Source organism: Pan troglodytes, chromosome 5, assembly GCF_028858775.2.
Source record: "Pan troglodytes isolate AG18354 chromosome 5, NHGRI_mPanTro3-v2.0_pri, whole genome shotgun sequence".
In the NCBI taxonomy this organism is placed as follows: Eukaryota; Metazoa; Chordata; class Mammalia; order Primates; family Hominidae; genus Pan; species Pan troglodytes.
This window is the reverse complement of record NC_072403.2, coordinates 60168714-60312892: the sequence shown is the minus strand read 5'-3', so window position 1 is coordinate 60312892 and position 144179 is coordinate 60168714. Positions and strand designations below refer to the sequence as shown.

General features: G+C 35.0%; 1 protein-coding gene and 1 long non-coding RNA gene across 5 annotated transcripts; one reads left to right on the top strand and one right to left on the bottom strand.

Annotated features, from left to right (window-relative positions):
* Nucleotides 1-58128: 58128 nt before the first annotated feature.
* On the bottom strand, nucleotides 58129-140744 carry TINAG (tubulointerstitial nephritis antigen). Of its 4 annotated transcripts, XM_016955678.3 has the most exons (12): nucleotides 140558-140744; nucleotides 139619-139927; nucleotides 127813-127876; nucleotides 127067-127156; nucleotides 121510-121624; nucleotides 105070-105193; nucleotides 100903-101053; nucleotides 98521-98701; nucleotides 97017-97062; nucleotides 93792-93915; nucleotides 67779-67824; nucleotides 58129-58489 (listed from the first exon to the last, which is right to left on the bottom strand). In XM_016955678.3, the coding sequence occupies exons 2-12, from the start codon at nucleotides 139917-139919 to the stop codon at nucleotides 58355-58357; spliced, it is 1377 nt and encodes a 458-aa protein (XP_016811167.1). In that variant the 5' UTR covers nucleotides 139920-139927; nucleotides 140558-140744; the 3' UTR covers nucleotides 58129-58354. The 4 variants fall into 4 exon arrangements, with proteins under 4 accessions (XP_016811167.1, XP_518550.3, XP_016811168.1 ...); XM_518550.6 differs by lacking the exon at nucleotides 140558-140744 and having other exon boundaries at nucleotides 139619-140094; XM_016955679.1 differs by lacking the exons at nucleotides 67779-67824; nucleotides 140558-140744 and having other exon boundaries at nucleotides 139619-140096.
* LOC107975173 (uncharacterized) lies at nucleotides 105143-126223 on the top strand. The gene is made up of 5 exons (XR_001718478.3): nucleotides 105143-105210; nucleotides 106856-107006; nucleotides 109010-109172; nucleotides 113984-114335; nucleotides 125957-126223. It is a non-coding gene; the product is annotated as an uncharacterized LOC107975173 (long non-coding RNA).
* Nucleotides 140745-144179: the final 3435 nt, after the last annotated feature.

Genomic DNA, 144179 nt, shown 5'->3' with positions numbered 1-144179 from the left:
ACTAGAGCAATTTTTCAAGACATATAAATGGAAACAACAAAAAGTTATAAAGCAGGGACAATATTAAGGCATCGAGTTTTTATTAGTTTTCTTTTGCTTGTTTGTTTATTCAAACAGTATTAAGTAGTTATCAGGTTAAAATAGTGGGTTATAAGATAGCATTTGCAACCGTTGTGGTAACCTGAAACCAAAATACAATGCATATACAAAAAATAAAAAGCAAGAAACTGAATCATATCACCAGAGAAAATAACCTTCACTAAAGGAAGACAGAAAGGAAAGAAGGAAGAGAAGGCCAAAAACGATGAGAAAACAAATAACAAAATGGCAGGAGTAAGTCCATACTTATCAATAATAACGTTGAAAGTAAATGGACTAAACTCTCCAATCAAAAGACATAGGGCCAGGCACGGTGGCTTATGCCTGTAATCCCAGCACTTTGGGAGGCCAAGGTGGGTGGATCACCTGAGGTCAGGAGTTAAGACCAGCCTGACCAATATGGAGAAACCCTGTCTCTACTAAAAAAAATCCAAAATTAGCTGGGCATGGCGGCACATACCTGTAATCCCAGCTACTCTGGAGGCTGAGGCAGGAGATCGCTTCAACCCAGGAGGCGGAGGTTGCGGTGAGCCAAGATTGCGCCATTGCACTCCATCCTAGGCAACAAGGGCAAGACACTGTCTCAAAAAACAAAACAAAACAAACAAACAAACAAGACATAGAGTGGCAAAATGGATGAAAAACAAAATCCATTGTTCTATTGCTTACAAGAAACATCTTGCACCTAAAATTGCACACATAGACTAAAAATAAAGGGATGGAAAAGCATATTCCAGGCCAATAGAAACCACTAAAAGAGCAGAAGTAGCTATACTTATATCAGACAAAATATATTAAAATATACATTATATATAAGCATATTATATATCATAATAATATGAAAATATATTATATATTGTATGTTATTTCAAGACTAAAACTATAAGAAGAGACAAGGTCACTACATAATAATAAAGGGGCCAATTTAGCAAGAGGACGTAACCATTCTTAATATATATGCACCCAACATGGAGCACTCAGATATAGAAAGCAAATATTACTAGAGCTAGAGAGATAGGCTTCAATACTATAACAGCTGGAGATTTCAACACCCCACTTTCAGCATTGGACATATCTTTCAGACAGAAAAACAACAAAGAAACATCAGGCTTAATCTGCACTTCAGAACAAAAGGACCTAATAAATATTTACAGAACATTTTATCCAAGAGCTGCAGAATACACATGCTTTTCCTCAGCACATGGATTATTCTCAAGCATAGACCATATGTTAGGCCTCAAAAAGGTCTTAAAAATGCAAAAAATTGAAATAATATCAAGCATATTCTGTGGCTACAATAGAATAAAGCTAGAAGTTAATAACAAGAGGAATTTTGGAAATTGTACAAACACATGGAAATTAAAAATATGCTCCTGAATGATCAATAAATCAGTGAAAAAATTAAGAAGGACATTGAAAATTTTTTGAAACAAATAGTAATGGAAACACAACATACCAAAATCTATTGGGATACAGCAAAAGCAGTACTAAGAAGAAAGTTTATAGCAATAATGTGCTTGCATCAAAAAAAGAGAAAAACTCCAAGTAAACAATCTAACAATGCATCTTAAAGAACTAGAAAAGCAAGAGCAAACCAAATCCAAAATTAGTAGAAAAAAAGAAATAATAAAGATCAGAGCAGAAATACATGAAATTGAAGTGAAGCAAACAATACAAAAAGATCAGTGAAAGAAAAAGTTGGTTCTTTGAAATGTTAAACAAAATTGGCAAAACTTAGCCCAACTAAGAAAAAAGAGAAAATATCCAAATAAATAAAATCAGATATGAAAAAGCAGACATTACAACTGATACTGCCAAAATTCAAAGGATCCTTCGTGGCTACTGTGAGCAACTATATGCCAATAAATTGGAAAATCTAGAATAAATAAACTAATTCCTAGACACATAAACCCTACCAAGATTGAACCAGAAGAAATCCAAAACCTGAACTGACCAATATCAAGTAATGAGATAAAAGCTGTAATAAACATTATCCCAGGAAAGAAAAGCCCAGGACCTGATGGCTTCACTGCTGAATTCTATCAAACATTAAAAAAAGAACTAATACCAATCCTATTCAAACTATCCTGAAAAATAGAGGAGGAAGGAAGATTTCCAAACTCATTCTACGAGGCCTGTGTTACCCTGGTACCAAAACCAAAGACACATCAAAGAAAGAAAACTACAGGCCAACATCTCTGATGAATATTGATGCAAAAATCCTCAAACAATACCAGCGAAATGAATTCCACAATACATTAAAAAGATCATTCATAAAGGCCAAGTGGAATTTATCCCAGGGATGCAAGCATGGTTCAACATACAGAAATCAATCAATATGATACATCACATCAAGAGAATGAAGGATAAAAACTATAAGATCATTTCAATTGATGCTGAAAACCATTTGATAAAATTCAACATTGCTTCAAGACAAAGAAAAACCCTCAAAAAACTAGTTATACAAGGAATATACCTCAACATAATGAAAGCTATATATGACAAACCCACAGCTACTATCATCCTGAATGGGGAAAAGATGAAATCCTTTTCTCTAAAATCTGGAACACAACAAGGATGCCCACTTTCACCACTGTTCAGTATAGAACTGGAAGTCCTAGCTAGAGCAATCAAACAAGAGAGAAAAAAATAAAAGACATCCATATTGGAATGGAAGAAGTCAAATTATCCTCGTTTGAAGATAATATGATCTTATTTTGGAAAAACCTATACTCCACCAAAAAACTATTAGAACTGTTAAGCAAATTCATAAAGTTGCAGGATACAAAATTAACACAGAAAATCAATAGCATTTCTATATGCCAACAGTGAATAATGTGAAAAATAAATTTAAAAAGTAATCTCATTTACAATAGCCACACATGAAACTAAATACCTAGGAATTAATCAAAGAAGTGAAAAATTTCTATAATAAAAACCATAAAATACCAGTGAAAGAAATTTAAGAAGATACCAAGAAATGGAAACATATTTCATGTTCATGGACTGGAAGAATCATTATTATTAAAATGTCCATACAACCCAAAGTGATCTACTCAAAGCAAGATTCAATGCAATCTTTATTGAAACACCAATGACATTCTTCATAGAAATAGAAAAAAGAATCATAAAATTTATATGAAAGCACAAAAGACCCAGAAAAGCCAAAGCTATCCTAAGCAAAAAGAACAAAACAGAAAAAAATCACATTACTTGACATCAAATTACACTATAGAACAATAGAACCGAAACAGCATAGTACTGACATGAAAACAGACATATAAACCAATGAAACAGAATGGAGAACCCGGAAACAAATCCACACGGCTATAGTGAACTTATTTTCGACAACAGTACCAAGAGCATGCACTGGGGAAAAGATAGTCTCTTCAATAAATGGTACAGGGAAAACCGGATATCCATATGCAGAAGAATGAAACTAGACCCTTATCTCTCACCATATACAAAAATCAAGTTGAAATGGATTAATGACTTAAGACCTCATACTCTGAAGCTACTGTAAGAAAACATTGGGAAAATTCTCCAGGACATTTGTCTGGGCAAAAAATATATTGAGCAAGACCCCACAAGCACAGGCAGCCAGAGCAAAAACGTAGACATAGGATCTCATCAAGTTAAAAAGCTTCTTCACAGCACAGGATACAATCAACGAAGTGAAGAGACAACCCACAGAATGGGAGAAAATATTTGCAAACTACACATCTGGCAAGGGATTAATAACCAGAATATATAAGGAACTCAACTCTGTAGGAAAGAATATAATAATCTGATCAAAAATGGGCAAAAGATTTGAATAACCATTTCTCAAAGGAAGACATACAAATGGCAAACAGGCATATGGAAAGGTGCTCAACAGAGGAATCTCACCCCGGTTAAAATGCTTATATCCAAAAGACAAGCAATAACAAATGCTGGCAAGGATGCGGAGAAAATAAACACTTGTATACTGTTGGTGAGAATGTAAATTAGTACAAACACTATGGAGAACAGTTTGGAGGTTCCTTAAAAACCTATGAAAGAGCTACCATATGATCCAACAATCCCACTGCTGGGTATATACCCCAAAGCAAGGAAATCAGTATATTGAAGAGATATCTGCACTCACATGTTGAAGCACTGTTCACAATAGCTAAAATTCGGAAGAGACTTAAGTGTCCATCAACAGATAAATGGATAAAGAAAATGTAGTACATACAGACAATGGAGTACTATTAAGCCATTAAAAGAAATGCGATTCAGTCATTTTCAACAACGTAGAAGGAACTGGAGATCATTATGTTACGTAAAATAAGCCAGGCACAGAAAGACAAACATCACATGTTCTCACTTATTTGGGGGACCTGAAAATCAAAACAATTTAACTCATGGATGTAGAGAGAAGAATGGTAACCAGAGTTGGGGAGGGTAGTTGTGGTCGGCTGGGAGGCAGGAACTGTTAATCGGTATGAAAACACAGAATAATAACACCTACTATTTGATAGCACAACAGGGTGACTTTAGTCAATAATAGCTTAATCATATATAAAATAGCTAAAGTAATGTAATTGGATTGTTTGTAACACAAAGGATAAATGCTTGAGGGGATGGATAATCCATTCTCCATGTTGTGCTTATGTCACATTGCATGCCTGTATCAAAACATCTCATGTACCCCATAATTATATATACCTACTATGTACCCACAGAAATTAAAAATTAAAAAAATTAAAAACAGACAGTGAGGAAATTTTTAAAAATACCAATAATTACTACACTGGGAAAGTAAGAAAAGATTTTTTATCTATGAAACAAAAACAGGATGTTAATTTTTCAAAGGAGGGTATCCAAATCATAAGAACTAGGTTCTGGAAAATAAAAATATGAGAGAACAAGTTCAATAGGAGAAGTAGAGCAAATAAATAACAACAGAAATACAGGGATGAAAATAACAGAAAAAAGTAATATTATTACAAGATTAGAACACTCAATATGCATTAGTATTGCCAAAAATTATCAAATAAATAATTTAAACAGTTTTTCAGAACTGATGGATATGTTTCCAAAATGAATAGGGCCCACTGAGTGACCAGCACAGTGAAAAAAGACCCACTTTAATAGACATCATCACTAAAATTAACAAGACTAAACATAAATAGAACTGGAACACTTCCAGAGAGAGAGAAAAAAAAGTGAGTTCACATTTAAAATACTTTACAACAGAAGAACAAAATTTCTCAGCAACATCAGAAGCTTAAAGAAAATTGAACAAGGTATTCTTTATTTTCTGCATGAATTGCAAATTCTGAGAGTCATGTTAAAGATTTCCACTAGGATTTTCATGTTGCTAGTTTCTCTTTGTGTAGCTACCAGTTTTGCCTTGACTGTTTTGATCCTATTTTCTTTGTTATATAAAGTTTTATCTATCATTTCTTCATGGTTTGTTTTACCTTGGATTTTTCATTATATTATATATTCTTCTTAACCTTTTTAAATCATCGTACATTGAATTCAACTTTAATATTAGTCAGGTCACCTCTTTTCTGCAATTTAGTACATTTTTTAGAAGTTTTGCCACTTCATAATTTCCAACAGCCAGATTCTTTTATTTTAGAAATGTATTATGAATACTAAAAATATTTAAATATATTTGACCATATATTTCTCTGGCAATATCAAAAACTGAAAAGTGTCCATGATAGTTCACATACTCCCCACCTCCCACCAAAAATTAATGAGAGCTTTAATTTTAAGTTTCATAATAAAGTGTTCCTATTGACTTATTAAAAAAAGAACCAAGAAAATATTTCAGAAAGTGGGAAAAATATCTTATTATTGTTTTAGAATAATGATTCTGGAACTAATGAGTATACATTGTACATTTGAGAACTGTTTTCGGAGGGTGTGGCAATTCTTGCTAAGTAGTGATTGTAATAGTTAGAGGTGAGATGATAATTACTTGACCTAAGGCAGTTCGAGTGGGAATTGAGAGATGATTAATTGGATAATAGGCCAAAGAAGGTGGAGGTGGGAGGCTGCCTAAGATGATGTTGGGATTTCTATCTTGGTTAACTGCGGGATGATAATGGCATTAATTATCATAGAAAATGATAGCAAAAGATAATGTTGTTCATATGTTGATTTGAAGTGTCTCAGGAACCAGCACTTTGCCTTACAGATTCAAATAGAGGCTACTAAAGTAATGAATCGGTCTTAATGTAAAACTTTCCTCTAGTCCTCCCTTGACCTAGTACCTGGATTCAGTAACTAGACTTTTACCCAACTGATCCTGTTACTAAATACCCATTAGACTTTCCTCCAATTCTGAAGATTAAGATGCTTCCTCTATGCTTCCTTCTTCAGAGTTCATAGAAAATATGTTACCTATTAATCTCTGCTATGGTCTGAGTGTTTTTGTGTCCCCCAAATTCATGTTGAATTCCTAACCTCTTAGGTGATCGGGTTAAACAACAAAAATATAGTGATAGTATTAATGTGAGAGTATTAAGAGGTGGGCCTTTTGGAGGTGATCAGGGGGATCTGCCCTCAGGAATGGGATTATTGCCCTTATAAAGAAGTCTGAGAGAGCTTGTTTGCCACTTTCACAACATGAGGACACAGTGAGAAAGTATCATCTGTGAACCAGGAAATGGGCTTCACTTAACAACAAATCTGCCAGTGACTTGGTCTTGGGCTTCTCAGCCTCTAGAACTGTGAAAAATAAATTTTTGTTGTTCAGAAGCTACCCAGTCTAGGATGTTTTCTTATAGCAGCTGAAATGGACTAAAAAATCTCCTAATCCTAACTCCTCATTTTTATGGATCTCTTGTTATCTCCTGACCAGTATCAGTTAAGATTCTTGGATGTAAGCAACAGAAGCCAACTTGAGCTAACATATGGTATTCAGTAACATGATAATAATAGGTACCATGAAGACTAAGTAGGAAAGCCAGAAAATCAGATTTAGGAAAGGGTCAGACCCCAACGGAGGCTGTGCAGTGAGAACCACATCCCAGAACCAATAAAGGGTTGATTAGAAACCAGTTTCTGTTCTGCTGCCATGATGCTGCAGAATACTGCAGCCACTGACACGGAGACTTGGAACCCCTGCTCCAGGGGGCTGATGCCAATATTGCTCTGTGAATATTATCTAAACTGACTTGCATCTTTCCCTCCAGGTCCAAATGCCCCGAAAGGTGTGTGTTGTGGCTATGCCTAGGCCATATATTCGTGTCTTTGATGTCAGGTATGGAAATAGAGATGACTACCCCTCTTTCACTTCCTTAGTGAAAGGAGCACACTGTGTCCCACTAAATTATTCAACAAGTACTTATTGAGTATATGCTGTGCACCAGTTCTAAGCACTGGGATACAGTAGTGATCAAAATAAACCCAAATCCCTGTCCTCATAGACTTGTAGGATGACAATGAAAGGAAGTTTTTGGCATATTATTGCCCAAAGCTTGTTTTCCAATCTGCTATGAATTAGTGTTGGCAAAGATTCAAACTCCAAACAAATGACTGATTTCCTGAAATCTATGTTTCCTAAAAACTGGGGTCAGCTGCAGGGTTTGAGACACTATCTAATAATGGATAAGTCCTAAAAGTTTGGAAAACCTAAAAAGCAGCCATTTCGTTCCTCACCTTGTCACTTAAAACAAGTTTAGCCCCCTTGACTCCCAACTCAATGTTTCATGTCAATCCTATGCTTCTGTTTAACTTGTATGATATGGTTACAGTTTGAACGGGCCAGAAGTATTTCTTTTGAATCTTTGACAATTTTTTAGTTCTTATTTTATATCTACAGGCAAATTCTCAAATATTCTACAAACGGATCCTTACCTATGTAGGCTCAAGTCTAGAGCTTCCTGTGGGAGAAACTCTCAGCCATCTCTCACTCAATCCTCCAAGTGGAAAGAAAAGTGCAGTTGGTGTGTTAATCACTTCAGAACATTCAGGGTCCTTTACACAGTTATAAGAGATGTGAACACTTAAATATTATGTGCAAGGGTTTCTAATCCCAGTCCCCTGCAACACAAAAAGAGGGAAGCTGAGGGGCTTGATGCTGAAATCCATAATTAGCAATGAAATATCCCACAAAAAATGATATAATGAAGGAGATTCAAGTATAGACTTAGTCATAGTAATAATACTTCAAATGTTTAAGGGGTGAGCAGCCGCTGGAGACTGGACTATGAGCCTAACCAGCATGGATACTATGATGGTTAATACTGAGTGTCAACTTGGTTGGATTGAAGGATGCAAAGTATTGATCCTGGGTGTGTCTGTGAGGGTGTTGCCAAAGGAGATTAACATTTGAGTCAGTGGACTGGGGAAAGCAGACCCACCATTAATCTGGAGGGCACCAACTAATCAGCTGCCAGTGAATATAATGCAGGCAGAAAAACGTCAAAACGCAAGACTGCCCTAGCCTCCCAGCCTACATTTTTCTCCCATGCTGGATGCTTCCTTCCCTCAAACATCAGACTCCAATTTCTTCAGTTTTGAGACTCGAACTGGCTCTCCTTGCTCTTCAAGCTTGCAGACAGCCTGTTGTGGGACCTTGTGATCATGCCAGTTAATACTTAATAAACTTGCCTTTATGTGTGTGTGTGTGTGTGTGTGTATATATGTATATGTGTATATATATGTATATGTGTGTATATATATATATATATATAATACACACACACACATATATATATATACCCTATTAGTTCTGTCCCTCTAGGGAACCCTGACTAGTACAGATACTTTGTCTATATGGGGAAAAGCATTCCAATTTTGAAGCAATTCAATTTACAAATGAATTTCTGGAAGGCAGTCTTTCACCATTCTTCTTTTCAAGACTGGTCTTACAAAAGTTCTTGCCCTTACAAAACAACCAAACCCTTCAAAAGGAGAAAATAAGTGTTTGCCAGGTCCAGATGTCAAAATAACAGCAAAGTCTCAAACTGTGACTAAACCTCGTTGCAGAAGAAAATATCAGTCTCCTAGGAAACCTACGTGAGCCAGAATTGTCATCACTCTTTAACTGCTGAAGATATTTTTATACAGCTCACAAATTTTCACCTACAGTAAAATATTACTTTGAAAACCTTTATAAGCTACTAAAAACAAGGTAAAATTTAAATACTGAGTGTATTTATGCATTAATTTATTAAACAATTAATTATGGAGAGCCAACTACAGGCTAGGAACTGTTCTGGCTGAGTGTACAGCACTAACGATACTGACCAAGCCTTTGCTTTCTAGAGCTAACAGTAAATGGAGAAAAAATAAAGCAGACTTCAAGAATGAGGAGGCATAAGTTAGGGGTGCCACATTAGATAAGGGGAAAGGAGAAGGCGTCTCAGAGATGACACTGGAGCAGAGACTTGTGAAATGAAGGAGGAAGCCAGGGGGCCAAACAGATGTCATAAAGGGATGGAGAGACTAGGCCACATGAAAGCTCTGTAGCACTCACACCTTTGGTGCATGTGACGCTGATAGTTATTGAGAGCCAACTGGTGTAGCTCTAGCACAATGATTGAGCAGGAGGAGGCAGACATCTCACCTAGGGACATAACAGGGCCAGAGCATTCAGGGCTGTATAGATACAGTAAGGACTTGGGATTCATTCTAAGTGAAATGGGAAGTATGTCAGTGGAGTTTCAACATGTAAGCAACAGAATCTGACTTTCTTTTAAAAGGCACCACTCTGATACCTCTGTGCAGAGATGTGAAAGATCTCCTAAGATGTGAGAATATTTCTATAAAACAATGCTATTATTTGCTAGTTAGTTATCATGATTAATTAGTTAATTAATTTTGTTGATCTTCCCTTTTGCACATTTTTGGCATGAGGGATCGCAAAGCTTACATGATGTTCTGTTGATGCCAACAATAAGGTGAAGTGTCTTTTTTTTTCTAAACTGTCTTTGATGTAATTATTTTTTATTACCCCAAAATTCTAGTGTTTGAACTCTAGACCTGACCTGGTTTTAAATAAGTTAAGAGGAAAAAATAACCACAAAATTCTGTGGTATGAATGCATTCCTTCTAAATACTAGATGTCTCTTATAAATCCTGATGCAACAAAGAGCATTTTTCTTTGCATTCAACTCTGAAAAAGCATCAGAAATACTGCTGACTTGTGATCTGAAAGGGAAAGAATAATAGATCAACGGATAAAGAAGAGATACTTTCTAAAAGCTTCAGTAGACATGGGAGGGGCCCTCTATCTTTTGCGTGTGGATTTGCCCTTCAACAATCAGTTCACCAGATGGTCTGAATGAAACTCTTAGAGCTTAGTTCCTGGGATGGATCATAAAACACAGGTCTAAATTTATTAGCCTTAACATTCTACTGGCCACAGTGATTGGTTCAGAGGAGGTCACATGACCCCAGCCAGGACAGTCAAATCTGATCTCAGGAATTATGGGCAGCTGAGAGAAAGTGTGCCTCTGTTGCCACTGAACACGAAGATGTAAATTGACTAGAGTTGCTGCACTAAGGCAAAGCCTCTTTACAAAAAAAGAACCAACCCAGAAGTGGAACTGAAAAACTGAAAGAGAGAAATCAGACCTTGGTGTTATAATCTGAAACTTTGCTTTGAGTTACACCTAAAGGTAGTCTTCTCAGCATCTCACTTTGTGTGACCCATAAAATATATATTGTTGAAGCTACACTGGGTTAGGTTTTCTGTCACTTGTAACTGAAAATATGGTAATGGATACATATTGAGTTCAAATAATCTTGAATATGAATGATAAATTCAATAATACATAACACTAGATATTAGACTTTTTTCCCATTAACATTACAACATCTTTTAATCTAGTGAATGGAAAAAATATTCTAAGATTTATCTAAATACAGAGAGAAATAAGAACTTAGAGACTTAGATTTACAGTGGAGTCCTGGGAAGTGAACAGGAAGAAGTGAAATGGGATTGATATGGGCTTCACGGAACAAAAAAAAGAGGAAAACTGAAATTTTCAAGCTAATCAGGAAGTCCAATGAGCATCAAGTTATAGAGAACAGTAAGTCAGAATATAAACAAGAGGCAAAAGACCAAACAGACCCCTAAACCAGTGTGAGAAGTTTTAAAACTTGTATTAAAAGAGCCAGACTTGAAAAAGGTGCCCAGGGACTTGGGGATTAGCTGAAGTGCTCTTTATAGGTTACCTTTGGAGTCAGCATAGGTGGAGAGGGAGTTAGTGAATGCACTGAATAGACAAGAATATACTTGACAAAATAAAATATTCAGTTATGTATCCAGGCCAAGTAAAATATTCAGAATTCAGTAGACCTTCAAATCCCTAAGGCAACATGACTTTGAAAGGAGAAATATCTTCCTGTGGAAAAACATTCCCTGTTAATGACATGGTAATTCTCTATGACCTGCAACTGAATCACTGAAAGCCATCAAAGTACAAGATGAAAGTTGTATTTCTCTGCTTCTCTCCCACGTATCCCCTCCCACCCTAACATAAATGTGTTTGGCATTGACTGATTCACAATGAAATGAAGACATGAACTAAATTTACTGTAAATGTGCATGAGATTAAGGAAAAAGGTGAACACTCAGAAGGTATTGCTACATAGAAAGAACTTTGAAGCTGTGAAAAGAGCTACAGCTACAGGTCAAAGCTAGACTCAGACACAATTGTGAGATGAAGGTGCTTAGCAAAGTCATACTTACAGTGCATCCTTGGACCAGCAGTGTCAATATCACCTGGGAACTTATCAGGCAGAACTACCGAATTAGAAACTCCAGGGAGGGGGCTCAGCACTCTGGTTTAACAAGGCCCTCAGATGATTCTGAGTTACACTAAAGTTTGCCACCTACTGCCTTTCCCCAGGCTCCCTCAGCAGGAGTCACTGAAACCTTCCCTCTAACAACTCAACTGTAACCATTTTCTGAGCACATAATGACCCCAGTAGAGAGAATAGTAGTAGCTCCAAACCAAAAAATGATGAAGTAAGTCTTCAGTTATTTTTAACCTCATAAATCTTGTGACTTTCTGTAACACCAACCTGTCTACATGACAGTCCCTTGGATCATGGCAGGTAAAAATAGGCAAGTAAATAAATACAGTATTGATACAAATTTTATAAAATTGGACAACTGCATAGAATTTCATTGATGTATTAAAACTTGGTCTCACTAGACTATGTTCTACACACCTAGAGAATAACTAATAATATAATGTACCTATAAGAGCATCACCTCACTATGTCAGGAACACAACAAAACAATAGATAATAGGTTCAAAATACCTTCAAAAGGTAAATTTTGATTCATCCAAAATACTTAGGATAGTTCATTATGCTACATATTATTTATTGAAATGTTTATACCTGTTTCTGTCTTTCAGATTTAAAATACACCAAAATGCACTCATAGAAAAAAAATGATTCAGGCTGAAAGAGAAACTTTTGTGATTATAGCAAATGCCCTCAAGCAAAAAAAAAAAAAGAAAAAAAGTTAAAAAGGTTTATAAATGAAAAAGCAAGAAAAAGAAAAAAAAGATGAATAGAGTCCTACTAAGGGAAGAAAGATTCTTCAAGGAAGTGGTAAGAAAACTAAAATTAAGTTTCTTCTTGGGTATATTTTATTTTCTTGAAAAACAAATGTTACTGACAACCACCACAAAAATATTTGGCAGTGTGATTGATACATACGTAACTGCATTGTGTAAAGATTCAGATGGGCATGTGTTAAAAATTTTTATTTATTTTTAATTCTAAGCAGCAGTATATGTTGGAAACATGTTAGAGATTTAAACTAGAAACAATACTAACTACACTGAAAGCCGCAAGAGTCATCATAGACTTTTGTTTTGCGAAGGATATTAATGGACATGGATTCAAATCTTCACACCAACACAGAGACTCGTTTTCCAGCATCCATGGTAAGTGATCCCAAAGCCTCTGGTTGAACATAAGCAGAAGAGGCAGTTTGACCTCTTTTTAGTAATACAAATCATCAGAAAATTTTGTTTTAATTTGATAAAAATGCCTTGTCATATCATTTTGTCAACAATATACCCAATTTAGGCACCTCTTACAGTTTGATCATAAGCCGACTGTCCTATAACATGACGCATAGAATTAAAAGAAATATTCTGTTTGCATATTTTTTTTGTTTCTATGATCCATTTTATTTTCATGCAATTTGGCCATAAATGACCATAACTTTGGGGTATATATGTGACTACCCGAGGGCTAATAAATACCTTGCAACTAACATTCTCTTTCCTGAAACCATATTTTAGTTCAGTATTCATCCAGCATCATGAAATATAAAATATTATTCATATATTACATTTCCAGATAAATAAAAATGCCCCATATTGATAATAACACTAAACAATTTTAGTGGCACGCTTTATGAATGTAACAGTCATAACTATGACTTTGAAATAGCATGTCTGCTAAGTCAGCAAAGAAACAGCCTGCCCTATGAAGGTGAGATAAACTGCTAGCTGCCTCCCCATAAAAACAAGAACAAGCCATCATTTTAAAGCAGAATTTCTCTTTCTTGAGAAGAATACATTGTGTGATCTCATTAAGAAATAATGTCTATTTAATGAGAGTGAGGAGCATTTTTGTCCAATAGGAAGAATGTAATGTTAACTTTTACAGCCTAAAATACTGTAATCACTTTGGTATATAGAGTTAATCTTGGAGGAAGGGCTAGAACAATTTGCTTAAATAATTTTGGAAGAGAAAAGGTCCAAGACTTCCAGTCATGCTTCATGAGATCCAACGTCAGGGGGCTAACTGGGTGAATTCATGCATTTATGCATGCATGCATGCATGCATTCATTCATTCATTCATCTATCCATTAAGGGTCAAACAAATCTAGGTACTAGGAACACAGCAGGAAACAATGTCCCTGCCCTCATGGCTCCTGGCCAAGTCTGCTGGTACAGATGGACACCAGTGATGCACTCGAATGGCAGGAAGTCTGATGCCCAACCTAAGGACCAGAGTGTACAGGAGGAGAGATGATGTTAGCACACCAGCCTCCCTGGCATAGTGGCTGTGTTTTGTGGAGCAATAACTGGTGTATCTTAACAGTTCAGTGCTGCCTCTCATTAAATCAAGAGCTTTATACTGACGTAGTGCAGCCAAATTAAACAGAGGTTACTAAAAGAAATGGAAACCTTTTTTTTATGACTCAGGTCACCACTGTAAAAATTATTAATATTATAGCAGCATAATATTACCATCTGGAGTCTTGATACTTAAAGATATTTGAAATTGTTTATGTTGGTGGGCAACATAAACCTTCTCCCCCTAAAATAGTTTTCTGATTTCTGTGTCTTAGGAATCTACAAGAAATTGAATAGACCAGGGTGACCCATCATTTGCATAATGATCTTCTTTGGTTCCACCACATTCTACATTTCTTTTTATCCACAATGTTTACTGCTCTCTGGAGAAGGAACCTAGTTTTCCTCTAGTAATTTTGATGAATGGCTACTGGCTGTTGGGGAAGACATACATAAAATTAAAATAAAAAGTAAGGGAAGCTTGAACTATTGGGAGACATCTGTAATCCACATGATTTCCCTGTTATGCTGTAGTCCTGAAACGTCAAAAAGGAGGCAAGGCCTCCAAATGACAACATTAGAAGCTGACTTTACTGCTTTTTGTCCCAATAAATCTATTCAAATTTTAGAATGTTATGATTTATGGTAATGATAGAGAACATGGAGAAATAGTTATATAGGATGGAGATCATGGCTAAGAGTCTTAGCAAAATATTATTTCCTTGAATTAGCCTTGAAACAGTAAAATCTATTCTTTTGCTTGTTTGGGGTTTTGTGAGGAATTTTTGTTTGTTTTTCAGATTTATTGAGGTATAGTTGACAAAAATTGTATATATTCAATGTGTACAATGTGGTGTTTTGATATATGTATACATTGGGAAATAATAATTATAATCAAGTTAATTAACATATCCATTGTCTCACATAGTTACCTTTTTTGTATGGTAAGAATATTTAAGATGCATTATCTTAGCAAATTTCAAGTTTAAGTGTACAGTATATTATTATTAGCTATAGTCACGAAGCTGTTCATGGTATCTCCAGAACTTACTCATCTTGAAATTGCAAGTTTACACACTTTGATTAACATCTCCCCATTTCCTCCATCACTTGACTCCTGGAAACCATCTTTCTTCTCTCTGTTTCTATGAGTTCAACTTTTTTAGATTCCACATGTAAACATGTGAAATCATGCAGTATTTGTCTTTCTGTGTCTTGTTTATTTAACTTAGCATAATATCCTCCAGATATATCCATGTAGTTGCAAAGGCAGGATTTCTTTCTTTTATTAAGGCTAAATAGTATTCCATTGCATGCCACATTTTCTTTATCCATTCTTCTGCTCAGAGACACATAGGTTGATTTCATATCATATCCATTCTTCTGCTCAGAGACACATAGGTTGATTTCATATCTTGGCTATTGTGAATAATGCTGCAAGAAAGGGGATTGCAGATATATCTTCTATTTTCTGATTTCATTTTCTTTGGATATACACCCAGAAGTCGGATTGTTGGATAATATGATAGTTCTGTTTTTAATTTTTTGAGGAACTAGCATAGTTTTTATGATGACTGTACCAATTTACATGCCTATCAGCAACGTATAAAGTTTCCCTTTTCTCAATGTCCTTGCCAACATTTATCTTTTGACTTTTTGATAATAGTCCTGCTAATGGTTATGAGCTGATATCTCATTGTGGTTTTAATTTGCATTTTCCTGATGATTAGTGATGTTGAGCACTTTTTCATATACAATATCTGTTGGCTATTTGTGCATCTTCTTTTGAGAAAGGTCAATTCAGGTTCTTTGCTCATTTTTAAATCAGGTTTTTTGTTTTTGTTTGCTATTGAGTTGCATGAGTTCCTCACATATTGTGGATATTAACCCCTAATTAAATATATGGTTTGCAAATATTTTCTGACATTCCATGAGTTGCCTTTTTACTATGTTGATTAATTTATTTGCTGTGCAGAAACTTTTTAGTTTGATGTAGTATGATGTATTTATTTTTGCTTTTATTGCCTATGCTTTTTGTGTTATATCCAAAAAATCATTGCCAAGAGCAATGTCATGAAACTTTTCCCCTATGTTTTTGTCCAGGAGTCTTATGGTTTTAGATCTTACATTTAAGTCTTCAATAAATTTTGAGTTGATTTTGTGTATGGTGTAAAATAAACATCCTTGTGTTTTGTTTTGTTTTGTTTTTTGTGGGTTTTTTTTTTTTTTTTTTTTTTTTTGCATGCAGATATCCAGTTTCCTCAGCTCCATTTACTAATGACACTATTCCTTCTATTCCTTCCCTATTGTGTATTCTAGGTAACTCTGACCATGTGCATGTGGGTTTATTTCTGGCCTTTCTATTCTGAGCATCAGCCTATGTATCTGTTTTTATGCCAGGACCATAGTGTTTTGTGTACTAAGTTTGTAGTATATTTTAAAGTTAGGCAGTGTAATATCTACAGCTTTGTTCTTCTTGCTTTAGCTATTTGGGGTCTTTTGTAGTTCTATACAAATCTTAGAATTATTTTTTCTATTTCCATGTAAAATGACAATAGAAATTTGATAGCAATTACTTTAAATCTAGAGATCATTTTAGGTAGTATGCACATTTTAACAATGTTAATTCTTCTGATCCATGAACATAGGATACTTTTTCACTTATTTGTGTCTTTTTCAATATCATTCATCAATGTTCCATTGTTTTCAGTGTATGGAAACTTTTCCTCCTTGGTTAAGTTTATTCCTAAGTATTTTATTCTTTTAGATGCTATTGTAAATGTGATTATTTTCTTAGTTTCTTATTCAAATAGTTCCTAGTGAGTGTACAGAAAACAATTGATTTTTATATGTTAATTTTACATCCTGCAACTTTATTTATTAGTTCTAACAGTTCTTTGGTGGAATCTTTAGAATTTTCTATATATATAGTCTATGATCTAAATTTAAGATTATGTCATCTGCAAACAGAGATAAATTTACTTCTTTATTTTCTATTTGGATGCCTTGATTTATTTCTTTCTTGTGCCTAATTGCTCTGGCTAGGACTTCCAGTACAATGTTGAATAGAAGTGGTGAGAGTGGCCATCTTGTCTTTTTACTAATCTTAGAGGAAAAGCTTTGAGTTTTCAGTCATATTGGCCTGTACTATTATTATTATTATTATTATTATTATTATTATTATTATTTTAGTGTCATTGCCTGGTTTTTGGTGTCAGGGTAATCCCATACTCTTAAAATGAGTTTGGAAGTGTTTCCTCATCTAGTTTTTGAAAAAATTTGAGAGGGATTGACTTTAATTCTTCTTTAAACTTTTGATAGAATTTACTCATAAAGCCATCCAGTCTGGGCTTTTCTTTGATGGAAGATTATTTATTGCTGATCTAATTTCCTTACTGGTTATTGATCCCTTCAGATTTTATATTTCATCATGCTTCAGTCTTGGTAGGTTGTAAGTTTCTGTGAATTTATCTGTAGTAAAATGTATTCCTATGGTGTAGCTGAACGTCATCAGGATAACAAGGTCTAAGACTTTAGAATTTAGAGACACCTCTGCACTTGTTTTCTACTTTAGTATCCTATTAAACAAAAAACACCAACCTCCCCAAACACCTCCAACTTTTGTGCTGGACTTTTGGATATATAAGCTCTTAATTTTTCTTTGATATTTCTCTTTTTCTTCAAAATTATCAGACATTTCTGAATCTTTCTACGTTCCCCTCTTGCATTAGTGCCTTCTTGTCTGAATTCACCTCTCACTTCCTCCAGATAAATCAACAATTTATTTAATGTAGGATTCTAAGTCAAAATATTTTAGGCAAAATCTTCAAATAACTTCACACTTGAAGTTATTTAAACTTTAAGACCTGCATAACAGTGGTTTATTTAGTTTTTAAAATCCATTCTGAGAACCCAAAGGACAGAGGCTGAGAATGTTTCAATTTCAACCACCAGCTAGATGATGTGCTCCTATAAGGTGGACCATTAACACTTCACATCAAAGTCTATCCTGGGGAAAATCTTCTAAAGTAGGACTATTAAACTAGACCACTCAAAGAGCTATACTGACACCTGTATGAAAAAGCTATAGTTCTATAAATGCTAGGAATTTATATTTCTGTAAGTTCAGCTGATCTAATTGAGATATATTACCTTAGGGTCTTAGGAGGCTTTAGCTAAAAAATTATTAAAAAGTTGTTAAACAATAATAGCATATATATGCCATAAATAAAATTGATTTAACAATTTTATTAATTTCATAAATATTTACAGAAAATCTAGTGTATATAAGTCATTGTTTATGGTTCTGACGGTACAGAATGACCAAGATAGAAAATGTTTTTGATCTAAAAAAACTGACATTCTTGTGGGAGAAAAATTCAATAAAATAAATTAACAAAAAAATTTAGATTGTGATAAGGTCTAAGAAGGATATAAAAAATGGATAGTAATATAGACAGGAAGTAGACCTGAGAGTAAAGGGCTCTATGAAGAAAGTTATTGAGGAAGGCATCCCTTAGGAAGTAAACTTTAACTCAGACCTGATTAAATTTTAAACTTTGTACCAGCATTTGGTTTAAACCAGAAACATTTTGGTAAAGAAAAGGTTTAGAAAAGGCAAAGTACATAAGTGAGCGTAATAAAATTAAAAAAAATAAAAGTAATTTATAGGATATATTTATGCTATGTTATAATGAAAGTTGAGAATGTGTTTTTTAAAGCAGACTTTATTATATTGGTAAGTATTCACTGGATATGATTGAAAGCTCTAGTGAGTAAGTTATTACAGGAAGATACACTCTGTGCACTCTAAAATGATAGAAGGAAGATAAAAAGCAGAAGTCTTATTAAAAATCACCTATCTATATTTTTACCCAGGATGACCCACATTTTCTGTTCAAATCACCGCCACAGAGGAAAATAGGATTTGTCATGCTGGATTAGATCATTGCTCTATTACATGTGCAATGCTGATTCCAGCATGAGTCAAATATTTGTTGCATCAGACGAAAGTAAAAGCTTCCAAAACAAGTTGTCATACTTGCCGTGCTTTCAACTGCAGTCAAAATTCCATGTAGAGCTGTACTTCAATCATTGAGCTCCTGTTTTAGATATAAGACTTTTTTTAAGAAGTTTAAGACACTATATTTTATAGAGGTCTCAATAAATGCGAAATATGGTCACATCTTCCAGCTTCAATTCTCCTGCTCTAAATGTTTCTCTTTATCTCCCATCTATATTCATTTTGTGCCATGGAAGACGGGAGAAAAAGAGGCAGTAAACAGCTATATAGTTCCATAGGACATAGTTGAAGCAACAACCATGTACATCTTTTAGGCTGCTGCATAGAGATTTTCTTTCTGCTTCAAAGAAGCCTCAGGATGTTAGCTTTACTCTGTTTTACAAAGGATACATTGTATGAATTGTTATGGTCCATTAACCTGCAGGAATAACTCATTGTAATGCTGTAGAACTTTTTCTAGCTAATCTGCATAAGAGTCAGTATAGACCCTACTCATATAAAAAGATGGTTAATTATGAATAGAATATTTTCATGCTGAATGTAGGGATTGTATTTTATATATCCATCACAACCAGGCTTGCTTTATATTCCATATTCCCTTGCACATTGTAGGTGCTCAATAAATGATTAGCCTGTCAAATTTGTCTTCCTAATTAAAGAGTTTAGGCCATTTATATTTATTAGGATAACAAATATATTTTGTTTTGTTATATTGTGTTATGTTACGCTATTTTTACTATGCTTTTTTATTCTTATTTTTCTTTTTCTATATTGATATTTCTTGTTACTTTTCCTTTTACAGGTTTTCAAATTATAAAATATATTACTATATTTTAGTGTTATCTTAAAATTTTAAACGTACATTTAACTTAACAAAACGTAAAGTTAGTCAACAGTCTTACCAATAGTGCAAGCAATACGTGGACACTAGAATGCTTTAACTCTTGTCATCCATTCTCCATTATATCCTAATAACTAATATTTTAGATTTAACTTTTTTAGTCTTAACTCCAGAAATTAGGAACAATTACTAATTTATACAGTCAATAATTATTTACATTTATCCACAAAGATTCCAGCTTTTGTTAACCATTCCTTTTTCCATTTTAGGCCTTCCTTCTGGGATTATTTTTATTCTTCCTGAGGTACATCCTTTGGCATTTCCTTTAGTGTGCATATGTAGGTGACAAAGTCATTTTTATTTGTCTGAAAATATCTTTATTCTACTTCTATTTTAACTGTAGTTTCATTTGTTATAGAACTCTAGTATTTCTAGATTATAAGTATTTTTTGCTTAAGGTTTGAAGTTATTATTTCATAACTTCACTATTTTTTGGCTTCTAATACTTTAAAGAGGTATCTTTTAAAAAGATATCTCTTCCATCACTCTAATTTCTTTTCCTTTGTAGATAGCCTGCCTTTTCTCTCTGCAGCCAGATATTATTTCCTCCACATCTCTCTATTTGCTTCTTCTGGAATTTAGATTAAATAGTCACCAAAATTTGTCATTCTATTATCCATGTGATTTGCCCCTTTTGATATTTCCCATCTCTTTTCCTAACTTTTCTGGATTTCTTTTTAGAAATTTTATCCAATTTAGGCTGGGCACGGTGGCTCATGCCTGTAATCCTAGCACTTTGGGAGGTGGAGACAGGTGGATCATGAGGTCAGCAGTTCAAGACCAGCCTGACCAACATGGTGAAACCCCATCTGTACTAAAAATACAAGAATTAGCCAGGCATGGTGGCACGTGCCTGTAATCCCAGCTACTCAGGAGGCTGAGGCAAGAGAATCACTTGAACTCAGGGGGTGGAGGTTGCAGTGTGCCAAGACTGCGCCATTGCACTCCAGCCTGGGCAACAGAGCGAGAAAAAAAAAAAAAAATATATATATATATATATATATATAATCCAATTTATTAATACCTTCAATTGTGTCTAACTTGCTATTTAACTTATTCACTATTCTCTATTATATCATAATTACACACTTAATATTTTAACTATTTTTCAAACATCAGGGTAATTTTGACAACTTCATATTTGTGTCATATATTCAATATTAACCTTTATTTGGGGCTATCTTATTTCTTCTGATAATTATCTTAATATTATCTGATTATTATCAGTTATTTGTTTCTTTTTATTTTAGATTTTTAAACTTCTAATGTTAGGGTTTGATTCTTTTGTTTGATGTTTTTGATGTCTCTCGTTCATTTGGATTTGCGTGGCTTGTGTACATATACAGCATGGAATGCTGTGCAACCATGAAAAAGAATGAGGTCATGTTCTTTGCAGGGACATAGATAGAGATGGAGACCATTATCCTTAGCAAACTAACATAGGGACAGAAATCCAAATACTACATTTTCTTACTTATAAGTGGGAGCTAAATGATGAGAATACATGGACACATAGAGGGGAACAACATACACTAGGGCCTTTTGGAGGGTGGAGGTTGGGAGAAGGGAGAGGATCAAGAAAAATAATTAATGGGTAGTAGGCTTAATACCTGAGTGATGAAATAATCTGTACAACAAAGCTCCGTGATACAAGTTTACCTATGTAACAAACCTGCACTTGTACCCTTGAACTTAAAATAAAAGTTTTAAAGAAAAAAAAGAATTCTAAGGAGATCCTCATTTTTTTAAAAAAAATGTTTAGTCTCCTATTCAAAAACAAGGACAAATGGGCAGTCTCACCATTGCCCTGTGAAAGACAGCTTTTTAAGCCACTGCAATTGTCATCTTCTATGGGTCAGGTATGATACAATGTGCAGAGATGTTTCCTATTTGGCTGCCTGGAGTTTGTCACCTGTCTCTAACCCAGCAGGCACATCACTGGATCTCTATATGCTCTTGGTACTAGTTTACCTCTCTGGGTTTAAATTTTCTCTTTGTTTCAAACCTCCAAGTATTTCCCATACTATCCCACCAGTTGAGATATTTTTTTCTAAACAAGTTTTTTCTAAAAATGTGTTTTGCCTGTGTATATGTATATACATATATGTATATGTGTATATATATGTGTATATACATATATATGTATATGTGTGTATATATGTGTATATGTATGTGTGTGCACATACATATAAAAATCTGTATATTTTCCTACATGATTTGGTCAATAGGAAACAAAGAGCCAATGTTCCAATTATGAGCTTAAGCCTCATGCGGCATTGTCCATCTCTACTTTTTTTCTCGGACTCCAAAAACTACCATGTGAAGAATCCTGAGCTAGCCTGCTGAAGCATGAACCACCACATGGATCTGAGTAGTGAATTCATGCTAGCCAACCTGCAGGTATCTGAGAGAACACAGCCAAGATGAGCAAGCTAAGCCACAGATGACCTGCTGGTTGAGCACAGATACCTGAGTGAGGCATCGTGAGTCTTCAGCAATTTTATTATTATATGCTATTATGTGATTTTCTTTGTGTTTATTTTGCTTGGGGTTTGTCTGTCTTCTGAGCACCATGAATTTATATTGTTCATAAAATTTAGAAAATTTCCAGCCAGTATTTCTTCAGCATTTTTGGCTTCTACCTTCTTCTCCTCTCCTCCTGTAATTCGAATCCCGTAGACATCAACCCACTTAATATCAAGTCATTGAAGCACTGTCTTTTTCATTCTCATTTATCTGCTTAATTTTAAATAGACTCTTCTCATGTCCACTGACCTTTTATTCTGTAGTCTAATTTGCAGTTAAAGCCATCCAGTGATTTTTTTCTTTATATATTTTGACTTTCATCTCCAGAAGTTCCATTTGGTTGTTTTTATCATCATACATTTCTTTCTTCATTGTGTTTATATTTTTCTTTCAATGCTTGAACCTTATGGATGGCATTATAATAACTGTGTTAAAGGCCATGTCTATTAATTCCACCCTCTCTGTCATTTCTAGGTCTGTTTATATTAACTAAATTTTTTCTCAGTTTTGAGTCACAGTTTACTACCTCTTAATATATTTAGAAAGTATTTATTGAATATCAAACATAGCAAATATTACCTTGCTGAGTGTTTACATATATATGTGTTTCTTTAAAGGGTATAGAAGTTTGTTTTGGCAGAAAGTTATTTGTAGATAAGATTAATCCTTAAGAGTCTTGTGTTTTCAGCCCCAGTGAAACGTGGGCAAAGGACACGAACAGACACTTCTCAAAAGAAGACATACATGTGACCAAAATGCATATGAAAAAAAGCTCAATATCACTATTCATTAGAGAAATGCAAATCAAAACCACAATGAAATACCATCTCACTAGTCAGAATAGATGTTATTAAAAAGTCAAAAAGTAACGGGTACTGGCAAGGTTGTGGAGAAAAAGGAATGCTTATGCACTGTTGGTGGGAGTGCAAATTAATTCAACCATTGTGGGAAACAGTATGGAGATTCCTCAAAGACCTAAAGATAGAACTACCATTCAAACCAGCTATCCCATTACTGGTTATATATCCAAAGGAATGTAAATCATTCTATCATAGAAGCACATGCACACATATGTTAATTGCAGCAGTATTCACAATAGCCAAGACTTAGAATCAACCTAAACATCCATCAATGGTAGGCTGGATTTTAAAAATGTGACACATATATACACCATGGAATACTACACAGCCATCAGTAAGAATGAGATCATGTCCTTTGCAGGAACATGATGGAGCTGCAGGCCATTATTTGTAGCAAACTAATTCAGGAGCAGAAAACCAAATACCACATGTTCTCACTTACAGATGGGAGCTAAATGATGAGACCACATGCATACATAGAGGGGAAAAACACACACTGGGGCCTATTGGAGGGTGAATGATGGGAGGAGGGAGAGGATCAGAAAAATAACTAATGGATACTAGGCTTGATACCTAGGTGACAAAATAATCTGTACACTAAACCCTCACAACACACAATTTACCTACATAAAAAACCTGCACATGTACCCCTGAACTTAAAATAAAATTCTTTTAAAAAGACTTGTTTTTTAAGTACTGTAGTATTAGTAGTCTTTATTCCAGGGAAAAGTTGTACCTACTAAAATATGACCCTTCTATGACCTCTACTGATTGCCCAAGTTTTCAATGAGTTTTCTCTATTTTGATTGGATTAAATTTAAATATCTCCTAATTCTGTATGAACTTGAGAAACTGATCATCTTATAACTTCCTGACATTTGTTCTTGCCAAGTCTCCTGAAGTTTTACCCTAGGTATGCACAGATTAGCGTTCACCCAAAGATTCAAGAAAACTGGCATGTAGATTTCAGGAGGTCTTACTATGTATAACTCCCTCATTTCTGTTTCTCTGCCTTGTAAACTCTAGCTGGTCCAGCTTCCTTAACTTTACTCTCTGTCTCCTCACTTCAGCAAGAGCCTCATGCTCTGCTTGGACTTTCCCCAACACACACACACACACACACACACACACACACACACACACCCTCTCTCCCTCTAAGAAATTGCCTTTAGACAGAAAGTTAAAGTGATAACAGAATTAATTTTATTTGTTTTTCTTTTTGGGGGAAATACTCTTATACTATCTGTTGTCTCAATGTCTGAAAACAATTATTTTGTATATTTTCTCTAATGCTTTATTTGTTTTGGGTTAGGAGATAGGTTCATACCAGTTTCCTTCTGTGCTAGAACTAGACAGCTTCTTGATGCTGGGCTCTCCTGCTAGATAACCACTTACCTGAGATTGAGTACGCACAAGCGAATCCACATTCACCTATTTTCCAATATTTACCCACTTCAGGTAAATATCTGAAAAGTCTCAAGTCCTTGGCATGCTAAACACCAAGAGTCGAAGTGGTTCCACCATCACTTCCTCTTGCTCAGACCATCATTTCTGTTTAATGACCTGTTTACATCTTTAAGGAGTCATGAAACTCAATATGGTAAGGCATGTCAACAATCAGGCATTACATCAGGCATTACTATAGAATAACAAGACAGAAAGTTGGTTATCATGCTATGGGTTTCCAAAATACTACAATGGCCAAGGAGTTACATTTGAAACCAAGTTCCCCCAGATGTTTGCATATTTTCTCTTGGGACTCCAATATTCATTTACTGCATAAATAAACTTACATTAGTCACCTCTTTTTAGCCTCACATCCCTCTCACTATGTGTTGATTCTTAGCCCCCCAAAATGCCAGAGTTTCACGCATGCTTGGCTCCCATCTCTTTTATAGTCTTTACAGCATATTCTTGGTAGCTGTTTGCTCTGTTTGTTTCATTGGTCATTGTATTATTCTCACTTAATATTCTAGTCATTTTAATTTAATATTCTGGTAATCTCTTATTCACTGATGATTTTCAACTTATCACTTTCTCATTGCCTTTATGAGTTAATTTCCTTTGTGTATCTTTACATTGGTGTGTGAGGATAGTGAGAGCAAAAGGCAGATTTTTCACTTAAACATCTTCTGAAATGTTCTCATTGCAAACTATTTAAATTCTTTTTTTTATAGATTTATCTGCCTTACTGTCTATGTAAGTGTAGTGTATGTTATAAATCTGTTATGTTGCCAAGGATTGTTTCATATTTTGTGAATGTTTCTAATGAACATGTCTGGATTGAAAGAGTAGGAACACATTTTATCCAGATTTCTAGAAATAAAAATTATGGCCCTGATTTTTTCACTGTATAACAACACAGTTTTTTACCCCTATGGAATGTTGATTCTTTACCTGTAAAGAGAAGTTAGACCATATTCTGTTGATTAAATTTTCTCTAAAAGGTCTTTAAATTTTATAAATGTTTGAAAAGTTTGTTTTAAAAGCCTATCGATATAGGCATAGGAAATTGTAGGTAGTTTTTATTTTTTCCTTTTCTGTCTATTTTGGAAGCATTTATGGAACATTGTGGGGGTTTATACAAATATTTTTTATGTCAAGACGTCATATGCAAGGAGTTAAATCTCTGGCTAATTGTGGACTTGTCAGAGTGGAAGCCAGAGTGCAGCAAACTGAAGACTGAATAGTTTGATACAGTGGAAACCGTGAATATAGATATGTCTTTCATGAAATTTGATTACGAAGAAAATGTAAAAATAAAGAGAAGTAGATGGAAGGGGACATGGATTTTTTTTTAGAACAAAGCATACTTGAGCATGTTGATATGCTGATATTAATTCACCACAAAAATTGAGAGATCGAAGATGCAGGAGAAACTATTATAATAGCTAGAAAAAAGTCCCTGATTAGGTTAAAGAAAATGAGGTCTAGTTTACAAATGGAAAGGTAAAACTTAGAAGGAAGGAGACATATCTCATTAATTTTAATAGAAATCTAATAGCAAAAAATGATGAAAGGATTAATCATTGACTGACTGATTTTGATAACTGGAAATTGAAGGAAACCCAGGCCATAGTCTAATAGCTTTAAAAAACTTGCACTTATTCTCCTAGTCAACTTGCAGATTGACCAGGAGTTGGCTGAGATTAAGTTAAAAACCGGTAACAAAATAATACCTGGAAAGTGGCAAATATTCGGAAATCAACACACTTGTAAATAAGTCATCAAGGATTTTTAAAAAAGAAATTAGAAATTATTTCAAACCAAATCTACAGAACAAAATTTGTAGAGTATAACTAAAATACTTTTTAAAGACAAGTTATAACTGTAAGTGCTTATTTTATAAAAACAAAGTTTTAAAATTATAGATCATGCTTCTACCCCAGGAAACTAAGAAGTAGTACAAATTTAACCAAAAATAAGTATAAAGAAACAAATAAAAATGAATGAAAGTAAATTATATAGAAAATGACAATATTAAAGAAAAAATCAGTGAAACATAAATTTGTTTATAAAGATCTGTAAAATTTTTATCAAACTGTAAGTAAGATTTATTATAAAAAGAAGGCACAATGCCAAGTTATGAATGATACCAATATTAAGAATGAATGAATCAAGTGATGTCACTAAGATTGTGGAGAAGGAAGCCTTGAACTCTGTCCTTCCCTGACAAACATACTGATGCCCCACAACAATTCACAGATACAGTCTCATTATGAGAAAACAGAAACCAATTAAAAGGCCCTTGTACCCCAGGGGAATGTGAAACTAGACTCACTGTAGCTAGTAGGGAGATTTATGACATAGTCTAGAATCCCTACTCCCTGCATAGCACCATATAATCAGGAAGAGACCTCCTAGTGCCCAGCTTCACCCAGGAGAATGAACATGTTGGTATGTGTGTCTAGTTCCCCATATTTCCTAAGGGGCCTCCTTAGAGGATAGGCTTTTGTCCTGCCAGTCTTGGAGCTCTGATAGGTGTGGCATAGTCTAATCACTCAAGGGAGGGTAGAGATAGCAACTTGAGTTGATAGACACAGTTGATCCTCCCTTCTGCTCAGCACAGAGCAGGCAGATGAGAAATTCCAGCTCTCAGCTTCCCTTTGAGGAGGAAAAAGTTAACCCCTTTGTCTGGCACCTGAAGTTTCTCGAGGACTGTCCAAATAATTAGCAACTGTCTCACCAGTCCTGGAGCTCTGATGGGTCCAGCACAATGTAGCTAGCCAGGGAGAATGGACATAATGGCTTGGGATGGTAGGTAATCTTCATCCTTGCCACTGCTCAGCACAGAGAAAGCGGATAAAAAAATCTCAGCTCTCAGCCTTCTCTTGGGTAGGAAAGAGTTTATCAGTACATAGAGTATGCCAATTTCTCTGAGGCTATCCATGAACTAGCATCTATCTCACCAGTCTTGAAGTTCAGATGAGCCACTACAGTCTAGCTTCCCAGGGAAGAATGGAGATAGAGGTTTGGGTTGGTACATGCTATAGCTCCGCTTCTGGCTCAGCAGAGTGAGTGGACAAAAACCATAGCCACGTGCTTCTTCCTAGGGAGGGAAACAGATGGTAGAGTCCTCCAGAATCTCTGACCAGACATATTGATAGGGATTTCTTCTGTACAAAGCCAGTTCATAAAGACTTGGAGAGGGGCGTGTTTTGGTAATGCACAGAAACCGGTCAAGAAAAAAAGAGTCAAGAAAAATGAAAAATTAGGGAGAAATGTTCCAAAGAAAGGAACAAAATGACCTCCAAAAATAGGTCTTAATGAAATGAAGTTATATTATTTTCTTGAAAGATAATTAAAAATAAGTCATAATATGTCCACCAAGTTTAAAAGAACAATGAATAAGCAAAGCGTGTAGGATGATATATTAAAAGAGCTGAAAGAAAAAGCTGCCAATCAATAATAGTATAATAATACTATACTAGGCAAACTGTCCTTCAAAAATGAATGAGAGATGAAGACTTTCCCAATTAAACAAAAACTGAGAAGTTCATCATCTCTGGACTGGCCTTTAAAAATGTTATAAGGAGTTTTCCCACTTGAAATAAAAAAATGCTAGACAGCAACATGATAGCATAGAAAAGTATGAAACTCATTGGTAAATACAAATATATAGACAAATACTGAATATTACTGTAATGATGGAGGGTAATGCACTTTTAATTCAACTATAAATGTTAAAAGACAAAATTAGTTAAAATAACTATAAATAAATATATGGTAAAAGATATACAATATGAATAAAAGAAAATAGTGCCAACAATAATATAAAGTGTAGGGAGAAAATAAGTTAGAGTTACTGGATACAATTGAACATAAGCTGTTATCTGCTTAATATGGACTATTATAAAATATTTTACTTAAGTGCCAAGGTAGCCATAAAAAAACCTATAGAAGGTACACACACACACACACACACACACACACACACACAGAAATTAAAGCATTTCAGATACAAAAATCAACAAAATACAAAGAGAGATAGAAAGAGAGAAAAGGACAAACAAAAGAACTACAAGACTAACAGAAAACTACTCAAAAAATGGCAATAGTTACTTTTTTCCTATCAATAGTTACTTTAAAGGTAAATGGAATAAATTCCTTAAAAAAAGTCATAGAGTGGCTGAATGGATTGAAAAAAAAAAACTTAACTGTATGCTACCTACAAGAATTCACTTTAGCCTTAAGGACACAAGTATGCTTAAAGGGAATGGGTGAGAAAAGACATTTTATTAAAATTGTAACCAAAAAAGCGGTAGGGTGGCTATCCTTATATCAAATAAAATAGACATTATGCTAAAACCTGTCATAAGAGATAAGAAAGGACATTTTCCAATGATAAAAAGTTCAATCCACCAGGAAGATCTGCAAATTATAAATATGTAGGTATCCAACAGCAGAGCATCTAAATATATGAAGCAAACGTTGACAAAACTGAAGAGAGAAATAGAAAGCAACACAATAATAGTAGGAAATTTCAATATCCCACTTTTAGTAATTGACAGAACATCAAGACAAAAAATCAATAAGGAAACAGAGAGTGTGAATAAAACTATAGACCTATGAAACTAACAAACATATACAGAATTTTGAAAAATGAAAAATTCACAAACATATGGAAATTTATAAACAACACTCTTGAAGAACCAATGGGTCAAAGAAGAAATTAAAAGAAATCAGAAAATATCTTGAGATAGACAAAAATTAAAATACACCAACCAAAACTTATCGGATGCAGCAATAGTTGTGCTAAGAGGGAAATTTATAGTGATACATGCCTATATTAAAAAAATAAGAAAGATCTCAATCCTAAACCTTCTAAATTCTAATCATTCTAGAACTAGAAGAAAAAAACTAACTAAGCTCAAAGTTAGCAGATAGAAGGAAATATAAAGATTAGAGCAGAAATTAATATTTCAGTCAAGCTAGTTGAATAAGCTCTAGAGATCTGCTATACAACATTGTACCTATAGTTAACAATAATGTATTATATACTCAAAAATTTATTGAGAAAGTAGATTTCATGCTATATGTTCATATCACAGTAAAAAAATAAATGAAGCAAAGCAACTTGGATATAGAAACTAAAAATATTAAAATGATAAAAGGAAATGTCACTAGCAACTTTGTACCAATAAAATTGATATAATAATTTAGTTGAAATAAATAAATCCTTTCAAAGACACAAATTTCCAAAACCGACATAAAAAGAAATAGAACATCTGAATCACCCTATATCATTGAAGAAATTGAATTATAATCTAGCTTCTTCTCAAAAAGAAAACGAGGCCCAGATGTTCTCTCTATTAATTCTATCAAAAATCCCAGAAAGTTATAACAACTAACAAACTCTCAGAAAACAGAGGAGGAAGGAATACTTCCCAATTTATTTTGTGAGTCCAGTATTACCCTAATATCAAAACCACACAAAATCACTACAAGATATCACAGATCTTATTAATATTCCTTATTGTTATTATGCCATTTTTACTGATAAAAGAAACTATGGCTTAGAGTAATTTGCCCAAGGTCACACAGCTAGTCACTGGCAAAGTTGAGGCTAAACTCAAACAGTCCATGCTATTAATTACTAAACTCTTCAGCTGCTAAGCAGCTTCCCATATTCTACCAGGTGTGATTTCTAACTCCTATCAGATTCCAAATTTGATACCCTATAAAATTACTATTTCTAAAACTATCTAGTATCTTGATACACTTCACAGGATAATTGTTTTGATTGGGTATATAAGTGATAGGAATTCCTTAAAAAGTCAGAAATTTTACCATAAACATATATTTTATTGCAGCTGTAAATACTAGCATCTCTTATTTTGGTTATAAGTCTTTAAAGAAATTAAATGATTACAACATTTTTTAAGAGCAAAACTTTGTCTCTTTCTCCAAACTCTTAACCAATACTTGGCAAGAATAATAGAAACTAGAGTTGGAGAAAAATTTCAAGAGCAATTAGCTCATCTACTCCATTCAATAATTCCTTCAGGCAATCTGGCTATGACATGTACAGTCGGTAGTTTTGTTTTATTACTACTGATTCTGAAATTTTAATAAGAAGGCAAAATTTCAATCAGAAAGTAAAGATTATCTGAAGTGTGACACTTATCCCATGTCCTCATGAATATGTCAACATGAAACTTACCACATCACCTACACAAAAGAATAATGAGGATGTGAAAAAAACTTATCTTTGTGAAAGAAATGCAATTCATAATGTGTTTCTCTGCATATTATGTCATTTGACACCTAGCTTTGTGAGCTAGGCATTTGTTTGCTTCAAGAAAAAAAGCAGAGACTTGACCAAGATTACATTAGAAGTAGAGGTCTCTTGCACCACAGTCATCAGGGAGGTCTTGCTGAGAGAAGTGACATATAAGCTGAGTCTTGCAAGATAATCAGATTTTACTAGTAAAAATAAGTGAATTGGGGGAATAGCATTTTTAAAAGATGACCTCAAGTACTTAGGAGAACATAGGCATTTTTGAAGAATGATCAGCATAATATTGCATGGACAGGTCTTAAGGAGGTAACAAATGTACTCTAACGTATGTGACGATAAAATTGTTAGCATTCTGGGTGTGTTCACATGTAATGATTTATTAAAATGTATGATTCATCTTAAAAAATAATGACTTTGTGGTAAGTTTTACTAATTTAAACATCTTGACCCAAATTTTGCTAGCAGGGAAATTAAATGTGTTTGAAAAATGCAGTTATAATTTTAATTATAAAATTTTACTAAAATACAATATTGATGCTTTATTAACATGCAATCCAACGTGTCAGATCACTGTCTTTCTACTAGAGTCACATTCCTAACAGACGTATAAAGTATTTCAAACTGTGAAAGCTTTCAATTTCCTTATAAATGTGATCAAAGAAGTATTTCAATGAAAGCAGCAATTTTATCAGTAACAAATTAAGATGAATCACGATACACTGGGTCTTCAAACAACATAAATCAAATATTTATCTTGATTATTGAGAATCAACTGTTGCAGCCTACTTGTATAGGGAAATAAACATTTGTATACACTTTGACATTAAAGGAAATTTAAAAAAAGTATCAGGCACAATTTCTAGGCCTAATGTTGAACATGGGCTCATTTAGGTCTGAAATCTCTCCACAGTTCTCTTAGTACCTCCTGATGCTGGAGCGTGCCTCTCTCCATTCAGCGCTGGGATGCAGCACTGGTCCCATGCAGACCTGCCCTGGCTCCAGGTCCCTCCTTTTTTTTTTTTTTAATCAGGTTTATGAATCTAGGCCCCTACCTCAAGACTCGACATTCCCCCCTTCCTACCCTTTCTCTTTTTCCCTACTAAGAGAAAATGGTTAATGAGAATTGTTATACAGCCTTCACTCTCCTAATAAGTTATTCACCCCATCTCAAAAAAAAATTAGAAAATTGAATAAAATAAATGCCTTTGCCCATGAGTTCAACTTTTTGTGCAATGGATGCCTTTGATATTCTAGTGAAGACCATGGACCTCTTCTCAGGATGAGGTTCTTAAATGCACATGATATAATTCTGAGTATGATGAGGAAGCTAGTTATATTGAAATTCTATTATTGAAATAAAAGTATAATTACATATGTATTTCTTCATTAACATATTAAATGGCATATCTAGTGAGAGATCTAATAATGCCATATTTTCAAAGTAGCGATGAGCATAAATGATATTTTTAAGTACTACCATAACTTTAATGAGCTATCAGGATATCCACACTTCTTTGGGTGACAAAGTCACAAGCATTGCTTAATTTTAAACAACAAGTTTGTTGTTATATTCAAAGTTAATGAGGTGGCTAAATTTGAGGTAGATGGTAGTGAAAATGAAGACGCAAATTTTTCCCCTTCTAAGCTCCTGGACTCCATTAATTTTCTCTATGCACCCAGGTAAGAGCCCTTGTTTGCATGTTTGCTTGACATAAAAATTAGAAATTTGTACATCACAACTGCCGGAAATCAGTAAAATGTCCTTTTAAAAAAAGGAGTTTTATAAATGCTGATTTAATCCAGGATATGAAAGTTACCTTGTCCCAAACTCTTAAAAAGTTGCTTAAATATTTAGCCCACCTTTCTGTGAAGTACAAACGATCATAACTATCTTGCAAGACTATAAAGAGCTTGTCACCTTTTCACCTAGTGACAGCTTCTCCTGGTGAAGCTGACGACTGGGACTAGGAGTCCACTAGGACTTCTAGAATCTCCTTCTGCTGCCTGATGTAGACCACAACTACATTTACAGCTGTCTCAGTTATGGTCTAAAGAACATTACTTACTTTTGTGCTCCCCTGATATAGTACCTTATTTATATTTCTCCTCTGGCACTTACCATCTGTAACTTGTAAATGTCATTTGAGGTCAGCTTGTCCTTTACAATATAAAGAAAGTTGATATGTTTGTCATTCCACATTCAGTGTGTGCTCTAATAACCCCATCACAGAAACTCCTGTGTGTTTACCTAGGGCTTAACCTCTCATGGCTTCTTCTGCCCAGTCTCTGTTTTAGGTGAACTTTTAGCTTCATATGCATCCCATCCTCTTTCCTTCTTTCAGTGCTGACTTCAGTGAGGAATTTGCTCACTTTTTTGTGATCTTGTTATTTTGTCTACCCTTCTCAAAAAGGGATACCAACTGTACACAGAGCATTTTATAGGCACATTGGCTCATGCTTTAGGGCAATAAAGGAGTTCCTTAGCTATGTGTTGCATAACCCCTTCTTCTTATCAATCTTCTCCGCATATCTCTGTTTTTCCATGCCTTAACATCCTTGGGCTCTGCTAGAAAACTCAATTCCTTTCCATGTTATAGGGCTGAGGAATTTAGTTCTTCATCAACTAATGTGTGCGGGGTTCACTTTTGTAGAAACAAAGACTCATTAATGGCTTCTCTAGCAAAGGACCAACTTTTTCTTTATCAGCAAAGAATAACTGGCAGATACATTTCTGTATTCCTTTCTTCCATCAGCTTGTGGATAAGAAAAAAAAGAACAACAGGTACATGTGGTTTTTCACTGACATAAATCCTGCTACTTGTCTCAGAAGGCAGAAAGCGGTAGGGTAAGTTTTTATTTTCAATGAAGTGTTCCTCTATTGTGCTTGCATGACAGTTGCTTGGTGGACCATCTCTGTCAATACAGTCCTAGCTCCTTGAAGACAGTCAGGGACTTTGCAACACATAAGTTCCTCTCTGCATAGAAAGATACTTTGCACATAATACTTCTTGAGAGGAAAATGAAGGAATGGGTGAATGGATAAATAATGAGAGAAGATTTTGTAGTATTGCATGTTCTGTACATATATGTTTGATACATGTGATCTGTGTCAGTGCTAGTTTGTGAGATGGTCAAGGTCCAAGTGAATCACAGGCCAGTAATGTGGTCTGGATGAGCTCTTCAGTGTAAACACCTCCTAAGTTAATATACTTAAATGGTAAATACGTATAGAGAACTATTAGGAGAAATAACAAAGATGTATAATCATACCAAACCCTCATAATAGAACAGATCTAGAGTTCCCTACTTTCTGATATAGTATATCAAAGTGATTAGGCACATGGGATTTAAAATAAAGCAAACCCAGGTGCAAATCCTGGCCTGTAACATACAACCCATGTCAAATGTGTTAAATAAATTAGCCCCATGTTTCTCATTGGTAAAATAGTTATCATTAAGGGAGAGGAGTTGTGAGAGTTAATACAGAGGTAGAGTAACTATCAAGTCCCTTACCTTACTTAACATAGTGCTGGCTACATTACCAATACATATAATAATAACCTTCTTACAATACTTGCCATGGCAATTGTTATTAAAACTAAATAATAACAACTAAGGTACTCAAAGATAAGAAATGTGCTGGGCACTAATCTAAGATTTTCTTCAGCTTCAACTTGGAGAACTTGTTAAGCCTCCTGATAATCTTTGAAGTCAAATGAAATTTTGTAGCTGACTCTCATCCCTGTTCTTCTCAGCTGTGTTCAAGAGGTACAAACTAAGCCATCTGAAATATCTGTATTTCAATGACATCGAAAGAAAAAAAAGTCCATCATGTTATTAGCAAAAAAAAAAAAATGTCTTATTAATCCTAATGTAATCCAATCCATGCACATTTATACAGATTTTATTCTGAACTGTGAAAGGGAGCTGATTGTACAGTTCAGTATAACTTTTTTAGCCTACCTTGGGAAAATGTACAAATCATTTCAATAAATCACCTGTCTTAAAATTATATCAGAAAAATATTGAAACTTTTTCAAGACTGTTAAATGACAAATTATTTAATTCAGTGAGTGGACTGTGCTTTGATAAGGTACTGTCCAAAACCTATCACTGACTTTCAACAGTGCTGTGCAAATTTTAACTGGGACTCAGCCATCTTTTCTGTTTCAGAGTTAGTGAATGCCAAAGCCGTAGTGATTAGTATTTGTGGTCCTGAATGAGATTTCTTTGGTCTACAGGGAGCTAACTGTGTCCACTTTGTTCTTTTGTGCTGAAGGCCTTATCAACAACTGTGTGGAACTTTTAGCTCCATATAAATCCTGAACCTTGTGAGAAATAGAACTTCATCAAAGGGCAAACAGGAGCCCATGTCGTTCTCTCTCCTCATGTTTATGGGTAATCAATGTCCATTTAGTTGTGTTTTCTAATGCATGGTATCCACCTAGTTTCATAAAATGAAGGATATTTTGTATGTATGTTAACAAAATTTATTGAACTGTTTCTGGTTTCTGTAAGTTGGAAAGGCAATCTTTAAACACAGAAACTGAAAAAAATTGTAATTGTCAGTAAATAAAATCTTTTTCATATCAGGAACACATAAAAAGCCTATATGCCTAAATAAATACAGTTTAAGTGTATCAAGTCCCCAGGAAATCTCTGTATCATAGTTGAAGTGTAGAATATATGAAAGACAGGAAAGAAACTACATTGGATGGTAAATGAAAACCTGTGCAGGCAGCCAGCAACTGTTCCTTGTTCACAGTATGTCTGAAGGGAGAGACATCTACATTATTTCCCCTACAGAAAGAAGGGTGAAAAAAATTTTTTCTAGTCCAGTAAGCATCCGTACATTCAATAAATACCTGTTTGAGAGGAAATTAGAGTAGAGAGATCCAGAACAGGATTTGAGAGACGGACAATAGAGAGTGTGGGAAGAAATTTGCCTATCCCCTAAAATAGAAGATATTGGTTATTAGTCAAAACACAAAGACAGATAAGAAATAACACTTAAAAAATGAGAAGTAATGTGAGTTTACCTATCTGTTTTCATGCTTTTCTATTAAGTATTCATCTTAGTGTGAACAAACAGGAAATGGCAAGTGGGAATAGGTGAAACTGTATATGGCCTGAACATTAACATGGGTAATCTTAGTAACCAATAGAATTGCATTTGATAATATGTAACATATTTATGAAGAAATACATAATGATACCATGGTATATCACTAGATAGAAATATTTTTATAAGAAAAACCCATGTTAATTTCACCTCTGCCATGAATATTTGCTAAAATTAAATCTGCATTTGTTGTTGAAAGAGTTCCTATCCACCCATCCCTACATGGCCTGTCTAACAATAATGTATTTAAATATTGAAATGAGGTCCTTAGGGGCTAAGGAGTGACGAAAATTAATGCATTTTGAGGATCAACTCAGAGTTTTTTGAAAAAGCCTCAATTTCAAATATTTAATCTGTAGTATCCTTAGGTATGTCTATTTGATTTGGCAAAATGTAATAGAATGCAGCATAGACACAGAAATCAGGTGGATTAGGTAGAGGTGAGAAGAGTCAAAGAGTTTATGGATTGTTTTTATTTTTCTTTCTGCCACATTCTTCATTTGCGAGTCCTCCTCCATTCCATTTCTCAATCTGTAGAACTCCAACTTTTTTATCAATGCCTAGTTTGCATGTCTTCTCCATAGTGAGACTCTCCTTGATGAACCTCATTCCACCCTAAATGATAATCATTTTTTCCTTTGTGGAGCCAAAAAATTTTGTTCTGAACACTTACTTGGTAATTATTTTCCCATCTTCACTTTCACAGAGTCTTTATACACCCAATATTTAGAGTTCTCACTCAATCAATGTTTACTGAATAGGTTGGATAAAAATCAGTGGAAGGGTTTACAGCTGAGCAGCAGAAAATTTGAGCCATTCCTCATCACCATCTTTCTTTTCCATTCCACTCCCACTCAGCTCCCTTTTCTTCACTCTTATTCCTTGCTTTTCTTCCTTTCTTCTTTTTTCATCGTAACCACCAGTCATTTTTTCTCTGTTTTATTCTGCTTTTTATTGCAGTTTTTCATTTTTTGTGATATCTTAGAAATAAGTTTTAAATGTAGTATTAATAAAACTTAACCTTCAATATTTGGTTGTTGTAACAGAGTTTTCTCTTTCTTCTTAAATTTTTAAGGAATATAGAAAATGAATGTTTAATATTTTTTCTCTATTCCCACTTTTCCTGATCACCCTCATAATCCCAAGACTTAGACTAAAGTGTAACTCAGGTTATTTCAGCTTTCTGTTAAGTGTAACTAAATTTTTTGTATTTATCCATAAGTGGCCATCAGAATCTACGTACACTTTTTTTTTAGACGGACTCTCACTTGCTCTGTTGCCCAGGCTGGAGTGCAGCATGATCTTGGCCCACTGCAACGTCCCTCCACCTCCCAGGTTCCAGCGATTCTCCTGCTTAGCCTCCTGAATAGCTTGAACCACAGGTGCATGCCACCATGCCTGGTTAATCTTTGTATTTTTAGTAGAGATGGTGTTTCACCATGTTGTCCAGGCTGGTCTCAAACTCCTGACCTCAAGTCATCTGCTCACCTCAACTTCTCAAAGTGCCAGTTTTACAGGCATGAACCAATACACCAATTCAGATTTACATATACTCTCAATTAATCCTGAGAAATTATCATTTCTTGTATATGAATTGTATCCCTATACATAAATTATCTAGAGCCATGTACATAAGTCTGAAGATTTTAGTCCTTATGGAAGAAAAATAAATAAGTAAATAGAAGATTGTTGATTCGCATTTTTATATTAGCTCAAGACTTCAAAATTGAAATCAAATAAAAGCATTCAAAAAACTCTCCAGCTTTTTTTCTCGTAGACTAAATGATTTTGCTCTAATCAGTTCTTAAATTCAAGTACATTTCAAAATAATTTTTACTTTTTTCCATTAGAAATAGATTATATTCTTCTCCTTTATAAAAATTATTTACATTTCAAAACACAATATGGGGTATTGGCCTGCAGTTTTCTTTTTGAATTATCCATTTACTTGTTTTTGAGAAAGAGACCTTTGTTTTATGGAGGACACATTGCTCAAACACAAGGATATGTCATAATTCTCTTCAACATCAAATATTTTGAAAGCCACTTTTTATCACAATGTTCCAATATGATAGAAAAATGAGTTATTTTCCTCATTTTATAGAAGAGCACACTAACTCACAGAGAATAAAGTGACCTCACCAAAAGCATGTAGTAGGGAATGCGATATGGAACTTTATGATTCCTAAACAAACACTTTGTGATATCTCATTTCTTTTTAACTCTTAAAAGCAATGTTAAACATATATCACTATAATACTTTGTTTTTTCCCTTCCAACATTGTTCCCTTTTATCCATACCTGTGATAAAGTAAGCATTAAGAAATATTACACCAGTCCAATAGAAGAGGAAAGAAAAATACATAATATATTTCTTCTTGGTAGAGTAGAGTAAGTTTCTTCTAGTAGGATACATTGTAAAACATGAGTCACCTTGGTATCCTTGCTGATGTTCAATCCAATTAATCTCAACATATGAACCTACAGAATATTGGAGAAGATAAAAATTAATTCCCATACAGTTACATCTGCAATTATCTTTTAGAATGCCTTACTTTTTTGTATTGTTCAGGGTCCTCAGTTTCTGGACCCTTAGCTAGTTTAAGTAGAAAAGAATTGATTAAGCCATATTGGATGCTCACAGAATCATTGAGCTTCAAATTCCATTGCCAGGAGCACTTCTTACCACAGCACTGTGCTGAGGAGGATTCTCCTGACCCTAATGGCACCAGAACAACTTTGGCTCTGCCACAGTTGAGATTCCTAATTGAAGAAGCTGTCGCATTACCCACTACCAGCCCCAGAAACACAATGCTGAGCTGGTTGTATTAGGAATTTGTCACTGCTGTCAACCATGCAAACAGGAGTCTCTGATTCTACCCAAGCCAGCAAAGTACATTGTCCATGTTGACCCTGTTTCTTCATATAGCTAAATTACAAATCAAAGTTCAAGGTAGTTGCATCTCATTGAAGAAATCTAAAGCATTTTTCTGGGAAGGGAAGTTGGGGAATACGGTTTTATTCATTATACCTTATTGAATGAACGCAGCATTCAATAAGATCCAAAACTGACACCCTAACATCACAATTAAAAGAACTAGAAAAGCGAGAGCAAACACATTCAAAAGCTAGCAGAAGGCAAGAAATAACTAAAATCAGAGCTGAACTGAAGGATATAGAGACACAAAAAACCCTTCAAAAAATTAATGAATCCAGGAGCTGGTTTTTTGAAAGGACCAACAAAATTGATAGACTGCTAGCAAGACTAATAAAGAAGAAAAGAGAGAAGAATCAAATAGACGCAATACAAAATGATAAAGGGGATATCACCACCGATCCCACAGAAATACAAACTACCATCAGAGAATACTACAAACACCTCTATGCAAATACACTAGAAAATCTAGAAGAAATGGATAAATTCCTCGACACATACATTCTCCCAAGACTAAACCAGGAAGAAGTTGAATCTCTGAATAGACCAATAACAGACTCTGAAACTGTGGCAATAATCAATAGCTTACCAACCAAAAAGAGTCCAGGACCAGATGGATTCACAGCCGAATTCTACCAGAGGTACAAGGAGGAACTGGTACCATTCCTTCTGAAACTATTCCAATCAATAGAAAAAGAGAGAATCCTCCCTAACTCATTTTATGAGGCCAGCATCATCCTGATACCAAAGCCTGGCAGAGACACAACCAAAAAAGAGAATTTTAGACCAATATCCTTGATGAACATTGACGCAAAAATCCTCAATAAAATACTGGTAAACCGAATCCAGCAGCACATCCAAAAGCTTATCCACCATGATCAAGTGGGCTTCATCCCTGGGATGCAAGGCTGGTTCAATATATGCAAATCAATAAATGTAATCCAGCATATAAACAGAACCAAAGACAAAAACCACACGATTTTCTCAATAGATGCAGAAAAGGCCTTTGACAAAATTCAACAACCCTTCATGCTAAAAACTCTCGATAAATTAGGTATTGATGGGACGTATCTCAAAATAATAAAAGCTATCTATGACAAACCCACAGCCAATATCATACTGAATGGGCAAAAACTGGAAGCATTCCCGTTGAAAAATGGAACAAGACAGTGATGCCCTCTCTCACCACTCCTATTCAACATAGTGTTGGAAGTTCTGGCCAGGGCAATTAGGCAGGAGAAGGAAATCAAGGGTATTCAATAAGGAAACGAGGAAGTCAAATTGTCCCTGTTTGCAGATGACATGATTGTATATCTAGAAAACCCCATTGTCTCAGCCCAAAATCTCCTTAAGCTGATAAGCAACTTCAGCAAAGTCTCAGGATACAAAATCAATGTACAAAAATCACAAGCATTCTTATACACCAATAACAGACAAACAGAGAGCCAACTCATGAGTGAACTCCCATTCACAATTGCTTCAAAGAGAATAAAATACCTAGGAATCCAACTTACAAGGGATGTGAAGGACCTCTTCAAGGAGAACTACAAACCACTGCTCAACAAAATAAAAGAGGATACAAACAAATGGAAGAACATTCCATGCTCATGGGTAGGAAGAAGCAATATCATGAAAATGGCCATACTGCCCAAGGTAATGTATAGATTCAATGCCATCCCCATCAAGCTACCAATGACTTTCTTCACAGAATTGGAAAAAACTACTTTAAAGTTCATATGGAACCAAAAAAGAGCCCGCATTGCCAAGTCAATCCTAAGCCAAAAGAACAAAGCTGGAGGCATCACACTACCTGACTTCAAACTATACTACAAGGCTACAGTAACCAAAACAGCATGGTACTGGTACCAAAACAGAGATATAGATCAATGGAACAAAACAGAGCCCTCAGAAATAACGCCGCATATCTACAACCATCTGATCTTTGACAAACCTGAGAAAAACAAGCAATGGGGAAAGGATTCCCTATTTAATAAATGGTGCGGGGAAAGGATTCCCTATTTAATAAATGGTGCTGGGAAAAGTGGCTAGCCATATGTAGAAAGCTGAAACTGGATCCCTTCCTTACACCTTAAGCAAAAATTAATTCAAGATGGATTAAAGACTTAAACGTTAGACCTAAAACCATAAAAACCCTAGATGAAAACTTAGGCCTAACCATTCAGGACATAGGCATGGGCAAGGACTTCATGTCTAAAACACCAAAAGCAATGGCAACGAAAGCCAAAATTGACAAATGGGATCTCATTAAACTAAAGAGCTTCTGCACAGCAAAAGAAACTACCATCAGAGTGAACAGGAAACCTACAAAATGGGAGAAAATTTTTGCAACCTACTTATCTGACAAAGGGCTAATATCCATAATTTGCAATTAACTCAAACAAATTTACAAGAAAAAAACAACCCCATCAAAAAGTGGGCGAAGGACATGAACAGACACTTCTCAGAAGAGGACATTTATGCAGCCAAAAAACACATGAAAAAATGCTCACCATCACTGGCCATCAGAGAAATGCAAATCAAAACCACAATGAGATACCATCTCACACGAGTTAGAATGGTGATCATTAAAAAGTCAGGAAACAACAGGTGCTGGAGAGGATGTGGAGAAATAGGAACTTTTACACTGTTGGTGGGACTGTAAACTAGTTCAACCATTGTGGAAGTCAGTGTGGCGATTCCTCAGGGATCTAGAACTAGAAATACCATTTGACCCAGCTATCCCACTACTGGGTATATACCCAAAGGACTATAAATCATGCTGCTATAAAGACACATGCACACATATGTTTATTGCGGCACTATTCACAATAGCAAAGACTTGTAACCAACCCAAATGTCCAACAATGATAGACTGGATTAAGAAAATGTGGCACATATACACCATGGAATACTATGCAGCCATAAAAAATGATAAGTTCATGTCCTTTGTAGGGACATGGATTAAATTGGAAATCATCATTCTCAGTAAACTATCGCAAGAACAAAAAACCAAACACCACATATTCTCACTCATAGGTGGGTATTGAACAATGAGAACACATGGACACAGGAAGGGGAACATCACACTCTGGGGACTGTTGTGGGGTGGGGGGAGGGGGGAGGGATAGCTTTAGGAGATATACCTAATGCTAAATGACGAGTTAATGGGTGCAGCACACCAGCATGGCACATGTATACATGTGTAACTAACCTGCACATTGTGCACATGTACCCTAAAACTTAAAGTGTAATAATAATAAAATAAAAAAGATATGTTCATACATAGAGACTTCTCAAAACTTGAAGTGAATTTTCCATAGATTTTGGACATCTCTGAATGATAGATGATTACTACACCTTTGCAAAAATATCAGTCTTATTTGTAAAAATGTATAGAGCAAGTTAGGAGAAAAAATAAATCCTAACCATCTTCTAAGTTTTTTTTGCATGGAGATGTACCATAGCTTATTGGTTTTTAGGCACTTTCCTGAAAAGAAGTTCTCAGGTAAGCTTATTTTTTAAATTGTAAGGTTCAAAGTGTTCATATATCTTAGTTATAGTTGTTTGGAAAGGTAATCAAAGTAGATTTCTGAAATTATGTTCTTCAAAGAGTTAAAGTGTCGTTAGAATTAGTTGAAATACATCTGTTTGACAGTGACATGATTAATGAAGCCTGATGCTCTCTGTGCTTTCAGAGTTGAACTTTTGTTAGACTTAAGGTATGATTATAAACATTATTTGTTTTCTTTTAATGTAGACTTTCTAGCTTTTGGGGTTTTTATGGTACAACTTTTTCAAAGGTTGTTATTGCCAGGTAGCTTCAATAGCTTCAAGTTTTAGGAGATATTCTTCATCAATAAAGACATACTCTTTTGCCTTGGCTAATTAATCTAACCTGTAATCTATTCTGTTTCTACATATTTAGTTTGAGTTACATAAAGTTAAATAATCAGGTGAAGGAGATAATGTTATCATCCAGGTATTATCAACCACAGGATCACACTAGCAAAACCACTAGCAAAACTTTGTTTTGCTAAAATTACAAAACAATATACTAGCAAAATATTGAGCAACAGAGTACATTTCCCAGCTTGCCCATTTGTACAGTTTAGTCTAGTTTTGCCTTTATAATTAGATGAATAACCTTGAACAAGTCATTTAACCTTTATATGTTGTAATTTTCCACAGTGGTAAAGGGTAACATTAATAATACATGACTCTTGTTTCCCAAGAATGTTAGTAATATATAATCAGTAGCATCTGTACCTGTTCTGTGTTTCTTTCAAGAAATGTTATGGGATAAATATCAAACTGGGTCATTTTTGACTTGGAGAGGTCTACTGTGTTTTGGTCAATCCTGCACACTTTCCCCCTTTATTACATAACAACACTGCCTGACTTTGAGAATAGTTTCTACTCTTGCTTTACCCATGTGATTCAGAAGGGGTTTCTAAACACAGCATGTCATTCTCCTGTCCAGAGTTGTGAACATATGCTTTGGGCCAACACTGTTACCATTTTCTACTTTTCTGCATGTAGTCATTCACTCAAAAGTTTGAACATTATCGAAGCCACACCAATAAGAATCCCACTCTGAGACTGCTGCATGCTGAAAGAAGAGACACTCATTCTTTTCTCTAGGGCAATGTTTCTCAAATTTTAGAATCCTTCACAATCACCTGGAAGGTATGTTAAGACACAGACTTGGGTGAGGTGCCACACATCCAGAGTTTCAGAGTGGGTCTGATGTGATCCTGGGATTTACATTTCTAATAAGTTTCTAGGTTGCTGTTGCCGCTAGTCCAAGGACCACACTTTGAGAATCACTCCTCTATGATCACTAAGTTAGGAGGCTGAAAGCCTGAAGCCACGAGTGACTAATTCCCCTGCAATATGTATAAAGCCTGCTTATTACTATTTTCATCATCATCATTATTATTTGTTGTCTGTAATGAGGCCAAAGCTCAAAGAGTTGCAGACAAAGCAGCAATAAAGAGATGAGTTAGAGAGGGTATGATAATGTCACCACTTAGGTCCTGCATCTAATTGACCCAGGCACAGGCCTAGCTCCACCTCTGTTTTTCCCAGTTATATGAATCAATAACTGTCCTAGCTAGCTTACCCTAATTTGAGATAGCTTTCTGTTTTTTGAGAGCAAAAAAATTACTTTTACTCAGTTTTCAAAAAATAAAGGAAAATTTAATTTAATAACAGTATCATTTAATGATCCAAATTTTATTTAAGAAAGGTCCCAGAAAAATGCATGGCATTTGGCCTGTTTGATTCTTCATGAAGATGATGTTCAGGCATATGTATGTATGTATGTATCTATCTATCTATCTCTATATATATCTGTCTATCTATCTAAAATATTATTTAATATAAATATAAAATGCTGTTATATATAAAACAATAAATATTGTTATAATAGTATTTTATATTTATTTAAAACAATTATATATATATGCAATATTTTGTGCCAAAGTCATTTGTCATTTTTCAAATAGGTTCATCATTTTCACGTGTCACACATTGGATAGTGCAGAGTATCAGTTCACTGGTGACTGGTTTCTTAAGAAATAGATACACATAATTATTTTGAATTACCATTAAAGATGGTATTTAATTGCAGCACAGCTTTTTCTATGCACATCTCTCTCAATTGGGTTTTGAAATATCTCATCAACAGAGTTCAAATTGTAATAATATAGGGGCAGCATAATATCTCACTTACTTGTAAACATACTTCCGGCACTCTTGCTTCGGAAATACCCATACTGGGGAGAAACTGTCATTTTTGTGTTTGTACTACTTATTTTACTAACTATTGAGTGACTCCAACCACAGAATCTATTCAGAGGTTTAAATTCGTTTCCAGAAAACAAAGTAGGAAGACACAGAGTAATGCTGAGAAGGTGCAGGAGAAGAATTCTGAAGATCCTGCTAGGAGATTAACACAATAAGTAATGCCTTCTTTGCACAAGCTCTCAATTCCCCCACAGAGCCAAAATCAAAGTCTTTTCATCTTTTATTTCTCTCCCATTTCTAAGGATCTTTTCTTTACACTTCACTGAAAAGTCCTTCATTTCTCATTAATGCTTTAAGTACAAAGCTAGTTCTGGTGATGATATAATTTTTCCCAAGTCTAAATTAGGTTTCATACACAGCATTACAAAGTCAAAAGGCAGAGATCATGCTATTCTGCTATTTTACTTAGTGTTTATATAAACGAAGAAGCATGGCATTTCAGAAGTTTGATTTTTTTTCTTTTCTTTTTTAAAAATCAACCTTTTATAGTTGATTTAGCACTTTTTAGACCAAAAATAGCAGAAGTGGTCAGTTATGATTATTCCTGTCATTAGATATTTTATTCTTGAACAAAATTCAAAAGAATACATAGAGTTTCATCAACATGAAATATTTGTAATATTTATATATATAGCCAAGGAATGGATCATCTAAATTTTAGTAAGAATTGTCTGTGTATTTATTTGCATCATATTAGGCTTAAATTCCTGGTGTATTAAAACCCATTTTTTTGTTTTCTTGGTTTTTTATTAATTATAATTATTTCATTCTACAGACATTACTGATATTAAACTTGGCCAAACACTGGAAGCTCACCAAAACCTTGCAGCAGCTCATTTATCTTGTCTGTGTTTAAAAATATTGGTTATTAATCAGCAAGCATGTATTAAATATCTGTTGAGAACAATCACTCCATTAAGCATTATTGAGGATGCAAGTATCCTCTCTCTAGAAGATTTCAATCAACAATGCACATATACACCATGGAATACTATGCAGCCATATAAAAGGATGAGTTCATGTCCTTTGTAGGGACATGGATGAAGCTGGAAATCATCATTCTGCACAAACTATTGCAAGGACAGAAAACCAAACGTCACATGTTCTCACTCATAGGTGTGAATTGAATAATGAGAACACTTGGACACCGGATGGGAAACAGCACACACCGGGGCCTGTCATGGAGTAGGGGGAGGGGGGAGGGATAGCATTAGGAGATATACCTAAAGTAAATGATGAGTTAATGGGTGCAGCACACCAACAAGGCACATGTATACACATGTAACAAACCTGCACGTTGTGCACATGTACCCTAGAACTTGAAGTATGATTTAATAAAAAGAAAAAAAACAAGGCTAACATACACACACACGTATTTGTTTTAGTATTTTTATAATATGACTTAATTTCTATTTTAATTGCCCATTCAGTATTATAAGCAAAAAAAGGTATTAGATAATTATTGGTTAAACATAGTCATTTCTATTTCAAAATGAGTTAACTGAAGTTTTATTTCTCCCCTGACTGCATTCTGGGAGGCAGCTAATTCCTTGGACTTATTTAGCATTCACTAGATCCTAGCAGGGCAGGGGGAACTTGTTATCTATACCCACCCACACTGGCATCTGCAAACATGATGCTACTTCTCCTGTCTGGTTTAGGGCAGAACCATCCTTAATCCATTGAGATTGTCAACCTCTAGTCTAGTCTACTTTGTCAAATTCATTCAAGCTTAGAGGCCACTATTACCATTTATTTGTCTGCGTTTGGTAAATAGCAGCCTTTCAATCTCTTATGTCGCTTTAGGACTGTGGAAAACTTGAAATCATATCAGCTTAGCATGTCCAAATGTGATCTCTTAGTTTCATCCTTATTACCTGCTTTTCCTCATTCTTCTCCATCTCCATAAATGACAGCATCATCAGCCTATTTCATCAAGGAAAAAACCTAAAATCTTTCTTAATTATGTCCCCATTCTTCCTAGTTTCTTTATCGCTCCTTCCTTAGTTACTGCCCTGATCTCAGTCCATTACCTCTTATTTAGACTAATGAAATAGCTTGCATACTGGTTTTTGCCTTGTCTTTAGTCCCGTCCAACCTATTTTCCACACAGCAGTCATTAAGATAATAGTTATTCAATGGCTTCCCATTGCCTGAGAATAAAAGCCAAGTTCCTCACCATGGCCTTTATGGTCAGCATGGACCTGTCCTCTGCCACTTCTGTAAACTTATCTTAGTCCTTTCCTCCTCCTACCCCATGACACCCTACTTCACCGCATCATTCTCCACTTAGTAGTCTCTCATTTCTTTTAGGACAAAGGCAAAACTCCTTAACACAGTCGATACAACCCTCTACAATCGGCCTGTTGCCCACATTTCTAGCCCCATCCCTGCCACTCTCTCTCACTCATTTATCAATGAATCTCTATTTGACTTCTTTCAGATAACTCCTCCAGCCAGACCTCCCAAAAACATTATTACTTGCTCTCTATGCCTTGCTTTCTCTGGCCTACTTTTCTTTCAGGTATCAATCTAAGCATTCTTCCTGAAAGGGCCTTCACCAACCCTCTGAACCATACCAATTCCTCCTGCTACAGCTTTGTATAGTCCTGTGAACTTCTTCCATCATAATATCCCTCAAAATTTATTATAATTATTTATTTAATATCTATTTTCTCATGCCAGACCAAAAGCTATGTAAGAGTAGGGCTGAAATCTGACTTTTGGTCCAAAATATCCCCAGTACTTAGCAGAGAGTCTAACACAGAGCAGGCCTTTGATAAATTCCAACTTAAATAAAATTCCAGATGTACACATGAAAAAGACATCTACCTCCAAAGTTCCAAAATAGACTGTGTGTGAGCATGGGCACACATATGCACGTGCACATGTGTGCACGTGCACATGTGTGTTCTCACCATAAAAGATACTGGATTATTAAAACCATTGGCAGCAAATTAAAGCTCAGTCCCTCCTGTTCACTGCAGCGAGCCTGAGAATCCTGGAAGACAGACACTCCCATTGCCATATCCTAAAATGAGATCATAAATAGTTACTTCCAGATTTTGTCTGGCAATTGGGAACCCTCATTCCCCACCCCACCTCCTTGCCACTGGCATTCCTTAGTGAATTACTTAAAAACCAGAGAAAAGTAGATTTCTGTCTATTTAGAGACCTCTATGGACACAGTATTCATGGGTCCTAGATCTTCCGGAGAAGTCATAATGTCAACTAGAATAATTTCCTATCTCCCTAAGTACATTTGTACATATCCAACCAGGCATCCTGATGTTTGGTTCAGAAAATGTGGACGCTGGCCTCACACAGGATGACTTTGAGGGAGAGCTGCTTGCTCTTAAGCCACCTGCAGGATGTGATTGTAGGGAGTGAGAGAACTGCTTCTAAGACTTATTTGAAACATCTTGTCCTCTTCCTTCTGCCTTCACTGCATTTACCATCATGTTAGGATGAGGAGAAAAGTCCTAGGTTAGTAAAGGAGCTATTTACTCCTTTACTATTTAAATTATATTTTATTCAGCTGCATGAATGCCTCCTAAATTAAGTGAGAGACTGTATGAACAGCTTGTAACCTACCGGTCAGTATACAGCAAAAGTTCAGTAAATGTTAGTATGATTAATATAATAATTTAGCTGTGTATGAACAAATAAAGCCATAGAAGTTTAGCAACTTCCATAAGGTTTCAAAGCTACTGTACCTGGTAATTTAATATTCATAAAGAAGATTGTAGCCCAGTTTTACTGTGTTTCACAAGTGTCTTTCACCACTGTGTTAAAGTAGGAAAAATGTTCTTATTACATCAACTATTCCATCATCTTAAGCATTAATCATTTTAAACATATAATCTTTTTAAGCATTGTTTGTATGTACATCAATATATAAATATTCTATCAAATAATAAAAATGGGGTCTTGTCTATCTGTGGAACTATTTCAAATCTAAACTAATATTTATATCCTAAGAAAGATACCTCATGCCATATTAAATCATAAACCAAAATCATAAATTAGACTGAGTTGGTTAAATGCTAAAAAGATTGTAAATGGCAATTACCCACATTATTACAATGATATGAATAAACCTTACATTTTAGGCAAATATCTCTTCACTAGTAACATAATTGTTAATTAACATATCAAAATACTAAAAAACCTTAAAGAGAAATATAACATGCTACAGAATTTGAAACAGAATTTTAAATGGCAAAGTCATTTACATCTTGGGCAACATTTTGCTACTCTATTTCCTTTGTCTCTGTGGGAACCTAGTTTGCTAAGAAAAAAAATCTATATCTTGCAGTTCTTGAAAAAAAGAATGTTTTTACCTAAAATTAATGAACTACCACTTAGCAGTCTGGACACAGCGAGTGGCCCCTGATTTAAAACATCGCTTCTATGAGTAAACTAGCCCCCGAAGTAGCCTATTGTGAATTTTCCAGCTTCAAATAGATATCAGAGACCCAAATAAATAAAATATGTTTCTTGCAACACAAAGTACATCAGTGTAGTTAGGTAATCAAATCACGTAGTTTGCATATTATACTATTAAATTATTTCTACATTGTATTTGAAAACTTACTGAGCAGAGATGATCTGAGAAAGTACGTAAGAAATCAAATATAACTAGAACTGACACAACTTTTCTCCAGGCTTAGCTATTCAGAAAATGTGCTTTCTTTTTTTAAAAATTGAGTAATAACAATTATAAAGAGTTAAAGGAAGCAATGATTATACTGAGGGGCATCATTTAGAAAGCAACCTACATAAATGTCTAGACTAGAAAATAAGAAAAGCTAAAGATTAATGAGCCAAGAGTCCAACATATGAAGCTTGAAAAATTTATCAGAATAGATTCTAAGGAATTTGAAAGATGATAAAAATAAGTCATTAATTAAACTGAAAACAAATATACAATAGAGAGTATCAATAAAACTAAAACTTATTTCATTGAAAAGAAAAATAAATGGACAAATCTCTGATGAGCTTGTTCAGAAAGTAAGAAAAAGGAGGAGAATTCCCAAATTAAGGAATAAATAACATTAGAAGTAAAAGTGAGAAACAAATTTAGATCCAGCAAAATTAAAATAATATTAATAATACTACGGTATAATTATGTACAATATATGATCTTAACGTATTCTAATAAATGAAAACTTACATAAAATAGGCAAATTTATATATATAATATACATATTTACATGTGTGTAAATATCTGTGTATATATGTGTGTATATACATATGTGTATATATATATATATGCCTTCTCACTAAAGAAGTAAAGATAGCCGGAGGGACTTATATAAAGATATTCAATAAGGAATTTAAGATTTTTACTTTCAGGAAACACCATGTCTTGGTGGTTTAATGGGCTTATTGAGTATGCTATCAATAAACAAATTATTATGACCTTACATAATCTCTCTAAAATATTTAAACAAAAGAGATAAAATTCCCCTGGCCCCTTCAAATAATCTTACTATCAAAATGTGGCAAGGAAAGGATAAAGAAAAAAGAAAATCTTAAAGAAACATGCATAACTATCTATTTGACTCAAGAAAAACACACTTGCTAAAATTGAACACCCATTAATTATTATTTTTTTTTTTTTTTGAGATGGAGTCTCTCTTTGTCACCCAGGCTGGAGTGCAGTGGTGCGATCTGGGCTCACTGCAACCTCCACCTCCTGGGACTACAGGTGCCTGCCACCACGCCAGCTAATTTTTTTTTTTTATTTTTAGTAGAGACGGGGTTTCACTGTGTTAGCCAGGAAGGTCTTGATCTCCTGGCTTCCTGATCTGCCCACCTTGGCCTCCCAAAGTGCTGGGATTACAGGCGTGAGCCACCGCGCCTGGCCCCCGTTAATTACTTTTAAAAAGAAGAAGAAAAAAAGTCACTAGCCATGATCCCAAGACCAGTTAAGAGACTGGTCTTGTCTCTTAACAATTAATGTCATTTTAAAAAGGTGCCCTAAAGTGATATAACTGTCAGTGAAATGTACTATTCTGGTTTTGATCTGGGTTTGGATAAAGAAACTAGAAGAGAGGGCTTGAAATGTTCTCCGTACATAGAAATGATAAATGTTCAAGGAAGTTGATACTCTAAATACCCTGACTTGATCATTACAAGTTCTATGCATGTAAGAAAATATCACGTGTACTCTGTAAGTATGTACAAATATTATATATCAACAAAAAAGGGAATAGTTAAAAATTAAAGAATAAAGAATATATTGGGAACAATTAGGGAGATTTAAATATGAAGTAAGTATAAGATAAAAGATTATTGATATAGGGATTATTAATAAAAAATAACAGATTACAAAAATGTACAGTAAGATCTTCCAACATAGTGCTTGATTTCTTGTCTCTGTCTCTGTCTCTCTGTCTCATTCTGTCTCTCCCCACTAAAAGCATAATAAAATATCATTTTACACCTAAGAGAATGGAAAACATTGAGACATTGGAAAATATTCATTGTTAGTGAGAATGAGAATTAATGGGAATTAATATATTACTAGTACCCATATAAATTGGTGAGCAATTTGTGATTATTTTACAAGATTCAACATCTCGATATGGTCTAACACAATAATTTTGTTATATGCATATATATTCCATACATATTAATATATACATATATATGTTATGCAGTAATGATTGTTAAATGTTATCAGGCATCAAAATCACTCAGAGGGCTTATTAAAGTTTTCTGTACCCCTTCTCAGATATTTTTATTTATTAGATCAGGTTGAGAACCATGAATCTGCATTTCTAACAGCTCATGGGTGGTTGGCATCAATGCTTCTGATCCCAGAACCATACCTATAGAACCACCACACTCAAGAAACGTATTCATTTTACAAGAGATATACATGAATGTTCACAACAGCATTGTTCATAATAGCAAATAAATCTAGCAACAAGCTAAATGTTCCCTGACATGGAATACCATAACAAATAAACCATAGTTATATGAAACGACAAGGGTAAATCTTGGACAGTTAAAGAATATTATATGCAGAACGACAGCAATTTTGAAGAACTAAACCAAGTAAAATTAAACAATAGATTGTTTAGGTATTATAAATATATAATAAATCTACTTAAAATGATAAACAAAAATTTTGGATAGTGTTTCTCTCTGGAACTGAAGCAAAGCAATGGAATAGGTGAAGAGTACCCAGGTAGGTAAAATTATATCTATAGTGTTTTATCTTTTATTTACCAAGCGTTCCTTTTATTTTTATGCTCCATTAGGCATGCATTTGTTTAAAATATCCATTATATACAATAAAATAAAATCATTTTAGAAGATTGCTACAGAAGACACTATGAAATACTTAATATTGGCCAGTATGAGGCTCTCTCAATCAGTCACTAATATAATAAGACAACCTTTTACAGGTAAAGTGAATTTTCCTTTTAAACCACTTTGTTGAGGTATGATTGACATATAAAAAGCTGTACATATATAATGTATGCAACTTGGTAAGTTTAGAGGTAAGTATATACTCCTAAAATCATCACCATAAACTTACCCATCACCTCCAAAATTTTCTCCTGCCCTCTTATTTAATGGGCAGGGACGTTGGACCCAATGGAAATGATTATCCATGGAACTGTAGCTGGCTTACCTATCTGCTATGGCTTACCAAAAGCTGGCAAGTAAGGGATCATTACTCGCAATAGCCTGTGTTGAACAAAGACTGAAACCTTGAGGTAACTTATTTACATAAATGAGTCCTGGGACAAAGTGGAAAATGTTCTCTCACATACTTTCATGGCATTAACATGGCACAGCATTTGACTTTATAAACCAGTGCACTGTCACAAGAAATTTCAGACTGGCTCAGATCTAAGTTATAGCCAGCCTAAGGTTACATTCTGATAGTGGCACCAAAGGTGATTTACAGATAAGGATAAATGCACACTGCTATATCAAAATTCAGAGTGCTCCAGCTTCTCTCTAAAAGCTAGTTACATAACTTCCTATTTAAAACTGTATCTAGGCCAGTATCTCCCAAAATGCGTTTTACAAAAGAGTAGTTTGTGAGTTAAGAGAGGGCAGAGATTGTCTGCCTTGGGGGTCTCCTGTTATATTTCAAATACCTAGCACAGTAACTAACACCCTGCAGGCATATAATAATATTGACTGGATAGTGTGTGATGTAATGGGAATTTTTAGGAGAAAAGAGTCTGCGGTCATATCTGGAGTCATTGTGTATAATTGAACATGGTGACCATCACAAAGGATGCATGGTTGATGTGAGTGAGGACTGAAATCCAGCTGTGCTAGACTTGCTGGATTTCTCAACAGCCTACCTGTGAACTGTGCATCTTTCAAGTAGAGAATACAATACAACATATATAGCTTAAATTCAATATAACTAGACTTTTTTCCCCTTATGATCTCAGAAGAAAAGTGTATTAGTCTGTTTTCATGCTGCTCTAAAGAACTGCCAGGGACTGGGTAATTTATAAAGGAAAGAGGTTTAATTGACTCACAGTTCCATATGGCTTGGGAGGCCTCAGGAAACTTGCAATCATAGCAGAAGGTGAAGGGAAAGCAAGGCACCTTCCTCACAAGATGGCAAGAAGGAGAGGTGCCAAGCAAAGTGGGGAGAGCCCCCTATAAAACTATCAGATCTCATGAGAACTCACTATAAAACAGCATGGGGGAAACCACCCCCATAATTCAGCTGCCTCCATCTGGTCTCACCCTTGACACCTGGGGGTTATGGGGATTAAAATTCAAGATGTGATTTGGATGGGGACACAAAGCCTAATCATATCAACAAGTCTTTCACAGAATAACTTGGGAAGCATAGAGCTAAACTGCTTGCCAGAGGGTGGAGGTTATAGAGAGGAGATGGTATAGAGAGGCAAGAGTTTTTGCCTTTTTTTCTAACTAATGGCGCTGTTACTGGTGTCGTCTTTGTGGAGAAATCTCACTCTATTGGATTTACCTATCAATTACTTTTTAAACATTTCTATCAGATATAATATCAAAATAATGCACAATAGTATTCATGGCTAGAAATGGAGAAACCTTTTCCCTTCATTCAATCTTCCATTCTGGACAGTGCTGGGCTAATATTTTTTTCCTTTCTCATTGACGTCTCTGGGAAAGAAATGTCTGTATGTTCTTTAGCATCTCTGGGAAAGAAATGTCTGTGTGTTCTTTAGAAGCCTGCTTTCTTATACAATGATATCTGATATATTAATGCTCTTCTCTCTCGACACATTTCATAAAATGGTAGTTTATGAGATAATACTCTCTTTTCCCTCCCTTTTTTTCCTTTGAAATTAAATCAACTTCACCCAAAGAAAAATAAATGTCCTGAGATGAGATTATCATAATTGTTTTGATAGGCAATTGGTGTAGGAGTTAAGAAGAAATTACTTAGGTGGATAGTGAGGATACAGAAGTCCTCAGTAAGGTTTTCCTTTAAATGACAAGCAGCCCCAAATCATTTTCCTTTCTAACAAAGAGCAGCCTGTAAAATCCAACTGCAGACATAGACGTTGGGCTAATCATGTTCAAAATGGCGGCTCTATCTGTCCTTTTTATCAGCCACGTGTACGCACTTGTAATCCCAGCTACTCAGGAGGCTGAGGTAGGAGAATCGCTTGAACCCGGGAGGCAGAGGTTATAGTGAGCCAAGATTGCACCATTGCACTCCAGCCTGGGAGACAGAGCAAGACTCTGGTGCAAAAAAAAATTACGATGGGGTGGCCAGCCTTCTCCACATGTAAAATCTGACGAAAAACTCTGCCACCCGCTGACCTTTTCCCTTTCAGAAGCCACTCTCTCTCACTTCTCCTTTCTCTTTTTTCTGCCTATTAAACCTCTGCTTTTAAACTTCTCATATGTGTCTGTGTCCTAAGTTTTCTTGGTGTGAGAAAACAAACCCCAGGTTTTTACCCCAGACAACGTAGCCACTTCACAGTGATAGTAAACTTCAGACAGATCTCTATGAACTACTGTGAAGAAAGTGGGAAAATATCTTTCTTGCATAGATTGATATATTTTCTATAAGACAAGAGAGATTAACCAAAAAAGAGATGTGCAATAGCAGGCATTATAGTACTTAAGACATATGCATTAACTAAGGGGCCAAGTTCATAAACTATTATTTATAAAGCAACTCCTGATAGAATATTCTTTTTTGTAATCTTAATTTCCAATATCTATATGAGATCAGTCAAAAATTAATTTTCTACATTTACCCTTTACTTTATCCCTCACCCTTACCCTATTCTCCCGTGTATCTGGTAAAGGGTTGGGGTTAACCCTGACAGCTCAATTTTATAACCTCTGATACCAGTTGTCTTTCAGCTGAGTCAGCCAATGAGAAGTATTGATGAACATTTGGAGGGCATGAGAAAGGGGGAGGCCACAATGTTTCTCCACCTTCCTCTCTGCCTCAGCTGGCAAATTTGGCAGCACCATGTCTTTTCATGGCTCCAGCTTCCATCAGTCATGCTTACAGCTACTGGTGGGATAACATCAACCCCTAGATTCCAGTTTCCCACCTTTGTCTTTGCTTTGTCCCTCAGTCTAGAGGTGATAGCAGCTTTCTACTGTTGCTCAGCTCTGGGTTGGCTCACCATCCCCCATTGCCCCCCAGATTCCCCACTGCCTAGGAAAGAAATTTCTTTCACTACATTCCTTCGTTCAAAACACAGAGGTTTCCTTTTTAATGATTGAACCCCAACTAATAAACTTCATTCCATTTTATGTATTTTTAAGAGAATTTTTGAATTTCATTTTAAAAAACTGGGAAAGCTTATTTGTTATTTAGAATAAAATGAGATCATACAAATGTCATGAAATAGAGGAGGCCATACACCCTTATTCTCAAAGTTTTTCCTACTTCAATTTGTGGGAGGAAACCATCTAGGCATCAGTCAATTAATTCTGCAAATAGTTACTCAATCCCTAGGGTGGGGCAAGGAATATACTAATCATTAGTTTCTGAAAGTTGACTCGGAGCCCTTGAATAATAAGTAAAACTAAACAAGCTCTTTAAAGTTGTAAAAATGATAACACTATTAAAGGGAAGACACTGATTCAACAAACCTCAATAATAATATTTTCCCTATCCCACTGATACACATCTGTCCCAACTAGTTTCTGTATCTTCTTTAGGTCTGTAATTGCTAGATGAACACACTGTGTGCTTTCCTATGGGTCTCACTAACGTGGTATTTTCTTTTTCCTTTTTCTTTCACTTTGGATTTAGTTTCCTCATGATTTTGGTGTCATTAGAAAGTTAGGACTTTTTGAAACAGCAGAACCTAAGCTCACAAACCACAACGTGAAAAATTAATTCCAATATCTATCATCCATTTGTATAACAAAGGTAAAAGTGCATCAACGTAATCCCGTGTTTTTTATAGGCATGTTAGTCATCTGGCATTTTAGTGCATTAGAATTTATTACTTCAGTAGTCTTCAGCATTAAAAGCGTTTTAAAAGTATTTTAACATCCACTGCAGACACTGTTGGTGCCCTGCCCACATTACCTCACCTGTACCATTTCAGTGGACATCAAACTACCAGAACCTGCCTTTCTTTGCTTGTGAGTTTTTTCTGACACTGGAATCTGTTTTTCCCCCTCTTTTGCCAGACTAGAAAGAACAAGGAATCCATGAACCCCAGGAGCAGTCCTCAACCAAAGAAAACTTCTTTCCTCAGGTGTTATGGATCTGAAGAATGTAGCAAGAGTCCTCAGTGGGATAAGAACTAGGCCAACGCACCCCTTACTGTCCGCCATCACTAGCCCATATCACTCCTCACTGCCTTCTCAGTGTTCCCTTCATGGCTGAAACAAATTGTTTGTGCTCAAAACTTTGTCTTATGGGCTGCTTCTAGAGGACCCCAAGCAGAGAAAAAACAAATTATTTCTCTACTCTTTGGGGAAATGTCAGCCAACCCCAACAAGGTGACTCACCCTCATGCATATTTTCTAGGGTAGAACCAAGTAAATAAATGCTGCTTCTGATAAAGCTACACTGATTAATGAAGAAGTCAACAATTGCAACAACACTTCACCTTTCTGTGCTCTGTTCCCTCACATTTTCATCATGTCTAGCTTCTCTAATCAGGGCATCTTTGGACACAATAACAGAAAAAAATCCCAATGATCAAAATTAAGATGATAGTGACCAGAAATTCAGGCCTTGGAGAGCCCACCATTGTAATTATAATCAATTGTGTTCACTTACTGATCAGCTTTGCTTCTGCATTTATTAGTTTTCCATTTAAGATGCCAGTGAGTTATTAAGAGATTTTCTCCTTTCTCAACCATTGCTATGATGCTATTTTCGTTTTTCTGACTATAGAGAACTAAAAATTACATGCAAATGAGAGCCAATTTAGCTTACTTTTTAGAATTTCAAGCAGTGAACTGTGATAAAAGTATATTTGTGATAAAAGTGTATACATATTCTTTCTGCATCATGGCATCAAGTTGCTGTTTTGGGGTGGTAAATCTTTTGTTATCTTTCCAAATACTGTTTTGCAGCTGATTTTAATCGACTTTACATAAAATATACTAGCTTCCAAAAATAGGGCTGTGTGTATGTCAGAACTGTACTTCTATTGTTAGCCTCCAAGCTTTTCCATTACTTAACATCTCCACCTCTCAGGCCATTGCAGAGTACAATAGAGAGTAATTGTTTCCTGTGGATAGTTGCTTTTCATTTTGTGAACAGATTACAAGGTAGGTTTAGGCAAATGAGAGGAAACAAAATATTAAGTTATTGAGATAAACAACTTATAATCTATTTCCACTGCTTAAGCAAAACATAAGCAAGATTTGAACTAAGGAACTGTTAAACTTGGATGAAAAGAAATTTATAAAGATGGCAAATTGCTGAATTTCTAATTTGCTTTTTGTTGTCTAAGGTCCTCATTGGTCAAAGAGAGAAACCACACTGTTTCTACAAGTGAGTCCTAAGAACTGTGAAGACAGATGCCATCACACTGTTTGTGAAAAATTAAAGGCAAAAGGGACACCATCATGACAGAAAAATAAGGCAACCTGGGAACTTTAAAGACATTTAGGGACTCTGCTGTCCTTTATTGGTGTTGTTAATGCTCAGTAATGTGAAGGAAGCAGAAGCATAGACCAGAGGGGAAAATAAGAAAATAGATAGATTATGTTAACACGGTGAAGAGACAAAGATTCCACTGTCACCAAGAATGTCATATTGCTAAACTTCAATTTAGGGGGTTACTTAAAGGCATGACCTTATGGAAATTTAATGATATGTTATGGTTCATCAGAACTTGTCAGTTGGCCCCAGGCTGCGATAATCAACTTTTCAATGTCGGACTCATTTACTCCTCGAAGAATCCTGAAATAGCCATTCTCTCCCCATGACTTTCCCCAGGAATTGGCAGCAATCTGCAGAAAAACAAACAAACAAAAAAGTTGAGAAACATACTTTGGTATTTAAAAAAAAAAAAGCCATGGAGAACTCATTTGTAACTTTAAATGCCTTTGATTTATCATAGACTATAATTATCAAGAACTTACCTATTTTTAAATAATGGCTGTATTATGTATCAGTTACACTAATATGCAGGCATGATGGCAATAGCCGGAATTGATATGACTCTTCTGATTTTCCCAGAGTACTAAGGTAACATAGGCATGAGCGTTTGAAATGCCACATCAGAAGATGGCATGCAAGCTGCAGTTATAGAGTGTCTACTATGTGAACAACAGCCTGTGCTAGGTGCTGGAAGACGAAAGATAAATAATACATTATCTTATGTTCAGGAAGTTTATAATATAATGAAGAATGACCAACATAAGGCAAGTGCTAAGGTGAAAATAGGTACAGAGTATTTTTGAGGTCAGAGAAAGGGCATCTCATTTACTTGGATGGTTCAGTGAAGATATTGCTGAAGAAGTGTCACATGAGATGCATATGAAAGCCTGAGAATCAATTCACCAATGTAAAAGGAGGAAGGGAGATTGACGTAAAGGAAAACAGTAAAAGCATAAACACCAAAGCATGAAATAGTATGAAGTAGTGAAATGAAGCAATAAAATTGTTATAGTTAGATCACGAGACAGAAGCAGAATGGTAGGTTATGAGGCTGGAAGGGGAGGAAAGAACATCCATAATGAGAAAATAATGGGAAAAATGATGACATGCCATTGAGTTGATTCTAGCAGGAAAGAAAGGTGGGCAAATTCATACTGTGATTACATTATCCTATATGATATCAAGTGGATAGATTTTAGAGGGTATAGACAAGAGGCAGTGACTAGCTAGTAGACTCCTGTAATAATTCAATTGGATAAGAGAAAATAAAGTATTTGAGAAATCTTCAGAAAGTAAAATCAACAGGAATTAGTTTTGTTTTTTTTTTAATTCCTCTTTCTAAAATGCAAAAATGGTTGGATTGGATGGTTGGAGTAAGTCCAAAATGACTCCTGGGTTAAAAGCTTGAACGAATAAGTGTGTGATGGAGCAAAAGTATCAATGGAGTACATGGAGAATATCATGAAGGCCAAAGGACACACAGAAGGGAGTTAGTTCCACAACTAAATACAGCAGAAAATCCCAGTAAATTAGCAGCTTCACCTCAACAGCTCTCACACTCACCTCCCATTTACCCTACCCTGGGACTAAGAAAATATTCTCAAGACATAAGGTGTCGAATTGAGCTTTCACTGTTTTCTACAATGTAAGAGAGGGGCAGATTGACTCAGCATCAGAAATTGCCATGACATCAACTTTAAGAAATAGCCAATTTTTATCAGCATTTCTTTTTAAGATTTGGCTCTTTGCCTCCTTAATCAACCCTGACACTTTAAAGGAGCACTCTCAAAACTATGTTTAAAATTGTAAGTTCAATTTATCATTTCAAAGATGAAATGGACTTTGAATAGCTGAGAAGGAAACAGCGTCAATGTGAGTGAGAGTTCTAGCACCAGTGAAATACACTAAATGCCAATTTTCATATTTTTTTAGTCAGTTCATATATCTGTATCTATATATCAAATAAAATTAGTCACAACCTAACAAATGGCTAGGAATAGTAATATTTGTAAATTCTTGCAAATATGATATATAACACTGAGCCTATTCTCATTTGGATGGCTGAAGATTATTACTATCCAAAATTTCATAATTACATTCTTGGTAAATATGGGAAAGGTATATAAAGATTGTATAAGCAAATGTGCATTTATGTGCTAATGAGAGCTAATCATATGTTTGCAAGAAAGGCCACATAATTATAAAGAGTAAGACACTGTAAAAATTAGTGCTAATAAAATACACCTCAGGACATGTATTTTGTTTATTAATCTTATTCTTCCTACTCTCATTTCTTCTATTTCAGCATTTATTTTGTTTGTTTCTTCCAAATGCCTACTTTTGTTTGTATTTGATTATAAAGGAAATGGTGGCAATGAAGGGGAGAAAATTTCTAAAGATTTAACTTTTCATCTTTTTATTGAGATATATGATACAGTCACATAGGTAAAGTGTATTAATCTTAAGTATACAACTTAGTAAATTTATACATGTGTTTATGAAGTTTATGTTCATGTAATCTCCACTTAGATTAAGCTATTAACCACTTATAGCACCCCAGAAGGTCTACCATGTTGCCTTCCTGTCCATCCACCCTCCACTCCCCATCAGGTTTTCCTATAATTGATCTTTACAAAAATGGAATAATGCAAAATATATTGAGGTTGACTTTTTTTTTAGCTCAAAATAATGTTTCTGGGATTTATCTATGTTTGGCATATGTAAGCAATTAATTCATCTTATTACTGTTTATTTTCATTGTGTGACTATACCACAGTTTATCCATTCTCCTGGTGATAAACATGATGAACATAAGTAGCTGCTCCATTTACGCATGCATCAGTAGTATAAGATTCTATTTACTCCAAATCCTCATCTATGCTGGATATTATCAATCCTTTTAATTTTAGCTAATCTAGTGTATATGAAGTGATATTTCATTGTGGTCTTAATTTGCATTTCCTTGATAATTAGTAACATTGACCACCTTTTCACATGGCTGTTCAGGCCATTTGGATTTCCCCTTTTCCTGAAGTTTCTGTTTAAGAGTTCTATTTTATTGAGTTATCTTGGTCTTCCTATATATTTGTAAGAATGTCTATGTATTGTGTATGTGAGGACTTGTCAGATACCTTTCCAGATAGATAGCTAGATACATTTTTCTCATTCTGTGGCTTACTTTTTCTTATAATACTGTCTTTTAAATAGTTGTTCTTATTTTAATGTAGTCTGATAATTTATTCTTAAAAAGTTTATTTTGTGCCCAATTTAAGAAAGCATTTTCTAATAGATATCACAAACATATTTGCCTATGTTTTCTTCGAGAAACTTTATTATTTTGCAATTACATTTAGGTCTCTGCTCCATCTCAAATTATTTTTGTCTGTATTTAGTGAGGAAGGGATCTAGGTTTTTTTTTTTTCATATGTATATAAAGTTTCTGTGACCTATGCATTGGCAAACCATGGCTCGTGGACCAAATGTGGCTCAAGAAGCCCCTTAAAAGAAGATGTAGAAGTCAGAAATTTTGTTTTTCCTAATGGTCTTGAAGATGTAAGGTACTCTGTTGAGAGAGGATCTGTAAAACTCTGTGTGAGGGAGCCACATGGAAGGAACTTCAGGCATCCTCTAAGATCTGAGAATATCCTCAGTCAGCAAGAAAATAGGGACTTGGACCCACAACCAAAAAAACACATCTACCAACAACCACGTGAGCTTGGAAGAGGGCTGTAAGCTCCAGAAAGGAACACAACTCAGACAACACTTTGATGGCATCCTTGTGAGATCATGAGCAGAGGATCCAGCTGGGTACACTGGATTTCTGACCCACAGAAACACTGCGATAATAAATGTATGTTGTTTCAATCTGCTAAATCTGTGATAGTTTGTTACACAACAATAGAACAGTAAGTGCTGAATTTTATTAATGCATTTTCTGCACCAATTAAGATATTCAAGCCGGGTTCGGTGGCTCACGCCTGTAATTCCAGCACTTTGGGAGGCCGAGGTGGGCAGATCACCTGAAGTCAGGAGTTTGAGACCAGCCTGGGCGACATGGCGAAACCCGTCTCTACCAAAAATACAAATATTAGCCAGGTGTGGTGGCGGGTGTCTGTATTTCCAGCTACTCGGGAGGCTGAGGTAGGGAGAACTGCTTGAACCTGGGAGGTAGAGGATGCAGTTAGCCGAGATCACGACACTGCACTCCAGCCTGGGCAACAGAGTGAGTGAGACTCCGTCTAAAAAAAAAAAAATTCATGTGTTTTTTTTCTCCTTGACTCTTATAACTTGATGAACTATATTGATTGATTTTAGTACTTGAAACCAACCTTGCATTCCTAACATAAGTTTCACTTATGGAGTGTTATCCCTTTATATATTTCTTAATTGTAATATTTTGTTTGGAATTTTATGCTCATGAGAGATATTGGCCTATAATTTTTCTTTTTTGTATTGTCTTATCAAGTTTTGGTATTGGTGTTACCGCTTCATAAAATGAGTTTGGAAGTAACTGTTCCTTATTTCCTATTCCCTGAAAGGATTTGTTGTAAAATTCGTTTCATTTATTCCTTAAATGTTTGGAAAAATTCACCAGTGAAGTCTTTTGAGCCTGAGTTCCTCTGTGAAAGTAATTTAAATAGACTCATTTTTTTTTCAAATTGTTCCATAACTATTTATGCTATTTTCATCCTGTGTAGGTTTTTGATAAGTTTTGTTTTCCGATAAATTTATCCTTTTCATCTATATTTTCAATTATACTGGCATAACTTTTTAGTAATATCCTCTTATTACCTACTTCATATCTATTGAATCTGCAGCAATGTTCTCTTTTTTCATTTCTATGGCAATTTGTCTCTCCTTGTTTCTTTTTCAGTCTTCCTAGACATTTAATCTTTTTTTGCAAAGCATCAACTCTTTGCTTTTTTGATTTTCATCTATTATAATACGTCTGTTTTCTTTTACTTTTTTTTGCTCTTCTCTTTATTGTTTCTTTCATTTATCTTCGGTTTAAATTTTTCAGCTTATTGAATTATTCTTTTCAACCTTTTAAAAAATACATGAATCAATTTTAACCTTTCTTCTTTTCCAATGCATGCATTTTCTATTACATTCAGTACTGCTTTAGCTAAATAACAAAAGTTTCATCATGGTATATTCTGTACAATTTCAGTTTTTTAAATTTATTGAACATGCCCTATGGACCAGCATGTGGTCAATATTGGCAAATATTTCATGTGCACTTAAAGAGAATGTATATTCATCAATATTTATGTGTAATATCTTATGAATTTCAATGACATAAAGCTGGCTAATAGTTTTTTTCAATCTTTCATACCTTTACTTATTTTTAGCTGCTATTTCTATGAGATACTGAGATATGTTTAAATATTTGCCTACTTTTTTTCTGTAACTTTTGGTTTTTTTTTTTTTTTGAATTGTGTTATTTCAGCTTTTGTCCAAACATGCTTTAATTTTGTATTTATTTTGGAGAAAAATGTCACCATGTATAAAATTCCATGTTGGCACGTTATCTTCATCATCATTATCAATATTATTATTTTATCCAGCATTTTAGCAATGTCATTTTGCAGTCTTCTACTTTCCTTTTTTATTGTTGTTGTTGAAATGCCAGCTGTCAGTCGGTGCTGCTTTTTTTGAGAATAATGTGTCATTTTAATTAGTGACTTTTTAAATTTCTGTTTATTTTTTATCTTCAGCTGTTTGATCATGAAAAGTTTGAGTGTGATTTTCTTGCAATGTTTGCATTCATGAATTCAGGAACTCATTTTTTATTATAATTTAAGTTCTGGGATACATGTGCAGAAAGTGCAGGTTTGTTACATAGGTATACACGTGCCACGGGTGGTTTTCTGCACCCATCAACTCATCATCTACATTAGGTATTTCTCCTAATGCTATCCCTCCCCTAGCCCCCTACCCGTGAACAGGCCCCAGTGTGTGATGTTCCCTTCCCTGTGTCCATGTGTTCTCATTGTTCAACTCTCACTTATGAGTGAGAACACGTAGTGTTTGGTTTTCTGTTCCTGTGTTAGTTTGCTGAGAATGATGGTTTCCAGCTTCATCCATGTCCCTGCAAAGTACATAAACTCATCCTTTTTTATTGATGCATAGTATTCTATGGTGTATATGCACCACATTTTCTTTATCCAGTCTATCATTGATGGGGATATGGGTTGGTTCAAAGTTTTTGCTATTGTGAACAGTGCTGCAATAAACATGTGTGTGCATGTGTCTTTATAATGGAATGATTTATAATCCTGGGTATATACCCAGTAATGAGATTGCTGGGTCAAATGGTATTTCTGGTTCTAGATTCTTGAGGAATTGCCACACTCTTCCACAATGGTTGAACTAATTATAGATTGAAATTCTCCATCTTTTCATCTAGATTTTTCTTAATTTTTTAAAATAATGGTTATTTTAAAGCCTACATCTGAAGTATCATCTATTGCTTGTATTGATAGTAGTTTTCCCTTGGTTGCTGGTCACATCTTTCTGCTTCACTTGTCTCATAATTTAACTCAAACAAATCGTAGCATGCCTATTACAAACCCAGTCCTCACTTTATGCCCAAACCTACCAAATGTTCCTAGGCCAAAAATTTTTCTCCAGATTTAGCACTCTCATTTTTTAAAAAACACAATTTTGGAAAAATTCTGATATTTTCTACTTATTTAGTAGAATGTATGGCTTGCTGCTATGTATTACATTTTACTCAGTAGTGAAAGACTTTCAATATTTTTATTATAAAAATAGGTTTATGTCATAGGACTATTTGTAAATACTTTGAAACATCCATATATAATTGTGAAGAAATAAAACTTTCCTAGATTTCTCAGTGCTCTTGAATAAAGTTTTTGCTTTCCTGACCCACAAAACATTGTATATAACATAAAGATAGGGAATGTTTTCTTTCACTTCTCCCAAAAATATTCTACTCTTCGCATACCTTGGGAATTAGATATGTAGCCATTCACCTAGTTTAATGATCTGATCTGAAGGGATAACAAAACTTCTCTTACCTCCTCTAGAGGCTCAAAGAGAGCAGAGACAAGGTCCTAAATTAAGCTTTAAGGTGTCAGAAGTATGGGGACATTATATCCTTTGGTATTTACATCTCAAAAGAGATGCAGCCCCTCATCTGGAGACTTTATTTGCTGTCTAGCTGGACCTTAGAAAGATATGTTTATATTCCTAATGTTTATGGTGAGAAGATAGGATCCTCTTCAACTCCTCATAATGGAATGAAAGATTTTTCCTTCCTTTTGGGAAAGGAGGAATCTGCTTGTTTCTCTCCTGTAAACAAATGGAGAAAATCTATTGTTCTTTGTCCATCATTTATGAAACATAAACTGCTACCTGTGTAGACAAATTTTATTGGTTCTTATCACATCACTGTAAGACTAAGGTGTGGGAGATGCATGCTGCTATGTTACTCTGGTTGTCAATCTAGTTATGAGTATCTGTTAAGAACTCCTTACTTCTGACCCAGGTGTTATATCTCTAGTTACGTCTACATCAATACCAATATCTATATCATCTATATCTGTGGGATAATATCTCAGACCTTTCACAATTCTTCACAAAACAGTACAACAGTACTTAAAGATTTCATATTTTAATTAAACCACTAGTATGTTTTATAAAAAATGAAATTATTGTAATTACTTGATTAGTTTTTCCTGAATGCATAGACTAAAATTATTCATTTGCTCATTCAATGAGTATTGTTTATATTCTCACTATGTACCAATCAAAATACTTTACCCTTGAGATACATTGGTAAATAAGTCAAATATTATCCTGACTCATGAAGAGAACACAGTTCAGTAGAGAAAAAAGCCTCAATTAATGTGCAAAATATTATAAAGTTTAGTCTGATTCTTGTATTTCTACTGCTTGCATTCAACAATTTATCAAACAAATCATAGCAGAAAGAAATCTTACCCCTAGCTTCATGAAATAAAGTTTTCTTTGAAGATGTTTGATAAGTAGTAAGTTCAGAATCAATAATAAGTACAACAATGTAGTTAAAAGGGATAGTGTGCATGTATGTGTTAAATATATGAAAATGAGTGAGTAGATAATCATACTCATCATGTGTGTATGTGTGTGTGTGTACACATGTACACTACCTAGAGGTAGGGATCTAGGGTGGGAATGATCAGGTTGAGGATGAAAGGATCACAAAATATTTTCCTCTGCACATTCGTTCATATTCACTCAGCAAATGGCCATCAAGGGCTATATGCTAAGAACTGTTGTGAGTTAAATACATTAATCAAAGACCTTGATTTTGTCTCTAAATATTACATCGTTATGAGATTAAATAACTGTTCAAATTTATTTAATAAAATTCCTATGCAGAAACTTAATAGTAGGTATTCAAATAACATATACTAGTTTATAACTTATTTATTTTAACTACTGGACATTAATGTTGATTGTTGGCTACTAATTATTTTATTTTAATGAGAAAAATTATATTTTTAAAAGCACAGTTTAAATATAAAGAAGAATCCTTCTACTTAAAAGCATCATACCTCCATGTATCAACAACACAAATATAAGGTACGAACACACAATTGGGTGATTGAATTCTGTGAGTGCCTTATGAAGAAATATACCAAGAGTCATTCTGATGAGTACAAGTTCTAGCACCTAGTGTTTTGTATGCCAAAATATGCCCTCTACTGTGTACATTTAAATTTAAATTCCATGGTAAGTATTACCACATAGACTTCATTCTATCTGTATAAAAAAGTATATAATATTAGGACTTTGGACAATTGACCAGCTTGTTGTAATAAACCGAATATTTGAGGTAATATGTTCCAATCTTCTTCAAATTGTTTCTTACCTGAAACTTTCTGTTATTTTGAGACTAGATATTGGTTCTTTCTGAGTAAAGACACATGCATATGTTATATTTGGCAAAAAGAAAAAAAAAGCCTTAACCTATAGGATATATATACACATATATACATATATGTGTATCCTACATATCCTACATATCCTATAGGTTATATATACACATATATATGTATATGTATATATGTGTATATATATCCTATAGGTTACATATACATATATATCCTATAGGTTATATCCTATAGGATATATATACATATATGTATATATATGATACTAACATAAGCATCAAGTTCATTGCCATCTAAATATATATGCCATATAAATATATATATACCCTATAGGTTATATCCTATAGGATATATATACATATTTAGTACATATATGATACTAACATAACAAAAGCATCAAGTTCATTGCCATATAAATATATATGAGGGAAGTTTAATCAATACTTTAGGTTTAATATAGAAGATAATAGAACAAAAAATTACCCTTTTGATTCTCAACTTGGGGAAAAATAAACACTGATTTTTCTTTTACAATTTGAAATACTGGGAGTTGAGGAAAACTATAAATACAATATAAATATTTATAATGAGTTTTGTGCTGGTGGAAACACTGATGTTATCAACAATATTACACAGCTGAGGATGTGACTAAATAATACAAAGCAGGTAGCAGAGGAACAGAAGATTTGAACATATTCACTTCACAGCAGGAATTCAACTGGAAAGAGTTACATACCCAAAATTTTTCTTTCTGCCCTTGTGCTCCTCTCAGTGTGCCCCATCTACAATTAATAACAATAATAAAGATTGGTATGGTTAAAATGTTTGGTTTGCTTCTTGAGAGAATGCAGATTATTGTCATTCCTACATCTTTTGTGCTTTCTCTCTGTCCCATCCTGTTTCACAATGGAAATATCACCATTGCCCTACAGAAATGTGCTCGTATAGTTTTCTTCTTTACCATAACATTATTTATGTGCACAGAACAGACTCATTTATATATAAATGGCTTGAAATCAAACTCATTGACCACAGGAGAGAAAGACTAAGGCAACTGGGGTACAAAGTTTTTAAAACGACTTCAAAAATACTTATCCTCAAAGACTTCAAATTAACCCAAATGCCCATCAATGCTAGACTGGAAAGAAAATGTGGCACATATATACCATGGAATACTATGCAGCCATAAAAAACAGTGAGTTCATGTCCTTTACAGGGACATAGATGAAGCTGGAAACCACCATTCTCATCAAACTAACACAAGAACAGAAAACCAAACGTTGCGTGTTCTCACTCTCAAGTGAGAGTTGAACAATGAGAACACATGGGCACAGGGAAGGGACCATCACACACTGGGGCCTGTTTGGGGGTCAGGGGCTAGGGAGGGATAGCACTAGGAGAAATACCTAATGTAGATGACTGGTTGATGAGTGCAGCAAACCACCATGGCATGTGTATACCTATATAACAAACCTGCATGTTCTACACATGTACCCCAGTACTTGAAGTATAATATTAAAAAAATAAGAAAAATAAAAATTAAATTAAAAAGGAGGTACAACCATATTACAGAAGAAATTAAAAGTCGTAAATTGATTAAAATACTTATCCTCTTTATGTCTAGCCCCTTGAAACTCTACCAAACAAATCTACCACTCTACCTTAAATGGCATAAACTAAACATTTCCAGAACTACTGTTATAAACCATAATGAAAACACAGATAATTTTGTAGTTTATGTAAAAATATTTATATATACATATTATTTTATAAAGTGGCTTTGTGCCTAACGTAGAATTTTTGTAAACACATGTATGTATGGATACAGAAGCTTATGTTTCCACTACTGGTCCATTCTGAATGTAGCACATAACAGCTCATAAAAAACCTAAACGTACATGATTTCATTTTCCCTCATGATTAAATCCAGCGAGGTAGGTATTATTAACCTGTTTTATTTACTGAGATAATGGAGACTTGTCCAATATCATACACTGGGAAGTGTTGAGCCAAGGCTCCAAGTCTCACATTCTTCTTAATATGTTATATTGCTTTTCTTTTACAGACATATAGGCCCCACTTCTAGTGTGTACTTACTTTCATGTAATTTGGTGAATTATGAGAACACAATTAATTCTGCCCATGTATTACCACATTAACCTAAACCTAATATTCAAACTTCCAACAGCAGGGCTCCTTTAAGCTAAATTATGGTCTGTCATTACAGAACAAACATTCCTAGAAGAGATGCAAATTTCCAACCTGGTGAGTTTGCAGAAAGCTATTTTTAATGGGCACAGAATAGAATGATGGCACCACAGCACGGAGGTATTGCCTAAAGATGACAAGTTTATGGTAGGGCTCTTGGGACACACACACACACAAAATATAATGTATTTGGATCCTTTGGCATGAGAGTGAGGGAAGAAAAAATGATTTGGGGTGTGAGAAAACATGAAGAATAATTTTGCTTTCTCCTGTTCCTGATAGAGAATAGGTTGCCTTCCCACTTTGTAAGATCTTTCAGACTTCTTGAGCTTGGTGCATTGAGGATGGTGCATGGGAAGAAGAAGAAATAGAAAAGTCATACAAAGGAGAAGAGGCACTTCAGAATGTGGTGTATACCTTTTATTATTTTAGTATTACTGAATAAATTAAAAGTGAAATAAACTCCCTTAGCTTGGAAACTTTTAAGAAATACGAACTATTACTTTTACTTTTGTTCAACTGCTATCATTTTTCATTATATTTCTATATATTTTGTTACAATTTTCCAAACAATAATTTCAATGATGCAAAAGACAAGAATAATTCTTGCAAATCTTTCAGCTCTTTAGAGTTGCTGTAAGTTTCTTTTCAAGAAACATGTTTATTATATATAATTTTAAGATGCTCATTTAAAACACCAGTCATTCTAAACCCAGAGAGAATAGCAGCATTCGGATTGTTACATGCTTTCTCAAAATGGGCAGCCAAACCAATTATCCAAGTCATTGACTAGAGGTGACAGAGGAAAAGGAAAGTATGGCAACTGAGTCTAATAGTTTCAGAGACTAAGGTGCTGGTATAAAAAAAATTAACAAAAGGTGTTAACCTTTATGCAAAATTCAAATGAAAAGAAAATATCACACATGGAAAAATAACACCACAGAAGCTATTGTGCAGTTAGTTCACCTATGTTACAGCCTCTGTGTCAAATGACAAGCAAAGTCCATTCATCACAGGACTTAACATTTGCACTGCAACCTTGAGCTATCTCTTCTCTCCTCTGTCTTCTCTAGACAGCTTCTAAGACAGTTATCAAATATTTCATAGAGTTGCAATGGGATGTTGTAAAAAAAATACATCTGCGGGTTGTTTCCCCGATGATATTATAGCAAATTCCTGTGGTTAAAACCTTTATTTAAACTAAAATAAAGGTTAACTAGTGCAAAACAACAAGGCTACTCATTTTATTCACTTACAGGAAAGAGTTCCTGTCTTCTCGAGGGCATTTTTTCCTAATATATGTATGTTCCTAAATTGTGGTACCATTCCTTTACTTGCTATTATACCAACAGGTTGAAAATTCTAGAAATATGCATATATTTTCACAAATGTTCTCTTATAAGTCAGTGACTGTCTCTGAGGATATGAGGATCTTCATTATATTCATATTTGCTCTAAATATAACTATGTGTACTCTATTTCCCTTTACATATACCTCTTCATTTGAAGATTATTTACAAACATTTGTTTAGACAGACCAGAACCTTACTTTACTGAAGTTATTTCTTATTTATTTATTTATTTATTTCTGAGACCGAGTCTCACCCTGTTGCCCAGGCTGGAGTGCAGTGACACAGTATCGGCTCATAGCAACCTCCGCCTCCCAGGTTCCAGCGATTCTCCTGCCTCAGCTTCCCGAGTAGCTGGGATTACAAGCACGTGCCACTGCGCCCAGCTGATTTGGGGATTTTTAGTGGAGACGGAGTTTCACCATGTTGGCCAGGCTGGTCTTGAACTCCTGACCTCAAGAGATACTCCCGCCTCGGCCTCCCAAAGTGCTGGGATTATAGGTGTGAGCCACTGTGCCTGGCCTACTGAGGTTATTTCTATACCTTTGTGAGTACAGTGGGTTCACAAGCTTGAGAGATCTTAATACTGGCTATTTGGTTTTTGTTTTGTTTTGTTTTGTTTTTTCCTCAAGGAAATCCACATAATACGGTTCTTTTAAATTGTTTCTACTTCATTAAATTAAATTGTTTCAATTATTTGTTAAGACTCATTAATACCTTTTTCTCTCAAAATTTAGTGATACCTGGGAATATGCTGGTTTTGAAAAAAATCTGGGCAGCTCTTAGCCCATCTACCACATTCCCTAAGGATGCATGAGTGCTGCCTGAGCCCTTCGGTCTCCCTACATTGAGACTGGGTTTTCGTCTCTCACTCAATGCACATAATTATTTAAGCTCTTCCTTCAGGATTTATTTTATATGCCCACTTTTCATGAGTTCCAGAAATACTACTTTTTTATATATATGAAAAGTCTTTATGGAAAGACCATAAAGTTCCTGCAGAGTAAGGTATTAAAACCCATGAAAGAGTGATTTAAGATCTTGTACTTCTAAGGTTATTAATATTTCCATGCATGTTCCTTTTAAAAGGGATATTGTTCTTTTTAGATAACTGTGCTAAACACTAAACTTTTCTAAGCCCTATTTTAAGCTATGCCTAGATAGTAAAATTATTGGAACAGAATAATTTGCATATGATTTTAAATAATATTTTTTTCTTTTCTTTGGTGTTGGTAGATTTTGTCAGTGAGGCCCATACACCCAGTGAAGTCAGATTAGATGCCATAAATAAGAGAGAGTTGAAAATATAACTTTATTAAAGCAAAATTTATATTCTCATAAGTATCCCTTTTAAGGTAAGCACAGAATCTCTCTTGTATACTACACCTGTTAATTTCTACTTTTTTTCAACAAATTACTGGTTAGCCCAAAGAAGACATATCTTTTGCTTTCGAAAAACTGTCAGTCTAATGGGAGTGATATTGAGCAATGAAAAACAAGAATATAAATAAATAGAATTCTGTAAGTGTCACTTTTAAAAAGAGCATGTTTTGAACATTTCTACAAGTTAACACATGAAAACATTAACTCTCCGCCAAAGGCAAAGATGACTTTGTTCAGAGTTGAGTAGAAATTTCTTCTTGACATGGGAGTGTAGAATTTATGGCAAAATCAGCAGGTGCAGTCATACAGCCATGAAAACCTCATCTCTGCCTATTCTAGGAGCAGCACTTGCTCCAGTGTGACTGAAGAAAAGGGATGGGAGTGGTGGAGAATGAAGTTAGGCAGGTGTGGCTCAGTCCTCCAAGATGGTTACCAGACTTGGCATTTACAAAGTTGGTGATAAAGAGCCATTTGAATATGGAATGTGACATGATCTGGATTATCTTTTAGAAAGACAGCTCTGGTGTTAGCATAGGGTATAGTCTCCAGTGAGAGCCGGCGAGAAGCAAAAGATTTATGTTGCAATTCAAGCAAGAAATAATGAAATTCTGAATAAGAATGTAAGACCCATAAAGTAATGTTGTTTGTTCTTTTAACAGTTGTATCCTCAACATCTAGGGCAATGACTTTCACACAGTTGACCCTAAATAGCTATTTGTTGAGCCAGTGAATTGAAGTACCTTGGCAGAGGAAATAAATGAGAGGGAACAAGTTTGAGAACTACTCAGAAGGTAAAAGTGATGGAATTTGTTGGCCAATTTATATGGAAAGAAAGGGATGAGAAACAGTCAAGGTTAGCAACAGCATTTCAAAGTTGAATAAATAGGTACATCAAATGTGCACTACTTGAGGTGCACTTCATATTATACAGAGATGTGTTTCTGATTACCCGGTTAGTTTATCATTGCCTAAGACAGTGGTTACAGAATTGCTTCACCTTCTTCTGGATTTTCTCTACTGATATGGCTCTACACATAAACCTTTAAATTAATGGCTTTTCTGTGTTTCTGACAAACAATAAGCCTAAGAACGAAGAAAAACTAATTTCCAAAAGAAATTCTGAAACAATCTTTCTCTACAGGAATTCCTCTGTGATGAGAATAATTATTTCCTAACTCACGTGTTAAGAACACATTTGCTTAGGGATTGGATTCCTTAAAGCCAGTCTCACAACCATCTAAGAATCTGGAGTTAGAAGAAAAAGAAAAATAGTTTTATTTTATTATGATGGTAGGTATATTACACTGTAGCAGAATCACCCAGACAAAAATGTTCCAATATTTTGGAAGATTTGCTATTTCTGGGGTCTCTGCATGTACCCAATAGACTGATAACAGGGATTCAAATTCATGTTTTCTGGGCAGACAAACTCTGTATTAGTGAATATAGATCCAGACAGATTAAAAAAACAGTTTTAAAACAGTGGACATGTAAAGACATTTTATACAGGACACCCTACTTGAACAGGAAATTTTGGAGCAAAACAAGGAGCAAATATATCATATAACCTGATATGGAACTCCAACCCTTCTTATTAAGGAAATGAAACTCAGATAGGCTATCAGGATAAAGAAACCACTAGATGGGCTTCAAGTCAATAACAATGATACGACTACACTGGATATAGGATTTTGCTTTCAGAGGTAAGACTGCAGATAGAGTCTTAGTTCCCATTACACAAAGATTTGAAAGATAACTGCAGGAAGAATAAGGAAAAGATATGCAGGCTTTTATTTTCTTATACATGTTCTACCTGCGATGCTTAGGAACTTCATTTTTAAGAAAAGCTCATGCCTAGTAAATGAAGTGTTATTGAATATGAAAAAGTGCTAATTAATGCTAGATCAAAGATGGATAGAAATAGACTCCACAGGAAAGCAACATGAAATATGGGCATTCCCTACCACCCCTTAATTTTCTACTTGAGCAAAATATTAATCAAGCTAGGGTTCAATATATCTAAGATCAGGTACTTTTATCGATATGTTCTGCCAGGAAGCTACAAATTTTATCACAGATTGAGGAGCAGATGATGGCTCATGAAACAGCATTTTTCGCATGAAAATATTAATATCACACATGATCCTGTGTACCTAACGTTAATTATCTAAACAGCTTTATACAATGCCTACCATATTCCTTATATCCTGATGTATCAGGAAGCAAGAAGATTACAAGTGTAGTATCACATGTAATTTGACCTATGAAAAGAAGTTTGGAGAAAATTGATAAATGTGTGTGCCCAGTTCATACTCTGGTCAGAATGACCTGCTGTAGAACTGAGAGAACTGTCCTTCTGTATTTACTATGCTGACAGAATATGCATTAAAACATCTACACATCTACAACAATGTGACATGTGCTAAGCAAAGAGAGAGCAAAGACCAAAATCATATATCATGATCAATGACAATTGACTAGGGTAATATCTGACGAAGAGAAACTTTAAGGGAAAACTTTATCCCTTTGATGTTAGGAATAGAAATGGCTTTTTACCTTCTCATAGAATCTTAGCACTGGAAGGAGATTCAGAAATTATAGCAAACTATAAGGGTTGGCCAGCTATGGTTTACAGGCAAAATCTAGCCTGGGATGCCTGTTTTTGTTAATAAAATTTTATGGAATATTCGTGCTCATTTATTTGCATATCGTCCATGTCAGCTAATGGTAGAATTGAGTAGCCAAGACCCCATGGCCCACAAAACCAATCAGACTCTAATTCAATTTATATATTTCATAGATAAGGGGACTGAGGTCCAAAAGGTTAAATAGCATTTCAAGATTATATGCTTAAGAGGCTAAATTATCACTAGTGTCTTAGAAGCAGATAATAACACAAGCAATAAAAATTAGGACTAGAAAAAGGCAGAAAAGAGTAGAATCGTTTCTAGCTGTGGTGAACAGGAAAGGCATAATAGGCCTTCGATAATCTGTAGAAGATGCCAGGGGAAATGAATGCATATCTGAGAGAGAAGAGCATCAGATAATGTAAGGAGCTGGCCTTCATGCATTCACAGAGAAATCGTGAAAGTTTTGGAAGAAAGAGGGATTGTAGGCAGCCATAGGAAGATCAAACTAGTGATGGTGAACAAGATATATTAATAAATGGAAAAGTGTGGGGTTGGAGGTAGGGGAAACAGTTGGGTCATTATAGCAATATTCTAACCAGGGTTGCATTTATCATATCCAAGTCTCATTTGTATCAAGAAATGTAATGAACACAATTGTTACATTGATGGGAATGGAGAAGAGTAATATTTAATGCATTTATCTTAAGGATCAAAATAAATCAAAGTTGTCACTTAATGCCACAGCTAGTACTCATTAATCATATGCAAAATTTGTTTTTTCTGTCGCGCTTTCCTTTTTATTGTAGCTCAGACTTGGGCTGACTTTCTCTTTGGTCTTATTGAAGTAATCAGTAATATCCTAGATATTTCTGTGCAGAGAAGACATTGCAAATTGCCATAGCAACATATGCCTTTTAACAAAACTCTTGGTTCATTCATTGATCAGAATTGTCATGTATATGTGTGTGTGTGTGTGTGTGTGTGTGTGTATATATGTATGTATTTATATAATATTCTTGGAGGATCGGATAAAATCCTAACCCTAGATTCTGCAATGGTAATCTCATATCACATGCATATACAGATGTATAGTAATAACCCATCAAGTGCTCTGTTTTTCATGGGACAACCAATCCATATTTCAGTTGACAGAAGTCAGAAGCCACCTTATAGCTTAGCCCTGATGTCCTCTCCTTTCACCCCCAAATCTCTGGAAATTCACAAACATAAACTTTCTAAATCACTATGTGAATTCTATTATATTTGATAATTTGAGAGCAACACCTATAACAGAGGTATTCGATTATAAAATAAAATCACCAAAAAGTATTAAGCTAACTTTGGAAGGTAGCACTGCACCAGGGGCTAATAACATTTTATTTCACAGGCATCCCAAAATCTGAAGTGTCTATAGACATTAAAACTAGTTGAGGCTGGGCGCAGTGGCTCACGCCTGTAATCCCAGCACTTTGGGAGGCCAAGGTAGGCAGATCACCTGAGGTCAGGAGTTCGAGATCAGCCTGGCCAACATGGTGAAACCCCGTCTCTATTAAAAATACAAAAATTAGCCAGACATGGTGGCAGGTGTCTGTAATCCCAGCTACTCAGGAGGCTGAGGCAGGAGAATCGCTTGAACCCAGGAGGCAGAGGTTGCAGTGAGCCCAGATCATGCCATTGTACTCCAGTCTGGGCAACAAGGGTAAAACTCCATCTCAAAAAAAAAAAAAAAAAAAACACTACTTGAAAGCCATTTTATAAACCTGCTAAAGCATAATCTCAAACTTTGTATAATCCATTGCTCCCAGATCTCTATAAATTTAAGGAACTGCCTGTAATCACCTTCCCTAATTGAACAATTGTTCATGCACCGCATCTGTCCTTGGTATTTCCCAACTAAAAAAGTTTTGTTTTCTACCACAGTGATTTAATGCAATCCAATAGAGGTTAAGTGTAAATGACCAAATTCCTACCACTTATGTGTCTTTCTTAAACAAATAGAATCACATTATCTAAGATCATAAAAAATTTTATCGCATTTACCCAATAAATTGTTTCTTCCTGTCATTACATTTCTCTTTTCCTTACTACCTTTATTCATCTACCTGTGAAATCAAGGTAAGGTAGGTCAAAATTAAATAAATAAATAATAAATTTTAAAAACAAATGTAAAATTATATCACATCATAGATAAATACTCATTAATATCATAATTAGAATCATTCTAAATTCTATTTTTTAATTCTGAAAATACATTCAGAGTAATAAAAAAGTTAAAGAACATTTGAATTTTAAAAACTAAAGAAAGTATAAAGTGAGCATAAGGGGGCAGACACACTATCTCATTTAATCCTCACAATAAGACAGAGGGAAACTTATTATCCCAGTGGAATAGATGAGAAAACCATGATGTAGAGAGATCATACGACCTGCCTGAGATCACCCAGCGAGGACAGAACTAGCATTTGAATCTAAGCTTGACCCCAGTATCCTCGTTCTTTATGCTATAAAGCATTCCTTCACAATCAAGACTAGTCCTACACTTGACCTCAAGTCAAAAAGTTCTTTCTCTCTGACACACACACACACACACACACACACACACACACACACAGGTTTTGTAAGTGACATTTTTTTGGAATGTAAAGATAGCTTTCTAAGAATTCTTTTAAAAACAACACTCCTACAATGTCTTTGCTGAATAAAAAGAAAGCTTTTCCTTCTTACTGTTGTTATTTGCCTTGTCTTGCTTTGTTTTGTAATAGGTCAGTTCATAGCAATAGCACTTACAGAGTGGAACAGACCTGATCAGTGTTTGACATGATGAATCAATGAAGGACCAGTGTCAAACAAGACAAAACAAATGGAACACCAACTGTTCTGTCAAGTTGATTCAGTACTGACAGACAAGGCAACATGATTCAATCAGCACTGAAAACAGAAAAAAAATAAAGCCCATCTATCAGTTTCAACATCCCCAGGGCCCTCTGCACCTCTACTCTTCCGACAGTGAGTTCAGCTCAAAAGATCCCAACAGTCCTGTGGGACCTCTCAGTGGCTTCCCTGAGTGACTAATTGATGGCTGCAACAAATCCGAGGGTCATAATTTACTTTATTTTATTTACCAAGGCTCTCCATGTTATTCATCTCCATATCTCCAGCACTAGCATGATGCCTGGTACACAACCATCAATCAATAAAATTTGTTGAAAGTTTGAATTAAGAATAAACTTGAGAGTATATAAATAAATGAAATAATTTCTATTTCATATTATATATTTCATAATTTATAATTTATATTGGTTGCATTTTTTCACTTTGTAGTAAGGTTCAAATATTTTTGGAAGTCATTCAACATAACAGCCAAAGGATTTTCTTAGCCCTCATGTAATCTTTTCTTTTCACCACCTTAATACACCCACAATATAGAAATATATTAATGCCAAGTAAACTCACATAACAGAAATCATATTTGTCAGGACTTAAGGTGAGCATAAAATAATATTGTAATGACATTTGTGCATGCAATTATAACAGCAGACACGAATTCAAAGATTCAGCAAGAAGAACCAACTGTCATTTATTTATTTCTTTTTCTTCAGACTTCAATGGGCATTTTTTTAGTCCTGGTTTTATTTGACATCTCAGCAACATTCCACACTACAGGCCATTCCTGCCTTCTTAGAACTCTCTTTCCCCTAGGTCTGTGTGACATCAACTCCTCATTGTTTTCCTCTTCCCTGTTTGGCCATTTCTTTTTAGTTTTCTGATAATCTTCAGTAATTTAAAAACTTCTGGAGGTAATTATAAGGTAACTTTTCATTGAAAAAATTCAGATTAAACTATCTGGCCCTAAAGCTATATGGGGTAGTATTAATTTATTTCCTCAATGGTTTACCCTATAATCATTTACTTAATCTAATTTTCAACTCAGATTAAATTTATGTGTTTCTAGAAAATTAAATCATAAGGATTGATGAGTTGGCTTTATTAATATCATAATGGCAGTAATTATAATGATGATATTTAAAATAGTAACAGTTGTTGCTAACTCTGTGTGTAGTGCTTCAATTATTTAATGCTGTTCTAACTGCTTCCCATACACTAACTCAACACCATGCTCCTAGTCCTAATACAGCCAAAAATATTCCTAAACATGAAATGTATAATTTTAAAATGTACCTTAATAACAAGATTCTAATGTTTTAGCTCAAAACTCCTGGATTATATTTTTAAGTTTTAAAATTTATTTATATAGTATACATATGGAGATTATCATATATATGTGTGCTCTTGCATTCTAAAAGTTCCAAACAATTTAGTAAGCATGAAACAAGCTTTTGGATTTCTTTTGAGTTGTTTTAATGTGTATAATAGTGTATTTCTTTCCATATCAATAGACCAAAGTTCTTTTCTTTTCTAAATTTTACTAATTTTCTCTATCACTGAATGTCATCTTTTTACAAGCAAAAAGTGATTTTCTAAAAATTGTGTGAGAGTTACTGCATATGGAGATGAGTAAGCTCATGTGGAGCAAGCATAAGTGACTTACTTTCAAACACCAGCCTTACAGCTCATGTTTCAAATTTTCTTACAAACATTACATATTGAAATAACTCTTGAATTCTAGGGCTACTTTGCAAGTCACAAAAACCAGGAATGTTCGATTCAAAAATGTCAAATATCTACGTTATTACTTTTGTGATCAGAAAACAGTAAACATTATTTAAAAATACATCTGAATATATTTCATATATTGTATATCATAAATATCTACATGTAGCCTTCAAATGTGTAATAAAAAATGTACAAGCCTTCAAAATTTCAATGTAAGAATCCCTGAAATATAGCATTTATCTGAAGAAAACAAAATGCAGGGTACTTAATAGTAGTTTTTAAAAAGTAAAAATACCTATATTATCTTCTTTATTAGTTAAAAAGATTCAATTTAAGTTGTTCTGAGGTTTTTGTTTTGTTTTTTAATCTCACTTGGAAAAATAAACAAGAAAATAACTACATAAATATTGAGAAAAATGAGAGCAATGAAGCAATGCGTGCAATACCTGGTAGTAAAACTAAGTGGAATACATTGAATTATAAAAGTGAGTATTTTGAACAAGACACCCCAGAATCAAACCCTAATAAATTTACATAAGAATTTAATAAGCAATAAAATGCATTAAAAGAGTGAGGAAGAGGTACATTATTAATTATGCAATATTGAAGCTTTTAGTTCAGAGTTTGAAGAAAAAAATTAGATCTTCACCACACATCATATGCCCAAATATCTTTCAGGCATACTTTTGACATAATTACATAATAATTTAATAATGTATAACAATAATTAATATAATGATTTAATAACTATTATTTAATATTTAAATTATTATTTGATTATTACTTAATAATTACTTTAATATATAACATATAATTATATAATATGTTATATATAATACATTATAATATATTATATGTTGTATATTATAACATATATGTAACATAATATTTAGTAGTCTAGAATAAAAGTTAAAATATTATACAGGTCAAAACCATCAGAAATAAAATTACAAAATCCAACAATAATGGGGTTTAGTCAATATTCTAAAAGGATATTTCTTCTCTATGGACTCAAAGTTTGTGTCCCCCCAAAATTCCTATGTTGAAATCTTAACTCCCATTGCAATGGTATTAGGAGGTGGGGCCTTTGGGAGTGATTACTTGATGAAGGTGGAATCTTCAGGAATAGGATTAGCTCCTATAAAGGACACCACAGAGAGCTCCCCTGTGTGAGGACACAGCAAGACAGTCATTTATGAACAAGAAAGCAGGCTCTTCATCAAACACCAATTATGCTGATACGACAATCTTAGACTTTCCATCCTCCAACACTGTGAGAAATAAATGTTGTGTAGGTCACCCAGTGTATGATATTTTTGTTGCAGCAGTCTGAAGGAACTAAGACAGCTTTCAATGCATAATGAGCTCATACACAACAAGTTTTAAAAACTAGCACTCTACTAGAAAAATGAACAAAGAACAATACAACAATAAAGAGTTCACAGTAGAGATTGCTCAAATGAATAATTAACACATTCGCCTTTAATTCTGGGCCATTTTCTACTCTAGTTTTCACTTGTACCATCTCTACAGCACCTGCACGTGCTCAGGTAGGGTTCTTCTCTTTGCTTCTATATACTTTTATGCCATTCATTTCTAAACCAATGAATTTACAATATTACCTGTCCATGTAGCTGTCTCCACTATTAGACTATGTGCACTTCAAGGTCAGGCAAATTTATGTATGTATTTCCCGGAGCTCATCTTTGCCAAAGTGCATCAGGAAAACATTCCTTTTACTTTTAAAATGTTATTCAGCTTCCACTACTTGCCTTGCAGTTTACTGAAATCCTCTTTCTTTTCTTTGGTCACAGTTTCTAAACTCAGATTTATCTCAAAGTAGAATGACTCAGAACTAGGATGCTGAACTGAACTGCTTGCAAATGTAAAAGACATATTGGTCTCTTTATCAGGAACATCATTTCAAAGGATACGGGGAAAAGAGATGTCACATGAACATGTCTTAGAATTTACACTGTAAATCAAACAATGTTGCTGCAAAGGCATGTAAGTTAATATAGAAACAATGGAAGAATGTGAAGAAAACTCAGAGACAGTGAAGAAAGCCAGGATAGGCTCCAAGATCAGTAAGTAGTCATCATTAAATAGAAGAATGGCCCCCTGTCTTGGCTACCTCTTAGTATCATTTTTTATTAGATTCCTCCTTGCTCTACACTTACCCATAAGTTCCTTCAGATTCCTTTAATATGTCATATTCTATCTCCTTGTGAGATTAGGCATTTCCTGCTCATATTTCCTGGAGCAGCCTTCTGTTTTCATATATCCTTAATACTTTCTACTTGCCTGACTACATTCCACAGTAGGTGTCATTTTTTCCCGGCAACCTTCCCTGGTCCCCAGATTTGGAATTATGTGCCTTCCTAGATAATGCACATCTTCACTACTCAATGTATATCCCTATCCTACCTCCATCTACACACTTAAGACATTGGACATTGGCACTTTCTTCTCTCTCTCTCTCTCTCTCCCTCCCTCCCTCTTCTCTCTCTCGATGCTGAGGACAGATGCACTATTCTATTGATATTTGTATTCTTAATGCCTGCCATGGTACTTGACATGTATTATGTGTTTTTAAAGAATTTCTTGTTGAAAAATTAAGCAAATATTTTAATCTATATATTAAACATGTAGTTCAAAGCAAGAAAGAATATAATTTTAGATATTAAAAAAGCTGCATTTGTTTTTATCCTAAAGAATTTTCTAGTAAAAGAGGGAACAGAGCAATTGCTTGAGAAAACCTAAGAGGCAACCAGACTTTGAGGAATCTTGACACTGGATCTTTCCTTTTCACACACACACACACACATACACATACGTGTATGCATATAGATACAGTATTCATAGACCATTAATTTTGAAGTCAGATAACCTGAAGAGTTGTCTTAACACTCTCAGTCTCTTATTTCTGGCAAAATGAAATAATAATTCCCACCTCATGAGGTGGGAATACAATTTTAAAATACAATTTTAAAAATACAATTTTAATTTAATTTAATTTAATACAATTTTAAAAATATGAGGGTTGTATTTAGTGACAGTTCTACTACAGTTGTTTAGTGATAGTTCTACTACCGTGATTATGGATATAGTTGATATCAAAAGCATGTATTACTTTATTCATATTTTTGAGACAAGGTCTCTATGTTGCCCAGTCTGTTCTTGAACTCCTAGGCTCAAACAAGATTTTTGCCTCAGCTTCCTAAGTAGCTGGTACTACAGACACACACCATTGCACCTGGCTGTTCAAGCTTATAAAGCAGGGATTCTCTAAATTTCTCAGTGAAGACTCTCTAAAGAGAGAACATACAATCTCAGAGACCCTGAGAGATACAGACCAAGGTAGCTCTCTACAAACTCAAAATTTGAATCTCTAATGGGTTTTCTCCTTTAAAATTTATGCAAATTTGGAATTCTACTCCAAAATATAACTCTATTAAAATGTTCCTGTCAAATCTTTTCATTTTCCAGTCACCTTTGCATTTGGGTGGAGCCACTGAATGAGTTCTAGCCAAAGGAATATGAATGGAGTTGTGGATTGTTTCTGAGTTAAGGCTTTAAGAAGCACATTTAAGAAGCCTTCCTTATGCTCTTCTTCATTGTCCCTAGGCTGGATGAGATCACAACATGTGACCCTCACAGATGATAGATCAAGAAAATGGGAAGAGCTTCAAAGCCCTGAAACCATATAAAGGAGAGTCGCCCAACAACTAAAAGCACCCATCCTAAACTATTACGTGAACAAGAAACAAACCTCTATTAATATATTTGAATTATTAAATATTTTGAGTCTATTTGCTGTAGTGGCTACTGTTATTCAAACCAGTGCACCCCACCAAAAAAGAAAAGTGCAAGGAAGAGAGAAGCCTTTTGCAATCGAAAGACATTCTAACACCCGAATTAAATGTTATTGCAAAGTCTATACTAATTATCGCACATTTATTTGCATTTGCTAAATAAGCATAGTAGAAATGTTCATTCAACTGTCTTAGACTTCCCCATGCATTAAGAACCTCTAATTAAAACATCTGCTGTGAATTGATCAATTTGCCAGAGGTTAAACATAACATAGCATGAAAATTCAGCTTAGCATTCAGTTGTTTTTCAAAAAGACAGAGGAAAAAGAAAAGATAAATGGAGAAAAACAAATGGTGGCCCCAACAAAACTATGTCAAATAATTTGTAATTGCCCTAAATAATAATTTATGATCTTGGATTTCTTAAAATTTATTCGTATGGAAAATATGGTAAAAATACATTAAAATTCAGTATGGAGGCATTATTTTTATGCTCTCCTAAAGGGCAAATATCTTTAACCAGAGCTAGATAGACAGATGATAGGTATATAGATAGATAGATGATAGATAGATAGATGATAGATAGATAGATAGATAGATAGATAGATAGATAGATAGATATAGAGATATCAATGGTTTATGACTACAAAGTATGGTAACTTATTGAGGTACCTAAAATAGAAAACTATGGCTTTTAATCACTTTATAAAACTGTGTTCTTAACCTGTAAAATATTATTTCCTTATTATTACATAATTACTTTTTTATTTTCTCATAATGGTTTTAAAAATCTAACAAAAAAGAAACTAAAGAATCCTAAAATCACTGAGATCAGAATTATCATGGCAAACTATTATGTGAACAAAAACTACACTTCTATTAATATATTTGAATTATTAAATATTTTTAGTCTATTTTGACTCAATCATTTTTCTATCTTCTCCAAATTCCTCAATTCTCTCCTTTTATCAGTCTTATGCCATTTATCAGTCTTTCTGTCATTTTAGTAACATATCAATCTTTGAGTTGATGTGTTATGCATATCCTAAACCCTTTTTTCGTTTCTGACTTTTTATTGCACCCATTTGGAAAATCATCAGTCTTGGATGAACTCATTTTCCCATTTCTCTTTGCATACAGATGAGCAGTTGACCACAACTGCAGAAAGCACGCACAAGAGGGCAGAAAGGTACTATTATCAATGCCTAATGATCCCTTTGGGTTCCCCTGGTTATCTTCCCCTCCTAAACACCTAGATGACCACCGCAAACTATCTAATTTTCCTCACATTTCTAACTGTACATTCCTCTCCTCCCACCACATCTTTTTTCTACAGATAACCTAACCTTCTAGTTCCTAAAGATAAAAGAGGCACTCCAACAGAAATTTTTCTAAACTTACCACTACTCTAAACACCAAAACATTTTCAACTAACCTCATTTTCTCTCCAGATACAATAGAGTTACCACTTGGTCCCCTCTCTAAGACCAATTTCTATGCATGCTCTTTGAATACCAACCTTTCCAGGCTTCCAGCTTTCTAAGAAACCCTACATTAGCAACTCTCTCCTACTTTTTTCTTTTTAAACCTCACTGGCCTCTCCCACTCCATCTCTGTAAACTCATCCTTTTCTAGTCAGTAAATAAATATTGAATGTTCTCATGGCTTAGTCTCAATCAGTCTGTCTTCTTTTTCTGTGTAGCCCTAACCATGCTCAACTTTTCTCTCTCCTCTGAGATCAGTAAATCTGCCTGTTTTTTTTTTTTTTTTGATATCCATTGGCACTTTTATGTTTCAAAAACATCTCTAAACTATGAGATCCCACAGTAGACTTTTTCTCCATCTCATTGTATGACACCGTTCCCTGCCATAATTCTAAAGGTGGATCACTCTTGACTTCTCCTTCACCATGCCCCATTACAAACTCACATCATGTCTTACAGCTTTTCTCCCCAAATATGTCTTGATCCACTCATATGTCCCAACTCTTCCACCATCTTACCAAGTCCAAACTCTTGTCTTTAACTTGCAACACTGAAATTTGCCTCTATATCACTCTCTTTATACTCAGAGCAATCTTTAAATAATGCAAACAAAGATTATGCCACTTTTCTACTTAAAAAACTTCAATTACTTTCCTTTGCTCTTTATATCTTTAACCACATACTTAACATCCTCGACAAAAATCTGTGATATGGTCTACAAGTCCTGCCATTTGTGATTCAGCAAATACAATCTTCCCTGTGTTCACACAGTGTTGTGTAGTCTTCTAAGCATAGGGACCTCACACAAGTTGCTCCCTTTGCATGTTTCTATACAACCCATAAATCCCAGCTCAGACTTTACTTCCTCAGCGACATTTCTCAGATCTTCAAAATTGGGCCAAATCTATCATATGTCTTCTTACCACTTTCTACCTTTCCTTTATAAAATAAAATTGCAGAAATTCAGTCAAAACTTCAGGCTCTACTTCTAATTCTAGTTGTTTTTCTATTTCCACCACATCTGCAGTTTCTTTCTCCACTAAAGTCTCGAAATCCACCCACAGTAATCCCTGAGGATTGGAATCAACTTCTTCCAAACTCCTGTGAATGTTGATATGTTGAACTTCTATGAATCACAAGTGTTCTTAATGGCATCTAGAATGCAGAACACTTTCCAGAAGTTTTCAATTGACTTTGCCAAGATCCATCAGAGAAATAATTATCTATGGCAGGTATAGCCTTATGAAATGCATTTTTGAGTAATAACACTTGAAAGTAGAAATTACCTCTTGTTCCATGGGCTGCAGAATGGGTATTGTGTTAGCATACATGAAGACAACATTAATCTCCTTGTACATCTCCATCAGAGCTCTTAGGTGATTAGGTGCATTTTCAATGACAAGCAATATTTTAAAATGAATGTTTTTTTTTGAGTAGCAGATCTCAACAGTGGGCTTACTATATTCAATGAACCATGTTATAAACAGATTTGCTGTCATCCAGGTTTTATTGTTCCACTTCTAGAATGCATGCAGAGTTAATTTAGCATAACTCTTAAGGGCCCTAGGGTTTTTGGAATGGTAAATAAGCATTGGCTTCAACTTCAAGTCACCAGCTACCTTAGACTCTAAAAAGAGAGTCAGCCTGTCCTTTGAAGCTTTGATATCAGGCATTGATGTCTCATCTTTAGCTATAAAAGTCCTGGATGGCATCTTCTTCCAATAGAAGACCGTTTCACCCACATTGAAAGTCTGTTATTTAGTGTAGCCACCTTCATCAATTATCTTAGTTAGATCTTCTGGATAACTTGCTGCAGTTTCTCCATCAGTACTAGCTACTTCACTTTGTACTTTTATATTATGAAGATGGCCTCCTTTCTTAAGCCTCATGAACCAATCTCTGCTAACTTCATGCCTTTCTTCCGCAGCTTACTCACCTTTGTCAGTCTTCATGGAATTAAAGAAAGGTAGGGCCTTGCTGTGAATTACGCTTTGGCTTAAGGACATCTTGTGGCTTGTTTGATCTTCTTTCCAGTCCACTAAAACTTTTTCTATTTCAGCAATAAGGCTGCTTTGCTTTCTTAATATTTGTATATTTGTTGGATTAGCACTTTTAACTTCCTTCAAGGTTTTTTCTTTTGTATTCACAATTTGGCCAACTTTTTAGTACAAGAGGGTTAACTTTTGGCCAATCTCCAACAACATGCCTTCCTCACTAAGCTTAATCATTTCTAGCTTTTGATTTAAAGTGAGAAATGTGTGACTACTCTGATATGGTTTGGCTCTGTGTCCCCACCTAAATCTCATGTTGAATTACAATCCCCAGTATTTTGGAGGGGCTTAGTGGGAGGTGACTGGATCATGGGAGTGGATCTCCCCCTTACTGTTCTTGTAATAGTGAGTTCTCATGAGATCTAGTTGTTTATAAAGTGTGTAGCACTTCCCTCTTCTCTCTCTCTCCTATCACCATGTGAAGATATGGCTTCTCCTTTGCCCTTTGGCCATGATTGTAAGCTTCCTGAAACCTCTCCAGTCATACCTCCTGCACAGCCTGTGGAACTATGAGTCAATTAAACCTCTTTTATTTATAAACTACCCAGTCTCAGGTAGTTCTTTATAGCAGTGTAAGAGTGGACTAATACATCTTCCTTTCACTTGAACCCTTAGGGGCCTTTATAGGAGTATTAATTACCGTAATTTTAATATTGTTGTGTCTAAGGGAATAGATAGGCCTAAGGAAAGGAGAGAGAAGGGAGAACGCCCCATTGATAGAAGAGTTAGAACATACACAATATTTAACAATCAAGTTTGCCATCTTATATGGGTGCTGTTTGCGGCACCCCAAAATAATTACTATAATGACACCAAAGATCACCAATCACAGGTCACCATAACACATATAATAATGAAAAAGTCTGAAATATTGTGAGAATTACCAAAATGTAACACAGAGACTCAAGCAAGCACATGCTGTTGGAAAAAATGGTACCTTTAGACTTTCTCCATGTAGGGTTGCCACAAACTTTCAATTTGTAAAAAAAAAAAAAAAAAAAAAAAAAAAAAAAAAAAAAAAAAAAAAAAACAAAAAAAAAAAAAACAGTATCTGTGAAACACAAGAAACCAAAGCACAATAAGATGAGGTAGGACTATATATCTTCAGTAAGATTCTGCTCCATAAACAGGGATGACAAGATGAAAAAAAGTCAATGTTTATACTAATTCTTTCCTGTAATTTTCCAAAAATTTTACTGTTGAATTTATTCATTTAAGTTATTGCACTAATTCCTAAGATTTATAAGCAAAAGTAAATGGCATTAATGCATTACAACCAACTTGAGACTTGGGGATTAAATAAAGCTTAGACCTTCAATGGACAGGGACACAGGGCAAATTCTAATGGGCACGGAGATGTGGAATAGGACCATAATAGGGAGAATATTGGCTGGGATAAAAATCTGAAATACCATATTTTGTTGATCGTAAAACACACTTTCATGACATTTTAACATCTCTAAAATTGGGATTCATACCATAATCGACGGAGTTTCTTAGTTTAATCGGAAATATTTTCCTCTTTTTATTGGTATATAAAATAAGGCCGTATTTCAAAATAAATCGTGTTATTTATTCAATTAAATGCATTTATAGACATAGCATTCAAAATGGGGATGAAAGAGTTATTGAAAGGGAAGAGAGGGGGGAAATAAGGCTATTAGGAGCAAATATATGTGTTACAGGTTTGTATCTACCTACCACAGTCCTGTGAGTTATACGTATGGGAATATATAGCCTTTATCACCTTATGCTAGAATCAATTGCGAATGTATCGGCCTCACCCGCTAAACTCCTTAAGAGGAGGACAATAAATCAATCCTCCTTGTATTTCCCAGCTCTGGGCACTTGATAGAAGATCAAATTCGTTTTTTCAATAAGTTTAATCTAATAGTTTCACCTTCTACAAAAAGCGCAGCAAACAGAATTTGTCGTGATACATTAGTTAGGTACTTCTTAGGAGTATATTAAGTTCTCTGATAAGGAATATTTACTTACTTGAGCTATTTGATTGCTCTCTAATTCATTAATGCATTCATTTCTTGAATGTAGTAATTACCAAATCAGGAAATCCTAATGGATAAATGAATTAAAATCTAACTGCTCCAGGGCACCTACCAATGCTCAGGTGACTTAAGATATTTGTAAAATTTAAAAAGTATATATTTTCCAAAACTAATTTGCCTACTAGCAGAATTGGCCTTAATTGTTACATGAGTAAAGTAAATTTATAAAGATTCCAGTTTTCTAGGAGTTTATAAAAGTGAATTCACTATTGCAACTGACACACCAAATGTGAATACACAATGATAGAAGATTAAATGTAAACACATTTACATCTTGTTCAAACTGAGCATGAATGAATATAGAATTAGAGAAAAGAAAACATGACCAATATGACTAAATAGGTGGTAGAAATTATAAATGGTCAGTTCTAATAAATCAAAGGAGGCTCCAAACAGTGAATGGAATTTTAGTTCTATGAATAATAGAAAAGTATAGGTCAATTACCTAGTGTGTGGTAGAAAATTTTTTCTAGATCAAGGAAGCCCCTAGATTGGGCAAAAATTGATAATGAAACATATATAGGAAAAAGTTTAGAAGGAATTAGACTTTTGAACTTACTGGAAATGGAACTTAGGTAGAGCTGAATTTCCAGTTACAGTGACACTGTTAAGACATTTTATTCCATTTACCTTCCTAAAAAGCCCCAGAACAATTAAGAATGGAAAAGCACAATAAAATGGAATGCATTTTAAGACCTTAATGATTTCTATCTTTAATAAATTCAAACAAATGGTCATAATTTCAAAACACAACTTTGTTGAATAACAAAAAAACCTTTTGTTCTGTACCGAAGTAAAAATGGGTGCTGAGACGGCATTCACCAAAACCGTTCCCCTGCACCACTGGACCTGAATAGGAAAAATTTCCCCTTAGAAGTACATAATGCAGTCTAGAAACACCCCTTAAGATTTTTGTAATGAGGACCATTTGCAAGCTAATGCGATCAGATGTCAATCCCTTCCCGTACTACCCATCGGAGGTCAGCTGAAAAAGAAATCTCATACTGGAAGTCAATTGGGTTGCCAAAATCCAGGCCAGCCCTTCAGGGTTGTTGGCTAAATGATGCAGCAGGGTGAAGTAAAAAAGAAAGGCAAAGAGTAGTAGTAAGGGATTTATTATAAGTCCCATCAAACTATCTGAGCTATGAACTAAGGGCAGAACTCCCAGGATAACAGCAAAGGTTGATCTGATGAGCACAGGTTCAACATTTACAAACTTGAATCGAAGCTGAAGAGTGCCTCAGCTATCTCCTCTAATTTCTCCCTAATCTTTTTTTTTTTTTTGACGAATAACTTCTACATGTAAAGATAAGTAACAGCAAAGGAAAACTAGTGCAGAACATAAGGAAAAAACTCATTCATTCGTTGAAAAGAGAAAACATTAAGTGCATTACTGATCAGCGGATCAGTACCGTATTTGGTGGTTTGGCTACCTCAGTAAATAATACAGACACCAGCTCTCATGGAACGTCATTCTAGTAAGGAAGACAGACAATATACAATCAACATAAAAAAGCTAATTAAATTATACATTGTGTTAAAAAGTGATAATTGTATAAAATTTTTAAAAATAAAGCAGGTAGGGGGATCAGGATTGCTGGAGCAGAGGGCAAGTCACAAATTATATAGGGCAGCCAGGGAGGACATATTAAGAAGGTGAGACCTGACCAGAGACTGGGTGGAGACACAGACACTAAGGAACTGGATATACAGTAGAAGAGCATTTTAGGTAGAGGGAAAGGCACTGGGGTACATGTTGCTGAAACATTAAATAATCACTAGAGCAGGAAATCAAGGTACAGATGGGTAGGAGTTGAGAAGAGAAAGTTGATGGGAGTGGGAGTCGGCAAGAAGGAGAGTCCTCAGAATATGTTGGCCCTTTATAAGCCATTGTGAGAAATTTGGCTTTTAATCTGATGGAATTGGGAATATATTGTAGGATTCTGAACAAATAATAACAAGATCTAAAGTTCTAAAAGGAAAACCCTGTTTTCTATGTTGAGACTAGACAGTCAAGGAGCGAAGATGAATGCAGTAAAATTTGTTAGAAGCTACTTCAGTAATCCAGGTACAAAATAACAGGCAATGGTGGCTTAGGCAAGGGTGATGGTAGTTCAGATAGTAAACAGTGGTTGAGTTCTGGATATACGTTGAAAGGGCCAAAAGAGGTTGTGACATATTGAAAGTAAATTGTGAAGTAAAGGAATAAAGGATGACTCCAAGGCTTCCAGCAGAGAACATGGAAGAACAGAGCTGTCATTAAGACAGAAAAGATTGATGCTGTTTAGCAAGAATAAAGGGAGAAGATCAGGAGTTCTGTTTTGGAAGTGCTGAATTTGAAGCATTCACTCCCTAATAAGGTATCCAGGTGATGATGTCAAATAGGTCATAGAATGTATGAGTCTGGAGTTCAGGAAAGAGGTCTGAGCTGAGATATAAATTCAGTTGATGTCAGCTTTTAGATGGCACTTAAAGCCAGGATGAACTCAGAGAATGATGAGCTCACCAGACACAGTGAGACTAGAAGCAAGAGAAGAAACAAGACCTGAGACTAGGGCATGTCAACGTTAAGAAGTGTAGAAGTACAGGGGGGAAAATGCAGCAAAGTACACTGCAAAGTTGTGGCCAAAAAGAAAAAAATCAGATGAAGAGGATGGGCAGGTCTGGGATCTGACCAATGAATTTAGCAATGTGGATGCCTTTGATAACCTTGAAATAGCTATTTTTGTGAAGAGGACGGGAGTAATGAAAACATGATTGGTGCAGTTTAAGAAAGATTGGAAAGAGAACTGAAAGTGATTCCAGGCAAATCTTGCAAGGAGTTTGCTGTAAAGAGTGAACATAAATGGAGTGTGGAGGAAGCAGAGTCCAAAAAAGTGCTGAGTTTTTTTTTTTTAATCTGAGGGATAACAACACTATTTGTATGGTGGTAGAAATAGAAATGATTACAGAGAAGAAAAAGGAGAAATTGCTTCTGCATGTCCTTGAATAGCTAAGAGGGCCTGGAGTCTACAATAAATGAAGAGAGATTTAGACAAGAACTTATCCTTTGTTGAAGAATCAAAAATGTCTCTTTTAATTAAATTTTATTAAATTCAAGTAAAGTTAGCCTGAATAGCAATAGTTTTAAATGACTTATCCTATATTGTCTTTCTATTTTTGTTTGTCAAACTTTTCACTAACAGAGAGAGAGAGAGCAAGAGAAGACTTACCTGACATGTTTTTTACCAAATATGATAATAATGATCTTTGAGCATTAATATGGCATAATTTGGGAATTTTTGTTTTTTGAGACAGAGTCTCGCTCTGTTGCCCAGAGTGCAGATTTAAGCTCACTGCAACCTCCACTTCTAGGGTTTAAGCGATTCTCGTGCCTCAGCCTCCTGAGTAGCTGGGATTACAGGTGTCTGCCACCATGCCCAGCTAATTTTTGCTTTTTTTTTATAGAAAGGGGGTTTCACCATGTTGGCCAGGCTTATCTTAAATGCCTGGCCTCAAGCAATCCACTCGCCTTGCCCTCCCAAAGTGCTGGGATTACAAGCATGAGCCACCACACCTGGCCTGATTTGGTATTTCTTACTATCTTCTTTTTAAGTTGTTAATTTTAGTAGAGAGTGTATCTTCATTTTATTAAAAATGATACACTTTTTAAAAATTAAGGCAAGCACCTTGTTCCATATAACCTTAAAAAGTAGGGTAATAGGAAGCTACCATAGGCTTCCAAAGACCAGTGATTCTGAGTAATTAAAACTATTCAGTTTTATAACCCTATTAAAATGGAAAAGTGTTTCTTTCAAACCCAGTGTTTGAAAGAGTGTTGAGAAACTGGCATTTTTATATACTGCTAGAGAAAACATTAGCAAAATTTTCCTTTTCAAAAAATTTGAAGTACTGCACTATCTTGTTTTCCTGTGAAATCTCTTTCCTTCTTTCCTTCTTTCCTTCCTTCCTTCCTTCCTTCTTTCTTTGTTTCTCAATAGTTATATATCTAGGAGATTCATTAAAAATACTCCAAGATTTCAACAGAGGTTATTATCTAGGAATGGTGAAAACATTTATAAATACACACACACACACATACACACACACGTTACATTTTTTCCAATTTGTAGATTCAGCATCCTACATTAACATGAAAATCACATTCTTCAATCCTAAGATACATGTATTTTCATATTCATGAAATCAGCACAGTCATAAAATTAGTATTATCTTAGATTCAAAGAAATGTGATAATTTTGTAATTGAAATATTAGAGTATTTAAAATAAAGGAGGGACAACGATTAAGGAAGCATCACACAAGACAGCTTGTCTACATAGCTTAGAACTGACTTAAAGGTGTTTCAAAGATCAGTAAGGAGAAGACAACAATTTGATTGTAGGTGAGGTTGTTTTGCGTAGGCTCAATAAAATTAAGTCATTAAAGACATGTTCAATGGGAATGAAGTTATTTACCATAATATGCAATATGAGAAGAGTGAGATTTTTAGATGGAAAATAAAACTTTGTAGCATTTCATTTGAACTAGAGTGAGACATTATGAGATGTTTTAGTCAGAATAAAATTGAGAAGGCACTGGGAAAGTGGTCTCATAACCACACTGTCTTTCAGAGTACAGCCTACTTGTAAAATTACTCACCAAATTTTGAACTTCTTTCTTTCCCTTGCATAGATTAATATATTTTACTTAAAAATTGATCAATCTAATTTCTACAATTCTCACATAAATATAAAGTAACCTTATATTGAATTATAGGTGACCTTACTTCTCTTCCTGCTTAATCTTTGCTATTTGCAATTCTATTCAAAACCATCTCCCCAAACCATAATACGCCTTGGATTTGCTCTCTTCCCTTGATTATGCCTTATGTAGAATTTATTTCAATAATACATGTTCTTTGACCTTAGAACAGATTCTTAAGGACATAATCACAAGAAGTGAGAGGTAGGAAAAGATCATATTTCCCAGAATGCTGAGTTAGCCTTTTACTGGACTTTAATGACTAAATAGTGGCAAGGTTTAGATCATTTTTCATTTGTATCACAATCTCTCCTACAAAGGGGATTCTAGCATTTAAAACACTGCATATTCTTATTTTCAGTTTCATTTTCCAAAAGAATTAAATGAATTTTGTTTAATTGCCTTACCCAGTGAGTTTGACTGCATGTGTCTGAAGCTTTCGATATTTTTCTGATTCTTTATTTGTGCTGGTAACATGTCTGTATATCCCTGTCTTATAATGGAAGAAATCTTCACGGACTTGCATTATGGCTAAAATAAAATCCAACAGAACAAATGGCACAGTATTAAAATATCATCTTTAAAAACCACCAGAAAATTTCACGGAACAACCAATGGGTAAATTGCAAGGAGATGAATCTAAGAAGGGGCTGTGTGATTCAGCCTAATTTTCTTTCCTACTTAATTAATTAGTTGCAATATTTTTTGTTATCTTATAAAAACAACTTTTAGCTATTTAGAATATTAAGTACACATTATGCTTTTAAAACACCATCTAGTCTTAATCAACAGAGACACTACTACCAAAAATTAAGCCCTTGCAACAAAAGCACACTATACTTGGTCAGTGATTGCTATTTCTCCACTAACCTTGTGCTTTACCACAAGCCTCTTAAAATCCCAATTAAGCTAGCAGAGCCTAGCAAACTGGGCTTAAAGCAATTGTTGTTAATCCTCATAAGTAAATACAAACCTTTCTTTTGTGAGTTGGAATAAAAAAGCAAACTCCTGGCAAAATAAAACTTTGACAGAATTTCATCCTCCCAGCTCTGGAGAGATAAGCAATGCTGTACACTTTAAAAAGCAGGGCTTATATTTTAGAAAGCTCTCCTTCCTTCCCTCACCTAAATTACTTCATCTCTCTATTGTGTGCTGCTTTGTTGAAGGGCTTTGGCAATTCAGGGTGAAGCCTTTAAACTTCTCTTATAGAAGATATGAATTTGAAAATTTTTAATTGGGATTAGATATGTATAGCTTGATAACTGTGTACAATACTTGTCTTAATTTGACAAGCATTTTAAATAAAATAGGAAGTAAGGTAACTAGTGTTTGACAGATCCTTTAAAAAAGCTTATACTCCAAAGTTAAATATAACTTTTCAATGTTCCAGTTTTTGTTTCATTTTTTAATGTTCCATGCCTTTTCTGATGCTGTGCAAATAGTCGCAAAAGAGGTTAAAACTTCTTTATCTACTCTAAAACACATTCCTAGAGGATTTTAAGAATTTATGTAACTGTACTTTATGCAGATCTCTGCTTTTGTTCTCTATCCATCACCTATACTTATTTTCAATCCTACAGATTTTAGAAGAATGTACACAAAGTTATTCATTCAGGGTTCTATTGGCTTTTACACTCTTTCGTACTGAGACGGGAAATGCCGTATGCCAGGCCAGGCAATCCTGTAACATTTATAGCAAGAAGAGTCGACCAGCATTCTATCCATTTATAAAAATGTGAAGATATTGCTAGTGGCTTTTCTTTTCTGTAGAACCATTGACTCTTTGAGGTCTTATGATTCAACTTTCCTGTAAGCATCATAAATAAAATGTATTCATTATTCCTGAAAAACACTGCCAACTAAAGAAAAAGGATGAGAAGCCACCATAATTACCTGAAAGATGGCTTCTTTCTGCAGTTTCTGATACCAAACAGACTTGATAAATTCACGAATATATAACTATATAAGTTACAATCATGCAATTTTACTTTTGGAAAACTGCAGCAAACTCATGATACAGAATTATAACACGGATGAGAGGCTTGGTTGTTGCTCGTCTCTTGCTCCTGGCTTAGGCTAGCGGGAAGCAGGTTCTCAAGAAATCTTTGTTAAATGAATGTTGAATAACTTGCATTTTTGTTTTATTGCTTTGAAATGTTATGTCTTTATTTTTTATTCATTCTGTGAAATTTATGAGCATTTCAGTATATGGCCATAAAATAAATCTAAGGTATTTAAATTTTCTCAATTTTAAATAATTACAATTCAAAATTGTTTGATTGATTAAAAAAAGAGGGAGAGAGAGAGGGAAAAAGAAAAAAAAACACTTGGAACAATAATACAACAACTTGGAGTTTCTGAAAGGTTAAGTAAATTGCCCAAAGTTATTTAAATAGCAAATGCCAAAGTTGGGATATTTTAGTGTAACCTTGAGTCCAAATGCCTGTGATCTTTTAAATTTGTCACACAAGCACCACTTAATGGAGCATGCATTGAAATTAGATATTAATTCCCTCACTCTTCAAATAACCAACAAATGACACAGCTGTAAGGGGGAAGAGAAAATTTCTCTTCATTTGTTTCAGGTTTTGGGTAATGTCCCATAATTTTTAAAAATTAAATTCAGGACATGTTTATGTAGGCTGTGGTTTCTCAATAAATGCTAAGTGGTGATAATGATCAATAAAAATTCATCCAACACAATTATAAAATCCATGATTCCTGCCTATATATATTTAACCGATACTAATTAGCTCAGTATTCAGAAAAATTAAAATTGGCAACAGTTCCTTAAGTGTGTACCAAATGTTTTACATTTAATTTTGGCCTATTATTTATTCCACTGCATTGATAATATATTCCGGGCCCTTCAGTATTCACAACCTAAATTTTCATTTTAGACCTCATTGGATTTGTTCTTCCATGCACTTCAAGCCAATGTTTATACAGGGAATATATTCTGTGAGTTTACCCTTATTCAGGTCATTGATGCAAAATAAAATTCAACAGGTAAGCAGAATAAATTATCATAAGAGATGATATAAATCAAAGGCAATATACAACCAGTAACTGTATGATTTCGTTATTTACTGTTTAAATAAAACATTTACAAAATTGATCAAAATTGAAAACCTTTTGTAAAATGCAAATTACACTAGTTTACTCGCTTTATTTTGAGCTAATAGAAGGAAAATATTAATCCTCAATTTTTTCAATCCACTACCTAATCTATTTAAACTGAAGATAAGAAAACTGTATGTATGATTCTTAAATATGACTGAATAAATAAAGTAAGCTTCATTACAAATTAGTCAGTTGGCATTTCATGTTGGACTTTCTGTTGGTCCATGATCACTTTGGAAAGACTTCGGAGTTATTCATCAAATGCGTCATTAATATTTAAGAGTTCAATTTATAAATGAGTCTATCTTCTGAAAATAAAATGGCAGCTAATTAAGATATAGGTAAGCATATTTCTCATAATTGCACTCATTTTAGAACTGTTGAAGCCTTTTGGATACTCTTAAAGTAAAAATTTTCTTTATTTTATTAAACTCCTATTACATGAGCTCAATGTAATGTTGTTTATTAAAGGAATGAATAAGAAAAAAACGTATTTCATTCAAGCTTACCTTGAACTGGTCCATTTTGCATGATTTCTTTCATTATCTCAGTTTCCTGGATGGAAAAATATGAATAAGCAATATCATTGTTATCAGAGCATACTAAACCCATTGATTGGTGTACAATGTTAAGTGTTTGCAATTTACTCTCAACTGTACTTTGAAAAACTCATGTATATTATGCTACATTAATGAAATTGTTAAAGACAAGATGCACCCATTTGTTTTAATGACATTTATCACTAAATAGTAAATTTGGAGTGGAGAGAAAATACAATAGCCTTTTATGGTTATAAAGAAATAAACAATGTAAGTTAAAGCAATAGTTAATTAGTGGAGATTACTAGTACCTCTAATTTTTTTTCTCACAAGAGGTATGCCAAATGATTGTTTAGTTAGATGTCTCAGTAGCTTTAGTACAAATATTTCTATGACGTCTCCTAATGTATAATGAAGCCCTCTGTAGGGAGGCAGGGCACTCGTTCATCCATTTTTCTGTGCATATTGAGCACAAAGTACATGCCAGAAACTATGACAGGAACAAATATTGACCCTGCACCTATACTCAAGGTATTTACATTTTGGTTGAATGACACTACTAATTTCATTATTATATAATAAGATCCATTGTAGAGACAAGCACAAAGTGTTATGTTTGCAAACAAAAAAGGAAAATTAATTCTGCCTGGAAATCAAGGAAAACGTCACAGAGAAGATGAAGTTTTTACCTGGGCCTTGACATTTGCTTGGCATTCTAGATGGAAAGGCTTGATAACCATTTGCATCAGAGGAATTATCACCTAGCTAAGTGGAAAAGTATAACAGAGCATGGTGTACCTGGGGAACAGAGACTAGTTCTATGTATCAGGAGCATTATGGCTGGGTAGAGTGGCAGATGCTGGCAGGACATGAGTGTATAAAAGTAGTACGTCAAAACCAACTCATGAAAGGCCAATGTGCTATGGTTAGAACACCGAATTGTATTCTGGAGATAATTAGAAGACACTGGAGGTTCACAAATTCTGAAAACGAGAAGGCTTGGGGAACACTGATATGATGAAGTAAATTCGCCTAGGCTTTTAACAGACAAACTAGAATCCAAGGGACTCTTTTTTCTATTAGACCCAGGTCCTCTTAAATTATTTTGTTGAGTGAGGCAAAGGATCGATAAAATGAGCTAATACCACAAAAAAGTCAGTGAAAAAGTGTTTAACTTAACTTTTAATTGTCAAGTTCAAATATGTATATACACATATTATGAAACATAATTTTAAAACCCTATTTCCTTGGACATTTTTAAATTTAAGTCAATCCTTTACACTGCTAATGTTACAAAGATAAGACATCATACCCAAACTGAAAGTCCTTAAAAATATTAAAAATTATACATGAAAATATAACATTTATTTTAGAATATAATAGTTTTAAATAGTTTTTAAATTGTTTTAGTTACAGTAGAGCTATATACATTTGAGAAAGCCAACTATTCTTGATTCTTGCCATTTATACTTACGTTGGAAGAGACTCTGTATGGAGGAGAACATTGATAGATCCTGTTAGATTTTTCTACATTGTTGGGACATGGCTTCGTGGCATGCCGTTTTCCTCGCCCATCAGACCTGCTTGCCATGGCACATCCATTGTTGGTAGCATTGTGGTCTTTGAAAAGTGGATAGCATGCGTGGGATACCAGTCTATGAGGAATAAGCAAAGAAGCAAAGGTAATATTTAGGAGAATGTCATAATATCCGTTTTATATTTAATCTTACTGAATTAAACATTCATAAATTATTCTGGTTACTTACATGCATAATTTTCAAAATAGTGAGTGACTCCAACACAGAAGCTCAATGACATTACACTCTTCCCTACCCTCCTCTTTTCATTATAATTTTAAAAATCTTGCTTTGTTCAATTTTTTATAAATAATTCTATCTGTAGTATAGAATTTCCTGAAGATAAAAAATGGCTGTCAATATTAAGTCTGTGGTAATATTAATAGGGGAAGGACCCCTTCAACCTGTTTATATAATTATAATTTGGAAGAGCTAAATTTAAAATTTCATATAAACAAGACAATGAATCTGACTATTTCCAGATGGGATATTAAAATTATGTAAGTTGTAACTTTAAAGTTTTTATTTTGTTTTGTTTTTGTGTTTGTATATTTTTATTAAGTTATAGATTTGTTCACATAATACAAACAATTATATATCTGTAGTTCGTGGCACTTTGAGGGAAATAGTATAATATTAATATAATATTAAATGTTAATAAAGTAGAAAACTATCAGACATGTGTATTATCTAAAAGATAGAGAAAATCATTTTGATTTCTGATTTTGAAAGTAAACATAGCAAGGTACAAATTATTTGGCACCAATTCAAACATAATAATATTGAATAAAAAGGTAAATTGTAAGGGAAATAAAATCATGGTAATGGTATTGTAGATACTCTATGCTGAAATGGCCATAGAATTATCCACTAGGATTGGTTCATGAAAATGTAATAGTTTCCAACACAGCATGAGAATCTGAGGAAAGAACATGACAAAAGCAAAACCATTGAAAACACTCAAACAACCTAAAAAATATTGCATCAAATTCATTACATTTGTATTAAATGATGAGTGCTGTGGACTGAATGGTGTCACTTTAAAATTCATATGTTGAAGCACTTATACCCAATGTAATGATATTTGGAGATAGGCCTTTGGGAGATAATTAACTTTAAAGGATGTCATGAGGTTAGGGCCATAATAGATACGATTAGTGCCCTTATAAGAAAAAGAAGAAACCAGAGCTCTCTTTCATCATGTAAGGACACTGTGAGAAGGTGTCCATCTGAAAGCCAGAAAGAGAGCCCTCACCAAGAACCAAATCAGCCTGGTCCTGGATTTTGCAGCCTCCACAACATCAGTGTTTGCTGTTGAAGACACTCAGTCTATGGAATTTTGTTACAGTACCCCAAGCAATCCAATACAATGAGATTTAGTCGGGTCTCAATAATAATTTACATTTTTAAGTTCTTAAAGGGCTGTTATTTTTTATCATAATACAAAATACAAGCCAACCAAGCACTAGAACACAAGGAAAGTATCAGCCTAAGTTGCCCATTCAAAGTACCACATTTTAGGCAAAACATATGAAAAAACTTAAAGCAATTTATTGCAACCCATCAAAATCTGACATCCACAATTTTCTATAGCATCTAACTAGTCCTATAGCAGACCCAGAGCACTGAGTGGATGATGAAGAGCAAGTGAGCAGTACATATATACAACACTCTTTATCAGCTGCAGCTTCCTTAGCTGAATAACTCAGCTTTTTAGCAGATCAGCTCTTATAGAAGACACAAGGATGTTATATGGGTATCAGCCTACATGAAAGTAAGGAAATGCAGCCCCCATTTTTCATCAAATGGAGTGGAGAAAATTAATGAACAATACTGATGAGTTGAAACAACTGTAAATTATTTCTTTATATTATTATTCTTATGTTTAGCCTAATTTTACCTGACATTATCTGTTCATCAATCTGGGTAACTGAAAAGCACAGCAGAGAGATCAGCAACCCTGATTATTTTATTCTGTCTGTGGGGACTCACTTGGCTCAGAGCAACAAAAAGAAAATATTTACTTGAGTCTTCAAAAGTAAAATTCATATTAATTTAGCTAGAAATGTATACATTCTTCAGGAGGTGTTTCTAATAGCTTCTAATCTCAATAGATAAGAAATATAGTATATATTTAAATGTAGCATATTTATATTCATGTAGATGTAGTATATATATTTTAAGTACTTTTTTGTAAAAATCTTGGGATTATTTTCCTTGTTCTAACACAATGCATCATTCATAAAAATCCTAGAAACACATGTTGAGCAGCTATTTACCCACGTTTTCTCAGGTACCACCAAGCCCTATCGATGCTTCCACTATTGCATCCATGACGGTTCTTGGCACAGCAAGAGATCAAATTCTGAGGGGATAGATTGGCCGTGTATCGACCCTTAGACTGAATTGCTATTCGGTCAGCAGCCACACCTGTTTCAAATAGAATATCAATTAATATTGAAATGATACATGGTATTTCTAATAAGGTACATAACCCTTTTTGTTTGAACCCTAATGTAGTCTCTAAAACTGTGTATAATTTATAATTAAAGCCAAAGAGCATTAATATATTTATGTATTCCAGCCAGTTGAACTGTGTCATACTTTCAGTTATAATTTTTGTCCTATTTTGATATTACTCAATTGTCCTATTGACTTCAAAGATTTTTCTAGTTTCTTGTTCCTTTGATGTTCTGTATACTCCTGAACTCCTCATTAAGGAATCTGTCAGGTGAAACTCTTGGAGGGCAAGAGCCATATGTTCCTTATATTTCTATTTCCTGTACCTAGAACAGTATCTTGCATATAGTCATGGGAAAATACATATTTTCTAAATGAATTTAACTAAACCAGGGCAATCAAGAAAACTAACCATAGAAATATTCATTGGAAATTCATCCACAGTCATCTGATATATTGGAGTAAAACTGAATTCTTTGTTTTTAAACTGGTTTAATCTAATTTAACTACCCAGGAGACCATACTTAAGCTAATCCAGACTAATATGAATCTATCTTATACAGTATCTAAAGGCTACATAGCACACTTTTGTGCTCATAATATAAATTAAAATTATTATCTTAATCTTGTTTTAGTAGACATGGAATTCAGCTTGTTTATACATATATATAAAATGAAGTGAATATATTTGTTTAGTTACAATTACTGTTACTACTGTTACTAACTGTTGTAGCTACTATTAACTAATACTATTAGTTACATATAATATAGTTCATTATATATATCTATACATGTAATTATATATAATCTAATAGCTATATATGTAACTGATTATATGTAATGCTATATACAACTAATAATATAGTTATGACTATCATATTGTTAACTAATATCATTATATATATATACACACACACAAACTTTTTATTATTAAAACTTCTATTCTTTTGTTATATGACTTCCCTAGAATTGTAATTGTTATTAGTTCATTCGTTTTCTCAACACATTTATTAAACACCTACTAACTGACAGGCATTGTAGCACTGGAAATTACAATGATGAACAAGAAACAAGGGAGACATAGTTCTGCCCTCTTAGAATAATAGACCAGGGAAACTAATCAACCAGTAGCAAAACCCTACAGATGTCATCATTTTGATCATGGTACCAAAATAAACTAATGTGAGTGATGAGATTATGAAAAAATTGGGGTGGGTGCCATTTTAGTACAGACTTTTTTGTTGAATATCTGGAACAGTCTTGTTGAATATCTGGTACAGTCTTGTTCAGTTTTGTTCTAAGTGAGTTTCTTACTCACTTTTAATTAAAGGCAACAAAATAATAACTTTTCTTCTATTCAATCACTTTTCTTAGTGAAAGTTTTAGTTTTTTTCTCATCAAAATTGTTAGTGTCCTGAAACCCCTCAAGGGTGCTAATTAAAAATTGTCTAAAATAATTCATTTAATTCATTTACATATGTATCTTTGTATACACATAGTTTTAATGTAACTACAGCATATTACAATGCTTTAGGGCAATTGCTGGCATTCTTTAGATGCTCAATATGTGTTAAATCTATAACCTCCAACTCCCTACTAAATTCCCATCTACTATTGCACTAGGATATATTTCATAGGAGCAAATGGCATTACACGACTTCTGATAGTCTCAAGAAAATAATTCCCCATTTCATCAAAGAAAGGAGAAATTCTTTGATGCTCTGACATTCAGCACAGGGGTTTAGAATGAAATCGAAATTTTAAAAAATGGTGTAACTGTGTTTTCATTCAGAAAATACTTTTATAGTGTAGAGAAAACAGTAATCCAGAAGTCGGAAGCCTGGTCTCCAGGATTATTTCTGATATTTCTCATCTTTTGGCTTCAGATAAGACACTTTACCTATTTGGGCCTCATTTATAATACTGGAGGCTTGAATAAGGTGACCTTTAAAATCTCTTCCAGCCTCACAAATCTGTAGATTTCAACTAAAGGATAAATGTTTTAAATCCTAATGTTATGCAATATGTTGCTCTTATACCGACATTTCTGAATCTCAATGATGGTTTAGCTAAAATTCACTTGAAATATTTAGAAAAGGTCAGAATATTTAAGAATGACTCAGTTCAACCAATTGTTTTCCACCCTCTTCTTAAAAACTCTCACTGGACAGTACCTCTGAGACACACTCTATTCTTTCCCTTGCTTATTTTATTCCGTCTTCAAATGTATGTGAAACATATTACTCCCACTACTCCAAACACCTTTATCTCTTCAGCTTCTGAAAAATAGCTTGAATTTGATTTGATTACATAAGTTTTTAAAACATATGTGCATATTTTTAAGAGTCTTATTTATTCAATTTTATAGCTTTTAGTTTCTCTGAGAGATAATCTTTTTTTGTAACTAATACTTCTCGACGTAATTTTTTAGATCTTTATGATAATTTAGTTTATTTTTTTCTTTATTTAACACAAAAAAGAATTGCCCTAATTTATCATACTGAATTCACAGGATACAAAACTATGTCCTTTGGAATTACAAAAAGAAACCTCTCTCTGGTGTTCTGTGAATTAGGTAGGGGAACAATCCTGACTTGGCGCAGTGCAGAGGCTCTCTGTGGGGTTGAGACCTGGGAACACCAAAATATATCCTCCACCCTAGCAAGTTGCTTTCAGTATTTCACCACGAATGTTTTTCTTTAGATATCTTCAGAAATACTGGCATAATATAAATTTTAGGCAAAATTCTTATAGATCTAGGTGTAACACCTTAACCACATGAATATAAAATGGCAAACGGTTTATTATATTAAACCTCTCTTCACCCATCTGAAACAACCTTAATCTTCTTTTTATTATCTGGTCTTATCCATCAATAGACAAACAAATTTTAGCTCAGAAAGGTATCCATGTGGGTCCCTGACACATCAAGGACAGCATAAGATAGCCAGAGAGGGGGTGTGGGCAGCAGTGAATTAACAAATGTAGCCACTTGGGGTGAGCTTGGCTACCATTATGATTCTAACAAAGGCATTTCTGGAGTTGTCTGATTGATACTATGGAGCAATGATATTTAGACAAAGATGTCAGCATTTCTCTGTCCCAGGATATGCTGCCTTTCAGAGCTGGCTTCTTGAACAGCCTATGTACTTGTTCACAATCCTTCAATGGCTTTAAACTGTCTTTGAACACTGTTGAAATTACCTGCAAATCCTAGAGCATGGTTTTATGAAGATAATTGAATGACAGCCAATCATCATCATGTTAGGTTTCATTTAATTCCTGAAATATATTCAACACTCCTTTGAGGATAATTTTGGAGACCTAATTTGAGGGTTAGTCTGTAACTAATTTATTGGATTTGTGAATTTATATGAAAGTAACTATAAAAGAGTCATTGCTTATACTTTTTGAGTAACAGTAGACTTAATTTAGAAGCTATTCTTATTAAAAGATCAGTTACATTACTTTTGAGTCAGAAACTATATATTTGCTTATATTTATTTAAAATGAAATAAAATCCATTTGATCCATTATTATTTAGGTTTAAAGTCTTACTTCACATCAAATTAGATTAATAACTGTTTTTGCAAATCGTATAAAGAGTAAAGGTATGAGGATTACATGGGTGTGTCTATATGTATATTAGAATTATAAATAATATATGAATGAAGAAGAACCTTAATCCTTTTTTATTATTTGGCCTTAACTCTGAATAGACAAACACATTTTAGTAAATTTATTTTGTCACTCTTTTGATTCGCTCTCTATTTAAAATTGCACCCTAAAATAAAAAAAAAAACTTTTAGACTAAAAATGGATTTTTTATATAGTCTTCAGATTACTTTCTTCCATCATAATGAGATTTTATTTGATCATATGCTAATATTTAAATATTCTAATTGTTAAAATTGTTCAATTATTCTCTCAGTCTCTAGAGCCAAAAGGAGTAGTTTATAAGGAAGGAATTAAAATGACTTTATTACTTGCAGTGGAAAATGCCCAGGATGCAGCACAATTTTTTTGATCCAATGGGCCATGAGTCCATCCAGGCCATTTATAAGAAGCAACAAAAAACTCTGGAAGATCAGTTGTTGCAGGTAAAGAAGCCTAAAGAGGAAGAAGAGGTACATGTATGAGATTTTCTCAAATATGTCTCAATAGGAAAATGTCACGCCCTTTTATAAAGTTATAATTATTTTTAAAATTATTTTATACATCCAAGTTTCCAGATGAACTACAGCTATGTGGGATTTATATTTCACTCTATGGTTAAAAATGACAACTCAATATGGGGACTCATAACCTAATACAAGGTCATGAGAAAAATACATAGAATGGTTTTACTGGGTTACTGCACAGTGCAATAATATCAGCCAATGTTTCTATCACCTTGAATCAGAGTTTTGCTCATCCATAGGAAGACCACATGGTGTTATTCAAATTTGTCCTCATAAAGAACATTTACTTCTCTGTCTCTCCTATTTTAAAGAGTGTATGTGATTCTGAGATGAAATTAATTTTGAAAGGGTGCATTTATGACAATTATGTATTATATGTGTATAGAGCCCCAAGGAACACATCAATTTTACACCAGCTATTAGGAAATACAACTGGGATGAATTGGTTGATATTTATAAAATACTTGAAGACTAAAAAGGACTTCAGGACTGGGCACGGTGGCTCACGCCTGTAATCCCAGCACTTTGGGAGGCTGAGGCGGGTGGATCACAAGGTCAGGAGTTCGAGACCAGCCTGGCCAACATGGTGAAAACCTGTCTTTACTAAAAATACAAAAAATTAGCCAGGCATGGTGGTGGGCACCTGTAATCCCAGCTACTCAGGAGGCTCAGGTGGGAGAATCACTTGAACCTGGGAGGTGGAAATTGCAAGAGGTTGCAGTGAGCCGAGATCGCGCTACTGCACTCCAGCCTGGGCGACAGTGCAAGACTCCATCTCAAAAAAAAAAAAAAAGACCTCAGGAAGTGTGTAAGAGCAACGGTGCAAAATTATGGTGTCTTAAGAGCCCAGGTTAAAGCCCTGACAAAGTCTGTTTTGGCTGCCATCTTTCCAAGAAGCCAATTAAATTGTAAACTTGTTCTGTTCATTTCATTCAAAGAAAATCTAGAACACTATAACCTGTTATTTCCCAAACTTTTCTAAAGAGATGACTTTCGCTTCCAAAAAGAATCAGGCTTAAACCAAATAACGATTTGTTTATTAGTTTTTCATCAGTTGTGTATATATGGTCACACACACACACACACACACACCCCAATCATTTCTGAGCGTTCTTTAAAGTTTTGAAAGTGTTTTAATGTCTTAATACTCATTATTTTATTTTGTCTTCTCAATATTCCTATGTGATATACTCAGGGACAAATATTATTAGCTATTTTTTATGAATGAGAAAACTAACTTTTAACAGTTAAAAGACATGTTGAGTCCCTCAGCTAAACAAGAAATGCTCCTAGGACTACACTCAGGCTTCTAAATTCTTAACTGCTTCATTTCTGTAGTTTCCCTGCTTTATCAGAAATATATGGCTAATTTGCCGCAGAAGTAAAATGTTAAAAATTTTTACCAATTTAAAAGTTTTGTGATTGTGCCTTGAGCTAGTCATATTACTGATCTGGTTGGTATCTTGCAAAAAAAATTAATTCTGATAAGTACATAATAGCTTCCAAGATTAAAACAAGGAATGTTTAGAATTTACAAGTCTGCTTGAAAAGGTTTTCATCCAAAATAATTTATAAATTTGTATTTTAATAGGGGAGTTCAGTTTTGACTTGGAAAACTATTACCACCTGACAAGAAAGTTATTGTATCCTGAGGTCCATTGCTGCTATTTTGATGATGGAAGAAAGTGCCAAAAACATCAAGCAGATCATTGTGAAGTGCTTACATGATAACTTCAAGGATGGTATCATAGAAAACTAAGTGATTTGGGGGTTTTGATGACATTAGATGGACTGCATTGCAGAATCTTAGGGTTGGGGCAGAATACATTTATTGCTCTGGGTAGATAATTTGAGAGATACAGACTCACTTTTGAAAGGTGCCTTCCTAGCTGAGGCAGAAATATACATATCTTAAAACTCATACCCTTCAATTTTGTATTATTGGTTTGTCAGTGTGCCTTTAAGCATTTATAATACTAAGTTGCCTCATGTTTTCAGAAAAATAGTGGAGTGTCAATTGTTATTTTATCACTTTAAAATTTCAACTTAATGACAAAGCTAGGATATGTTCCTTCTACTCTACTGAAAAAATAAACATATAACTATTACTTTAAACACAATTCAGCAGGGTTGGGTTATTTAGAAATTGACCTCCACATTTGAAAGCCTACCAGAGTGCTTTGCATATGGGAGATACGCAATAAATATTTAATAATAATAATGAAATACATATCTATCAAGTAAAAGTATGTTTTCCTCCATAGGCACTTTAAGTTAAATCATAATACCAGCATGCATTTGTCGCTTTTATGATTTATTCTTTAAAAATGAAAAAATATAAATGGTGAATCCGTCTCAATAAGACAAGTCAATAATGAAACAACAAGCAAAATGACATTTTTATTAAAAACTTATTTACCAATCCACTAAGCCAGATCAATTTATGAAGATCATCTGTTGGATTTTCAAGATTTTTACCATTTATTTATTACTGCTTTTACTAAAAATGAGCTCCTAGGATTTGAGGAGCAGCAGGCACATATTTTTTATCTGCCTCATGATATCAGCTAATCTGATATTATAAAACCACAGAAAATTTTATATTTCATTATTTCACAATTACTGTATTCCTCTTTAAAGTAAATTGTTTAGAGTTTATAAATAAAGGTAAGCATCACAGAATAATGGCTGTTAGGAATTGGTAATAGAAGTTTGGCTTTAATGAATGATACATTTCTTTTTAATTTTTTTTTTTTTTTTTTTTGCTTAATAAAGCAAAAGAATCAAGAAGATCAGCTGATAGTGACAGAAATTCCAAAATGACACTGGCTTGAGTAGATAGAAATTCATTTTTAAGAAAGACTTACAGGATTTCATATAGATATGCTTAATTCTTTTCATTGTAATGTTGAAAAATATTTTAATCAGGATCTAACCATATTTCCAAATCAGTATTAGCCAAATTTGATGTTCAATGTGAACAGTCTCCCTGCTTCAGTATTTTCATTTAAAAATTAGAAATTAAAGATATTGTTGGCAAATATGGGAATTAAATACAACAATAAACACTGGAGAATTGTATAACATTTGCATTTAATTAAATTAAAATCTCTAAAAGAGTGGTGGAAATGTAATCATAGCATAGCTTGAGATAAATTGATCAATTTTCTCAGGAACCTCAGAATAAATTCTAGACATTCTTACAATTGAGTCTGTATCTACACAGTATCCTCTATGTGCATCAGCCCTATATTTTTAGTTGTATTTCCCCCCACCCATTTAAGCTTGGATGCTTACAGTGACCTGAGAACCAAATGAAGCAACAGAGAATGAAATTCTGTTATGACCTTTACAATCTAAGGTCAGTGGCCATGAATACCAAGAAATTTCGGAACTATTTGATACTGGGGATGAAAAGGCTAATTTTCTAGTTGCTAATGGCTAAATGAATTTCTCATCTTCAACAATATTTGTCTTTGTGCCTTACCTTTAAAAGAGGTATCCTTTGATAAGTCTCTAGTTTTTTATAATAATCTTTTAATGACTTCTTAAAAAGATCAATATGTAATGTAACTGCCCACTTCCCAGCCCCTCCACGCACCCCCCTCATCCCGCCTACCCAGGCTGCTATCACTAAGTTGTACCCTATGGAATGTAAGGTAGCTTCTGAGATCTTTCCTTAAGAGACAGCTGGCACTTGACTTTTACTCCTTTGTCTTGATCTTTCGTATTTTTCTGTTGACAGAAATGTAGGCATTACAGACAGACATAGAGCAGTCCTGTTGAACCATTATATGACCTTGGAAATAAAGGTGCTGGGCAATGGAGGGACAAGAAGAATGAAGTGTGGGTATCCAGCACCACAGAGTACAATTCCAGCACAGGGCTACCCACTTCCAGATTTACTGGTGAGAAATCAGTTTCTATCTTATTTAAGCAACTGTCATTTTAAATTTTTGTCACTCTCAGCTGAGCCTAATCATAACTAAAACAGCACACACAATTGCCATTAAAGTTGCTAGGGCAATGTCATATTTCATTGAACCCAAGGCATCAACAAATGTAAGAAAGCATCTCAATTTCAGAGGTGTTAACGGGTGAAAAAATATGCATCTGAAAATGGATGAACTGTGATATTTCCTTAAATGAGTTCCTTAGAACACTAGTTCTGAGGAATTTTAATAGGTAATTACAAAAGGAGCTAATAAAATAGTTCTGAGAAACACCGGTTTTGAAAATTAGATTTTTGTCTTCACTGCAGTATTTTTTACAAACTGCTAATGTATGTGAGCTCTAAAACATGGTAATAATGTTCATGGTGTTAAATGTTCAGGATTTGGTCCAGTGCAAAATATTTTATTTTATTTCATTTACATCATATCATTTTTATTGTGAAGCAGATCAATGAACTAGTCTTTTTTTTTTTTTTTTTTTTTTTTTGAGACAGAGTCTTGCTCTGTCGCCTGGGAGTGCAGTGGCGGGATCTAGGCTCACTGCAACTTCCGCCTCCCAGTTTCAAATGATTCTCCTGCCTCAGCCTCCCGAGTAGCTGGGACTACAGGTGCGTGCCACCACACCCGGCTAATTTTTCTTCATATTTTTAGTACAGACGGGGTTTCACCGTGTTAGCTAGGATGGTCTTGATCTCCTGACCTTGTGATCCGCCCACCTCGGCCTCCCAAAGTGCTGAGATTACAGGTGTGAGCCACACCTCCCGGCCAAACTAGTGTTTTATGGAACATACTTTAGGTCAAGACAGACCCAGACATGGAGAGGCCAGAGAGTAGGTGCCTGTACTATGAACACACAAAATGACTTTAGAAGTCTACTTTTTAACAGCCTAAAATATTTCTTCATAGAGAAGAAAATAATAAATTTTTACATTTATTTTTGAAGATTTGTCCTGCAGTTATCAGTTAGGTTCCACTGTGTTGTTCAAGCCATAGTCAATTTTACCACAGTGTTATACATCAGACTGTGACTAGTGCAGAAATATCACATTGAAATCTGAAAATTGATTTGAGAGATAAGACATTCATTCTGCTAAAAGTGCAGGTGAATAAGGAGTGAGGCCAGGCGTATATTTTCTAAGTTTACCAAAGGGTGTGAGGTTCCATTCTGAGAGAGACAGAAGTAGTAAAAAGAAAGAAACACAAGTTTGACACTCTTTGAATTTTAAAATTCTTAATTCAGTGACAGCAAGAACGACTATCATACTACTCTGTCCTCGGCTTTTCCCTACATGGATGAAAAAATTCTGAGATGAGCTGAAGGAAACATATACAAACACAGTCTCCACCGTAACATCTGGCCCTGCCTCTCTTCTCCTCTTCTACCGCACCATCAGCCCTTCCTGTATTCCAGAAGCCTGATGCCATTTGCCTTATGTTCATGTGTGTGGGAGCTAAACACGAATTTTATGGAGAAAATGGTCGTTATTGCTCAATATTATAAAAAGTATATAACTGTGTTTTTCCCTTTTATGCTGAATGTTTTGGTTTCCACAGAGGCTTCTGTTTATAAGGGTGACATATGGTATTGCGATCAGGTAGGAGATGTTTGTTCAGACAGGGTTATTCCTAGTCAAATCAAAAATTTCAAATCCCAGCCTGGCACAATGGCTCACACCTGTAATCCCAGCATTTTGGGAGGCCGAAGTGGGCGGATCACCTGAGGGCAGGAGTTCGAGACCAGCCTGGCCAACATGGCAAAACCCTGTCTCTACTAAAAATACGAAGATTAGCTGGGCTTGGTGGCAGGTGCCTGTAATCCCAGCTACTCAGGAGGCTGAGGCAGGGAGAATTGGTTGAACTCAGGAGGCAGAGGTTGCAGGAAGCAGAGATAGCAGCACTGCACTCCAGTGTGGGCAACAGAGCAAGACTCTGTCTCAAAAAAAAAAAAAAAAAAAAAAAAAAAAAAAAAAAATTCAAATCCCATGAACAGTAGAAACTAAACTTGGAAAATTACTTTAAGATTTTCAAAGATATTTCTTATGCCTCAGTACTTGGCTGTCATTGAAATATATTTCTGAAAAGAAAAAAAAATCCTCATATTATTACATGTTATCTGGAGAATAATAAAGTATCCAGATGATTAAAAAAATTTTCCATTTCTCACCTCAAAAATCATTGACTTTAAAAGATTTTTTATTATAAAATAAATAAAGTATTATTTTACTTTAACTTGCAACATACTATAGAAAGTATAACATTTTTTTCTTTGTTAGTTAATGCCAATACCTTAATATATATTGGATGACTGAGAAAGGATGCTGTTCTGGTTAGCTATGAGATTGACTCAAACAATTTTAGATTATTTTACTTACCGCAATCTGATATTAAATAATATAGTACACCAACAGGTTTTAAATGCCATACTAGCCTTCTTAATATTTTAATTGTTTCCAAATAGTTCCACCTTAGACATAATACTTACCTGTAATAGCTTTAGTAACCTAATTAGTCTCCTTGGGAAACAAATAAAAATAATTTCAAAATTGCTAAAGAAACAAATTTTAATGGAGCCAAGCATACAAATGAACTCTTAATTTTCACATTTCTATGTGAAAATAGTATTTTTCCAAAATATTTTTAATATTTATAATAAGATATAACACAGTGAAGCTTCTTGGTGCTATCTCCCAAATTCACAAGCACTTGAACATTATGTCTGGAAAAACAATCAGGTACAAAGTTGATTTGATTTGATATAAGAGCATCATAGAACTCTCAGTTCACCAGAAATATATAAACTCTATCAGAGTCAATAAATCCAGGCCTACACCTTTCTTTATAAAAGAAAATGCTCCAAATAATGAAGGTTTTAATAACTTAGTCCTTACCACATTAACTTGCCTCAAAACCCTGCTATTCTCCCAAGGTCAATACAAGGGAGAAAGAACACCTTTATATATTACATAATAACATTTATTTAAACTTTACTATAATCTAAGTACTGTGCTAAGCATTTCTCATCCAGTATTTCATGGGACTTATGCAACCCTATGAGCTAGATACTACCACCACTGTCATTTTGTGCAGAAGGAGACTGAGGTAATAAGTGAAGGAGCCAGTAGACATGTTACGGGAATAATGACTTAAGCTAAAAGAATGAAGCCAGGAAACCAGCCAGGGAAGGAAAGAGCTTTCCCAGGAATTCAGGATGACTCATGGCTTATCTTTCCCATCCAGGGAAAATAGTTTCCCGAATCTAAACTCTTACCCAAGCAATATGGCCAAGGAGATGTTTATGGAAGGAGGTGCATGGAAATTTTCAGCATGCTTGAAATCATACCACTGTTGGCTACTGCCCATGCTGGCTGTATGTATAGTCTATCATACGTTGAAAATGATTTTTTTAAAGTTGGGGAAAAGTGTGTGTGCGGGGCGGTGAGGGGAGTGCACCACTAATCGAGAAGAATTCCCACAAAAAGAAATTCGTTGTCACTGTAGTTGGAGGCAGTTTGATATCACATATTGGGTTTTTCTATGTAGTCAACAGACTAAGAACTAGCTATAAAACTAACTGGTAGCTATAGCTTTCCAAAGCTTCCAGTTCAACTCAGTTCATACTTACTTCATGTTCTTCCTAGAAACACTTGCTGTTATTTCTGATTCTATTCTGCCTGACCACATATTAAAACCTCTCTAACACTCAGAAATTTAGTCCTAACTACTATGCCCTAGAAATAAGATGCATTTCCTTGACTTACATCGTAAGTGTAATAGAACTCTTACTGCTTCAGCTGAATTTTTCTTATTGCTTTCCTGGAATTACTTGGCAATTCCAGGTGTTGTAACTTATTACAATAATTCAAAGCACTAGGTAATTTAAATTCTTCCCAACTCATCATTAAGAGTTTTAATTTAAATATCACCAGAGTGACTTTTATGCAAACAAATCCCCAGGAGCCAGTAAATGATTTTGAATTAAATTTCCTTTTCTTTGCTATGGTGAGTGGAAACTTGGGAAAGAAATGTAAATCATTTTCTCTAGAACATAAAATATTCCAAGCTGCAGAAATTTGCTTATAAAGGATATGTTAGAAATAATTCTCAGGAAATATATAGAGACACATAAGTGAGTGTGTGGCCCACCGTGGCCCTCAATAAAAGCAAGTGAAAGAGCAAACCTTATAAAGGTCTGTCCTCTTTTCTTAAATAATGCTGCCCACTATTTTTTCTCACTGGGTAGGAACAAAAATGAGAAATAAAACAGAAAAAAAAACTCTTTTTCTGTTGATCATACAGTTAGGTCACTCAAAACCATAAAGATTTAAATCTTATGATTGTAGGGGAGACCCAAAAGTATATCAAAGCTGAACATTTCAGAAAGTTAGCTTTGGTTAAGAGATTAAAAGTCTTTTTACTACTTTGAACCTGAATTGGCCAACGCTATATTGGAACTCTACTAACTGGAGTAGGTAGACTTAGTAGAGTTCCAATTAGCGTTGGCCAATTCAGGAACTCTACTAAGGGGAAACAATTTTTTAGATGGCCTGTCTATGAATATAAATAATTCTATGGTGGCTTTTAACCTCTCTCAATCTTGGCTTGACTTAACTTCTCAACCTCAATTTGCCTGTCTTTAAAATGTGAGTAATGATAGGATCCACTACATCATGCTGCTGGGAAAATTAAATGAGATCATGTATGAAACTGTAAGTGCTTTAATACACAACTACTTCATAAACATCTGTTATTATCTTCTCTGATACTAGTTATAACTTAGAAGGCCCTGCTACTGGAATTTGAATTGGAACAATAACTCAGGTGATTACACCACTCAAAAGCAAAGTACATTAAACATTTGAAGAGAAACCCGTGCATTTACAACTCATCCAACAGCAAACAACAATCTTGCCTCCTAAAGATGCTGAGAGCTTCTAGGCAGCTGAGACTGGATGTCTTCATTGGAGAGTGGAGAGGCTGCACTCCAGCAGCCTGGAAGCACCACTCTGCCCCGGGCATTCATAACAGGCCTTGAATACAATCAATATCTCAACTGGAAAGTCTATGTGCCTGGAGAACACCACACACTGGGTGGTAACACGGCAGATTTGTGAGTAACAGGTTTGTAATAACAAGAGAGGTAGAAACTTCTTTGTGCAAGATACCTAGTAGCAGATGATAACACCTCTTAAAAATGAAAGGGAAAAACCAATATGATAGTTCAAAACATAACGTGAGGTAATTTTACAAAGGAGTTTGCCAGGTCATCAGGCAAAATTTGAAGATATGCTTTTAACAGAAATCTTGAGGATTTTTGAGGATCAACCTTCACTAACCATCAAGGCATATATGTCTGAAGATGCTAACATTTATTTTATTCTAATATGATAATGAATATTCCTATAGACAGGACAAAATAACTGTGTTTAGGTAAAAAGAAAAATTGAAACAATGACTTGCTGAAGTACTCGCACACTGAATAACCGGTAATCCGAAATTCGTATTTCTGTGAAGTCATCAGCAATGTAAATAAACACTCAATTATTCTTTTTCTGGATTATCAATTCTATTTTATTTTATTTTATTTTTTATTATTATACTTCAAGTTCTGGGATACATGTGTAGAACGTGCAGGTTTGTTGCATAGATATACATGTGCCATGGTGGTTTGCTGCACCCATCAACCCATCATCTACATTAGATATTTCTCCTAATGCTATCCCTCCCCTAGCCCCCAATCCCCCGACAGGCCCCAGTGCATGATGTTCCCCTCCCTGTGCTCGTATGTCCTTATTGTTCAACTCCCAATTATGAGTGAGAACATGCAGTGTTTGGTTTTCTGTTCCTGTCTTAGTTTGCTGAGAATGATGGTTTCCAGCTTCATCCATGTCCCTGCAAAAGACATAAACTCATCCTTTTTATGGCTGCATAGTATTCCATGGTATATATTTGCCACATTTTCTTTATCCAGTCCATTATTGATGGGCATTTGGGTTGGTTCCAAGTCTTTGCTATTGTGAATGGTGCTGCAATAAACATATGTGTACATGTGTCTTTATAGTAGAATGATTTATAAACCTTTAGGTATATACCCAGTAATGAGATTGCTGGATCAAATGGTATTTCTAGTTCTAGATCTTTGAGGAACTGCCCCACTGCCTCCCACAATGGTTGAGCTAATTTACACTCCCATCACCAGTAAAAAAAGCATTCCTATTTCTCCACATCCTCTCCAGCATCTGTTGTTTCCTGACTTTTTAATGATTGCCATTCTAACTGGCATGAGATGGTATCTCACTGTGCTTTTGATTTGCATTTCTCTGATGACCAGTGATGATGAGCTTTTCTTCATATGTTTGTTGGCTGCATGAATGTCTTCTTTTGAGAAGTGTCTGTTCATGTCCTTTGCCCACTTTTTGATGGGGTTGTTTGTTTTTCTTGTTAATTTGTTTAAGTTCCTAGTAGATTCTGGATATTAGTCCTTTGTCAGATGGATAGACTGCAAAAATTTTCTCCCATTCTGTAGGTTGCCTGTTCACTCTGATGATAGTTTCTTTTGCTGTGCAGAAGCTCCTTAGTTTAATTAGATCCCATTTGTCTATTTTGGCTTTTGTTGCCATTGCTTTTGGTGTTTTATTCATGAAGTCTTTGCCTGTGCCTATGTCCTGAATGGTATTGCCTAGGTTTTCTTCTAGGGTTTTTATGGTTTTAGGTCTTATGTTCAAGTCTTTAATTCATCTTGAGTTAATTTTTGTATAAGGTGTAAGTAAGGGGTCCAGTTTCAGTTTTCTGCATATGGCTAGCCAGTTTTCCCAGCACCATTTATTAAATAGGGAATCCTTTCCCTATTGCTTGTTTTTGTCAGGTTTGTCAAAGATCAGATGGTTGTAAATGTGTGGTGTTATTTCGGAGGCCTCTGTTCTGTTCCATTTGTCTGTATATCTGTTTTAGTACAAGTACCATGCTGTTTTAGTTACAGTAGCCTTGTAGTATAGTTTGAAGTCAGGTAGCATGATGCCTCCATCTTTGTTGTTTTGGCTTAGGATTGTCTTGGCTATATGGGATCTCTTTTCATTCCATATAAAATTTGAAGTAGTATTTTCTAATTCTGTGAAGAAAGTCCATGGTAGCTTGATGGGAATAGCATGGAATCTATAAATTACTTTAGGCAGTATGGTCATTTTCACAATATTGATTCTTCCTATCCATGAGCATATGAGCATGGAATGTTTTTGCATTTGTTTGTGTCTTCTATTATTTTCTTGAGCAGTGGTTTGTAGTTCTCCTTGAAGAGATCTTTCACATCCCTTGTAGGTTGTATTCTGAGGTATCTTATTCTCTTTGTAGCAAATTGTGAATGAGAGTTCACTCATGACTTGGCTCTCTGTTTATCTATTATTGGTGTATAGGAATGCTTGTGGTTTTTTCACATTGATTTTATATCCTAAGACTTTGCTGAAGTTGCTTATCAGCTTAAGGAGATTTGGGGCTGAAACAATGCAGTTTTCTAAATATGCAATCATGTCATGTGCAAACAGAGACAATTTGACTTTCTCTCTTCCTTTATGAATACACTTTATTTCGTTCTCTTGCCTGATTGCCCTGGCCAGAACTTCCAATACTATGTTGAATAAAAGTGATGAGAGAGGGCATCCTTGTCTTGGGCCAGTTTTCGAAGGGAAAAGCTTCCAGCTTTTGCCCATTCAGTATGATATTGGCTGTGGGTTTGTCATAGATAATTCTTACTATTTTGAAATATGTTTCATCAATACCTAGTTTATTGAGTGTTTTTAGCATGAAGGGGTATTGAGTTTTATCGAAGGTCTTTTCTGCATCTATTGAGATAATCATGTGGTTTTTGTTATTGGTTCTGTTTATGTGATGGATTACATTTATAGATTTGGATATGTTGAAGCAGCCTTGCATCCCAGGGATGAAGCCGACTTCATCATGGTGGATAAGCTTTTTAATGTGCTGCTGGATTCAGTTTGCCAGTATTTTATTGAGAATTTTCACATCAATGTTCATCAGGGATATTGCCCTGAAATTTTTGTTTTTTGTCGTGTCTCTGCCAGGTTTTGGTATCAAGATGATGCTGGCCTCATAAAATGAGTTAGGGAGGAGTCACTCTTTTTCTATTGTTTAGAATAGTTGCAGAATAAATGGTACCAGCTCCTCTTTGTACCTCCGGAATAATTTGGCTATGAATTCGTCTGGTCCTAGACTTTTTTGGTTGGTAGACTATTAACTACTGCCTCAATTTCAGAACTTGTTACTGGTCTTTGTGCAGGGATTCAAATTCTTCCTGGTTTAGTCCTGGGAGGGTGTATGTGCCCAGGAATTCATCCATTTCTTCTAGATTTTCTAATTTATTTGCATAGAGGTGTTTATAGTATTCTCTGATGGTAGTTTGTATTTCTGTGGTATCAGTGATGTTATCCCCTTTACCATTTTTTATTGTGTCTATTTGGTTCTTCTCTCTTTTCTTCTTTATTAATCTGGCTAGCGGTCTATCTGTTTTGTTAATCTTTTCAAAAAACCAGCTCCTGCATTCATTGATGTTTTGAAGGGTTTTTCATGTCTCTATCTCCTTCAGTTCTGCTCTGATCTTAGTTATTTCTTGCCTTCTGCTAGCTTTTGAATTTGTTTTCTCTTGCTTCTCTAGTTCTTTTAACTGTGATATTAGGGTGTCTGTTTTAGATCTTTCTCATTTTATCCAGTGGACATTACATGCTATAAATTTCCCTCTAAACACTGTTTTAGCTGTGTCCCAGAGATTCTGGTACGTTGTGTCTTTGTTCTCATTCGTTTCAAAGAACTTATTTATTTCTGACTTAATTTTGTTATTTACCCAGTAGTCATTCAGGAATCGGTTGTTCAGTTTCCATGTAGTTGTGCAGTTTGGAGTGAGTTTCTTATTCCTGAGTTCTAATCTGATAGACTGTTTGTTATGATTTCCATTCTTTTGCAAATGCTGAGGAGTGTTTTACTTCCAATTATGTGTTCAATTTTAGAATAAATGTTATGTGGTGCTGAGAAGATTGTATATTCTGTTGATTTGGGGTGGAGAGTTCTGTAAATGTCTATTAAGTCCGCCCAGTCCAGAACTGAGTTCAAGTCCTGAATCTCCTTGTTAATTTTTTGTCTTTTTGGTTTGTGTAATATTGACAGTGGGGTGTTAAAATCTTCAACTATTATTATTTGACAGTCTAAGTCTCGGTAGGTCTTTAAGAACTTGCTTTATGAATCTGGGTGCTCCTGTATTGGGTGCATACATATTCATGTTAGTTAGTTCTTCTTGTTGCCTTGATCCCCTTACCATTATGTAATGCCCTTCTTGGTCTTTTTTGATCTTTCTTTGTTTAAATTCTGCTTTATTAGAGATCAGGATTGCAACCCCTGCTTTTTTTTCTTTCCATTTACTTGGTAAATATTCCTCCATCACTTTATTTTGAGCCTATGTGTATCTTTGCATGTGAGATGGGTCTCCTGAATACAGCACAATGATGGGTCTTGACTCTTTATCCAATTTGCCAGTCTGTGTCTTTTAATTGGGGGAATTTAGCCCATTTACATTTAAAGTTAATACTGTTGTGTGTGAATTTGATCTTGACATTATTATGCTAGCTGGTTATTTTTCCCCTTAGTTGATGCAGCTTCTTCATAGTGTCAATGTCTTTAAATTTTGATATGTTTTTGCAGTGTCTGGTACCAGTTTTTCCTTTCTATATTTAGTGCTTTCTTCAGGAGCTCTTGTAAGGCAAGCCTGGTGGTGACTAAATCCCTGGGCATTTGCTTGTCTGTAAAGGATTTTATTTCTCCTTCACTTATGAAAGTTAGTTTGTCTGGATATGAAATTCTGAGCTGAAAATTCTTTTCTTTAAGAATGTTGAATATTGGCCCCCACTCTTTCCTGGCTTTTAGGGTTTCTGCAGAGACATCCACTTTTAGTCTGATGGGCTTCCCTTTGTGGATAATCTGATCTTTCTATCTGGCTGTTCTTAACATTTTTTCCTCCATTTTAACCTTGGTGAATCTAGTGATTATGTGTCTCGGGCTTGCTCTTCTTGAGGAGTATCTTTGTGGTGTTCTCTGTATCTCCTGAATTTGAATGTTGGCCTGTCTTGGTAGGTTGGGGAAGTTTTCCTGGATAATATCCTGAAGTGTGTTTTCCAACTTGGTTCTATTCGCCCTGTCACCTTCAGGTATACCAACCAAAGGTAGGTTTGGTCTTTTCACATAGTCCCATATTTCTTGGATGCTTTGTTTGTTCCTTTTCATTCATTTTTCTTTAATCTTGCCTTCATGTTTTATTTCATTAAGTTGATCTTCAATCTCTCATATCCTTTCTTCTGCTTGATTGAATCAGCTATTGATACTTGTGTATGCTTCATGAAGTTCTTGTGTTGTGTTTTTTCAGCTCCATCAGGTCATTTATGTTCTTCTCTCAACTGGTTATTCTGGTTAGTAGTTCCTGTAATCTTTTATCAAGGTTCTTAGCTTCCTTACATTCAGTTAGAACATGCTCCCTTAGCTCAGAGGAGTTTGTTATTATCCACCTTCTGAAGCCTACTTCTGACAATTCATCAAACTCATTCTCTGTCCAATTTTGTTCACTTGCTTGCAAGGAGTTGTGATCCTTTGGAGAAGAAGAGGCATTCTGGTTTTTGGAATTTTCAGCTGTTTTTGTGCTGATTTTTCCTCATCTTTTGGATTTATCTACTTCTGGCCTTTGATGTTGGTGACCTTCGGATGGGGTTTTTGCGTGGGTGTCCTTTTTTTGATGTTGATGCTATTGCTTTCTGTTTGTTAGTTTTCCTTCTACCCAGTCAGGCCCCTCTTCTGCAGGTCTGCTGGAGTTTGCTAGAGGTCCACTCCAGATCTTGTTTGCCTGAGTATCACCAGCAGGGCCTTCAGAACAGCAAAGATTGCTGCCTGCTCCTTCCTCTGGAAGCTTCATCCTAGAGCAGCACCCACCGGATGCCAGCCACAGCTCTCCTGTATGAGGTGTCTGTCGAACCCTGCTGGGAGGTGTCTCCCAGTCAAGAGGCATGGGGGGTCAGGAACCCACTTGAGGAGGCAGTCTGTCCCTTAACAGAGCTCAAGCACCATGCTAGGATATCCACTGCTCTCTTCAGATCTGGCAGACAGGAAAATTTAAGTCTGCTGAAGCTGCTCCCACAGCTGCCCCTTCCCCTAGGTGCTCTGTCTCAGGGAGATGGGAGTTTTATCTATAAGCCACTGACTGGAGCTGCTGCCTTTCTTTCAAAGATGCCCTGCCCAGACAGGAGGAATCTAGAGAGGCAGCCTGGCTACAGCGGCTTTACTGTGCTGTGGTGAGCTCCACCCAGTCTGAACTTCCAGGTGGCTTTGTTTATAAGGGGTGGCGGTTTATAAGGGGAAAACCGCCTACTCAAGCCTCAGTAATGGCCGACGCCCCTCCCCCCACCAAGCTCGAGTGTCCCAGGTCAATTTCAGACTGCTGTGCTGGCAGCGAGAATGTCAAGCCAGTGTATTTTAGTTTGCTGGGCTCTGTGGGGGTGGGATATGCTGAGCCAGACCACTTGGCTCCCTGGCATCAGCCCACTTTCCAGGAAAGTGAATGGTTCTGTCTCACTGGCATTCCAGGCACTACTGGGGTATGAAAAAAAAAACTCCTGCAGCTAGTTCAGTGTCTGCCCAAATGGCCACCCAGTTTTGTGCTTGAAACCCAGGGTCCTGGTAGTGTAGGCACCTGAGGGAATCTCCTGGTTTGCGGATTGCGAAGACCATGGGAAAAGCGTAGTAACTGGGCCAGAATGCACCATCCCTCACAACACAGTCCCTCATGGCTTCCCTTGACTAAGGGAGGGAGTTCCCAGACTCCTTGCTCTTCCTGAGTGAGGTGACATCCTACCCTGCTTCTGCTCACCCTCCATGGGCTGCACCCACTGTCTAACCAGTCCCAATGAGATGAACCGTGTACCTCAGTTGGTAATGCAGAAATCATCCACCTTCTATGTTGGTCTCGCTGGGAGCTGCCAACCAGAGCTGTTCTTATTCGGCCATCTTGCCAGCCCATTCAATCATTCCTAAAGGAGACTATGTCTAATTGGTAACAGTAAACTTGCAAAGCTCATATGAAACTTTTGAGGGGTTTAACAACCATTTAGGGAAAGGGTTTTTTATTTATGTGACAAAATTATGACTGAAAGCTCAAAACTCATTATTTTAGTGATTTATAATTGCTTTTAATGCACACACGAACACACTTTTACAAATACATGCACATACGTGAATCAGAAGGAACACTTACTGTCATTTCATTCATGCTCAGGAGCATGGGACTAGGTGGCAAAGTGCCAAGGCGAAATTTAAAACCATCTTCTAAAGTCATTCCCCAAAATTGGCTGTAATTCTGTGCTGTCCATCTGCCTTACAAATGAGAGAAAAATATAGAAAAATATATACAGGTTATATGACATCACTTTTATAAATACATGTTCCTTTATATTTCTGAAATTCAATAGCAGCAAATCTCACAATATGAGAATTGTCATAGGCTAGATATTCTTTATATAATGATGCATTATTGATTATTTTATAATCAAGGGTATGAGATACTCTTCCTAAATAAGGTCCATTTCAAGTATTTTAATGATTCTTATGAAGAACATAATCCCACAAAGGGATTAAGTGTTAATAAGGCCAATATATGCAGTTTCCTTTAAATGCCATTAAATGCATCTTAGAAAGAAGCTTAAATATACAGAAATGCACTTATACATTAAATAGGTTAATACATTTTCTTTAAAATTTAGATTTGAAAAGAAATTGACAAGGTAAAAACGTATGCATGAAAAATGAAGGACAAAATAGTTATAATTTTAAAAAATGACATCAGATTTTTAAAAATTAATTAAAAATCTAATTAATCAGATATTGAAATATTCTATTATATATTAAATGCGTTCATTTGTTTTAAGTGCTCATTCATCTTAGTTATTAATAATAATAAAAAATCAGTTGATGTGAAAGTGCATATTTTCGTAGAGACATATTTTGTGCCCTTAATTAGAAAAAAATTTCTCTTCAAAATTTAATATTGAAATTTGAAGACAAACAAAATTTTTTACTAGATGATAGTGGATAAAAAATTAGAAAGATGCAAGTAATTTAATCATTGCCTATTCTGAATTATCTACCACTTGAGGTCAATATATTTTCAGTACTCACATCAAATTTAAACCCTGTCCTGCTATGTTTATCACCAAAATCGTTTATAATGTGATAGGCTCTTATGAATCATTGAAAACACAACTTAATTTTTAATAATATACCTCACAAGTTAATGCTTTTAATTTGTATAAGATCCATTAGTTCATAAAATCTTTAGAAACTTGGTTACAATTTAAAGTGCAATCTCAATAAAGGAACCTCTGAATATAAGAGATATTGTAGTATAATTCAAAAGGCTAACTGGGCAAAATTGGGCAAAACTGTGACATCAGTAAGTATGTTTTTGTTGCCCTATGTTAGTAGTTTTCAAACATCAGGTCAGAGACATTCATAGGTTATTTAATTCAGCACTCAATTTGGTGAGCAGGGTGATAGTTTAAGAAAGTAAAATAGAAGATAGGAGAAATAATAGGAAATAGTAGAGTTTACTACAAATACTGAGGTAATAAACTCTCTGTGTCTGTATGTGTGTGTTGATGCTTGTGCACGTGTGTGTGTACTAGATCACAAAGTAAAATGTATGTTCTACTGTGAGATATGCTCAAAAAGTGTGAAAGGTATGACTAACCTATAACATCCTTCTTGACCTAGACTCATAAGTTTCATTTTAATCCAATTTAGCATTTATTGAACTTTCTTAATTGATCTATCATATTCTCTGATAAACACGGAGAACATAGATATGAATAAACTTCTCTACATTTAAGAAGCTCATACCTTAAGAAACACTGCAAAGATAGAAATGACTTTGGCATGTGCCATTTGTTAGCAATATATCAAAATATGATCAAAAGCTTCAAACATAACTGAAGGAGTTGGCAAATTTTTTACATAAAGCAAATTTAGTTCTCTATCTGGAAGGATGAGAATGACTTTGGTGACCAGACATGAAAGAAGAGAGCATTTGTTTAAAGTAAAAGTAACTCTTGAGCAAAGCATGCAGGTTTGAAGTTGGGTGGCGTGTTTAGGGAATGACAGATAAGTTAAATGCTTAAACTAGGAGAGAGGATAGGGACACAGGGGCTGAAAACGGTATAAAAGATAAGGTAGTAAAAAAGCTTTTGGACCAACATGTTTTTATGCTAAGGACAATGCTTACGTTTCACAAGCAATGGAGTACCATTGAGAATTTCTGGAAACAGAAACAAGTCAGGTAATTTCAAACTAGGCTTGATAAAGAAATGCATTAGAATATAGTCTAGAATGGAAGAAGTAAATATCTAAGAGAAACTTTTTGTGTGGGAGTTAGCAATATCTACTGACTGAGAGTAAAAGGAAGGAAGAACCAAACTAACATCAAATTTTCAAGTTGAGCAGATAGAGCAAGATGCCAGTGACTAAGAATAGGTAGAAGTTAATCGCTGCAGTTTGGGGTGAGCTGGTTTTGAGAAAACAGTGAAAAATGAAAGCCACTTATCCAGTAGACCAAATTTTGAGTTCATAAGAAAGAATCTATTTCACTATCCTTTGAATGTAAGCTGGCCTAGTAACTTGCTTTACCCAATAGAAAGTGGTAGAATTGATATCGTGAAACTTTCAAGCATAAGCTTTAAGGGAGGACTGGGGCAACTTCCACGTATGCCCCATTAGAATAATAATTATGAGAAGAAGCCAAAGCTAGCCTGCTGGAGAAACATGGCCCAATTAACAACCTGCACCAACCACAAGACATAGAGTAAGGCCATCACAGACAATTCAGCCTCAGTTGAGGCTCTGTTGACACAGTAGTAATTCCAAAAGAGAGCAGTAAAAGAGCCTCAGTTGAACCTATTCCAAATTGCTGATGTGAAAAGATGAAAAGCTTATGGTTTTAAAATGCTGAATCCTGGAATGGTTTGTAATACAGCAGCAGTTAATTGAAACACTTATATATCTCCCTTTATTCCACTAACTTTCTGATTATTACTTGTGCCACTAATTTACAGCTTCTATTCTCCCCTATTATTAGAAATCCTTTTATAAAGGTATGATAGTGTTGGCTCCTCAACTAGATGGTAAATTCCCTTAACATAAAAATTATTTGCTTTTTTGTTTTGTTTGAGGCAGAATCTCACTCTGTGGCCCAGGCTGGAGTGCAGTGGCGTGATCTCAGCTCACTGCAACCTTCACCTCCTGGGTTCAAGCAATTCTAGTGCATCAACCTAACGAGTAGCTGGGACTACAGACCTGTGCCAGCACACCTGGATAATTTTTGTATTTTTGGTAGAGATGGGGTTTCACCATGTTGGCCAGGCTGGTCTCAAACTCCTGACCTCAAATGATCTGCTTGCCTCGGCCTCCCAAAGTGCTGGGATTACAGGCATAAGCCACTTCGCCAGGCCAAAATGATTTATTTGTATCCTCAGCCATGCCACCAGTGGAACATATGTTTTATTAATATCAACTGATTACATTAAAAAATAATACAGAGAATAAATAAGCACTGAAGTACATTACATAGAATAAATAAAGACTTGGATCTAAAATACTGTCAAGATGTGGGAAAGAAATATTTTAAACCAAAGATTGCATATTTGATGTAGGCTATTTTAAAAAGCACTTAATAAATATTGAATGATATAATATGGTTATATTTTTACACATAAAAACAATTTGAGCATAATGAAGAGAGAATAGCTGAGAATTAGAACTTTCTTTTAAACTTAAAGACTTCCCCCCTTTTTTGCCCTGGTAAATAATTTTAGTTTTATTTCTTGTCTTTATAGCTTGCTCCTTTTACTTAACTTTTTTCCTTTGGTTTTTATATGTTTCCTTTTGCTCCAATTATACTTCACTTTCTACTCTTTTAAAGTTATGTGATGTTTTAATATTTGCTACTAAAATGCAAAGCCCATGCCTCTTAAGCAGCCGTAGGGCATGCTCAAAATAAATAAATCATGGAAAGAAAGTTCCTCCTTCCAAGGAAGATATTAGGTTGCTGCAAAAGTAATGGTGGAGTTTTGCACCAACCTAATAGCATTCCCAACAACCTCTGTGCTCCTAAGTGTGTATTCTTAGGTGTACCACATTGGTTTAGACTATGGTTTCTCGTGTACTTGTTAACAGTGGAAAGCTAGGCTGCTCTATTTTGGTTTCTTGGAAATGTATGTTAATTAGGTCTAGCATTTGAACCCTTTTAGGAATCTGATTCAGTTTCTCAAGATGACATACACTCCCATCTTCTTTGAATAATTTAAATATGATTTGCCACAGAAAATTATAATTGGTTTTCCCTGGAAATACTGAAAATGTCATCAAGTTATCTTCTAAAATATTGGTTTAACACAAACACACACACTCACAAACACACAGAGGAACTGAGAATGGTTTAAGGATATTAATATCAACAAATGTGACTTTCTATGTTTTGTATGTTCCAAGAAAAAACTTTGAGTACATTGAAATTTAGTGTCCCCATTATGCTGGGAAACAACATGTTATATGTGGAAGGAGATTACACTTCCATTTTATAAAAATACTTCTCCAGATTATTTCACTTTTCTAATTGCTTGATAATAGTTCTTTTTATGTGAAATTTTTTCCAGAAATGTAGAAGATGTTATCAAGTGTATATCGAGATTCGATCAATGGCAGTGGAGAAATCCTGAAGCAGATACCAGCTGGCTTGTTCCTCTTCCTTTTAGTTCTATAATAAAAGCCAGTGTTGGTGCCTGTATCTTTTTATGTTTCTTGGGGTTTTTTTTGTTTGTTTTGTTTTGTTTTGTTTTGTTTTGTTGACAGGGTTTCACCCCCCGATTCCCACGCTGGAGTGCAGTGGCGCAATCTCGGCTTACTGCAACCTCCGCCTCCCAGGCTTCAGTGATTGTTGTGCTTCAGCCTCCCGAGTACCTGGGATTATTGGCATGCACCACCATGCCCAGCTAATTTTTTCTGTATTTTTAGTAGAGATGGTGTCTCACTAGTTGTCCAAGCTGGTCTTGAACTCCTGGCCTCAAGTGATCCACCCACCCACCCTGGCCTCCCAAAGTGCTGGGATTACAGGCATAAGCCACCTCGCCGCCAGTGCCTACATCTTAATTTCCTCTATGTAAATGGAGACGCCACCTAATTTTTCAATCTGTATGAGAGCATCAGTTATTTCCAATGTTTCAGTGTCAATCATCCCTACCTTTTGTGTACTAGCAAAGTAAAGTAGCTCAATCTGTCTTTTGATTCAACTGTAAGTGACATTGGTTAGATACCCATCATTTCAGTGAAATTATTTAGATTGGCTTGTTATTTGAATATCATCCTTGTAAGGTCAGATTCTACCCATGATAGCTAAGCATGTGATTGGCTTGGTGAGGGCAGCAGCAGAGGGAGAAATGGTTAGTATGAATACATGAATTTTGCTGACTTCCTGATTTTGCCTAAATACTTATCCAAAGTAGCTTTCCCTCCACTTCCCTTACCTACACCATGACATTGCTCTTTCCTAGATAATTTACAGCTATGCTCTAGATTTATTATTTGATCATTTTAATTATTTAATGTTTACCTTTGCATTCCAGTTTTACATGCTTTCTATCTCCCTTCCTATTTCTCTCCCACTCTTTCTTTTTAAACAATGACCATTTATAGAAACCAAGCAATACATTGAAACCTGCACAGTAAATGGCAGTGTCAAGAAACATACAAAGCAAGATTTCTCTCACCCATAGTCTCCTTTATTGACCTGTTCAATTAATTCTGGATGAACAAGGCATACATGCTGGGAACATTTCCATTGCTGTCCTGAGCATGTGCTGCAAAGATATGACAATTACAAAAGTGGCTTGGTCTTTATGAAGTATATTTCAATTAGTAAAAAGAGTTATACATTGTTAAGGCATAAAACATAATTTCTTGATTAATGTTAGCCATATGGTTATTTGATTCTTGGCAAAAATAAATTGTAAAACATACGTTAGCTACCACTCAATATGCTGTAATCCTCTACTCCAGGCAATTAACAAATGATATGATCACACATCTGTTGAAGTTTGAAAACATAAGCCAAATTGGATGGTAGATTCAATGTACTTGTATTTGGAAACTTTCTGCAGGCTAGTCCTTTTAAAGCAGCCTGTTTTTATACAGTTACTGTGCTCAAAAAACACAATTTGCCTGTAGGGTATCAGAATATTATAATTAAGAGGTACATTTAATGAAGACCTGTTGTATGATGAAGACCCATTGTCAAGAACATCAACCTCAAACATTAAAAGATATTCATGATTAAATTTTCAAAATCCCTTAAAATTAAATATGCTTATACAAAGTTACAGGTACATGATGTCTTATGACATATGATTCTGCCTATATGTACATAAATGTATACTTTGGTTCACAAATATTTCTTTTATTTGAAGAAAACATACACACACAGTAGAACTCAGTTCTGTGCCACTTAAATTATTACCAGGAGTTGCAGTTTTCTTTAATTACTGATCCCTCTTCATAATGTTGACCATCTTTGAAGCAACCTGTCAAAGTAACATGTAAAGAAATGAAAATCCTAAACTAAGTAATAAAGTACATTAACATAAAATGTAATCAAAAATCATAGTTAGCTTTTCAAATATGCAGACATGTTTGGTGCCAAAAAAGCTGATAGAATCCATGTCTGGTTTGTGTCAAGGTGTGTATATCGAATTCTTCTGTGCTTGTTTCAATGCTTTTATCTTTAAACTGCATATTATGTTCCAACAGGGAGGATTTGCAAAACATGAAAACAAGATTACCAAGGAATTAATCACTATGCTCAAAAAATAATTAATGCTTTTAAGTAAGTAAACAATATAATAGTATTTGAATTGATTTATGGCATTTCTCATTTAAAAAAAACAACTAATCAAGTCTCATAAGTGCTTATAATTAATTGGATATGACTGGAGCAAGTAGCTTTGGACTCAAAATACCAGGTCATTTCATTGAATTTACCTTACAAAGACAAATTCTATTTTTTTCTTTAGGATCTGAATAAGGGAAGAAATTCAGGAAATCAATAAGATTGTAGCCATTTGCCTTCCAAATCCAAATGTTTCTTAACTGTTAACTGAAACTAGTTATTAACTGCTTTATGAGATTATATGAACGACTCAAAAGAGATGGATGGTGAATCATTATCATATAAAAACCACTAGTAACGTATTGTAAAAATAGTGCTCTGGTTAAAAATTTAAATTCCTTTTGAAAATATAATCTGCTCAAATTCAAAATTAACATTGAATTAGCAAAAGGGACTCAACTTTGTCTAGTGAGACTGTTTTTGATAGAAACATGTAATTGGTATTTTATGCCAATGGCCTCTAATTAAACAAAATGAATTTTAACCTTTTATTCCTAAAATCATAGGGCAAACTATAGGTTTAGAAAGCATTCTAAGGGACCTTGTTTAACTTCTAGCCACAATGTTACAAAGCCACTTAAGGAATTAGCCATTGTTTGATTTTCCAAAAAACATTTTAATAAAAAATATTTCATAACTGCCCCTCCCCTGGATGTTTCACAGTCCAATATTCTACTTAATGAATCTAATTATTTATGTATTTGCATCTATGCATCCCTTTCATATGGAATTTTGGTACGTCACAATCATGGGGTAAGAAAAGGAAACCACCCTTCTCTTGACCACAGTTTTCCTAATGCAGCAAACCCGAGATGTAGGAAGACTGAACTTCACATCAAATTCATGGTTTTAATTGCTACATAAGATTAGACTCCTTTCATAACTGAATCCACAGTATGTTTCTAATTTAAAGAGATTCTAAAATTTTTTATTACCTAGAAACAACAGAAAATCCATGCAACAATCCAAGTTTTCATTCAAAGCCAAGAGAAGTACTTCCCTGACCATTCTTAAAAACTGAGAGTGTGGGATTTAAAAAAAGCTGATTTTTAATCATACCTCATGAATCTTGAGTGTTCAACATATGAATTCCATGGATAAATGGAACAGACATCTCAAGGGTCCTTAAGGAAAAAGACCTTAATACTCAGCTGAGTATTAGCTGACTTATACTCAGCTAATAATTTTGAAGTCAGGGGACCGCCATTACCAAGCCACCCCAAATCATCAACACTAAATTTAATGTTAACAAAAACTCCATTTCTTGGTCATCCTTCCTTAATTTCATGTAAGAGATAACTGAGACATTGCATTCACTTTAATCTAGCATGAGAATTAATCTCTTGAGCAAAAGCCATAATCAGTTACTTCGGACCCCGGTCAAGGTGTTGACACAGTAAAGCATCAGTGTCTGTATAATACCCAGACGCAGTCCACTCACTCCTTTGCTACAATCCTTCCCAACTCCAACGGATCCCTCATTTCCCACACAGCATTTACAGAGATCGTCAAAAATATACATCATGTCGCTTCCTACTTAAAATCTTCAAGTCGTTTCCCATCAAATTTAGAATAAGACCAAACTTCTTACTGTAACCTATAAGGCCTTATCCAAAATGTCTCCACCCTAATCTCTGCACTTATCACTCCTGTTGAGCTGACTAGGGTGGAGGTTCCCAGAAGCATGAAGGATTAGCATAATAGTAGTGAGGATAGAGAGAAGTAGGTGGATATAACTTGGAGGTAACTCAAAGGGAATCACTCATGGATTGAATCTGGTGAATGAGGGCAAAGAGGAATCAAAGATACCTCATTAGGACTTTGGCTTGAGTAATAAAGAAATGGTACAGCTATCACTAAAATAAGAAACAGGCTTATGTCAAGAAATCAAGACTGCTACTGTGTATATTTTAGATTTAGATAAAACCTAGGCTAGACATCCTAACAGAGATATCAAGTAGACAGCAGTTTATAAAAGACAAGAGTTAAGCCCAGGCTGGAGCATGAATTTGGGAGACACCAACATCCATATCTACTTTTTCAAACACAAGACTAAATAAGAGTCTTTTGGAGAGAGTGTATATAGGTAAGAGAAAGTGGTCCAGGACTGAGCTCAAAACACTGCATCTGACAGACATTCAGAAGAGGAAACTGCGAAGGAGTGGCCTGTGAGGGAACAGAGAATTGAGGAGAGGGTGGTGTCATGAAAAACAGGGTTAATAAAGTGTTTCGAATGCTCTAGGTGGTCAGCTGCATACAGTAATGTCGAGAGGCCAAGAACACAAAACAGACATCTGAATATTGCATTTGGTAATGTAGGAATTGCCAATAACCCTGCCAAGAGAGATTTCAGTGAAGTAGCAGGGAGCTGACATCCTGTAGGAATGGGTTGATGAGAGACTTGGAATAAGAAAGTAAATTTTTCTTTCAGACATTTTGCCATTAAAGGAAAGAAGGGAATGAGATGGTAGCTGGTTAAAGACATGAAGTTAAGGGAGAGATTTTATAAAGTTGGGAAAGGCAAAAACACATTTTGGAAATTAATGGTTAATCCACATGTATTAGCCCGTTCTCACACTGCTAATAAAGACATACCCAAGACTGAGTAATTTATAAAGGAAAGAGGTTTAATGGACTCACAGTTCCATATGGCTGGGGAGGCCTCACAATCATTGCAAAACACGAAGGAAGAGCAAAGAGACATTTTATATGGTGGCAGGCAAGAGAGAGCTTGTACAGGGCAACTCCCATTTATAAAACCATCAGATCTTATGAGACTTATTCACTACTACAAGAACAGCATGGGAACAACCTGTCCCCATGATTCAATTCCCTCTCACTGGGTCCCTCCCATGACAGGTGAGAATTATGGGAGCTACAATCCAAGATGAGATTTGGGTGGTGACACAGCCAAACCATATCACCAGGAGAAAAGAAAAGAGAAAAATGATGCTTGAGAAGAAAGAGAGAGCAAGAAAGCGAGAGAGAATGGTAGAGATGGAGGTATCGAAAAGACAAGAGAAGATGGGATTCAGAACTCAAGAGGGGGAGTCAATTCAAGGTAAGCAGTAACCCAGATGCAGGTAGGTTGAAAACTATGATTGTGGAGATATGAAAGAATTCCTGTCTGGTAGCTTTACTTTCTCAGTAAAATATGTCTGGAGCTCCTCAGAGTGAGTTAATTAATTGGTTACACACAGCATCTTGACCAATAAAACAAAGCAAAACAAAGCCAAAACTAACGACTGTTGAAATTAAGGCAGTTTTGTGACTTTAACAGCATTTAAAGCAATATTAGGCAAATAATATATTTGGAGAATGAAATAGTTTATCTTCTCGAATTGAGAAAAGAAAATAATACATTGTCTATAATTTGTTTTAAAATAATTCATCATAGTATATTACAAGTATCTGTGCTGGTCTAAACTTCACTTCTTGAACTGCAAAAAGATGATGATATGTTGTCTATAATTTATTTTAAAATAGTTCATCACAGTGTATTATAAGTATCTATGCTGGTCAAAACTTCACTTCTTGAATTGCAAAACGATAATGACATGTTGTCTATAATTTATTTTAAAATAGTTCACCACAGTGTATTATAAATATCTGTGCTGGTCTAAACTTCACTATAGTAAAGGCAGTTGCTTGCTCTAATCAGGAATCCACCCCCCAGGGTTGTTCAGTGGCATTCACTCTGAAAGACCAGGCTTTGGAGAAACTGCTACAAGTGCTTCCATTACCCATATTTTGATCAACCCTAGAATATTAGTATAATAAATGTCAGAAATGGGTTTTATTGTTAAAATTCATGACTTGTTAATCAGCATAATTGTGATAAATAATAGGCTCCCATTGGTTAAATTATAATTTATTTACTTATGAGGATTACCTAAAATATTTCAAAGTCACATCCCACCCTTGTATCCCATAGCTTAGATGTATCTCTTAAACTCAAAAGCAACTGTACTCTTAGACTTGGCTCTCTAGGACTGATATTTGTCCTGTGTACTGTGTCCAGCCAAGTAGAAAGGAGGAATTGTCATTCTCTGATAGCCACTGTATAGGTAACAGAGTTCTACCTCTGTAATATTATCACATGTGCCTCCAATAAATCTTTCATGCAACGTAGATGTGGGAACACGTAAAAGGACAGGAACTGGAGATTTCATGAAGCTTATAGACATTGTATGAATTGGTTTGTGTCATATTTTTGTAACTGTCAGTATACGTGGCAAAGTATGGACTGTGATTTACCTTCATTGTAATATAGTTAAGGAGGCTGTGAAGAAGTAAATAACCCTCTTCGAATTCAAACATGTCAGTGACTCACATACCTTTTTTACCAATGTGAACATATTGTGCATAATCAAATCAACTTAGGTCTGTTCACAGCAGATGGTCTACTAGACTTTCTCCTTAAAATCCGCTATACCAAAAGGTTATGTCTAGAAAATCCACTCGAGCTCTGTTTTCAATTCTGTCACTGGTTCTCCATATCTGACATTTGAATTTTTTTACTTTTTTTTTTTTTACTTTGACAAGGTCTTATTCTGTCATCCAGGCTAGAGTGCATTGGTGGAATGATAGCTCACAGAAGCCTCAAACTCCTGGGCTTAAGGGATCCTCCTGCCTCAGCCTTCCATGTAGATGGGACTGCAGTGCATGCCACTATGACTGGCTAATTTTTATTTTTTTTATTGTTGTTGGTGGAGATGAGGTCTTATTGTACTGCTAGGCTGGTCTTAAACTCTTGGCCGTCAAGAGATCCTCCCACCTTGACCTCCAAAGTGCTGGGATTACAGGTGTGAGCCACCACACCCAGCCTGACATTTGAAATCCTTTACTGGAAGTTACCATCAGATATGGCAAAGAAAACACAGAAAGAAGATATTTACCAATATGCTTTACTTCCAGTTTGTACAAAATGGATATATTTACTTTTTTAATCCTGAAGATAATGTACATAGTTTTAAATCCTTGATTTAAAGAGCTCTTAGAACAGGCACAATAAGAGGAACTGAACAATACCCATGTAACTAAATCTCTGAAAAATATATTTAATAGATCAGTGAGTGATCATAGAATCTCAGAGGAAAGTTGCTTTATGCATGCAACCAATAGCATAAATAATATACATTGTATTTTTATCTTAACTAATTTTGCACATTTTCTCAATATTGTGTAGTACTATTTTCAAGTAGCTGCTTTCAAAAGCAAGATAAAACAAAAGAAAAAAAATTATCTGTATGGGAGCATTTATAGTCTAATGTGAACTTTTTGCTACAAAATAATTCCTTCCTTTCATAGTGAATGGAGTAAAAACTATACCTGGAACATAAATTCTACATAAACTATGACCCTAAATTAAAGTCTTAGCAAAATTCTAGCTCTCAAGCAAAAATGGATATTGAAGAAGTAGCAACTACTTTTTTGTATGCACTGTATGCCTCAAATAAGAAAATCTCAAGTACATTTCAGCACATTAAAAAATTACAACTCATACTTTTAAACTGAGACTCGAAAAAATATTAAATTGATATAGTAACTAATCAAAAGGCAGACATCCAAATAGCCACTGTGTTTTTAGGTGATTCCACATTCTTAATTTTTGGCAGAGATTGCCGGTTATTCCCAATATCATTCTCTACTCTTTTTTTTTTGTAACAGAACCCCATTCATAGCTAGACACATTACCACACAGCTAAGAAAAATCTGTCTTTGATGGTTGGTATGTCCATGTGACTATATTCTGGCCAAAGAGATAAAACAGAGGTGCTCATCTGTGCTTTAGAATGTCTTCTCAAAATGTGGAAACTCTAATCTTCTTTTCCATTTTTTTTAAATGGGACTCAAATATTACTTTTGGAGCATGAAGAGCCAAAGCAGCTCATGACTACAAGGGCCATTTTCTAGGAATGGTGAAGCAGAAGGCTGCATGGAGCCTTGTGGCTAATGACAAAGTGAATCCAGGCAAAATATCTTATGTGTTAAAAATACGTATTTTAGTTAGGGTTGTCACCAATCTGACACGTTCTTATATGGTACATAGTTTTTATCAAATAAACATTTAACCATTTTAATATACTCAACTTTCCAGGGTGACATTCTTGTCTACATGTGGCATACAAGTCACACGATACTTCTTAATTGTTTCGCATACCTAAGTCTCCTTACCCATGTAGATCCTAAGTTTCTCGAGGCCTGGGACTTTATAATACCCTTTTCTTATGACCCTCAATGCTTACCACAATCATGGATATATAAAAAGTTTTAAATACTATCAATTACTCCTGTTGATATTCCAACATCCAAAATAATATAGAAATTGCACATTTAAACTATAAACAACAATACTTTGATACTTTCTAAATATCTTTTAAAACTATGTATGAAAAAGTATGCTTATGAAAATATTTTATTATTTTAAGTCATATGAGTAAATTATTTTTTAATTTAACAAATACAAAATTTGAAATAAAATTAAAATCCTCTAAATATCAATTAATCCAAATTCAAACAATATTTACTAGGCCTCCCACTTCATGGCACCATAATTAGTACGCGATAAGTAAATCACCGTGTTTACTCTTAAGAAGCTGCCGTATAATTAAAATAAAGTAATATTCTATTAAACAACATAGAATTAAATAATGAATGAGTTAATATCTGAAAAGTGCTTAGAACAGTTGTTGGCTCCATAGTAAGTATTCAATAAATCTTAGCTTGTAAGGAGGAGGAAGAGTATGTTCAGTAAGACAAGAGAAAACATGCTACTCAGGGTATGTTACAGAAGGGTCTGTTAAGTAAATATGTACTATGTGCAGGTTCTATGAGGGGTGAATTTCCCTTGTCTGCCCAATCTTGTCACTATTAGAAACTATATTTAAATAACAGGAATATGATCCCTAACTAATCCTGGGCACAGGGCTCCTTATGATGCCTTATGTATTCTCATCATGTTACTAATATATATTAACTTCACCTATTATTTTAAGGATCATACCAACATGACAAAATAGAGAAGTTCAAAAAAATACATGTTTAAGATGCTAATTTTAAACGTTTAATTTTCTATTAAACATGTATTTTCTATTTTTAAACATGTATTTTCTATTTTTCGATGAAAATACACCTTCCATTTTCAAAGAAATTACCTTCTTTCAATCCCAAAATACCTGCAATAGTAATGGCCCAAGGGTGCATGTACAGCTGTGCAAGTTGTATATGGAGCAAAAATGAGGAGTTCCACTTACAGAAACTACAGACATACTGACCCCGGCAGAAATGAGAGAAGTGGGTCAGAGAGAAAATAGCAAGGGGTAAGGGATATAGGAAAATGGAAAATACATGTTACCAAAAGGTGGCATCCACCACTCATCTCTCTCACTAATGAAAATCTCATGCAAGACCCTGGACCCAGAATTGTCAGATTTTTCAATTTTTCAAGAGTAGCTAAACATCTGGATTTTTAAATAAAAAATCCTGGTTTTTAAATATTTCTGATTCATATTAATGCTATTTTCTGTTGGCTTTATTTTTTTCTATGTAGATTACCACATTATCTACAAATAATAAGAGTTTTACTTTATTCTCTTCAGATTGTTTTACTTCATTTTTTTCTCTTAAAGCATAACAAATATCTTCCTGTTAAATGTAGCAAAAACGGTAGAAATCCATGTTTTATTACTAGTCTTAAAGGGAACTTATCTACATTTCTCCATTATGTATGATGTTTACTTTGGAGTTCTGGTGTAGACATCTTTACTGTGATAAATAAAAACATTTTTGTTTCTAATAACAGAATTGAGAAAAATTGCCAATAGGATATGAGCTCTCATGAATAAATAGCATTTATTCATAACAACAGCCAACCAACTATAAAATATATTTTTAAAATATGTAATACAGTGCTTGAGCTCTGAAGTTTGAAACAGCCTGGGAAACAAGGAAAAACCCCATCTCTACTAAAAATGCAAAAAAATAGCCAGGCATGGTGGTAGGCGCCTGTAGTCCCAGCTACTTGGAAGTTTAAAGTGGGAGAATCACTTGAGCCCGGGGAAGGTCGAGGCTGCAGTGAGCCATGATGGCGCCACTGTACTTCAGCCTGGGTGACAGAGCAAGACCCTGTCAAAAACAAAAAACAAAAAACAAACAAACAAAAAAGCAATACAAAATAAATATCCAGGAATAAACAAGAGTATTATAAGGCCACTATGGAGTAAAGTGTTAAATCTATTTAAGGATATTTTTAAAAATCAGAGTAAGTGGAGAAATATCCTATACTCTTTGATGAGATGTCATCACATTACGGAGTTCAGCTATCTTCAAATAAGTCTATAAATTTTATGCAATGCTATTCAAAATTCCAGCTGAAGTTTTTTGAGGAACTAAAAAAACTTATTCAAAAACTGTTTATGGAAGATTAATGTCTACATGACCTAAGTCATCTTCAAAAAAGGGGGGTGAATAAGCTGACTTGCTGTACCAGATATTAAGTTGTATTACAAGGCTGTGGATAGGAAAAAGTAAGTCACAGGAAGAAGAAAGCCAATCATTAACGAGCATATGAAGAGAAGCTCAAACCCACTAGAAATTAGAGAAATGCAAATTAAAATGACAATGAGAAATCACGTTTTACTGATTATATAAGTAAAGGTTACCTCTCTGGATAATACTAATTGTTAGAGACGTGTCCCCGTATAGTACTAGGGGAACATAAACTAATGCAGCTACTTCTGAGAGCCATCTGGCAAGACTTAGATTAAATGCATACCTGGGACCCAGCAATTCAAGTCTTGCCATATCATGCAAGTCAGTAAGAAGGCATGCATGAGGCTGTCCATCATGGACTTCTTTATGATAGCAAAGAGCTGTAGACAACTTAGGTGTCCACCCACCATGGAGGGAATAGGGAGTTAGATGAGATGAAGGGACATCACAGAGAATGAAGCATCAGTCAGAAGCCACAGACTAGTCATACTAGTCCACGGAGACTTGGAGAGAGTCTTAAAACATGTTGCTGTCTGAGAAAATCAAGAAACAGAATGAGGTCTGTAGCATAATATGGTCTATATAAATTAATAATTCAAGCACACAAAACAAGACCACATGCTGTTAAAGGGTATATAAAAATGTTTTAAAAGGAGGTTACCATTGGAAAGATGGGAATGGCTCATAAAAATGAAAGGAAAGGAAAGGAATAGAAAGGAAAGGGAGAGGGAGAAGGAGAGGGAGAGAAAGGAAAGAAGAGAAAGAGAGAGAAAAAAAGAAAGAAAGAGGGAAAGAGGGAGAGAGAAAAAGAAAGAGAAAGAGGGAGAGAAATAGAGAGAGAAAAAAGAAAGAGAAAGAAAGAGGGAGAGAAAGAGAGAGAGAAAGAAAGAAAGAAAGAGGAAGAGAAAGAGAGAGAAAAAAGAAAGAGAAAGAAAGAGGGAGAGAAAGAGAGAGAGAAAAAAGAAAGAGAAGAGGGAGAGAAAGAGAGAAAAAAGAAAGAGGGAGAGAAAGAGAGAGAAAAAAGAAGAAAGAAAGTGGGAGAGAAAGAGAGAAAAAGAAAGACAGAAAAGAAAGAGAAAGAAAGAGAGGGAGGGAGGAAGGAAGGGGAGAGAGACAGAGAGAGAGAAAGAAAAGAAAGAAGAGAAGAAAGAAAGAGAGAGGGAGGGAAGGAGGAAGGAAGGGGAGAGAGACAGAGAGAGAAAGAAAGAAAAAGAAAGAGAAAGAAAGAAGAAAAGAAAGAAAGAGAGGGAGGGAGAAAGGAAGGAGAGAGAGACAGAAAGAGAGAAAGAAGAAAGAAAGAAAGAGAAAGAAAGAAAGAAAGAAAGAAAGAAAGAAAGAAAGAAAGAAAGAAGGAAGGAAGGAAGGAAAGAAAAACAAAACAGAGGAAGGAAGAAAGGAAGGAAAGTCTAGGAGCAGTGGTTCATTCCTGTAATCCTAGCACTTTGGGAGGTCAAGGTGGGAGGATAGCTTGAGGCCAGGAGTTTTAAGACGAGCCTAGGCAACATAGCAAGACCCCACATTTACAAAAAATAAAATAAAAGAAATTAGCTGGGTGTGGAGGCACACACCTGTAGTCCTGGCTACTCAGGAGGCTGAGGGAGGAGGATTGTTTGAGCTCAGGAGTTAGAGGCTGCAGTGAGCCATGATCCTGCCACTGCACTCCACTCTGGGTGACAGAGCAAGACTCACACACACACACACACACACACACACACGGAAAAAAAAGGAAGGAAAAAAGAAAGGGAGAGAAGGATGGAGGTGTGGAGGGAGGGAAGAAGGGAAAGCTGTTTATTGGTAAAATGTAAAGACCGAGGATAAATAACAATTATGTGGAAAATTTAAAATAATACATATGTAGACACATAAAGAGACATTTCCTCAATTTTACAAACAAGATGACATTATTGAGAATGACGGCTATGGCATCTGGATTTTTTTTTTTTTTGACACAGTCTTGCTCTGACTCTTTAAATGACATCTGGATTTTGAAATAAGGATTCCAAGCCCCTAGTTTACCCTAAAATGTCTTCTAACTGGGATTTCTAGTCACCATCACCCATTTATGGTAGTGTGACAGAGAAGTCTGATTAACCCTGAAGTTCTGTTGAGGAGATTTAATACAATGAGAGACAGAAAAATAAAGCCTCATCTATGCTCAAAATCCATAGTCATTCTCCTCCAATTAGATAAATATAATAAATACCATCATCCTCTTTATATTGTATTTATCCGTTTAACCTTAGACTTTTTCAACCACTCTATATGAAGCCTTCCTTTCTTTTTAATAATTGTAAAAGTCCCAGACTGGAAAAACAAATGAAGCAAAACAAAAATACACGTGAAGAATACATTTGGTATTACTCAGGCAGAGCGGGTGACTGACTTTATCTTATTTTGTCCTGGTTTTAATAGCATTACCAATACCACAGTTTCTAATGCTAGTGCAGCCATTAGCCCTTTGAAATAACAACTAAAATCTACGGATAGTAAATCTTGTGACTTTCTTGAGACTCTCTAAGAGGTTACACACAAAAAGTCTTGAGAAACCTGATGTCAATACAAAGGAGAGAGAGAGAGAAGAGAAGAAAGAGTTTAAAGTAATCCTTATATAAGTTGAGTGAGTATTCAAAACTCACTGATCAGGATTCCGATCAGCACGCAGGACTGTCAGATCAGAACTTTCCTGAAGGTGCTTGTATTACACAGGAACCCCACATCCAAACCAAAGCACTTTAACAATCCAAAGAAATGTATTTTCTCAATCGCAATAATCATTTTCATTTCATTGAAAGAAGGAAAAAAAGAAAGAAGAAAAAGAGAGAACGTTTGTCAGATCTTGTTGTTATGAACGAGGATAATGTTGAAATACATTCCCAAAGCCTACCTTCTGGATACCAAGGCTGTGTGTGAGGAGGCCATTCTTTCTCTTCACGGCAAAAGGACTTGTAGTCAGGACAGCAATCAGAATTTTCTCTGTCACAGAATTTATCACAGTAGCACAACGCATTCGCCGCATAGAACTCAGTGACACAGCCATCATCTCTGTCTTCACAACAGCCAAAATTTCTACAGTATTGCCCTTGGAAAATGGCTCTTTTGAATCGAGTACCTTGCAAAACAGTGTGATTCCTAGTGAAATAAGCCTCTAGGTCCACTTCTCTTTGAGATAAATACTGCTTCTCCATCCAGATTTCTGTAGTAAGATAAGAGAAGATTAAGATCTTATATCCGGTCCACATTCTCTGGAAGTCAGGTATAGCTTCCACTTTCCGTTATATCCAATACCCTTAGCCTTGTGGGCTTCTCCTTGGAACCTGAATTCTAGTCATTAAGACACTTCAGCCTGAACCCTGAAACTGATCCTTTACTTGAATGAGTATACTTCTTATAGTTAAACATTAATCAAGAATTTCAATGTTTGACCAAGATAATGTATGTTAGAAATAAACTATTGTTATTCCCCCAAAGTTAAAAAACTTATATTTCATATAGTGTAGAAATTTTGCATCATCAAAATATCTACATAAAATCTTATGCATAGAGATACATTGAATATTGCATGCCTCTCAAAAAATCTAGGTTCTTAAATCAAAAGCCTCCTTAGAATATACATGGCCCAGATTATGGCTGTAATAACCACTGGCAAGGCGCAGGAAATTCAAAAGTCAGAAATGCAATTATTCGTTTCACCTGCCTGCATTGAAACGAACATCCAGGCTCTCATGAGGTTGCCTGCTAGGATCTGTCATATCAATAACAGTTGCTCTAAATCATGCCCAGTCACACACTGGTTTGATTTCCCATCTGTACTCCATTTACCTACCAGAAGCGTTTTGATTTCAAGGCTTAGTGGAACCTAATTCAGCAAGAAATTCCCTGAGGGTGACCTTAGTTCTCTCCACCTGAGTCCCTGCTTAGCACAAACACTGGGAACCTTCAGTATCTTGAAGGCAGCTTATAGTCAAGAAAAGTCAGTACTCGGTGTGAATGAACTATGGGGGGAGGGTGTTGTGAAGGAAACTGGAAGGACAAGGTGTCATTGTGTTTTTATAGAGCTGTGTGTTTTCACTGGTTTTTGGCTACACTGTATTTACTCATTAACTACAACAACTTCCTTTGGATTGGGGATAAGTAACCAGCAGAGGATGATTCAGCAAGAGTTGCTGGGGGGACTAGTGGAAAGCACCTGTCCTGGCAATCAGAAAACCCGGACTCTGGTCCCTGAGCTACTGTTTAATTGGTTCTATAACCTTGGGTTCACCATTTACTTCTCTGGTCCTCAGTTATTTGTCTATGAAATGGGGTATTCCTTTCCCAGACTATTTCATAACTCCAACCCTACAAACTTGTTCCTTGACCTTGCTGTTTATTTTATTCAACTCACACTTTTGTCTTCATTGTGTCGTTTTCTTCTGGCACCTTCCTCTCAGGCTTTAAACCAATGTGAGTCTCTCTTTTTAAAAAAAAAAAAAACAAAGTCTACATAATCTTGATGTCACTATCCATAATGCCCCTGTCTCTTCAATCCAACACCTGCTGCCTCCACTTCCTTGCCATCTACTGAATCACTAAATTACTGCAAAGTACTGCCTCCATTCCCACCTGCTTTCACCAATGACCTCCTACCAGCCACTCCCCCATGGATCTGCATTTATCCTTGTCATACAGGTGTCTTATGCAGCATTCAAAGAGAGTAGATGTTAAGTGTGCTCACCAAAAAAAGAAAGAAAAAAAAGGATGAAAGAGAGAAGGAAGGAGGGAAAAGAGAGAGAGAAAGAAGAAAATGGAAACTATGTGAGGTGATGGACATGCCCATGAGCTTGATTGGGGTGATTATTTTACAATGTATATGCATATCAAAACATCAATTTGTACACTTTAAATATATACAATTTTTATTTGTCAATTATACCTCAGCAAAACTACAGGGAAAAGAGAGGAAGGGAGCATAAAAGTTAGACTAATGGAATTCATATCCTAGTTCTGCCACTGACTAGCAGCATGTCTTTGGGTATGTGGCTTACTCTATGCTGCAATTTGCTCATCTGCACATTTGGATATTAATATTTATTACTACAACAGATGGGTGGGAAATTTAAATGCGATAATAACACAAAGTACTTAGCACATCACACATGCTAAATAAATGTTAATTTTCATTAATAAGCATACCCACTACCTAGAAACTCTTCCTCCCTTGCTTTCTATGCTTTCATTCTTTCTTGGTTCTCTTCCCATTCTTCACAATGCTCCCAATTTACCTGCCCACTTTTGGATTCACTTCCTTCCCTTCTCAATGATCATTTGAAATGGACTTTCACTGACATTCTCAACATTCCCACCTCTAGTCCTCATACCTCATATTCCCTCAGACTTCCAACATGAATCAGTTTAACAGCTATGGGCCACAAGATCATATCCAAGGTGGACCTCCAACTTTCTCTCTCTGAACTTAATTTATACCATTTTACACCTTGCACACATTGGTCCCGTCCTTACACTGGGTTTCTTGCCCATTCCTCAAACATACCACGGACACTTCTGTCTTAGCGCCTTTGCACTTGCTCTTTCCTCTGCCTGAATCATGCTTTCCCAGATAACCGAATAGCTGTATCTCTTTCGGCCTCTCAGAGAGGTCTTTCCCACACACCCTGTCCAAAATGACAAACCGTCTTCCGTCTCAGCATCCTCTCTCGCTTTCTCTGTACTTATCACAGTATACTACAATTTTATTCATTGGCTGTATTTTCTGCATTTCCCCTCCAAAATGTAAGATCTACAAGATCAGATAATTTTGTCTATTCTGTCTTGGTTTTATCTCAAGCTCCTAAGACAGTGCCTAACACATAGTAGATGCTCAATAAATATTTATTCAATAAACAAATAAATCCTGCAATTTGCATTTTTCCCCTCTACCTTCTCTACTGAGGGCTGCTGGAGATGATCTACTAGACCATGAAATTGGTGACACCATAAATTTTGGGTTATTTATCTTAGCAGATCTCTTAAAAGCTGCTCATATTTCTTTAATTTGTCTCTTCTTTCCCTTAGTGACTACTACAAATCTCTTTGCCTTCCTAACTCACTCTCTCATTTTCTAGAGATGACCCTCTCCCACAGGTTACTAAGAAAACAAAAACAGCAAATGTTAATCCCACACCTTCCTGTCATAAAAACCATAAACCTATCTACACTTGCAGCCATCTTCCTTTCTTCCTTCCAGACTCTGAAGATAAGGTACCAGGGTTTCCAGATAATTCTTCCGTCTATGATTTTCAGTCTGACACCATTTATCTCTTTCTTCCCCTACCCCTTAGGTCCCACACATCATCAACCTCCCTCTCAGCCAGTTCCTTCAGTCCATTAGCAGGACAGTAGCAGACACCATTGTCACCCCACTCATATTCTCAACATTCTTACCACTTTAGTACAAGCTAGTTAGAACTACAGCTATGTGAAGTATTTATTGGCCAAAGCCCACTCCTCCTTCTCCCTCCCCTACTCCCAGAATAACAAGCCAGATATGTTGAGGAATTAAAACCCTCCCCCAACCCAGAATCAAACTTGATTTTATTTTTAATTGAAAATTAAAATTGCATAATTTATGGCATACAATTTGATGCTTTGTAGTTTGTATGTGTACATTGTGGAAAGGCTAAATCAAGCTAATTAAAGTATACAGTAGGGCACATACTTATCTTTTTTTTTGGTGAGAACACTAAAATTTACTCTTCTAACAATTTTCAAGTATACAGTTGTCTCTCGTTATCCATGGAGGATTGGTTCCAGGACCCCCTACAGATACCCAAATCAGCAGGTACTCAAGTCTCTTATGTTAAATAGCAAAATATCTGCATATAACCTGCTGTATATCCTCTTGTATAATTTAAATCATCTCTAAATTACTTACAATACCTATTACAACGTAAATGTTACATAAATAACTGTTACACTGTATTTTTTAATTTGTATAAATTTTTTACTGTTTTATTGCTATCATTTGTAGCTCTTAAAAATATTTTCAATTTGAGATTGGTTGAATCCATCAACGCAAAACCCAGAGCTACAGAGGGCCAACTGTATATTATTATTATCTATAGTTGCCATAATTTACAATAGATCTCTGAAACTTACTCCCCCTAACTGAAATTTTGCAACCCTTGATCAACATTTCCCCAATTCCCTTATCCCCCAGCCTCTGGTAACCTCCATTCTACTCTCTGCTTCTACCAGTTCAACTTTTATAGATTCCACATATAAATGAGATCATTTAGTGTTTGTCTTTATGGGTCTGGCTTATTTTATTTTTTATCATGTTCTTTAGGTTTATTCATGTTGTCACCAATGACAACATTTCCTTATTTTTAAGGCTAAATTTTGTATATATACCACATTATCTTTATCCATTCATTCACCAACAAACACTTAAGTCGATTCCACATTTT

Bases quoted from the DNA above. Each gene is read 5' to 3' on its own strand.
- TINAG (XM_518550.6), bottom strand. From the start codon at position 139,973: ATGTGGACCGGATATAAGATCTTAATCTTCTCTTATCTTACTACAGAA. The intron at 127,877-139,618 runs GTAGGCTTTGGG...TTACTTTGACAG, and splicing joins ACAGCCTTGGTATCCAGAAG to GTTGCTTCAAAGATGGTCAA. The intron at 58,490-67,778 runs GTATGTAACTCT...GTTTTTCTGCAG, and splicing joins GGCAGAAAGAAAAATTTTGG to ATTGCTGCCAATTCCTGGGG.